Source organism: Diabrotica undecimpunctata, chromosome 5, assembly GCF_040954645.1.
Source record: "Diabrotica undecimpunctata isolate CICGRU chromosome 5, icDiaUnde3, whole genome shotgun sequence".
NCBI classification, from domain to species: Eukaryota; Metazoa; Arthropoda; class Insecta; order Coleoptera; family Chrysomelidae; genus Diabrotica; species Diabrotica undecimpunctata.
Window position 1 is genome coordinate 133,950,192 of NC_092807.1, and position 110,993 is coordinate 134,061,184.

Sequence of the window (110,993 nt, forward strand, 5' to 3'; positions counted from 1 at the left end):
AATTAATTAACAACTAACGTTAAAAAATATATGATGACTATAAACGAATTGATGGGGAGTAGTAAATCGATGTGAAGACCGTTATTTCGTGACGCTACTCGTGGCGCTTCTTCCGTGACGGTTGCCTTAGCATTTTACTATAGGAAAAAAGTGATACAAAGCCAGTATAGAAACTTATAGAAGCGATAGAGAAAGGTTTCAGGAAATTGTAAACATAATGACGGCCAACGTCTGAATACGGACACGGCACCTAAAGAAGAAGATAGAAGCCAAGCTTCTATCTTGTTCTTTAGCAAAATACATAACAAAGCATTTTGTGATATTACGTTATCATCTTTGAGTTATTTTTATAAGAATAAACTAATAATTATGCTTATCCACGGGGATTCAGTGCTTTACCGCACATATAAGATATAAATATCACAACTAAGAATTATTATGCAGCTGATTTATAAAATGCGATTATCTCGAAAACTGTTGAGTTTTAAAGTTATTGACAAGTATACCTTTTTTTGTTAAAATAATGGGTCTTCAATTTTTTTGACAAAAATGGCGCTAACTTAATGGGCATAAAAGTTAAGCACAAATTTATGTTACATATGTGGGGCCCTCTATCAGCTACATCAAAGTGTGCATCAAATTATAATTTTTCATACTCAAGAGCATCCAGTTGTAAATTTTCATACATAAATATTCAGAAACATGAAAGTTATGGCGAAAAATAAAATTTAAAATTTCTATTGTTCTGAAGCTATTTTCTTGTGGCATTTTAAATTAATTACTATTTAAATGGGAGTAAGCCACAATTAAAGGTTAAAATACGTTTATTGACGTTTCAATTTCCACTTCGGAAATCGTTCTCAAAATACAAACATTAGTAAATTAAACAAATTTTGTTTTTGTTACTTAGTGAAAAATTCTTCTAATAATTTAATTTTATCTGACTCATCTATATTGACAATTCAGACATACATTATACATTTTAAAGTAGACGACTTTAAAATGATATTGCCAATATTGTTGAGTTGCGTTCCTGGGACGACTTTACTTATAAGATAGTTCATTCGATTACATGAAATCAACTTTAACTTGAGAATATCCGTCAGAAAAGATCATAACATGTAATTCGTCTTTAAAAAGACAAATACATGCCATGATGACAGTAAAATTCTCCTGTTAGTGATTCCATAGTAAATTATGAGGGAAAAACCAGGAAAAAAACCTCATAATACTATCCCGACATGGTAAGTATTTGATCTTGCATTTAGTTTACCTTCAATAAATACCAAATTCCGATTTTATATGTTTGTTATTTAAAAAATATAAATGATGTATTCTCTATATGTTACTGACTTACCAATACTGGTATTTTCTTTTTAATAACTTCCTCTTTCAATATGGGTAACCAGATCCTACTACATTCTGCCGAGGAATTCGCGACACAATTGGTCTCATTTAACATAATTAGAGCCGCTTCTTTCATTTTTCTCTTTTTACCATCCGTTTCTTTTAGGACTATATTTGAATCATTCCATTGAACCCTATGTTCATTATCCCATGCATGTTTACATATTTGAGATCTATCAAATTCTCTATTTTTAATATAGGATTGATGTTCACTTATTCTAACATTTAATGGCCTTGATGTTTCACCTAAATAAAACTGATCGCATTCACAAGGTATTTTATAAATGCAATTCTTTGTCCTTTCTTGTTCGTTGTTAGGTTTGGTTTTGGACAAAATAGATCTCAACGTGTTTGTTGTTTTGAATGTTGTTGAAATGTTGAATTTATTTCCTATCCTTTTAAGCTTTTCCGATAATCCTTTTATATATGGTATTGTTATTTTCCTCGTATTATCCCTTGTATATGCTGTAGGATCTCGTTCTAAGTTGTTTTGTTCTATTCGATCGATTGTTGAAAATTCCTTATTTATAAACGATAAAGGATAATCATTTTTTAATAAAACAGATGTTAACAAATGTTTCTCCTCCAAGAACGAATTTTCGTTAGAACAAGTAATTTTGGCTCTATCGTATAAGGATTTAATGATTCCCTTTTTAATATTAATATTGTGATTTGATTTGAAATTTAAATATCTGTTGGTGTGTGTTGGTTTTCTATACACCTGAGTTTCGTATCCAGTATCGTTCTTAGAGATTAAAACATCCAGAAAAGGTAATGTGTTATTATATTCCTTTTCCATGGTAAATGTTATTGTCTCTTCTTTATCGTTTATATCATTTAGGAATGTGTCCAACAACTCTGATCCATGAGGCCATATTGAGAACACATCATCTACATATCTCCACCACACTGAGGGTTTTAAATTTTGTTTAGAAATAATATTTGTTTCAAAATCTTCCATAAATATATCGGCTAATAATGGAGATAAACTAGAGCCCATTGCTAGTCCAAAACTTTGTTTATAGAATTCATTATTTAGTTGAAAATATGTATTATCAGTACATACTGTTATTAACTCCATTATAGCTGATATATTTAGTCTTGTTCTAGTTGCCAATGTATCATCACTCTCTAATTTTGTCTTGACTATATTTAAAGTCTTATCTAATGGCACATTCGTAAATAAACTATTTATGTCAAAACTTACTAAAGTATTATTTGAATTAAATTCAATATTTGATAATTTATTTAAAAAATGTTGTGTATTTTTTATAAATGTGTCATTTTTATTTGCAATTGGTTTTAAAATATTTAATAAAAATTTTGATAGTTCACTACAAGGAGAATTCATTTGTAGCACCATGAATACCATTTCTGGATGTTTTAATCTCTAAGAACGATACTGGATACGAAACTCAGGTGTATAGAAAACCAACACACACCAACAGATATTTAAATTTCAAATCAAATCACAATATTAATATTAAAAAGGGAATCATTAAATCCTTATACGATAGAGCCAAAAGGTAAACTAAATGCAAGATCAAATACTTACCATGTCGGGATAGTATTATGAGGTTTTTTTCCTGGTTTTTCCCTCATAATTTACTATGGAATTACTAACAGGAGAATTTTACTGTCATCATGGCATGTATTTGTCTTTTTAAAGACGAATTACATGTTATGATCTTTTCTGACGGATATTCTCAAGTTAAAGTTGATTTCATGTAATAGAATGAACTATCTTATAAGTAAAGTCGTCCCAGGAACGCAACTCAACAATATTGGCAATATCATTTTAAAGTCGTCTACTTTAAAATGTATAATGTATGTCTGAATTGTCAATATAGATGAGTCAGATAAAATTAAATTATTAGAAGAATTTTTCACTAAGTAACAAAAACAAAATTTGTTTAATTTACTAATGTTTGTATTTTGGGAACGATTTCCGAAGTGGAAATTGAAACGTCAATAAACGTATTTTAACCTTTAATTGTGGCTTACTCCCATTTAAATAGTAATTAATTTAAAATTTCTACTTTAACACCCTGTATCTTTTTTAATATTACCATTTTATTAAAGCAAGTTGGCTTAAATCGTAACATTTTAAAATGTAGAATCGCCTATTTCTTTTTATACAATTACTTATGGTCACCCTGTATATTTAAGTATATATATATATATATATATATATATATATATATATATATATATATATATATATATATATATATATATATATATATATATATATATATATACATATATATATATAATATATATATATATATATATAATATTTATATATATATATATATATATATATATATATATATATATATATATATATATATATATATATATATATATATATATATATAGTGAATCCAGTTCCAGTTCCTAACAGAAGTTTGTTCTAAGCAATATTTCACACTGAATTATCTTGATTGACAATCGCCGTAAAATTTGCTGTCGCTCCATATATAAACATTATCGTTGAAATCATTTTCTGTAACTTTTATCATCCCATGACGTATTTAGAGCTTCTGAATCAATATTTCATTGTCCTTTCGTTCAACGTTTGATGCATTACCCGCCACAGAATCTTGTCTAAACAAATTTTATATTGCATTATAGGCAGCGATTTACGTCATCATTGATTTTAGTTCTATATTTTTAGTACAAGAAAATCTAAAAGTATTAAGCTTTCCCAATAAATGCAATTAATAAATTGATCAATCAAGAGATTTTTGACTTTGACAAGTTTTCTTGTGATAATATAAAGGATCATCTATGATATTATTTGAAAAGATAACTACTAAACAATTCAGTAGTTACTAATCTATAACACTTATAACGAAAGTAGTCTAATATGCAGGTCAAAAAGTAAGATATACTCGCATATAATATATGTATAAGCCTGATGAAAGGTGTAATAAATAAAACAAATACTAGATTGAGTAATTGTATAAGCAACAAGTATATTAACTTCACATGCCAGTAACTTAACCTAACAACTGTCTCTAACCTCATAACCTGTCCCGTCACCCTCTGTCATGCCATCCTGTTACCAACATGAATAATAATATGATTGTCACTTAACTGGGTATCATACATCCTCTTTTCTTTTTCCTTATAAGTTCAGCTTACAAGGTTTTTTAATTTGTCTCTCTGACCTTGTACAGTAAGTATTATTATGATTTGATGTTTCAAGTATATGATTATTATCAGGGATTAAAACTTCTGTTGCTTGATGTTCCTGATGTGTTTCAATACCCTCACTGTCTGGCAATTCATGATATACACCACCATTGCCACCCATATGATGATCATCACCACAGTCTACATGTTTATTTACTGATGATCTTATGTGAGATCTGTTTCTTCTGATAATGTTTCCACTGTCATCTTGCAGGATGTATGATCTAGGCGATTCATGTTGATTCAAGATTTTTGCAGACTTCCAGGTGTTATTACAGTGATCAAGGACTGTTACATCCATGTCCCTGTTCAATGGCTTCAATATTGTTGCATTTTTGTTAAAAGTTGTCTCATTTAATTCTTTTTTAGCTTTCATTTTCATTTCCACATTTTCACACAAACATGGATGCAACAAATCAACTGAAATTGGAACTTTTGTTTTACATCTTCTGCTATTAAGAAGTTGTGATGGGGAGTATCCCATACCTTTTAATGGATAATTTCTATAATTTATTAATGCTGACTGAAGGTCTGCATGCTTTCTTTCATCTATAGTTTTCCTTAACATGTTTTTTGCAATTGACACTGCTTTTTCTGCTAATCCATTTGAACGTGGATAATTAGGACTACGAAAGATTAAAGTAAAGTTCCAATTTCTGCTAAACTTTCTAAATTTTTCACTATTATATGGTACATTGTCAGTTACAAGAAAATCAGGTGATCCAAATCGTGCAAAAACTGTCTTAATTTCAGCAATTACTGAATCAGCACTTTTATCTTTAATGGGTAATACCTCTAACCAGTTAGAATATGAGTCAAATAAAACTACGTAACTTTTTCCAGCATATGTGAAAATGTCGGACCCAACCCTCTCCCATGGTCTTTTAGGTAGTGGATATGATAAAAGAGTTTGTTTTGGGTTTTTTCTAGCAAATTTTTCACAACTCTTACATGCCCTTATATATGATTCAATATCCATCGCCATACCAGGCCAATAATAAATTTGGCGTGCTAGTGCTTTTGTTTTTTCTATGCCTAAATGTCGCTCATGAAGTAATCCTAGAACTTCTTTTCTTAATGAAAAAGGAACAACTAATTTATTGTCTAGAAAAAGAAGGTCATTAGTTATAAATAGGTTCTCCTTAAGTTTGGCAAAGTGTCTGACATTTTCTGGAATTTTATATTTTTGCTCTGGCCAACCACTGATGATAAAATCAAAAACAACTTGTAGTTGGGGGTCTGCTATTGTCTGTTGTCGAAACTGATTTTTTCGTTCCTCAGATAGCGGTAAATCATTGACAATTGAATGAACGGCAAACTCTATCTCCGTATCAACAGATTTTTTGTTGTTTTTTAGAAATGCCCTTGATAGTGTGTCAGATATGTACATGCTTTTTCCTGGTTTGTATGACACAACTAAATCATAATCTAATAATTTTAATCTCATTCTCAGGATTCTTGGTGAAATTGACTGTAAATCTTTTTTAAAAATTGATTCCAGTGGTTTGTGATCACTGTGGACTTTTACACAAGCCCCATAGACAAAGTAGTGAAACCTCTTTACAGCAAATAAAATAGCTAGAGTTTCTTTTTCTATTTGAGCATACTGCTGCTCAGTTTTTGTAAGGCTCCTTGATGCAAAGGCCACAGGTCTGCCTTCTTGCAACAAACATGCCCCCAATCCATCTTTTGATGCATCTGTTTCAATTTCTGTTGGTTTCTTTGGGTCAAATACTGCCAAGATTGGCGAGTTAGTCAACAGATGCTTTAGTTGATCCAGTGAATCTTGATGCTCACTTGACCACTGCCAATCTACATCCAATCTTGTCAAGTTTCTTAACGGGGCAGATATTTTTGATAGGCTTGGTACGAACTTGGCTACATATTTTACCATTCCTAAAAATCTTGCAACATCTTGTTTGCACTCTGGTGTGGGCATGTCTAAGATTGCTTTGATATATTTATCACTTGTTTTCACACCATCCTTTGAAAATATCTGACCCATGTATTTAACACTACTTTGTTTGAACTGTACCTTGGACTTATTGAACTTTATATTGTATTTGGTAGCACAGTCAAGAACCCTTTTTAAGTTCCTGTCATGTTCTGCTTCTGAGGCACCAGTGACAATTAAATCATCAAAGTAAAGGCCTACGCCTTCAAGATCTCCAAATATTTCAAAATTCTTTTTCTGGAATACTTCTGGGGCTAAGCAGATACCGAAAGCCAGTCTATTAAATTGATATCTACCAAATGGTGTGCCGAAAGTCATTAAATCTGCACTTTCATCATCCAGCTCCACTTGCCAATAACCATCCTTCATGTCTAAAACGGTGAAGAACTGTCCTCTACCAAGTATAGTTACAATTTCATCAACAGAAGGAATTTGAAAATGTTCTCTCTTGATGGCCCCATTAAGTTCTTTTGGATCAAGACATAGCCTTAAGTCACCATTTGGCTTTTCCACAATGACAAGTGGGTGAACCCACTCTGTTGGTTTATCTACCTTTGTTATGACTCCTTGCGCTTCAAGATCACGCAGTTTATTTTTTAAACGTTTTCGTAAAGCATGTGGAACCCGTCTTATGGTGCTTATTCGAGGTTTGGTATCTTCTCTCAAGGTTATATGGTGTTTTGTTGGAAATTTTCCTAGACCTTCAAACACATGTGCATATTTTGTTACTAAATCATTTAAATTTTTAAATTTAGAACTTACTAATGAATCTACCCGTTTGACTAAATTTAATTCTATACATTCCTTAAACCCCAGCAAAGGAACCTGATTTTTTGTATCTACAACTACAAAAGATATATCTTTTTTATCATTTTTAATAACACAAGTTAATGTAACTCTACCTACAGTTTTAATTTTGAACTTTGAATCCCCATATGATACTAATGATATATTAGATTTATGGCTATGTGCTGTTGGGGCTATTTCTTTGAGAATACTTAAAGGCAATGTGCTTACCTCAGCTCCAGTATCTAATTTAAATGACACAGGCTTATTGTTAACATAAATATCAGCTGACCACATATCTTGTCCAACCTCATGTTTACATTTAGAGTTTACTGACCTGACAAAATACTGATACTCACTACCTTCACTCTCACTTCCTGAACTGTGCACATCACTTACACTAGCTTCTGTTACTTGATGCACTTTCTTCTTCTGCTCTTTCATCGCCTTTCTTGGAATTTCTGGTTTGATTCTCACATTGCTCCCACTAGTTTTATGGTCTTCTCTACAAACTTTTGCAAAATGGTTATGGCCTTGACACTTAGCACATGTTTTACCCCAAGCAGGACATCGATTGTCTCTCAAATGATTATATCCACATCTGGTACACACACGATCACATCTTGGTTCTCTTCGTTGAACTGCATTTATTAATGACTCATTTTGTAACATTTTAGACTGGTCTTTACTAATTTCTATCGCTCGACATATGTCAACTGCTTTCATTAACGTTAACTCTGATTCTCTGAGCAGTTTTTCTTGTGTTGCTTTGTTGTGTATGCCCATTACTATTCTATCTCTGATCATCTGGTCTTGTTGGCTATACTCTGTTGTTTTAATGGCTTTCCGTAGTTCTGTAACAAACGAGTCAAATGGTTGCCCTTCTTGCTGGCTAATACTATTAAACTTAAATCTTTCAAATATGACATTTTTCTTTGGTGAACAATACTCTTCAAACTTCTTTTTTACGCAAGTTACTGTTCTGTCTTCATTTTCATCAAATGTGAAGGTATTGTACAGCTCTAATGCCTCGTCACCCACCAGACTTAAGAAAACTGCCAGCTTTTTACTTTCTGGTTTGGAGGTTAGGTCCGTAGCTATCATAAATAGATCAAACTTTTGGCTAAATTTGCGCCAGTTTTCAGATATATTCCCATCTAATACTAGAGATTCAGGTGGCTTAAACGTGGATTCCATGATGATACCAAAAAAAAATGATACTCACGTGTTACAATACAAGGTTACAGTTGAGTACCTATCCAAACAAGAAATGGTTACACCACGCAAAGATTATCACACCTGACACCATGTATAAGCCTGATGGAAGGTGTAATAAATAAAACAAATACTAGATTGAGTAATTGTATAAGCAACAAGTATATTAACTTCACATGCCAGTAACTTAACCTAACAACTGTCTCTAACCTCATAACCTGTCCCGTCACCCTCTGTCATGCCATCCTGTTACCAACATGAATAATAATATGATTGTCACTTAACTGGGTATCATACAATATATGCATATTATTTGTGTCAAATATGCATGTATGTGCATTATAGATCTACCGAATTTTATACATATCCATCGAAATGCTCCTGGGATCTACCGATTTTAGAAAAAAAAATATCAAAATGCACTTATATTTCTCAATATACTCAAAAAGAAATTCGATAACACAATTTTATCTTTTATACCATCAAAAAAAATTTCAGTGGTATATTGTTAATACGTTTGTATAATTCTTTTTAATATATTTAATGGACATCATAATAGGTCTGTCTGGGTGAATGGTGATGTGGTGATAGCCGGATATCAGCCGGATGGTGATGTGATGATAGCCGGATAGCCGAATACAGAGAGAAAGATTTGGTTTTCGACAAAAACACGCTGCAGTTGACCAAATGCATAGAGCTGTTAATATCATAAACCAGGATTTGAAGGAAAAACGCTATTGTTCTGCAGTCTTCTTGGACATCACACAAGCTTTTGAAAAAGTATGGCATACAGACTTGTTGTATAAAATTAAACAACAACTACCATCTGAATACTATAGGATATTCAAATCCTATACATAACAAACAGACATTTCCAGATAAAATACGGTACAATAGTAACAGCATTGAGACCTATAATCTCTGGCGTACCTCAAAGTAGTGTGCTTGGTCCACTTTTATATCTGTTATACACGGCCGACCTACCCGCTTCTGAACAGTGTTCCTTGACAACATTTGCTGATGACACTGTCATTCTCTCGTCGCACACAAATTCGTTCGAAGCATCTAGAAGGTTACAAATCCACTTAAACACCATTCAGATGTGGTTAAGAAAATGGAGAATCAAGATTAATGAAAGTAAATCAAACCATGTCGTCTGGCATGTCCACTACAACTAAACAATCAAGATATACCGCAATACGATAGTGCAAAATACCTTGGTATTCATCTTGATAGACGACTTACTTGGAGAAACCACATCTTTAATAAACGAAAACAACTCAGACTAAAATTAAGACAACTTTACTGGCTCCTTGGAAGAAGGGCTGAACTATCACTAGAAAATAAATTATTAGTGTATAACGTAATTCTAAAACCCATCTGGACCTATGGCATTCAACTGTGGGGGTATGCAATATGCAAGCGAATCCAATATTGAAATCCTGCAGAGGTTACAATTGAAGGTCCTTGAAGACCCCGAAGAATCCAATAGTGATTTCTCAGTGAGTCTTCGCTCATGGTAATTTCTCTGTTTGAATTATCAAATTTGATTATTGTCCAAATTGTTTGGTTTCTCCAAACCAAAAAATTGTTTATTTCTTACCACAATCTTAATATTATTTTAATCAAAAGAATATGATGCTGCAATATTACAGTAAAAAGTTTACCCAAAGTATACCACGGGTACTTGCTTAATATGTAAAAAAAAATAAATAGTTCAAACACAAATGAAATTTTTTATTTGTTGAAAAATTGTTATAAATAAACTTCCCGTGGTAAACTTTGAGTTAACTTTTTACTGTAATGTCGTAGCATAATATTTATTCTTTCGATTAAAATAAGATTCAGCTTATGGGTAAAAAATAAACAATGTGTTTTTAACGTTAAAGTTTAGCTGTTTGTCAAGTCTATAAATATCTCGAAACGCAACGGTATTTAATTTGAAAACCATTAAGCATATTTTTTCAGATGACCCTAATTAGGTTTCTTAATTGTTATAAACAAAGCTGCTATTAATTTATAAAAAAAGGCACGAACTTCGTTCCAAAGTGTCCTAGGTAAACTAAACTGTCAAAATATAAAAAAATCAGTTTTTTACTGTCAATGTTCTAATTGTTTAAAAGCAAAAAATTGACATGTTTTTGCCAAATTATTTTGCAATGTTTAAAATTATTTTTCCTCGTTTTTTTTTAATAAGATTATCAGAATAAATCTTCTTCTTTTAGAATCTATCCATATATTTATTATACATATTTAATTTTCTGACTTATATTGTTGCAAAAAAAATTAATTTGGGATAAACAAATTAATTAACTTTTAAACTATTTGACCGATCAACTTATAAGTTTGATTTTATTTTAGGTACTACAAGACCCAACATTGTATTTAATATAAAGGTTGTAAGCATATTGTTAAAAAAAATTTATTAAATTTATAAAAAACCGAAATTTTTTACTTATTTTGCATCTTTCTAAGCAACAAATAAGAATAGGAACGTTTAGAAAACGGCATTTTGAAGTTTTTTATATGACATAAGTCCCTTCTCTTCTCAAATTTGTTTCAAACGCTTTACTTTTTGCTGATAGACGAAAAGAGCCAAAATTTACCATTTTTTGACCTTATTTGTTAATAATTAATTAAGTCCAAAAAATCAACTGCATGAAACATATAGGTTATTGTTATAGAGGTCCATACTACTCAAAAGAACTGTCGGTTGCCTGCTCGGACGAGTGTCACGAAAAAAAGCTTATTTCCCTGGGCTATAATATGATCATAGCGTCTCCATAGATTCAATAGCATTTTTCATATAAAAATGCTTGCACGTTACAATTTATATAAAGTGAGGTCACTTATATTTAAAATTTCCAGAACGTCAACCTTAGAGTTCAAATTTTCCTAACACAGCTAATAATATGAAACCAATACGGAACTGCTCGATCTTTCATAGGAGTCAACATGGTGTAATAATCAGAAAAATGTAATCATTTTTATATTGAAAATTTTAGAATTATGTTGATAAAATAACCAAATACATTTGTTATTATTAATAATATAAATTTTATGAAATAATTCTGTAAATCTAATATTCCACAAAATAATAATTTTAATTAAATAAATTAGACAATTGTACGCAACTGATACGGGAATACTTCAAATTTTTTGACAGTTCAGCGTGTAGCAAAAGCATCGAGTTAGAATCAAACTCGAAGGGCAAAAGTGTATAAAGTGTTGCCGCTTTTTTAGAGTAAGAATTTTGTAATTAATAAATTCTATAGTCGGTTCGCTAATCCCAGTCCGGACTGTCTAGTACATTTAGTAATTATTTTTTGCGAAGTTAGTTACTTTTTGACAGACTAGAAGTGGCTGGAAATTACTATACAACCAAGCACACGTGCTCATAGATTATTTTTTTAGAGTATTTCGTCGACCTTTTTTACAATAATATACTAATATTCTATTATTCCTATCAGAAACTAGTTTTGGACGACCCAGGATTTTACTTTTTTTAAGCATTTTATATGAAAAATTCTATATAGTAATTTTAATATAAAAATGCGTGCACGTCATTCAAGATTTATTACGTCAGAACCCCACAGATTTGCCAAAACATCAGAATAGTTAGTAAGTGAGGAATTTTTAAAATGTCAACTATTTGTCAAACTACTATATTAACAGTAAATACACTTAGTTTTAAGATAACTGCAACACACTAAAATACATAAAAAAACATTTTAATAGAAAATTATATATTCTAAATTTTAAACTTACCTCTTTTATAGTATTAATAGTAAAAACGTCCCGCCATTACTTTTTGTTCAAAATAATCTATCTTATATGAAAGCTGATCAGCTTTCTACAGACTATTTAGTTGTTTTGGCATAGCACAATCACAATATACAACAATAATTAGTTTTTAAAGCTATTAATCTAAATTTAATATGTATTTATAAATACAATTTATTATGATCAAATTGTGTAAGAAATCAAAACATAAACAAAATTCCTACTCTAACACTTTAAACAATTTTGCCACACGCTAAACTGTCAAAAAATTTGAAGTATTCCCGTATCAGTTGCGTACAATTATTGTGTAATATATTTAATTAAAATTGTTATTTTGTGGAATATTTGACTTAAAGAGTTATTTCATAAAATTTATATCATTAATAATAACAAATGTCTTTGGTTATTTAATCAATATAATTCTAAAATTCCCAATATATTGATGATTACATTTTTCTGATTATTATACCATGTTGACTCCTATGAAAGAACGAGCAGTTCCGTATGGGTTTCGTATTATTAGCTGTGTTAGGAAAATTTGAACTCTAAGGTTGACGTTCTGGAAATTTTAAATAGAAGTGACGTCACTTGATATAAATTGTGACGTGCACGCATTTTTATATTAAAAATACTATATCAGTGTACAGTTCATCTAATTTACAAACCGTTGCACGTCATTATCTACGTCAGAGATCAAAAGTTGACATAGTTGCCAAAGTATAAAAAAATCCTGAATCCATTTTAAATCAAATAGGTCACATAATTATTATTATAATTTTTGCAACGACTATTTAAATTCTTACGTGACATTTTTGAAATAAAACACACTAATTTTGTTCTAAAAAGAACAGATTTTATTAAATAGGTAAAAATATAAAACAAGAGGTATTCACTTTAAAATTTAAAATAATAAAGTACAAAAAGTGTCACCGCAACTGTCAGATAACTGTTACCAATTTATGCCAAAATTTTACCTTCGTTCGATTACAGTTACAGTGTGTTCCGAACAAATGTTCTTCATAAAAACGCTTTATAATGCATTTATACAAATAAAAATGAAACATATTGTTGTCTATTTCTTTAAGTTAACATTAATAGAAATCTTTAAATATTAGTTCTACGCGTATATAATAAAATATGTCTAGTGGCTGTAATGGCAGTGTACTTGGCAAAGTGATTCTAAAAAAGAACACACCTACCGCCTAAATATTTCGTGTTGGTATCATGTGACGTCACGGGCTATGACGCCGATGACGTGCAACGGTATGTAAAATAGATGAAGTATACTATGACATTGACACTCCCACAGTTTAATTTTTTCTTTTTCTATTCTAACTCTTTCCTTGTCTAAAGACACTGCTAATGACGGTATCTTGCCATATGCTAATAATGGACTTTTGTGATTGGATTAAATTTTAAACGAAAACCCGGCAACAATTATGAGGTAGTAAAAAAGCGAGTTAGCTTATCGGTGGCTTAGTGGGGAATAAAATTTTCTCTCGAATCAAGAAGATCAAGAATAAGAGCACAGAACATTAAATTATTAGGCCTGGTATGTGCTGGGCAAACTGCAAGTTATGTTCTATATCCACGGTTGCCAAATTTCAACGTAATTACGTAAGGGATATTACAAATTGTCAAATTGTGTCAAATTTCATGTTGTCATTGTCAGAATTACTTCGCATTTTGTGGTTATATTTATAAAATATTTGTCCAATTAAACAATTCATATCATAAAATATAAAATGCCCGTAAAAGAAAATACAGAAACACACACACCAGAAAATGAAACTGTTTGCCAAGAGACTCAACATCAACCCCCGCCCACGGAAGTGCGTGAAATTACCCAAACAGATAAATTAAACAAGCATCTTTTACAGTCTTTCCTTACAAGAATTAATCAATCTAATTATCATTTTAACACAATCGATGGGGAAAATGAGGAAAAAGGAAACGAAAGTGATGCGAATAATTTTCAATAAGTCAAATTTGACATATAAACACATAAATATAACCTAAAATAGTAATTAAAAATCGCGGGAACAGGTCACTCCATATTAAGTTTAATTTTATAAAATCTCTCTTATTGAATAAATATGTCTTCTGATAACGAATCTGTGGGTGAAAATGAAGTTGACGGACGGGCTGAAGAAGACTCTGGATCAGAAAGTGTTAATAACATAGAGGAAGAGAGAAATGAAGATGAGACTAATGTTGAAGATAACCAGCAAAATGATACCAAAAAAGATGATGATGAAACCAAAAAAAAAGAAGTTAAGCCCAAAAGAAAAATATTGAATCCGATACCTAAATTTGATACACAAACTATAAGGAATTCTAAAGGTTTACCAGCCATTACTGGACACTTCAAAGATATAAAATTTAAGGGAAAGGGATATGAGGAACATGATTTAAATATATTAATGAAAACCTATGAGTACTGGTGTCATAGGTTTTATCCAAAATTTACTTTTGATGATACTATTGGGAGATTAGAATGGCTTGGTAACAAAAAAGCAACTCAAGTAAGTACAAATTTTTTGCATTTATCAAATATATTCCATTCTTTTGTCCAAAATTACCTAAAAAACCAATTTTAATAAGTGCACTATTCCATTGTACTGTTCCTTCATCATATTATCATTACCTAAAAAACCAATTTTAATAAGTGCACTATCCCATTGTACTGTTCCTTCATCATATCGCTCTTGCTTGTTTACATTAATCCTTAATTACCCTCTTCAAAGATAACGTGGAATATATGCTGGAGAACATTAAGAAGAGTACAAATCATGAGGATTAAAAATAAATAGAAGTAAAGTGAAAAGGAGAGGTTGCAGATCTAGAGTTGCAGATAAGATGAGACTATCAATAGTTTCCAGACTTTTAAGTATTTAGGATTGGTAATATATATGTATATACAAGATATAGAAATGAAAATAGCAAGCTACAAAAGCACTTCATGGGTTGATATGGAACAACACTCACCAAGGGAGACAATAATAGAATCTTCCACAACATGGTGGAAAACATTACCCTATATTATGGAGAGGAAATATGGCCAATGACAACAACAATATGAAATAAAATAGGAACAACAAGGACTGAGGAAGCAAGCATGCAGTAAAGCTTAATATATACAAGACCTTAATAAGACCGGTTTTGATATATGGGGCTGAAACATGGACCTTATCTCAAAATCATGAAAAACTTCATAGTATTTTTGAGAGAAAAATTCTTAGAAAGATTTTTGGGGCCGTAAATGAAAATGGGCTATGGCATCAAAGATATGACTTTGAACTATATCAGTTATACACTGATCCAGATATTGTGAAATTCGTTAAAGTGCAGAGACTTAGGTGGGCTAGACACATTGCTAGGATGTCAGATCACTAATATACGAAGAGATTAACATTTTCAAAACCAGAGGGCATAAGAAGCAGAGGACGACCACGAATGAGATAGATTGATGATATTGAAAAAGACCTACAGATTTTAAGGATCAGAAGATGGAGGAAAGTTGCCAGGAATCGATAGGAGTGGCAACTTCTTTGTGAGCAGGCCAAGATCCACAACAGATTGTTGAGCCACTTATGATGAAGGACTGAGGAAATATGGAACCAGATGGAAGTAGAATGCTCAAAAAATTGGAAGACTGCGCTATAAGGTCATCTTCAAAGAATGCCAGGCCAAAAAGAGTAATGGAATGGGAACCTTCAGAGGGATGACGGAGAGGAAGAACAGCTATGACATGGAAAACATATAGGGAATGAGATTATGTACATAGGTCTTAGAAGGTGATTAGGAGCATAGAAAGATGTGAAAGGTTAAAATGGTGAACTTATAATGCGAAAATGTCAAATAAAAAGAATTCTGGCTCTTTATTTCCTTTTAAATAGTTTCATTTCTATAAATCCCTTATATTGTTTTCTCCTAGTTATTAATTATATTATATTATTATTTTAACTGGAATATTTTAGAAAAAAAATTTGTTTTAGGTGTATTTGAGAAAAATCAGAATGGGATTAGAAGATTTTCTTGAAGAAGACAATAAAATAGCAAGTGATGATGAAATTGATACTAAGGGCTTTGTAGAACCAAATGTAGATCAGTTTGATAAACTTTTGCCAGAAGCGGCCAAAGAACCTGAACCCACTGAGGAACAACTAGAAATAATAAGGCAGAATAGACTCAGGGCTGAAGCTATTAGAAAAGAAAGGATGTCTAGGATGGTTATGTCAAGTCAAGTATCAAGTTTCCAAAGTCAAAGTGAAAACCATTCCAATGAAATTACAGAAGTGCATGTAGAGCATGAACAAGAGTTGGGTTTAGATAACATGTTAGATATGATAAATGAAGATGATGAAAGCACATCAGTGGGTATTTCAAAAGGCGATGAAGTTAAGCAGAAAATTTTTGAAGAAAGAGTTTCTAATGCTATTAAAAAAAATGCTGTTGCTAGTGATAGTGAAGAGGAGGAAGAAAATTTATCCCAGAATGTAAGCAGGACACACAAGAAAAATGCACCTGCCAGTAGTGATTCTGAAAACCATAGTAGTGATCACCAGACAAATATGAGTGATGAAAGTGCAATGTTACAGACATCTTTAAAAGCAAAAAAGAACAAACATAATGTTCATAAAATATTTGACCATAATTCTCAGAATTTGGTTGAGAAAAAGAAGAAAATCACAGTAAGTGACAGTGATAATGATTCTAATCCAAAGCCTTCCACTTCCAAAGATCTATTTGTATCAAAACAGAAAGTAAATAGCTCACAAAGTCAAAAGTCTCAAATGAAGAAATTTGTTTCAAGTGAAAGTGAAAATGAATTAAATGATTCAACATCTAAAACTAAACATAGCTTTCCCAGGAATAGAAAGAAGAAAAATAGTAAGAGTAATATAAATAAATTGAGTAGTGATAGTGAGTCAGTGAAAAATTCACCAAGAAATAACAGAAAAATAATAAGTGATGAAGACTCAGATGATACCAGTAATAACTTATCTTCTCAAAGATCTATTCTGAAAACAAAGAATCCATTACACAGTTCAGTTGGGAAATCTCATATTTCACAAAAAAATGGTAAGAAAAGGACAGTTTTAAGTGATGACAGTGATATATCATCCCAAAATTCTAATGGAACTGACAGTGATGTTGAATCAGTTATTAATTCACAAAATTCTCAAATTAATCCAAAGAAAAGAAGAATCTTACATGAAAACCTTGACAGTTCAAGAGATAGTTTGATTTCTGAACTTTCTGATGACAATAGAAAACATGTTCAAATAAAGAAAAAGAAAAAAATATTAATAGATGATACAGATAGTGAGGTATCTCAGAGTTCCTCAAAAATGAATACAGAAGATAGTGAATTTGGTTCTCAAAGAAAATCTAAGAAAACAATTGTTTTAAGTGATGAAGACTCACATGATGTAAGTCATAATCCATCTACTGAAAATTCCTCTAGCAAAGAAAATAAATATTTGAATAGTGACAATCATTCACAGAAAAATGGAACAAAGACAAGATTAATCATAAGTGATGACGATTTAGATGATAGTGATAATGTATCCTCTCAAAAATCAGATGTTCATGCTATCTGTTCTCAAACTAACACCAAAACAACAACTGTAAATGATGACAACTCAAACCAAACAATAGATGCATTGTCTCATAATTCAAATACAAATAACTAACACATTTGTAGTTGATGATGTCTAAAATATTGCAACAAATTAAGAAAATATCAAAATAAAAAGAACCAAAGGAAATAAGGCAATGAAAAAAAAGTGTTACATTCAGAAACTGCAAAGTGCTTAAATTCAGTCAAATAAATTTCATCTGGCTGAAAGATCAGAAAAAAAAGAATTTCTATAAATTAACGCAGCAATATGAAATTGATACAGTAATACTTAACAAGTTATGCACCTCTCTAATCATATCTAATCTAAAATTTTCTTCAGTCCGCCTATCAAGTGTTTTTAAAACTTCTATCAAATTCTAACTATATTTTGGTATTTTGAAGTAGAACCTGGTCTATAGGGTAACTTTAGGATGGATTTAGTCCATTTTTTTGTAAATTTTTTAATGTTTCGATATATTTAGCTGTTATTGAACTTGAAAATAGTATACTTACTAAATAGTATGGGATTTTATATTTAATTTTAGAGATTTTTTGTTTATGTGTTCCAATTTTTCCACCATGTTCTGTTATGATGTTGCTGATGAAATTTGTTATGCCAAAGGTATGAAAAATTGCAAACTCAGACAATAACAAGCCGATCAGTGTAATTTAATTGTCAAATAGAATTTAAAACCTTTATAAACCAATTTTTATTTATTAACTCTCTGGTAGGTTCCAGTGTATGTTAACAACAGCTTTTTTTTATTAAGAGAATAAATTTCTATTCATTCATTAAGCTTTAAAATGCGTAGGGGTTATAGCTAACGCCATGGTGTTCAAAATTGCTGCCTTATGTTTTCTTGGATGCTCAAAGTTTATCCAAAGAAAAAGTTTCTATTACTATCATAATAACTTGTTATAACCAACTTCCTATTTTTTATTTAAAAAAAGTTAATAGATTTTAATATTTCCCTGTTCTCTCATGGATAGATTCTTATTGATTTCTAATCTAAGTATTGTATGATCATGGCCCCTCTTATAACACTTCCTGTTTTTTTTTTTCAAGCAGCTATTTATCTAGATGTACGCATTTGTATGCATTTGGTAATCATACTGTAGAGCCGTTGAAAAAACTGTATAGTAGACATGACTCAGATTTTAGCTGCTTGCAGGGAATGAAATTTACATAAACTAATTTATTGTTAATATCTACCTGTGTCATTTAAATGTAAAATCCACAGTCTACTGTAATTACGATTGTTCTAAATTGATTAGCATTTATAAACATTTGAAATATATTGAGATATTTACCCTTTACTTTTAGGGGTCATTGGAATGAAGTGAAAACTGAAAAATCATTGTGTAAAAATTAAATGCTTATGTTATATTTTTTTTTCTGTATCATTTAACCAAAGATTATTGAACTTGTTTATTAGCCTACAACAAATGTTGTGCTAGTGCTAAACAGTGTTTTATTCCTACTATAACATATTTTAAATGAAAGAAAAACAGAATTAAATAATATTTTGAACACTCAGTGCAATTTCCTGACTATTTTTAATTGCATTATTGGTAATATATAGGTTTTTGGCTTTTTGTTCTTGGTATGTTGGAACTTACATTGCAGGTACATCTATAATGTTTATACTTCCATAGAAAGTAGCGATTGTGTCTTCCATGGTTGGACAAGAAACTGTATCAAATCAATTATATACTGGTACCGATAGATGGGATTTTGACCTCATTTTAATGTGGTGTATATATAAATAACATGAAAAGTAAGGAATTAATGTAAGGTCCTTAGTTCCTCAATTATTATTGTATACACATATCCATGACCATTATGTTTTTCAGAGTCTATCACAATTTCTATGTGATTGAAAAATTAACAAGTGATGACTAAAAGTATTACACCCTTTAGCGATACATCTGGAGCCTGATGAAGTGAATAATCCTTAAGTCTTAGATTTATGATGAATAATCCTTAAGTTTTAGATTTATGGGAAACTTCGGTCAACCACTTATGGCCATGCTTATAAATACAACTTTTATTTCTTGAGATAACTCTCTCTCTTGTCGTTTCCTCATTGCTGAGGATCGTGATTTCCTACAATGCGGGCTGTCAATTCTCTCCATCTCTTGCGATTTTGGGCTGCTCTCATGGACTCGGAAAACGTCTCTCCAGTGGCTTTCTGTACTTGATCTGACCATCGGATAGGTGAGCGTCCTCTGCCTCTACGTCCTTCTACGTTTCCGCACACAATTAGTCTTTCTAAGTTGTCATTGTCTCTTCTCGCAATGTGGCCAAAAAACTTTAAAACATTTGCAAGACACTGAGAGGAGAGTCTGGTCTGAATGTTTAGCTCTTCGAGAATCGACTGATTGGATCTGTGCTCCGTCCGTCCTTGAGATAACTACATACCTCGATTTTCCAGATATCCAGCTCATATGATAGCCACATTTTCCATATCATCCTCCACAACAATATATTCCTCTAGATGTTCATTACAACAAAGAGATACGATCAAATTGTTATTGGTTTCGGTATGCGATTGTAATTATTCTATCTCCACCTTTTTAGTCACTGTCACTGAAGTAATATTAAATGCCATAATTGCACTCGATACTGCCAAGCTCACAATTAAATCAGAAAGTAGCAAGTATAGTCGACACGTAATTTCGTGAGAAAATTTATAGGAACCAGAGGAGTAAAATACTACTAAAATGGCAACACTGTTAGAGTTACCACTACTTTATTGAACAGTAGCGTAGATATCTAATTTTTAATTAAATAAAAGTTTTTATTTTTATTTAAGAAAAAGTTTCATTTTCTATAAAGTTTAAATAAAAAATATTGGTGTTGTTAACTTCTGTGATATATCTAGGAAGTGATAACACTAATCGACTCGGCTAAATAGAACTTATTGTAAAATAACAATACCTATAAAAAATTGTTAATAAAAGTAATTATCACATACAATTAAATAAATTTTTTATGTACAAGTATTTTAGTATACAAACGTTTTAATAACACAACTGCTCATAAGTTTTAAAACTTATGATCACATTTTATCCCTGATAACTTAGTTATTGTAATAAAAAAAATAAAGAATTAATTTTTTAAATTATATACAGCGTATTCTATTAACAACTTTGGTTTGACACCGTGTGAGAGAAGACTTAGTATCTCAATAATTTAAAAATGGGTAATAGGTCTAAAACTTTTATGAACATCTTTTTTATATATCTAGCAGGTATTTTATAATAACCTAACCTGTACTTTGATTATTTTAAATTAAATTATGTTGTATGTTTTTGTTCTATCATGAAGTGTATTTGTACTCTATTTTCAAAGATATATAAGCAAAACGAGAATTTGTACAATTACAATAAAAATAAAGGTTTCAACTAACACCTAGTTGGAAATAAGAACTTAATAATCTACTCATAATCACTGTTATCACTAGTATCAGTTGTATCTTCTATATTTATAGTTCATTTGGTTAATGCTGGTAAATATTTAACATAGTCATTTTCCACTGCGATTACATGTTTGATTACACTTTTCCAGTTGGTTGCTGTGATCTTTGTGACTTCTCTTCTAATTAACTGGAGAGCAGTAGACAAAAATTTAGGAGCCACGTTTCTTCTTCTTCTATTACCTTTAAGTTGTGTCCATATTAACTCTATTGGGTTCAATTTACAATAGTAAGGAGGAAGTAATTGTAATACTGGGCATACCAAGCACGGTATGCCGATTACTGCGAGTACAGTTATCAACAACATATTCCTTCTGGTACTGTCTACTGTCAACAACCTCCAACAATTCCTTTTTACTATATGATGCTTCAAAGTACAAATCTTTCTCAAACAAATTCTTGAATTTGTAATTTGTTTCAAGTAATATTTGGAATTTTCTCATTAATCTTGAATAATATGATACGTTGTCCATGATAATCACACTATATTTAGGTAATCTCGGAAGAAGAGGTTCCTTTAATATTTTTTTGTAGGTATTAATAATACATCATCGATCCATCTATTTTCTCCACCGCAGTGTAAAATTATAATTCTCTGTCCTGTCATGTAGGTAAGATGTTTTTCCTATAGTCTTGTAGCAGATTGCTTTGGACACTCTGATAAACATGTTTCTACAATTGCTTCTGATTTAGACAATTTAGAACACAATTCTTCATAAACATGTTTCAGCATATGTTTGGATGGTATCATCAGAGAGGTATTGAAAATGTCGCTTACATTTTACTACACGGCTTTGTAAAGATATTCCAATTGATTAGGGGGTTCCGCTGGCTCTTCAGCTGCAGAAGTTAGTTTTATAAAAACTAACTTCTGTTTTTTTCTTCAAAAAAAAAAACATTAAACGTTTACATCTATGGTTCCTGAGTTGAACTTTTTTTATACTTCATTTCCATCATATTGATAGCTGAAAGCATTATAATTGACGCTCGAACTTCTTGTGCGATATATATGTATATATATATATATATATATATATATATATATATATATATATATATATATATATATATATATATATATAGATTTTTCAAACCATGATTCACAAATTGAACCCTCCTATCCTCATAATAATCTAGATTCACGTCTTTATTTTTTTTACAGATATTAATAATAAATCGTCGATGCATCTATTTTCTACACCGCAGTGTAAAATTATAATTCTGTCCTTTATTGGGCGGTAATGAATTAGAACACTTTTTGTTATTATTCGTCCAACTTTTTTCGCGGTGTCATGAATACCATACCAGGTTTCATCCAAATAAACAATATTTCGTTTAAAAATAAAGTTTAAAATAATATAAAATATTATACCTGCCTACCCAATTGTAAACCACTGGACGGTCGAAACGAAATTTATTGGGATAAACTAGTTTATGGTTTCGGTTGCTCAGGCAAAAATTGTTATCTTACGCAAAGAATGCATCGATGATAACTTTATCTGAGCGACTGTACATATTTTACCAGGCTCATCTAAATGTAAATATCGATGAGAATATTAAAACTTTGTATTATTATACATCTTAGTCATTGATAATTTTGCAGTTAATAACTACTCCTGGTAGAGTACTTTTATTTTATTTTTTATTGTCTGCTTATATTACAGATAAATATATTTTTACACAGTCTCACCGAAATACGAGGCGACTATACCTCAATGCTTATTGTAAATAGCCAAAAATACTTCCAAGAACTGGAAGTAATAAAATTTACAAATGTTCAATAATTTAGGGTTAAATATAACAAAATGTAGATTTGAATGTGGAGTGATATTTTTGTACTGTAATGTTTTAGGTTATGTTATTGAAAAATAAAACTCTTAAAAGTATAATATAGTTTTATTATTTAAATCACATCTTTTTTACTAAAACTAATAATATGTACAATTAAAGCACAGTATGTAACATTGCATTTGCTTTTCATTTCTTAGCAGATCTTAAAAAATTAGAAAATTTATTTGTATCTACACAATGTTAGGATAAATATTACCTCTAAAAAATGTTTTAAACTTGAGACTAAGGGCACTGGATATAAGATGGTGGTCTAAGAGTTTTGATTAGGAAGACTGACTGAAACTTTTTATCTGATTACAATGCTGTTATGTTATACACCAAATGACAAATATGTACTATATGGAATGTGGACAGGTAACATGTATCATGCATTAGTATAATTTTCACTTCTAAACAAACTAAGTTACCTATATGTTCACAATAGTCCATCATTAAAAATTTTGCAGATATAAGTTTTTTTATTCCATATTAATAAGCCGAAATGAAACCTGGTACATACCTCACATACAACATTTACTTCACTTATCAAAGCTCATAAAAATGGTCTTAAAAATATTTTGGTACACATTATTTCAAATAATTTCACAAAAAGAGTTAAAACGAAACAGATAATTCAGTTTGTTCAGAATCAAGACCAACACATATGGAAACTGATCACTACTGATGTGGTTTGAAACGTCAAAATGCTGATGTTCCTTCGAATGATAAAAAATACTGTAAGATCTGATTCTTATAGCATCAAATTAATAGCTATAGTAGACTGGTCCATGAAAAATAAAAAGTTAATGATATGACATCATTGAGTGGTAAAAAGGAAGCATATTGCTTTATTATTATTATCACAGATAATATTTTATTTAAAATCCTAAATTACTGGATCAGTGTAAAATGATGAATTTATACAGTCAAATATTTAGTCATACAGTAATGTAATCTTTGGATATAGTATATATTTTATAAAAATATTAACTCAGTGTGTTAGAATCATAGAATGATCAGCAAAGATGGATCCTAGTTCTTGACGGTGTTCCTAATACGGGGTAAGGTTCTTAATGTGTGTACCGCCGAGACTCTCAATCCTAATTTAGTTTGTGATTAGAGAGTTCACGAATTACGAATTAAATTGTAATCTGATTATGTACATATTGTTAGTACTTTTCAAGTATTCTAAGGAAGCCAGGTCAACTGGTATATTTCTTTCATTTTAAGAAAATCGATCTAAAGACACTGTACTTAACATTAGACTTATATCAATTTTAGTGTTTCTATTATTTCATATTTTAATATGACAGATAAGAATAAAATCACATTTGAATATGACTGATTAATTTTAAATACGTTATTTAAGTGATATTTCTTGTGCAATCTCCATTTTAAACATGTTAAATTGAAATGGATTAACTAAACAGTAATTTTTTTTCTTTTTATGTAATCAACTAAATTTTCTCATTTGATTGCTTGTTTTTTTTTTGTTTTCAACATATTTAATCCGTTGCAAAGAGAGCTTAGGTTAGTTAAGACCGTTTTATGAAGATAGCCTTTTACAGAAAAATGTAAAATATGCCACTCTTTAATCAAAACTCTTATCCCTTATATTATGCTTGTTTCAAACAAGATATAATATTAGTATAGTTTTAATTCAATAGGGCGTTACCAGCAACACTTCTAAATGTTGAGAGACAAGAAGTTAACAGGTAAAGAAACAAAATAGAATATTATCGGCATAGCTTATAGGTTTCAGTTCAATAACCGGCCTCAAAATGAAAGGTTGGCCAAAGGAAAATATTTTTTCGAAAATATTAAATGCTGTTTAAACTTGGTGATTTTAAATGACTTTTATTTACTTATATTCAACAGTTTGTTCCGATTAAAATTCGTTGTACATATTTCACTGATAAAGGAGATTTTCCATAATTTTGTTCTCGTAAGACTTTTGACACTACAAACATTTGATGTAAATTCTTAACTTATTCAAACACATGATACTATTTAAGATAGTCACCGATATTGGTTTCAGAGGCTATACGAAGAAGTTAATTGAAGACCACTCCTCTTGAATCTAACAAAAACTACAAAACAGTTAGGAAGTAATCCTTTCAAGTTGCAAATCCTATTTTAAAGAAGATTAGAAGACTAAAGCAACAAAGATATATTTTTAAACGCTTTTAGTTGTACGATGACTAGATAAAAATCATTAAACAAAATTAGAACCAGTATAAAAAATAATAGATAATAAAAGTTCACATAAAAAACTCATCCGGTGGTCCTAGGATAGAAGACACGTGACGTAACAGCTAGATAATATTCTAGAAAGGTGATACAAGGTGCGGGGCAAGCTTTGGATATGGTAGGAGCTACTGACTGAATAGATATATATATATATATATATATATATATATATATATATATATATATATATATATATATATATATATATATATATATATATATGAATCACTGTGTATGTAACTAAGGAATATTGCTATTGGTACTCTGGCTAACAAATCAATTATAAAACTTCCGTTTCAAGCTCAGTGACTAAGTAAGTTTTTATTGAGGCAAGATTTTGTTCCATTTTGCAATGCCTAATAAAATAAAAAGAAATTATAGAGATGTTTCACACAATCCTCTCAATGCACAAAAAATAGAGTAGGTATGTATCTAAGACAAGAGGAGGCAAGATATGAACGATTGAAACTGGATACAAATCCAAGCAAATATCGATGCTATCAATACGCAGAATACAAAACTTTTGATTGAGAAAAACCTTTCAAGGTTGGAACGACTGCAATGTCATCAATTTGATTAAAGTGGAGACTTCAAAAATAACGAAAATAACTGCCACCAGCCCACTTGTTTAAATGATATGACTACAAAGTGTAGTACAGTATGTGACCATACTCTGAAAGATGTTATGGTTAATTTTTAATATATTTTTATATATAAAATCGTTTTACTTAAAAATATAAGTATCAAAGTTTTATAAATGGCAGCTTGGACTGTATGACAAAAAAAGACAATTAACGCAGTATAAAAATGAAAAAATGGTCGATTTCACGGAAAAATTTATGTCATAGAGGGGACATATTTAATGAAAAATACGTATCGAGGTACTGTCAGGTCGGCTCTATTGTTTTATAAACAAATGACAAAGTTCGAAAATATTGTGTTCTATGTGTAGCATTTTTTGCTTAGGGGGCTTTTATTATTGAAATTTTTGAATTGTGAAACTATTGTGTTATTAAAAGACAAAAATTGTGAATCTTGCGATATTTTTAGATTTTTCAGGGAAATGATTTTTTTTAAATGTGATTTTTTCGGTCCACCTTATTATAAATATGGACCATAAATATTACAAAGTTATTCTATTGGTTTCTTAGCAAAAAATATCACCTTTTTTATCGATTAATTAAGTTTTTTGCAAAACAATTATGTGTTTTTTCACTTTTATTAGTAGTTTTAATATCCAAAATCCATTGCTATTTGTTAAATAACTGTAGAAGGATACCGTGGGCATCAATAAATGATTTTTGATATATGTGATAAATATTTAACAATAACTTCTTAACTAACAAATCGATCTGTTAGAAATTTTGCACACTTATATATACAGATAATAAGTAGCCTTATTATCACCAAAATGTTTTACTTTACTCACGGTTATTATTACAAAATTATTAACATTGATAAAAAGTGCAAAACAATTATTTTTTGCATTTATCTTGGCAAATTATTTATGGATTTGAATTTTTCAAACTTCAAATTAACCGTCTCCTCATAACACAATAGTTTCTCAATACAAAAAGGTTTCCTAATGTAATCAAAAAAAGGTACGGTCAAAAAACTATATATTGTTTCGAACATTGTCCTTTTATAGAAAAAATAGGGCAAATCTAACAGTACCTGGATAAATATTTTTTTATTAAATTATCATGACGCTGAAAACAGAATACAATTTAATAGAAATAATAAAACCTGATATAAGCAATAGCAGCATACAAATCTACATCTCATCGGTCGCCATAAAATTTAAAATACAAAAACAATAACAAGAAAACGTGTAGATTTCGAAAAAATATTGCAATATATATTTTGGCAACCTTACATGATTAAACACAAACAAAGATATAACATTTTGCAATAACCGGAGTAAATATAAATATTGAAATATCGACTATCGCAAATTTATATATTTAAAAATTACACCTGCGCCAATAAAAATATCGAGAAATAAATTATTTTGTTTATCTCAAAACCTGTCTCTAATCACCAGGAAGGATACCCTCATTTACCTTGTCGTAACCCATGAAATTCTTAAACAAATATCAACGTGGTAAATTAAACAATGTATGTAGTGAATGAGTCGATATTTAATATAACTAAATAGCGTTTGGAATCTCGGGAATGAGGGATGCAAAAAACGTAGCAAAAAATGTCCACACTATCATGAACCTCGATGGAGCTGGTTCTTCTACTTGGGCTTGTTCCGGAGGGCCGTTGATGTTATTATTGTTATTATTCATATTTCTAAAGAAGCCTATTTGATATAAGTATAAACTGAAACCCAAAAGAAGGACAAATAAAAACCTAATAGGACTGGAATAGAAATATATAACAATGAAGAGAACCGCGGCTCTGGTCAACATATAAAATACTTCGAGCCAGTCTCTTTCGGGATTATCGGGATCTCTGGCCACGGCGGGAGCTTCTGCAGGAGCTGCTGGAGGTTGTTCTGCTTGGTTGGGAACTGGTTCTCCATTATTTGGTATCGCCTGAGCTGATGTTCCATATGAATTTGCTGCCCTAAAAATAAAAATAAAATATAATTAGTAACCAAATATGATACAGACCTATGTAGTTGTAAAGATATAACTCAAATTCAATGTGTAAGATAGTTTCTCTTAAAGTTGACTTTACACTACATGATTTATCACATGACAATATCATACGAGATTGGTTATGATTCCTCGTTTCTATGTTTAAAAAATCATGTTTTTTGGAAAAATCATAAACTATTGTAATTGAAAATGAATCTTTGCTTGCATTGGCTTCCCGACTTTTAATAATAATACTCCGGCAACAACTGCGTACAGCTAAGAGTAGGAAGAAAAAGATCAGACGCCTTTGGGCTTGCAGGTAGCTCTTACGAAGAGATAGTGAATTGGGTATATCAAATTTAGTGTTTATATTATATTATATTATACTAAATTAAAAATAATTAATAAAAAAACTTAACTAAAATTATGACTAAGAAGACTATAAAACACTAAACTAAGAATAAAATAAACTAAATAAATAATAAATGAACAATACGACACAATAGCACATATTAGACATTAGGCTTAATATCAAAACAACAAACAAATAATAAATAAATAAAGTATTTTATCCCTCCCCTTTGAATAAGGCGCGATATATAAATATGTTGGTGTTACGATTGTTACCGAAAATTATATGGTTTTATCATGCGGAATAGGTACCGTCCTATTCTCCTGTGACAAGCTATGACGAGCCGCATTACAATGCTTATGAAAAAATCATATGACAAATCGCACAGTGTAAACATGTAAATTTCACTCCATGACCAAATCATATGACACATACATGATCAATCATGTAGTGTAAAGTCGACTTAAGTAATGCAACAAATTTCAAAGATGATTTCGCCGAATACGAATATATCATCATCAGTGGCATTACAGCTCGTTATGAGCCAACGCCTTCTTCAGAATAATCTTCCATTCGCCCCTGTCTCTGGCAACTCTTCTCCATGCTTTAACTCCGATGGATTTTAGATCATCCTCTATGTTATCTTGATACCTAAGGTGTTCTAAAGGCGTGCTAATTTAATACATTTTACAACGTCAGGTTCCCCAAAACTTCTGTATAACTCAAAGATGTAGCGCCTACGCCACAAACCCTGTTCTTGGACTCCTCCATATATTTTTCTTAAAATTCTTCTCTCGAAACGTTTAAGCAATTCTTGGTCGTTCTGTGTAAGTGACCACGTTTCTGACCCGTATGTTAACACTGGCCTTATTAGTGTTTTATATAAGGTAACTTTAATTTTTCTGGGTAGTTTTGGGGCCATCTGTTTCCTCAAGCCATAATAGCACTTATTGGCAAGCACTATTCTTCTTTTAATTTCTTCGCTGACATTGTTGCCTTTGGTCAGCAGCGAGCCCAGGTAGAACCTTTCGACGGTTCCGGATCGGTGTTGCCACATATCAATAAATTTACTGATTCTCGGTAATTTAGTTATTAAGGCTTTACTGTAAATTTAGCGTCAAAATACTCAAGGTGCATTATTATTTCATACATATATTGTTATTGTACGAGAGGTGACGCGGTAAAAATAATTATGGAAAATTGGGTCGCAAATGGTAAAATGTTGAGAAACGCTGTGTTATAGGTATAAAAAGTTTATAGTTTACAAGTTATTAAAAATTTTAAGTCGAGAAATCGAAGATTTTACCTACCTTTTAGTCCTCATAACTTTTTACATGGTGCGCATTTCTCTAAAAGCTGGACATAAATCGAAAGTTTGAACCTATTTTGACAATTGACTATTGAAAAAAATGGAAGAAACTTTCTTTTTCATTGGGCACAAGCAATAAACAAATAGCTTTTCGCCCTTGAAGAATGACAAGCACACAGCGGGCTAGTACGTGTTGACATTATGCGTGTGCTAAATAGTAAATATGTATTTTAAAATCTCGATAACTGCTTGAAGCCTGTCGAACGTCGAAAACGTACTAGCCCGCCGTGTGTTTGTTGATTCTGCAAGGGCGAAAAGCTATTTGTTTATTGCTTGTTAACTCAATCAAAAAGAAAGTTTCTTCCATTTTTTCAATAGTAAATTGTCAAAATAGGTTCAAACTTTGGATTTATGTGCAGCTTTTAGATAAATATGCACCATGTAAAAAGTTATGAGGGCTAAAAGTATCAAAATCTTCGATTTCTCGACGTAACATTTTTAATAGCTTGTAAACTATACTTTTTATATATAATATAACATAGATAGCATTTTAAATGTAATTTCAGCCGTAAAATATTCAACAGAAAGACATTTGAAATTTAATTTCAATGCAGCGCCACTGCCATCCTCATATACGTTATTAGACCTTCTTAGGTCTCCTCAGAGCGACATACGCAGCTCTCAGAGCAAACGTTCCAAGGAAAAGAGCAAGAGGGCAGAGGGCGGTCACCAACCAGATAGTCGGACCAAATTCAGAATTCAGCAGGCAAGAATTCAGAATTTAAGGTAAAATCTTTACTTTCTTCGGTAATAGAGGAACGTATGCCACCTTTGATTTCGTTCCAAATGAAACAATAGTCATCTTTTGTTTTAGCATTAAATATAGTAAAGTTTTGTACAACTTCATTTTGTAAGAGAGAAGGGAAACAGTGAATTTAGGACACATGACAGACTGCAAGTCCATTGTGCAAACTTTACGTTTCTCAATTTTTTATCTTTTCCTTTCTCTCTAACTTTCTTCTCTCTTAGCTTCATCAAAATTTTTGAGTCACACAAACAGAACATTCATCTTTTTTTTATGCAAAAATAGCTATGTTCATGTCAATAAAAATATTGTTAAATAAGTCTATGTTTTTCTCTGCGTCATCTAAGACTTGTACAATCTTAATTAAGAGAAGGAAATTAGGAAATTAACATTCATCTTGACTAAGTGTCAACAATCTTGAATTTAGTGCTAAGTGGAAAGTTATCAGGCATTTGGATTTGTAAAGATCACCCTCGTTGGGGATATCGGTCTGAACTTATATTGGAGTGTTACTGGGGGCATATTTCACGACACCATTCAACCTGTACACTGGAATGATTCCTGAAGCCACCCTGAAGGAATACAACATCAGGTATGTGTAATACATCTTCTTATGCACTGCAATAAGTGTATTGTTGATCTCCGAGCATATTTTGTGTATTAGTGCGTTAAAGTAGATCTTCTCGGTTACCTTCTTGGCCATTGATTTCTTCCTCTTGTGGACTTGGTTTTATTTGTAAGTAGTACCTAGTGCGTTTTTGATTCGTTTGATTGTTTTATGTTCTACAACGTTTACGTTTGAGCCCACGCGACGCTTACAATTCCCGATTAATTTTGAGGGTAGAACCCCTATTTGCTTCTGCGCATCTACTTTCTGTGCAGGTTTTCCTGGTGTTTGTTAAATAGTATTACATTTGTTCAGTTTATTTTATTATTAGTTATTTCATATTTGTTTACGGCTAATTTTTACGGCTAAATTTATTTACCTTTACTTATTATACTTATTATACGAGGTCTGGCTATTAAATAACAAGACTGCGCGCGCAGAAGACAATCTAGAGGGAAAGAGTGGGAAACGAATGCACCATTGGATAGCTGAAAGTGTCTACTCTTTCAGTACGAAAACACGTTTTTGTCGCTGTAGTAGTATTTTTCCTGTAGAGGTTAGAAAAGAACGTGTTTTTCTCGTGCCGATAACAATGTGTGACGAAAAACATGTGCAACGGATTAATGTGAAATTTCTCGTTAAATTAAAAAAAAACTCCGACTGAGTGCTATAATTTGTTGAAAGAGGCCTATGATGAGAATTCTCTATCTCGTGCGCGTTTTCGAATGGTATAAACGGTTTTTTAAAGGGCGAGAGGTCGCCGAAGATGGCCAACGTCCAGGTCGACCTGTCTCTGTTTCAACACCGCAAACAGTGACCAAAATAAATGAAATTGTGCGCGGATATCGTCGTATGAGCATTCGGATGATTGCTGAGACTGTAAACGCCGATAAAGAAACTGTCAGAAAAATTTTACATGACGAATTGAACATGAAGAAAGTCTGTGCGAAGTTGGTCCCAAAAAATTTGACCCCTGACCAAAAACTCGTCCGTCAACAGATCTGCTCAGATTTTCTTGAGAGGTTACCTGAAGAGTCTGAATTAATGGAAAACATCATCACTTGCGATGAAACCTGGATATTCAAATAAGATGTTGAAACTAAGCGACAATCCATGCACTGGAAAACTCCTGCATCGCCAAGAATGAAAAAAGAAAGGATGTCGAAATCAAAATTTAAAGCCATGCTAATCGTTTTTTTTTTCGACATCAACGGCATCGTGATGACTGAATGGGTTCCAGCGGGTCAAACTATAAATCAAACTTACTATTTGAAAGTTTTGGCAACGCTGCGAGAGCGAGTTCGTAAGAAACGGCCCGAGTTGTGGAAAAACAAGACGTGAATCTTGCACCAGGACAACGCACCTGCCCATAACGCGCTGTCTGTTAAGCGTTATTTAGCCGCTAGAGACATTCCAGTTCTCGAACACCCGCCGTACTCGCCTGATTTAGCACCCTGTGACTTTTTCCTGTTTCTGAAGATCAAGTGTGCCTTAAAAGGAATCCGGTTCGAGTCGATGGAAGAGGTGAAGCGAAAAACGGCGGAGCTCCTAAAATCTATAACAAAACAAGACTTCCAGCATTGCTTTGGCCAATGGAAAAAACGAATGGAACGGTGTGTGGCGAGGGAAGAGAAATATATTCAAGAAGAGCATTCGATTGTAGAATAATTTTTAAAATAAAACTCTTTTTCATAAGCAGTCTCGTTATTTAATAGACAGACCTCGTATAATTTATAAGTGAGGTGTCGTTTCATTTTCCTTGTTCCATATACCATTGATTAGTAACATTGTATTCAATAGATTGATACCTCATTATGAACGTGATGGGGTAGTCATTATGAACAGACTTAATTGGGAAACTTTTTTATTTTTAATTTAATGAAAAAGTTATTCTTTATAAAAAGTTCTGATTGGTCTAAAACCTAGAATGCAATCATCAGATAATAAATGTTTTAGTCATATACGCGGTTTGTCAAAAAATATAAATTTTTTTAAGAGTTAACAATATCCACAATTTATATTATTTGACACGCCCCGTATATTATTGAAAAAAATTAATATTTAATGAACACCCTGTATAATGAGAACAAATACCAATAAAGAGGTGAGTTCGGCTTCTCGAATTTCTCTACGGCACAAGGGCGCAATCAGGCGTTTGTGACTCACAACACAAGGGTAAATAAATAGTAAAAAGATTTAAATTAATTCTAAATATGCCGGGTAGACGCTGTTCTTGCGATATGATGATTTAAAAGTGTAGTTACGGAGATATTCTTAGAGTATATTCCAACTCCACAAGGATAATTTCATTGTCCATCTAAAGCCAAGCCACACATCAGAATATCCTTTTTATCATTTACAATACTTTAGTAACGCTCACACTTTTTAACATAACTGCTCTAACTAAAATCACCATCCACCTCCCCCCCAAATTTTCCTTTAAAGTATACTTTTCTTCCCTTGTCAACACATTCTTTCCTTAGGTTAGGGTTTCAGACATCCAGTGATCTTAGTCTCCTAGTCAGTCAATTTTTCCTATCACAATATAGGTACCCATCAATTTTTTTAGTCTTCCATATTTTGTCAACACACATTCATTTTTAAACAACTCTCGTCGTTTCCAAGTTAGTAATATACTAGCAGTATTTTACATCAATCATTCTGATCACCTTCTATATAAATACACAATTATATACATCACATCAATTAATATTTCACTCTGTAAGAATATATATAATTCACAATATTACAGTAACGTCCACACCATTTTTAACAAAACTGCTTTGACTAAGATCATCACTCCCCTCCATTTATTTTACTGTATATTTTATTTCCCTTATCCACACATGCTCTCCTCAGGCTATGGTTTCGGACCTCTAGAGTTCTCAGTATCTTATCCAGTCTTTTCTCTTTTTACATTAACAATAAAACATCACATATTATAACTTTAGCCAAAAAGAGCCACCCATTACCCATCAATTTTGTTGGTTTCCAGCAGTAAATTACAACATTTATTCTATTCACCTCTTATATCAATAACACACTCAACTACATCTATTAACATTTTACTCTGTAATAATAAAATTTAAAAAACCCAACTTCCCACACATATCTGCTTTTCATATTCCAGGTACCAAATGTTGAAAAAACATATAGATAGGGCCTTTTATAAAAATCTGTAGTTATCCACCATTGAATTCAGATATCTGTATAGTTGGTTGCCTACCTATATTCATAACATTTATCACCCTTTAGTCCACCTACAATATTACCCAATTTACAAATTTTCCAACAAGCGTTCAGGATAAATCATACTTTAAATACATACATGTCCTCTTGCTCTTTATGTACATTGTAGTGCACACTCTTTCAACCTCGTTATTGCTGACGCTAAAAGAAGAAGAATTTAAACATCACTTTGAACAGACAATGAATGAAAAAATTCGAGACAACATCACACAAGTATACAATGTATCAACAGTCGAAGAAAGATGGGATAACATAAAGAATGGTATCATCGATACAGCAACGCAAAGTGAAACTGTCACCCATTATAAAAAGCAAGCGTGGATGAAAGATGAAATAATCGAAATGATGGACGAAAGAAGACCGCTTAAAAATAGAAATAACTCAGAGTATAAACGAAAGCATAATCTGATTCGAAGAAAAATCAGGGAAGCCAAAGAGTTATGGATGCGAGCAAAATGTGAGGAATTAGAAGAATTACAACGAAAACATGACGAATTTAACACACATAAGAAAATAAAAGAAGTTACAGTACACAAAAGAAATACACCCATAACATTAACGAATAATGAAGGTCATGTACTATCCCTAGAAGACGAAGTAATGGAGGAATGGGAAAACTACATTAAAGCATTATTTAAGGATGATCGAGGATCACTACCTAACTTAAGTGCAAATACAGGACCATCAATCTTAAACGCTGAAGTGGAAAAAGCCATACACCAAGCCTAAAACAACAAAGCCAGTGGACCAGATCAAATATACAGCGAATGGCTAAAATTACTCTCAAATGACAATATAAAAGAACTCACTGTACTTTTCAATCAAATATATGATACCAGTGAAATTCCATCGGACTGGCTAAAATCGATCTTTATTCCTCTACCTAAGAAACCAAACGTTAAGAAATGTAGCGATTGTAGACTCATTAGTTTAATGAGCCATGTCGTTAAAATACTGTTGCATATTCTTCTAAACCGAATTAACAACAAGTGCGAAGAAATAATTAGTCAAGAGCAGTTCGGGTTCCGGAGATGCCTCGGAACTAGAGAAGCACTATTTTCTATGCAAACACTCCTTCAACGATGTTGGGAGGTAAGAATACCCGTATATATGTGTTTCATTGATTTTGAAAAGGCATTTGATCGCATTCAGCATACCAGACTAGATGAGAAAGACATCAAACTTATTGCCAAACTGTACTGGAACCAAACAGTCATTATTAATACCAACAACAGAGAATCAAAGCCAATCAGTATTGAACGAGGCGTAAGACAAGGCTGTATACTATCTCCCATCCTCCTTAACGTGTATTCTGAGAATCTATTTAGGGAAGCTTTAAAAGATCAAAAAGGAATTATCATAGGAGGAGAAATAATTAACAATATACAGTACGCCGACGATACTGTGATTCTAGCTGAAAACATCGACGATCTGCAGGAGCTAATCAATAGAGTTGACATGGAATGCACAAATTGGGGACTGTCGATAAATATCGATAAAACTAAATACATGGTGACCAGTAAAGTGGATATCGGCGCAACCCAACTGATATTAAACCAACAACCGCTGCAGAGAGTTCAGAGATTCAAATACCTTGGATGTTGGATTACCCAAAATCTAGATCCATCCTTCGAAATTCGATGTAGAATTGAACAGGCAAGAAACTCATTTCAAAAATTCAAGCCTCTATTATCCAATAACTCATTAAATTTCAAAATCCGTGAAAAGTTTACAAGATGTTACGTGTGGTCTGTACTTTTGTATGGATGTGAAACTTGGACTTTAAACGCCGATATCATGAATAAAATCGAGGCGTTTGAGATGTGGTTGTATCGAAGGATACTAAAAATTCCATGGACTAGCAGAACTAGAAACGAAGAAGTTCTTCGAAGAATGGGACATCAACGAACTCTATTAAATATTATTAAGAGGCGTAAACTAGAATATCTTGGACATATAATCAGAGGACCAAGATATGAGTTCCTTCGGCTAATTCTCAACGGTAAAATCGAAGAAAAGAAATGGATAGGACGGAAGAAACTCTCTTGGTTGAGGAATTTGCGGCAGTGGACAGGTTTGACAGCGGACCAATTGCTACACGTAGCGCAAGACCGAGATCAGTATAAAAATATTATAAGCATGGTAGTCGCCGACGTTCCGTAGGGATATGGCACTCTAAGAAGAAGAAGATTGCTGACGCATGTTCACAAGTAATATGAAAAAATAAACGTTAACTGACTCATAATCACAAGCAATATGAATAAATAATAATAAAAGCAATAAGTACACGTATAGTGTACTTATTTTTACAGAAAATATTAACAAAACGTCATTTTTTATTTTTATAAATTATATTAGGTGTTGCTGTTCGATTTTTATTTTAATTTTAACGACATCGTGTATCACGATTGTAATGTAAGCGAACGTAAATGTGGCTTAAAGTTGACTACGTCTTAAATGTGGTCACATATTTTTTCCGAAACCGACCCTGCTCATCGTTAATTATCCATTTTATATCAGGAACTTTTAAAAACAATAACGAATCGTTTGTTTTTATTTCCAATTCCACAAAATAATATACTGATCCAAATCTTTAAACGCGTTTTATTATCTCGAATGTATTAGTCACTTTCACTACAATATTTTTTTTGTTTATAAAACCTCGAACGAATTACTTTCTCTGTACCTAGCAGACATAACAAATCGCGATGTGATTATATAATTCGCCATTATTAAAATGGTAAACTAAAGCTGAGAAGTAGGAGATGTGTGTAAATAACATTTTTAGCAAATTTTATTTTGGTCAAGGTCAATTTTTTAAATAGTTTTTATGCAATTTTTAAGTTGTTAAATATACCTACCTATTTGCCTATTTGTGTATTTAATATGCGATGTGGCTGAATTAACCACAGGGGAGACTTGCTGAATGGAAATTAAGAATTCTATAGATGAAACAATAAAAAAAGAACATTTTAATTTTAACGTTGACAGACGTTGAGAGACATATTTCAGGTAGACCCATTAGCCCTCTCATGTAAGACAGTAAAGATGATCTTCAGAGACTAACATATCAATTTAATCTAACAGCAAGAAAATTTAATTTGATGGATGGTACCACCTATCAACAAACAAACAAAAATTCTAAAAATGCAAACTAGAAGATTTTTTTTATAAACCAAAGCCAAATGTTAATGACAGTAACAAAACATTTAGGAAAACTGTCCAGTGACAGTTTCCTTTAAAATCCACAAGGAAACTACATTCATGTAGCTGGCTGTATACCAAAAAATATATTTAAAATTCCTTTATAAAAGGTATAAAATATGAAAAAACCCTATTGGGCTACAACAATATCTGTTCAACGACATTTAAAGGGTTTTGACCCAAGTATCGATCCAAACGAACCAAAACATTCTGTGATGTAGCCCGATAGGGTTTTTTAATATTATACCTTTTATAAAGGAATTTTTATATCATTTTTTTTTAGTTTCCTTTAACTTTATAAAGTTGAGTTTGGGAAACTAAACTACTACACAACACTACACTAAAGAACAGTACTAAGGTAAAATTTCACAGGTAGATCACATGGAAGATGCTTTCTTAACCTTCGGGTCGTCTCATTAGAGGTTGAGCCAATGCGTTGGGCTAATTTTCTATGCGTTCGTCATACTTCTGGGAGAAGTAGGATATATCTTCTTTGACAGATTTCAGTTTAAGATCACGAGCAATAACACTGTTAGTTTCGTACCATGGAGCGTTTACTATAATCCTAAGCATTTTGGACTGGAATCTTTGTAGGATTTCGATATTTGAGTGGGATGCTGTCCAACACAGAGATTCCCAGATATTTTACATCTCCTTTTTGTTGCAAGAGCTGACCATTTAATGCCACAGTTGGACAAACACCTCTTCGTAGGGTGTAGGAGACATGGATAGATTTAATTTCATTTGCTTTAATTCGCCAGGTTTTTACCCGAGAGGAAATAACATTCCAAGTGAGTCTGCAAGATTTAAAAAACAATGACAGGATTTTTAGTAGTGTGAATATCAGATATACCAAGTACACTCTCCTGAGGCACGTGAAATCCTATTGGGTATAGAGTTGTCGTTTTGTCTTAATACTATTAAGATTGACCTAATATTGAAGATAAGAAAAATGTTGTTCGGTAAGTTTTTTCTGATTTTGTATAATAGTCCATCGTGCCAAACTTTGCCGAAAGTTGGGGCGATGTCTAAAAAGGCAGCAAAGAAGTATTCTTGATCTGCAAATGATTTATATAATTTTTTATAATTAGTGGACTTGTTCGATGGGGGCATGTTTCGCTCTAAATCCAAACTGATGATTAGGAATTCAATGATTTGCATTCAGAATTAATTCTATTTTCTCTACAAGTAATTTTTTTAGTAACTTTGCCATAGCAGGGAGTAAGCTAAGGATGGCTTAGGAATTAGTATAATTTGGGCTACCTCTCACAAAATCGGAAAGTATAGCACTTTTTAAAGATAAGAAGGATGTTGTTGCCGCAATTCAAGGTATTCCATTGTCGCAAAGAGTAAGAGAAAAACCGAAACATTGGCTACAGACAATAAAAGCGGTTTGATCGAACTTCAACAAGGCGGCTTGCTACGTCATAGCACTTGATGAACCATGTGATATTGTTGACCAAGAAATGTCTATTTTTGTGAGATTTTATCATAATGAAATAAAATGTTTAGGGAAGAATTATTTGCAGTCTTGCCGTTTAAAGGCCAGACTCGTGGAGATTTATTCCAGACTTTTGATCAGTTCATGACAAAATCAAACATTAGTTACCTACGATAAAATGTGTCTCTGCCAACTGATGGAGATCCAACTATGGTCACGAGGCAGCCCTATGTGGAAAACTTCAAAACAACAATGTTCGTTGATTAAGTAAAGGTCAAGAGATTTAACGTTTTTTGGCAAATAAAATAAGAAATGACTAACTTCTTAGAAAATTTGAATACTTAAGAAGCAATAAAGCATTTGGAGTTCCTAGCAAACGAAAGACGTACGTTAGCTGTGGCTTTCCTGAAAGACATTTTACAACACTTAAATGTGCTCAATACCGAACTTCAAGGAAATGAGAAATTAGTATGTGATCTGATACAAAGTGTGTCCTCGTTCCGTCGCAAGCTCGATATTTTTGAAAAAGACATTGCAAGTCAAAAACTAAGAACACAAGAATACTTCTGAATCAGAAATAGACGTTTCAATATTTTTAGATTTCATTAGAGGTCTTAAAAAGGAATTCGCAGGAAGATTTGAAAACTTTGCATAGGTAAAAAAGTTGTCAACATTCTTAAAAGCGTCTTTTGCAGTTCCTCCAGCAGGAAAATGGAGTGATATTACTGCGAATTTGTTCCCCATTTCAAAGCCTTTGCTCCAAATGGAGATTATAGACTTGCAGAAAGACATATTGATGCAAATCCATAAAACTGCATCCACCCAAGAATTTTGGAGTAAACATGTTCCAGAGAAATATGAAAACTGAAAGAAATTGGTCATTTACCTTGCTACTATATTTGTTAACATTTCTTTGTGAAACTTCGTTTTCAATAATGAATTTTTTGAAGAACAAATATCGATGAAGACTGACAGACGCTTACCTTGAGGACAGTATTCGTATTAGCTGAACAAGATCTAAGAGATAAGCGTGAACCTAACTTTAAAAAACTGGCTTAAGAACACAAGTGTAGTTTTTCACATTGATTTTAAAAATGTACACCTGTTTGTTGTATTTCATACTGTGTTGTGAGTGACAAATAAAATAAGCTAGCAAACCATACGACGGCTTTTGGCAGAGCTCCGTGATCGAGTGAATCAAATTTAACGCATTAATTTAATTCACTCGATGGAGGCGTATAATGAAGTTTCGCAATTTTTTTTTCTGTGCCTCCCCAAACCTATTTTAAAATATGTCTGGACCCCACCAAAAATTAGTTGCCGACTCCTAATCTAAGCAATACCATATATCATCAGCAGAGAGCTGATGAATTCTGGGTGGTTATAGCCTTAGGCACGGTATTGGCGCTCTTACGTACCTGACACCATTTCATGCCAACTCGTGTGTATAAAGGGAACACGAGACAAAAAGATATGGTCCAGAGAACTCAGAAATTAGTGACTGACTCTTCACAAGTGAGTTAGTTCACAAATAAGAAATGAAGGTAATGATCAGAGAAGTCGACTCTGTCTCAAATGGGTTTCAATGATCCCAATCAGGTTCCTACTGACGAACCTTCACATAGTAAATCACCTCCCGCAAAACAGAAGGTTTGATGTCGCCTTGATAAAGAGCCTGAGATATATTAGCGAAGTAAAAAAGATTGTGGACAGAACATGTCACAAACAAAGAAGTTCTGAGAAGGATGAATAAAGAAATGGAAATTTTAAATAACATAAAAACAAGAAAATTGCAATATCTCGGGCATATTACACGTGGAGAAAGATACAACTTGCTTCAACTGATTATACAGAGAAAGATCTAAGGAAAGAGAAACCTAGGGAGTCGTAGAATATCATATCTGTGCAACCTGAGAGAATGGTACGGGTGTACATCAAAGGAACTTTTCAGTCGTCTCTAAAGTCTGAATAGCTGTGATGATTGCCGACCTCCGTTGCGGAGATGGCACTTGCAGAAAAGGCAGAAACAAAAATGGGAATCTTCTTCTTCTTGATGTGCCTATAAGCTGCACAGATGTTGTATTGAATCAGATTCTGAGGTTCTTTAACCAAGATGTTCTTCTTCTTCCTGGACCTCGTTTTCCAAATATTTTTCCTTTTCCTTTTTCCTAAAATCCTCTATTTATAAAAAATATTGTTATTGCTCAATTTTTCAGATATTCTGTTTATGTATCTTTTCATAACATTTTTTTTTAACCACGCAATATATTCATATTATTACAGCCGTCTTGTTCATTACAGTTTCTTTGTACACTATTGCATATAAGAGGATAAGGTAATTATTTCGACGTAAAGCATTGTCATTCAACAACTGATAATGAACAGTAAGTTTTAAGTTAAACTTTGAACTAACAGCGATGCTAATAATATATTCCAAATAATTACAATATAATTGCTGCGGGTATAAATTATTTGTTTTGTTTAGTTATTCAGTAACATAATATTACTTTTTGCGTACTACGTAGTCTACCATATAAACTTTGATAGCGAATTAACAATTATTGACCTTTAAATTTGTTACCATAAATCAACAGTTGACCTTTATAAGACTTATATTTTTCACCGTAGTAACTTTATTTTGATTTCACTTCTTTATGCATGATTATTGCTCATTATTAGCTCAGAAAAATAAGGTTTATCTCGGACTGTCAGCAAAAAAATAACATTTGACAAAATTTTATATAAATTTTTACTACATTGGGTCTACTGCATAATATTTGGACCTATTAACGAAAACGAAGTATGGAGATCCAGGTAGAACCATGAACTCTACCAACTGGTCAAAGAGACACCGATCTCAGAATTCGTTAAACTTCAGAGACTTCGATGGACTGGTCATGTAGTGGAAATAGAGACCGAAAGATTGTCGAAAGAGGCCCTAAATAGTAAAATGCAGGGCGCAAGACCAAAAAGAAGGCCCCAGAAAAGGTGGGAGGATGAAGTGGCAGTGGACGCGGAAAATTTGCTAGACGTAAGGACCTGGAGAAGATCGACGCGGACCGGCAAGGTTGGAGGCATAATTTGGAGGAGGCTAAGGCTCGATTTGGGCTGTAGACAAGGATATAGTGATCCTTGTTTTTACCTTTACCATGCGAGATGCGCTATGCACCATTACGCAGATGATTTTAAGATTTTGACATTTTTGTTTCTCCTAACCTAACCTAACCTAAAAAAGGAGATCAATGCTCATCATATTATAACCAATAAAAATAACCTTGGTCCATCCTTGGTCGTTTTGTTAGGTTGTTCAAAATTTCTATAAATATTTTGAGAACGATTTCAAAACTTCAAACTTTGGTTAGTTAAAAAATGTGATTTTCATTACAACCAATAAATTGTGACTTAATCCCATATAAACATAATATTTAAATTAAAAAAGAAGTTTCAAAAAGTTTCATTGTAAAAGATTTTGCTATTTAGTAGTGGAAATAAAATGTAAAGAAACATACAAAAAAACCAATAGAAGTACTCAATGTTTGTCAAAGAAAACAAGAAATAGACTTTTTGAAAGAGGAAAGAAAGAATTTTGGAAATTAAGATAATATATTATGAATGATATGAAGGATGCAATTTTCTTTTAAATTAAGAATTAGTTGTAAGTTTTTTATTTATGAAATTTGCTAGTCACCATTTTAATAATAATTTCGATAAGACTACATAAATGAAAGATTATAATTGGTTAATTAAATATATATCTTAAATCTAGTAGTTATCAAATAATTTGTTAATTTATTATTTCTTGAAATCACGAGCCAAAATTTTAAAATCATAATATGCGTAATGGAGCATCCAAGTGGCTGTAGCGCCATTAGAGAGAGATAGAGAGAGAGAGAGAGAGAGAGAGAGAGAGAGAGAGAGAGAGAGAGCCCATAGCATGACCCAACTTTTCACGTAGTAGTAAGACTTAATTTTTGCTAAATTTTTATACCGTGAAGCTTCCCTAAAAAACCAATAGTGACAAACGTAAGCTCGTTTCAAAATTCTAGACGGGTATAAAACATTAAAAATTTTGTAATATAAAATATTTTATAATACCAAAAAAACCCTTAGTTTTTAAAAATATGTATGTAGTTAAAAATCGTACTTACAGTTGCATATACTGACTCATATACTGGAAATAAGCCTGTTGCATCCACGCCAACTGCATAGCATACTGGTTTGGATCAATTTGCCCGCTGTTCATGTTAAAATATGGCATATTTGGAGGAAAAGCAGTTGTGTTTTGTTCTCCAGAGGCGTTTTCGTTTGTGGTTGGACTCGATGTTGTCGAATTAGTTGTATTTTGTGTATTATTTGGTGTACTAGTCTGAGATACTGGTTTGGTTTCAGGAACATTTTGCATATATTTGGAGGAACAAACCAAATGTACAGTGTGTGCTTCCTGTCCTTCATACTGTCGTAATATTTCTTTTAATGTTACGGTATCGTTTAGTAACTGCCCTGAATATATTAGTTTTTGTTCATGTTTAGGCTGTAAAAAAATAATTTTATTAAAATGTAAACACAATAAAACAAACTGGTGCTATATATATATATATATATATATATATATATATATATATATATATATATATATATATATATATATATGTATATATTAAAATCTAATAAAAAAATTAAATTCACCGACCGATAAAGTCGTTGCACCCTATAAATAGCAATATTAGAGTTGTAAGATTCAAATATTTGAATCTCTTTTTCTTCGATGGAGTTTACAACTTTAATGACACTTAAAAAACACAATCCATTTCGGAAGGTAATGATTTTGAGGCAAGAGCTTCTCGATGTAAAAATACACATGCAAGGCAAGATACATCATGAGATGACAGACCCATTTCAAATAACACAAGGATTAAAACATGGTGATGGGCTGGCACCAACACTGTTTAATTTAGCACTGGAATGCATAGTTAGAAAAACATTAGAAGGTGGAAACAACACACTTATCAATAAGTCAGACCAACTGGCAGCATATGCAGATGACATAAATATCATGACCAGAACCAAAGCAACAGGCAAGAATACATAATATATGGAACTTGAATCACATGCTAAACAAGTAGATCTGTCATACTTCGCCTGCACGAAAAAGGCTAAAATCCTAGTACAAAGCGAATCATAGAGAGCAACATGAACCTACCTGACAGTTGACAACTAAGAAAAAAGTAGGTAGCTTTATCTATTTAGGAGTCAATATTACAAACGAGATGCAGGGCTTAGCAGAACAATCATCCTAGCCAATACAGCATACTTTGCTATGAACCAGATATTTAAATCCCAAGATGTACATCAAAGAACCAAGATACGAATCTATAAGACCATAATCTGACTGATAATGAACTATGGATGTGAAACTTGGTTATTGACTTAAAAATCTGTAAACTACATGGACATCTGGTAGTGGTGAATCAGCATCTTCAATGGGCAGGCCATGTATTTAGAATTGAAGGCTTAAAAAAAACTGTTGAATGCAAGAATGCAGGGGAAGAGACCTAATGGAAGACCGAGAGAGTGATGTGAAGATAATTTGGATGAGGAAGCAAGAAATCTCCTTGAAAGCTGATAGTGGAGGACAATGGCTACAGACAGTAACAAATGGAGAGGTTTATGGCTACAGACAGTAACAAATGGAGAGGTTTATGGCTACAGACAGTAACAAATGGAGAGGTTTACTGAGGGAGGCCTGTGTTCGAATTGGGATGTAGAACTATGGATAGACACGAACAAAAACTAGAATTGAAAAAGTGGTTAGAAAATACAATATTTGACATAATTTTGTTTTTTCTACAAAAACCCAATGTTAGATTTCATGTTCATAAGAGGTTTCCAAAAGAGGAATAGTTCTAATATAAATAAAAAATATCATTAATAAATAATATTGTATTAAAATTAGATATACAAGTATAATAAGCTAATCTTATATGAAATACTTATGTCTATTATCTTATCTCAAAGCCTTTCTAAATAAATAATAATCTTAATGTTTTTCCTCATTTACATAAATAAATAAGCCATTTTGCAAAATGTGACGCAAATTAAGATATTTATATCAAAATTTTGATGTTAAATGTTTTAATGCATTTTATTTTTAACTCCACAATAATTTAATATTGTAATTATTGGTTTGCTCTAGAAAAGGCAAGCATGAAGAATCTTCTAAAATTAAAACTTATAATATATGTGAAGGTACAGTGTTTACAGGCAGAATTCATACTGCTTGTAGAAGGATTAAAGCAAGTAAATAATTGATAAATTGTGCAGCTGCAAGGACCTTTTTTAACTGAGGATCATAACAGGAGATGAGTTGCATTTTATAAGGAATTCATAAACCATGAAAACAACTTTTGGTATAACATTGTATTGTCTGATGAAAAAGTATTGCAATCATATAGCAATAGTCGAATATGAGTTTATAGGCATAGAAATAATAGATTTGATGAACAGTATACTCATCATTTAAGAAACAGTAAAGGATTCTTTGTCAACATGGGATGAACAAGTGCTAAAGGCCCAGGTGTTTGTTATCATATAGAAGAAAAATTAACAGGATTATATTACAAACATATTCTTGAGAACATAGTTAGCATCAGTTATTCAGGGATTTTCCAATTACAACTTAATCTTCCAATATGACAATTGCCCAGTGCATATGAGTAGAATTTTTTGAGAATTGTTGGAAGAAACTTATGTTGTGTGGTGTGGGCAAAGTTGACAAAGAAATTAAATGAAAGATACCTTAGGCCATGGAATAGAATTGAACTATGGGGAGCCATTGAGCAGGCATGGGAGGAGCTTTTTGAATATAGCATGAGGAGATTGGTGCTATCTATGAACTGAAGATTGCAAAGCTGTATTGACAATAATGGGGCTTCAACCAAATATTAATTGTGCTAATGTTTATCATTATTTAATATTTACAAGAAAATGGATATTTGTAACCCAGACTTCCTTATTTTCGTTATTAAGAACATAATCCATTTTATTCAAAAAAAACCTCTTTGTATGATTTTCATTGTGTTACCTTTTTTAAAATAGATATATTTAATTTAGGTTTTTTAATTTTAATCAACCTATTCTTTGTCCTCACTAGTAATTAACGTCACTTTGACATAAAATGTGTGTTTACAAGGTAAAAATTTTAAAAATCCACTACAAGATATGTAAGCTTGTAAATTATTATAAACTATGCTACAATTTTTAGAAGTGTTTAATATATGTGATCATTATGACTAGTTGTTGCCTTAATAATACTAATGATCTTTGACTATTATAATAAATTTATGTGAGTTTTCTAGAGGTTTGTAATTTCTGATTGTTGGATTCACTCAATTATCACTAGGTTCTCCTATGCATAACACAGAACATCTATATCTTTAATAAATGTCACTCAGTAGATTGTTATAGCTCAAATATAATTTGTTAGTCAGTTAGAAGAGGCTAAACGAGTGAGGATAAATAGTCAAATGGCAATCACTCAAAAAATTTAAGAATTGAACCAAGAATATTATTTTGTTGACATTCATTTGCACCAACATAACTTTTGTTGCCTGTTGTAAAAAATGAAATAAATATGCATTTAGACAAGGCCACAGGAATATGAGGTCATGATTTAAAGTAAGAAAGAAGAACAAACACTGTCTGTGATTCAAATATATGTTAAGTTCTAAATATGACAAACTTATATTATGTACAGATAGCAAAAGTGCAACAGACAATCTCAACAATGCAAAATTCTGCACATTGAAGCACAAATTCTAAAAATACGTAACTTAATGAGATTCACAATAAAAAAGTCATCATATAGGTATTAATGGATGAAAGGGCACATGGGTATGAATGTAATGGAATAGTGAAAATACTATCAAAAGCACCCTCTACAAGAGGGGAACTACATCTTAAACTACCTCCTTCTGACCTGTTTATAAAACAAAACAAAAATTAAATTAAATAAATGTTGCAAAACTTATAGGTATAAAGAATCAACAAATGGATTAAACTTTATAAAACATCAAAATAGAATTCCAAGAAAACCATGGTTACATAAAATATCAAATAGAAACTTTGTACAATATATTAAATACATGCTAACCATGTATACTCCATTCGCTTAGATCAAGCATATTTTGACAGATTCATTGTCAGAAACCTACAACACAACAATTCCTACTTCTCAGTGTTAATAGCTCAAGTATACTACTATTGTAGACTTCTTTTGAAAAAAAGAAGAATTATTCTAAATAGTGGAAGTGTATACTAAACCCATAACATTTTGGGTAGTATATATTTAAAAGATATATTTTAGTTGTTATAATTTAACATAACTATTTATTATATATGGTGCAAATAAATAAATATTGATTGTCAGTAATTTGTAAAGTTCTATTTTATATACTATTTAGTTTGTTTACTATTAATATTGGCTATAAGTATTGCTTGGTTGTATAGTAATTTCCAGCCACTTCGAGTCTGTCGACTCAAAGTGTCTCGAAAAGTAACTAACTTCGCAAAAAAATAATTACTAAATTCACTAGACAGTTTGGACTGGGATTAGCGAACAGAGTATACTAACACCTTCCTATATAAGCAAAATTGGAATCTTAGGTATAGATAATCTGTGCTGTGCTGTGGGAGACTGAGAATATCAATACATATTCTACTTGAGGGTCCAATAGACAACATAACATAAAATTTAACAAATCATATATTAATTTAATTGATTATCAGATAAGTCTTCCAAATGGATTGTACTTAATTGTATTACTTTTTCACAACAGATTATTAGGTATCTTTCACGTATTTTATCAACACCGCAGCAAAGTATATTTTGTTCAAATTTAACTGGTTTAATAAAAATGGTTCAAGCAATTTTTGATAAAAATCTAATCTGAGAAAAATACTTTTAAAAAATGTACATATTTCTTTAAATTGTGTAAAAAATACAATTAGGAGTGAGAGACCAAAAAAGATTAAAATGAAAAATATTAATGTTTTAACAAGAAAGGTTTGGAGAATATTTAAAGAGGCTAAAACCACATCAGGAAATGACTAGACATTCTTTTTCATAACATAAAAATTTATAATAACTTGAAACCTACTTACATTTTCAAGTAATTTATTTATGGAATGATACTAATTATTCTTGTTATTCTTCTTTCACAAAATTTGTTTTTTTTTTTTAACAAGGTAAGTTTTTTTATTGCTGTTTTGACATATGTAATGTTTTTATCTCCTTTTCATTTTCAAGCATGAGGCAAATATTTCTGAACAGAAAACCATGTATGCTATAATTTCACTATTTGAGAGAGTGATTCATTATTTAAAGGCGCAGAAATGCGGAAAAACGTATGAAAATCCAGTGACGTACACTCACTGTTATTTTAACGTTAATTATATTTTATTTTTCAAATATTAATATTCGAAATAGGCCACAATATATTTATTTATAAGTTTTTACTGACGTTTCGATCTCTATATCCAAAGACCGCTTTCAAAGATATAAATGATAGTTATATTTATTTTATTTGTTTATTATTATATATATTTATAATCTTATATTATTAATTTTCTTTTTTTTTCTATCTTTAAAAACGGAATAGAGATCGAAACGTCAGTGTATTAAACATGTAAATAGATATATTGTGGCTTATTTCCAACCTTCTCCCTAAAAATACAGAATGCCACAAACAAAAAGCTATAAAAAACAAGTAATTTTGCAGAAAGCTTACTGATACCACCCGGCTGTCGCGGAAGTTACACTAAAACGTCTTTTGACGTGACCCGTCCTTAAAGAGTTACACAATGAAATTTTTTTAAAACAAATTTTAAGACAGTTCCCACACCACCCCAGAGGTATGTCTTGTGGCGCTGTACTTTTTTTAAATGGGTGTTCGCCAAGAGCCATATTGTCTTATTAAATAAAATGAACAAAACACTTAAACAGTATAAAACAAAACAAAATAAAATCCTATAAAACAAAATAAAATTCTATAAAAACAAAATAAAAATAATGTTTGATGTAACAAAACATTCTAATTATTCGCTGTTCAAGTTCCCACATAAGATGTTCTTCTTTAATTATGTGGCCTATACATTTAGCCCATTTCTCTGGAGTTACATGGAGGATTGCTTGAATCAAAAGTTCCTTAACTTCGTTTAATTTGAACGTTTTGTTATTGCGTGCTACTTCTCATTTCACTTGCGCCCAGATAAGTTCAATGGGATTAAGTTCGCAATGATAAGGTGGTAGATGCAGAACTTTTACACTATAATCTTTTGCAGTTTCATCTATAGCATATTTAAGATATTTACTTTTCCTTAACCGTGCAATGTCAAGTAGCTAAATTTTGAGCATTGATTCTTCGTATGCAATCCCCTTTTCTGTAAGCCATTCTTGAATCTTCCCTTTCAATTTCTTTCATAATCACCTGTTTTTTTCGACTCAAATTGAAGAAAACCATCATCAAGGAACCCTGTATCATTTCCTATATAGGTGATGATTAAACGCCGTCCCTTTCCTGATGGAGCTTTTAATCCTGTAGATTAGCCTTCTATAAATGCTTCGCGTTTACTTTTGACATTTAAATCTTGCCAAACTTATGTATGACCTTTGTTAATCCAGGTTTCATCCAAATAACATATTTTGCGTCCAGTGCTGCGAATTTTGCATATTTCTTCTAAATATTTTCTTCTACACACAATAATTTTATTTTTTTCTAATAGCATACTTTTTCTAGGGAGAGGTAAAACTCCATATTAGTAGGGATCACTGAAAATGCTTAGTTTATGTGGGGCCTGAAAGATGGAATAAAAAGCCCAATTTTGAGATTTTTATTGGGAAAAGTTTTAAAATTGTCATAAAAAGTAACAGAATCAGAAAAGGAATTATGTTGTTATTTAGGGAAAAGCCTTTTGAAAGAGTTTCTATAAATTTCATCAGTCATCTTAGAACTAAGCCAAAACATTCTCTCAATTGTTAAAAACAATGTTATATTAAAAAAACAGGGGTAAAGTACAATCTAATTATATTAATCATAGTCAGGTGATTTCATAACCTCTTAATGAAATATTGTATATTTAAAGAAAATGTAGATAATGAACTTACAAGGATGAATTTTGATGACAGCAAGTCTAAATATTTATGGCAATTTAAATATACCAGCGATCAAAGTGGGGCTGCACTAATATAATTGCGTTTTGACTAAAGAATTCAATAAAAAACAAAATAGAAATATTCCCATTTTGAATCATTTTTAATTAATAACATTTGTCTACAGTTACAATTATTTACTTACGGGTTTACTGGGGTACACTTCCGATAGATGTTGCTTTAATTTGTGAATTGTCCATGAAGGTTCGCACTGTATTGTCTGATCTTCAATTTGTTGATTTGGAGCTTTAACTATTAATGTAACAAACGATTCCATTTTTTCTTGGTTTAGTTATTTAACTCCCACTAAATATTCACAACACTTAACAGTTAATTTTTACTGCTTATAGCTTTTTCTACGTTAATCAACTGAATATATTATATTACATTATCAATAATTTCTATCAATGTTCCTATCAACAATCACCCATATTTATTTTTGTGGCTTGTCTGTCGTTTTGCTATTGGTTAAAATGGAACAGTCAAGAAATGACGTAATGTCAATTAGGCAGTGTCGGAGAGAAAATATTATTTCCGATCATGAAATGAAAATAATGAATGCTTCTTACTTCTTATCATTTTTCTTTTCTCTTTGGTTGACAACAATTACTTAAAGCCATTTTATTCTTATGAGGGGTAGTAAATTTATTGTAAAATTATATAATCTTATTTATTTAATCGACAATTTAAGTTTTTGTTTTTATTCTGATTTGACTATCCAGAACCAGAACGTCTATGACGGTGATCGGTTGATGTGTCAGGACCGACTTGGCTTAACGTGGCTTAACCATAGGTTTAAACTATAAAGCATAATTATAAGAAAATAAATTAAATCAAATTGTTTACAAAATTTAAATTTATTTATACTCATATTTTTGATATTAGGATTTAATGAAGACGTTTGCGAACTTCAAATAACGAAATATTATTTACTATTTAAGGGACTGGTTGTCGGATGTTCTTTACTGCTGCTGAGAATTAAGGACGTGTTGAAAAGACGGTGCATGGAGTTGGAAAACTGTTGTTTTCACTTCTTTTTCTGATTTCTTTTGTTTGCTATTGCGAAACAAGTTGAGACCAGCTGCGGCTGTTACCTCCCTATGGAAAGGAATAAGCAGCGATTAGCGGTTTGGTAAGGAGGTAGGTAAGTTTCTTTTTGGGCTGCATGAAGAACATATTGAAAGATGAAAAAATAAGTAGGAAGTTTTTAGAACGTTTTGAGCTCAGATGTTTTTGCCAAAAATGATTTTTAAGGTATCTCTTGCTCATAGAGGAAGATCTCTCATGCATGGTTGGATGTTCGATAGTTTATGTATTTGTTAGTTTGTAGGTTTCTTTACGGAGAATACTTACTTATTTTCAAAGATAATTAAGTGAACGATTGTATCTGAGTAGAGAGTAGATGTTTGCTCCTCACTTCATAGTAGGATATATATCTACTTTTTGTATGTATGTAACGGTGTATTTTTTTTCGTCCGTCCAAATTTTCCTATTGAGCATTGATGAAGCCGACTCTAATTCCTATCCTATCTAAGTGGCTCTAGCATTAGGTCCCCAGCACTGTATTCTTTATCGACATATTTGAGGTAAGTTTGAGTGTACCGTTCGAGATGTTTTTACGAGAGTAGTGTCGTCTGCGTAAAGTTGTGTCGTTGTATTAATCCGTCTGGGGTTGGAGAAGGCGCTCTTATATAAAGTGTATATTGTCGATGTAAGAATGGAACCTTTGGGTACCTCTACAGTAGGAGTGATTGATGTTACAAAGCTATTTTTTACCTTGACCCTAATGCTCCTATATGGATTTTTTGGATGTTAGTGTCGATTTCAGTTAATGCAATTCTGGTGGAGCGACCTTCTCGAACGCCCTATTGTATGGAATCTTCCATTCTGCAGTTTTAGACCTGTCTGTGCACCAGATATAATCCTACAGTATAGTTCAAGTGTATCCTCTGTCCCATCCCTCTTGTGGGCAGATGTACACTTGGAAATGTACTTCCGGCCTATATTTGGAGTACCATATGGTCAGAAGTCATCAACCCTTCGGTAGCCCTCATTTTATTTATGATGTTACTATGTCTTGAATGGAACAACAGAGAGAGATGGAAACGGTTGAGCGAGGGAAGGCAGTGAATACTTTAGAATCCCTAAATATATATATATATATATATATATATATATATATATATATATATATATATATATATACTATGTCTTGATCTAACGATTACGTTGCAGGTTTTCTCACAATCTATAAGATTTTCGATTCTTGTCTCCCACCGTATAACAATGTGCAAATGAGTGAAAGACGCGTTACCTATTGTTTCAAAACAAATGTGTCGATTTTCCGAATAAGATACCTCATCTGACACATGCAATTTTATGATAGTATATTAATTAACTCCTTTCGTTTTGAAGTCACGAAATTTGATTTGTTTCCTACGTTTGATATGTCTAAATCATATTCCATAACAAACTGTAGTAATGACTCACCTCTTTCATTAGTGTTTCTACTGCACTAGATTAGATGGTACGCATTCGCATCACAGATTTGAGATAAGTTGTATGCTCTTTTCATCTTTACTGATATTTCAATAATTTTTATGTCAACAGGTCATGTCCGACAATATCAAAGGTCCTTCTGCAGTCGATGAAAAGAATCTTTCTGACGAAAGATATAAATTTCTTAAACATAAAAATGGAAAAAGTGGTGTGGTGAATTTTGAATTAATAGAGTTTGCATGAATTGTTCAAGATTTTGCACGGTGTATTTTTTCACTGTACAAAGATATTGCGATATGTTTCCAAAAGTTGGACTGCTGAAATAGATTAATTTTAATGTAATGTAAATTATTATTTTAAGAAGTTGGAATTTTTTTTTAACAAAATTTATGTATATAATATGTAAATATTTTGGTTTTTTGAAATAATTTTAACACGTATGAAATATAAAATTTCTCTTTCCCTCTATATCGGTGTGTTTTATTGATTTTATACTAGCGTCCTGCCAAATCTGTTTTATTCCAACTTTAACAAAAATCCACGTTTTGTCTAAATAAACAAATGAAGCGTGTTCTTTTTTTTTTTAATTATTATGATAGTTACTTAAAAATTTGATTCTTTTGTGAACGACACTTAGCTCTTTCACACGAGGCTTTTCTACTGTCTTCCATTTTGAACCTAACTATCAAAATATCAAGCTAATCATTCGATTAACTACCGTACACTTGTTAGATTGTTATTAGTGAGCTCTGAGCAGATAAGCAATTTTTATAACGAGAATAAAAACTTTAAAAACTAATTAGTGAATATTGTTTTTGTAAATGCTGAATATAGGATGCAGCAATTGAAACTATTATTAATCTATATGTAAGTTTGTTTTTATTATAAACACTTTTATTTGGGAACGAATATTGCTAATAAATTAAACTAAAGTTATAAAAACTGACGGTAATTAAAAAACACAAATACGAGTAAACATTAGTATTTGTAAATGTATTTCCTAAACTATTTGGTGGATAATGGGCACTTCCGACAGTGGCATCTCAAACACAGTCTTGTTAGATAAACTTCGAGCAGAAATCAGTAAACAATCTGCAGCCTTAAAAAAATCTATATTACAAGATATCAAAGATGAAACACGAACACTGGCCAACAAAATAAATAAAAAAGTAAAGTATTTTGAAGAAAAACATAATACAGTGCTTGACAGATGTAATCTTATTTTAAGAAAAATATAATACTAAAAAACTGTAGTAAATTACGTAATACCAATATTTATATAAATCACCATATATGCTACGAGGATAGACAAGACCAAAATCTTCTTAGTGCAGATCTAAAACTAGTAGGAGAAAAGAAAATTTATGCTAAAATTCGTAGCAGATACTTAGTCATAAATAATGAAAAATATTCTGCCAAAGACTTAAGAAATATGGAAAAGGATGAAAATGAAGATGGTGTTCAATCAGAAAAACCTAAACCACACAGGGCACCAGAAACCCCAACACCAAATTCTAAAACATTTTTTGAAGACATCTCACAATTTACCTTAGCTACGCCCAAGAATTCATCACAGAAAGAAGAGGCTACCCAACAACAAAACCTTAACCTGATAACTACATTGACTGAAAAACTGACAAAAGAATCAGATACTGATAAAAGTAAACCAGAAAAAAAAATTCGGAAAAGAAAAATATTATAGACCATAAAGAAGTACTAAGAGGAGTGAAAAAGACCAAAAACGAAGATAGACACAAAGAAGGAAAAAAGCTAAAATCAAGACACAACTCTACTTCAGTTGCCAAAGAAAGAGTTAAAATTCGACAGCAAAGCGGTAAGTGCTAGAATTTTTTAAGACAATTATTTTTTCTTAGGTATTTCACTACCAAGTTTTTTTAGTTGTTGTTATAGTATGGATCCATACATTCGTGATGTAGACTACATTCCCGTAATTACTCATAAACCTAAACATATTGAAGATTTTAATAAGTTAACTGCGAATTTTTATAAAGGTAAAAATAATGAAAATTTTACCATTTTACACCAAAATATTAGAAGCCTTAATAAAAAATCTAGATCAGTTACGAATAAATATACAACAGATGGCACTTGATTTTGACTGTATATGTCTAACGGAAACTTGGATTATTCCTGATATATCTTTATTTCAAATAGATAATTTTAAGATTTTATATAATGAAGGACATAGAAATCAAAATGAGGGTGTCGTTGTATACATAAAAAAGAATTTAAGATTTACGTGGAAGGTTGTAAACATTAGTGTATGTAAGGTATTAGAGATAACTATATTAAGTAAATATAATCAAAATACAATATTAACATTAATTTATAGACCACCATCAACAGATGGAGAGCATTTTTGTATTGGTCTAGATAAATATTTATTTAGAGAGCACTAAAAATTCTGTTTGTAAATATCATGTTTTATTGGGTGATATTAATATTAATATCAAAAATATGGCACCAGAGTCTTCTGAGTATCTAAGTATATTGAGTGAATATAATTTTTTATCAATACTAAATAAAAATACTAGAATTCCGGGCGATTCTCGTAGTTGTATAGACCACATTTTTGTAAAAAGTATGTTTTGTATCAATAATAATGCTTTATCAGCTGTTCTGGATCTTTCCGTGACTGATCGTAAAGCAACATTTGTAAGTTTTTCTTTTGAAAAAAAAATAAAATTGAATGCAAAACTAAGTTTAGGAAAATAGTTAATTATGATGATTTAAAAAGAGATCTTAGTTTTCAAAATTGGGATCACTGTTCTGATATGAATGCTTTCTTAAATAATTTTACCGACATCCTCATTTCATTAATCAATAAAAATACCAAAGAATACCAAAAAATGTAAGGTTAAGCGAAATATCTGAATGACAGACACGGCTTAGTAAAATTGGTTAATAAAAAAAATCAACTTTACAGAAAATTTATAAACAAACCAGATGACTTAACCTTAAAAAAAAATACACAATTTGAACTAAATTTTACGGAGTTATTGTCAATTTTTATAACCTTAAAAAGTGCTATTTATTATTAAATCATTTTGTGTACATAAATCTATTTTTTTAACTTTTTTTCCATAAGTTATTAGAACACGTCTTAACGAGGAAAATAAGCCCCGGATTACTGAGATATCTTTCCAGATCTGACCCATCTTTTGCACACAATTTAAACACGATAAGGCCCTCAAGTTTAGGTAAATAATAAAAAAGTTATTAAAAATATTCAAAAACAGCGATTTTGTTGTTCATTTTGTAATAACTTTTTTGTTGATTAACCGATTTTAATTTAGTATATCTCATTTTGTTTATCTTTTTTTCAAAACAGTTGTCTGTTGACATAAATCTCTAAATGGACAAGTTTTTAAGAGCGAAATAATAGGTTTGACGTTTTGATTGTTTATTTAGAAATATTTCCGTTAAATAATTGATGAATCCCTGGATTAGAGTCTTTTTGTAATATCTCATACTACACATTTCAATATCAAACCCGTCTATACAATTAGGAAGAAAAAAACTTCATTTTTCTAGGTATTATCTTGTTTATCAACATGCCCTAACCAAAACCACTTCAAGGAAGTAGCGCGTTGTATTACGACCTCTACTTTTGTACTTCTATGTATTTCTTCATTACGGGCACGATCTTTTTAAGTTATTCCCAGCAGTTACTCTCATTTTTTTGCTGGCTTTTTTGTCAATGTAATTGTCTCTAGACCATATGTCATCACTGGAATGATGCTATAATTAAAAACTTTTGCCTTGAGATTTATGGGAATATTATGTTCTTGAGCATTTAGGTCTGTCTTATTACAAAGTATGTGTCAGAAAGATTTAATTCTGAAAGATAATTAATAAATTTGATATCTTCTAAAATAAATCCTGTGACCAACTTTAGTCAAAGTTTCTTCATTCAACAATTTTTTTCTATATCCTGCTATAGCGATCCTGTGTGACTGATCAATTATAAAGTAAAACTGATGATTTGGTATTATAACATACAATAAATAAGCAATTTTCTATATTTTATAGAAAAATTTAACAAAATAAGGCTTACAAATAAAAGATATATATATTAAAATAATCAAATCACAATTCATAAAAAGAAACCGTAATGCATATGTTGGGATGCTATCAAGTTCAGTCTTGCTAAACGCAGTTCAGAAAACAATTTTCTAAATTTGTTTGAAGGTCTGCCAAATGTTGAGTGGTATTAAATATACAGACATATGGAATATTATATAGATACACAGTCCAAATCTAAAACAAACAAAACAAAATAAGTAGCTCATACACATCAATCGAATTATGGTAAATGTGTATCTTAAACGCACTCATATTCATAATTGTTACAGACATCTTAAGGTATATGAGATTTAACCACAATTGATTGTAATGATTAATTACGTTTACGTTTTATTACGTTTTACATTTGTTTTGATGTTTCGATTTCCAATTTCCATTAAGTAAGTATTCTGTTTTGATTAATATATATTACAGAATTCAACTTGTAAATAAACTTTGGAGACGGATATCGCCTTATTCCCGTTCTCCTCGGCCAATCCTCCCAGTCCAAGGCAGGCTAGTCCTCCAAACCTCTCGATTCCATCGCTCTTCTAATTCCTTCATTCCATGAGCGTCGATGTCTACCTCTCTTTCTTCTTCCAGTTGGCTTCCATCTGTGAAGTTTTTGGGGCCAACGTTCGTCAGGTATTCTCAATAGGTGTCTAAACCATTTTAAACCTCTTCTTTCTATTCTGTCGATGACCGTTTCTGTAGAATTCACGTTATTTCTTATAGATTCGTTGGTCTTCCAGCCTTGATGTTCTAGCACTTCTTCTCAAATAATCCATTTCAACTGCCAACAATCTTCTCTTCAGGTCTGCATTAATTGTCCATACTTCATAGCAATAACAAAGAACTGATTCAACTATGGTTTGCCCTATTCTTTTTTTGTTCCTTTTGGAAATGTTACGATCCCACCATAAGGAGTTCAGGCATCCTACAATTTTACGTCCCTGATTAATTCGGTGTTTAATTTCGGTTTCTCTAAGCCGTTCTTATCAATGAATGCACTTAAATATTTAAATTTTTCTACTTGTTTGATTTCCACGTCCTCGTTTATCAACACTTCAAACCTTGCAGCTGAATTGATAACTAAATATTCTGTTTTCTTCATGTTGACTTGTAACCCCCATTTTGCATATTCTCTGTATAGACGCTTTATCATAAATTCTAGATCATAAAAATCTTGAGCTAGGACGACTTGATCATCCGCAAAGTTCAGGGAGAACAGTACGTCATTTCCTACGGGGATTCCCATTCCCTGGAAGTGGTTTTTCCAATTTTGGAGGGCTGCCTCAATATATAAATTAAACAGTAAGGGTGACATACTGCATCCTTGTCTTAGTCCTTTAGTTACTTTTATCGGCTCTGATAGTCTATTTCCGATTTTTAAGTAAATAGTGTTATCCCTGTATACTTCTGTGATTATTTCTAAAAGGTATGGACTAATGCCGAGTTGTTGTAAAGCTTACCACAATTTAAGTCTTGAAACTGTATCATACGCCTTTTCTAGATCGATAAAGGCTAGATGTACGTCGGTATCAGCCGGTATTATTTTTTCTATTAATTGTTGGAGTATAAACAAGTTATCAGTGCAAGATCTACCAGGCGTAAATCCACTTTGGTCTTCGCTAATTAGATGTCCTACATCATCTTGTATTGTTCCATTTATTATCTTTCCAAACAATCTCCCGAAAGTATCTGTAGCAGTTAAGATCTTTTCGATTACCCTTTTTAAAGATGGACACTTCGTGATCGGTTTTCCATTCAGATGGTAATTTAATTTGTTGGCAGCATTGATTCATTAGAAAAGTTAATCGTTCTATTTGGAGTGGACCTCCTGCTTTAAGTAACTCTACAGCTATATTGCCAGGTCCTGTAGATAGCCCGTTTTTCATTTTAATTAACGCAGTACGGACCTCGTTGTTAGTAGAATTGATGTTACTACTTGTGTGTCTCTCCATACTGTATTCCCCTCCCATATATTCCAATCTGGACTCTTGGAGTAAATTTTCTTATGTACCTATTTTGTTTTTTTCTTGTATCTTTCTTTTTATGTTTTCTATCATCCATGGTGGTTGGTGGTGTTGTTTGTCGTTGTTCTCTGTTCCTTCATAAGAAATTTTTTTTATTATCGTTTTGAGGTTGTTGTATTCTTGTTCTACGTCCATATTTCTTTCCATCTATCAGTTTGCTATTATTACTTAATCAGCAACGAAGAATAATATCTGAAGAGCTATCCCGCCGACTTTGATTCCCATACCTGAACATTTCTGTCACCATTTCTGTAATGCCTCATGAACATAAATTTTAAATAAAGTAAGGGATAAGCAACATCCCTTTTTACTACCCATTGCTACTCGAAATAGTTCTGAAAAGGAATTTTTTGTCTTTAAAACACTCAGATGGGTTGCAAGATTTCTAGCAACGCGTTTTTAAAGATTCGGCCATAAAACATTCTCATCGAACTAGTGATGCTAATGCCTCTATAATTATCGCATACTTTTCTGTCTCCTTTTTGTTGATGGCGTTTATATATGCTAAGTTCCAATCTGTCCAATATTTTGCATTTGGCCAAATTTTTAGCTCCGCGCCCTGGAATTTTACGATTCTTCATTTCGCTTAATTATTTTTTAATTTCGTTTTTACCTATTAACTCTATAGTATTAACGTAAATAAAATAGAACTTTATGAATTACCAACAATAAATATTTATTTAGTTACACCATATTATAATGTATAACACATAATAAAATTATAAGCGTGGTTAATACAAATATTTATTTGTATTCAAAAAAAGAAGTCTATAATAAAAGTTTATTTAAGCTGTTAATACTGTGTGATAGGAACTTTTGTGTTGTAGGTTTCCAGCTATAAATCTGTCAAAATATGCCCGAGCTGAGCGAATAGACCTTACCTCCTCTTCGTTGTTATTGTTAACTTAGTTGTTAAGTTGCTTGTAATGAATCTCCCACTTCTTATTCTGGATTAGCTCTATATTTCCAGTTTCCTTCCTTTCTTTTCGTACATTTTGAATAAATTTCCAGGCTTGAGTTACTCTATTGCCTCTTAGATATTTCTCTACATTTTTACATTCTAGTTTCCAAATTTTGTTCTTCTTTTGCGGCATCATTCATTTGGTTTCTTTGTTAAGTGATACATAAGTTCTCCTGGGTCTTTTGTTCTTAGCCAAGTTATATATATATATATATATATATATATATATATATATATATATATATACGCGTATGTATATATATATATATATATATATATATATATATATATATATATATATACGCGTATGTATATATATATATATATATATATATATATACGCCTTTTTTCCATTTGCTGTTTGTTTGACCTTATCTGTGATTCATTCGGGATTTTCTTTTCTGCTTTTGTCCAAATATCCCAAATGTCACTCTTGGCTGCTTGGTGTATGATTTCATTCACTAACTGGTACTTCTCTGCCATTTCTACTTCATCTACAGTTCCTAGGAAACCAGTCTTATCTTGCAGAGAAACTGTGTGCATTTATCTCTTAAGCTATCAATGTTATATTTTATTGTTTTAAGTTTGGATTCAGCGCTATTTTCGTTCTCGGTTTGTGTGATATTCTTCTTATAGTTAATAGTAACTTTAGGTACCAACATGTAATGGTCAGCACTACGATAGACCCTTACGTCATTTGTTTTTTGTGACTGGATCAGACAGCAAATAATTTATAGCAGTTTCGTCTTTGTCTGTATCCTTGTAAATTTATGGATTTCTTTGTGCTGAAAAAATCCATTCATAACCTTTCAGTCTAAGCTCTGGCATATGTCTGAGAGTCATTTACCATTGTTGTTTACTCTTTCTTCTCAATATTTCTTCCATACGGTATTACTTTCTTTTGTTACACTCTGGCGTTAAAGCCTCCTAGTATGTAGATTTCTTTGTTCCGATTTATATTTAGGTATAAGAAAGGTCTCATCTTTTGTGTGTGCATTGGCGTCTTCATTAGGTGCGTACGCTCCTATAACGGCAACTGTTTGTGTATGTCCATTGTTATTATCTGCTCTTCTACCTCCTCCCAGCTTTTAATGTTTTTTCTGAGTCTATTGTGTACAGAAATGTACTTCCCTTTTTGCTCTCACATCTTTTTCAATGCCACTGTATAGCTGAATGTGCTCATATATTTTCTCACTCCCTTTTCCTTTCTTTTTAGTTGCTGTGCGTGTATATTATCTAATGTGTCGTTTCAGTTCTTGGAAGACGCCTGTTTGCTTGGTCCAAAATTCTTGAAATATTCCATGTGGTCAGTCTCATCGTTCTTTTTCCTAACATTCGTCATCTTTTACTTCCATCCAGTTTTCGAGGCTATTGATGATGGAAACTTTTAGCAAGTTGCTTTTTTCTGAAAGATAAAGTTGCTATTATAGCATTTCGTTTCAATCCTACTTCTTTACCCGGGCTTGGGACCGGCAACAGCTCGCTAAGTTGCTCAGTTTATTCAATGACCTGACGGCGAAGGTTTTCTCCTATCGAAATTAGAAGGAATGCTCTTTTAGTTCCGAAATTCTGTGTCCTATATATAAACTGTTTCATCCCAATAAAGCATGTATCTCAAAAATTCAACTACCTTTTGTAATATGTTATCCCAGTAGGCAACTTTGGAAGAGGGTGGGTCGTTTGCAGATCAAATGTTAAAGTTTCTAATTCACGATTACCTTTTGCAGATTTGAGACCTACATAATGTGGGTTAACATTTCACTTATATCACTCTTTTAAATACCGATGTGACTTTTGCAATCATTTTTGTATAATTTAAATAACAATATATTCTACCATGTGATTAGGATAACTCAATTTTTAATATTTTGTGGTTTAACTCCTTTTTGCATAACACCATCCATATTGAGTAAATGGTTATAATATATAACGGTATACTTACAATTACCTTAAACCAATCAATACAGGATATTCGTTCAAGTTTGGTACAGCAAATATTCTTTCAAAAATTTTGGAAGAGGCAAGGAAAGAACAGCCTTTTTTGAAATGTGATGTAAAATAGCATCCCTGCAAGCAGATTGAAGTGAAGGAACTAGAAAATAAAATATAATAAAAACTTCAAAATTATATAAAAAATATGAGCAATATATTAAAACGAATACAGTAATACCTCGACTTACGGTACCCCGACTTACGCTAATCCAGAGTTACGCGATTTTCAAATCTAGTCGATTCACGATAAAGATGGCAGAGAAAAATTATCGAAGCTGTGAAAAATTCACAATCTTTACATTCAACCATGGTAAACGTCATCGTATACATCACGGTATTATCGTCGAGATGAACTCAATATTAAAATTATGGTGTGATAATTAAGTAAATCTGAACAATTGTCCTATTGATTAGAACACAGTGTGCTCCCAAGCTAAGCTGATTTTTGAAAGATTAAAAGAGGATGCTGGGGAGATCACTAAACCATACATGTTCTGGAAAGAAGATGCCTAAAAGAACTTTATATCACGTAAAGAGAAAATTTTTCCAGGTTTTAAGGCCTTCAAGATCGATTGGCAGTGATGGTAAATCTCTTTTAGTTTATCGCTCAGAAAATCCAAGAGCATGTTTAAACGTTATTGTCAATCTAAAGAAATTCAATTTAAATTATGCTAATCATCGACAAGCAGCACACAGCTTCTTCCATGCAGAGGTTAAGGTCCTTGTTGTAACCTAGCCAGACCCGCTCAATAATTCTTAGGCACATTACTATGTTAAAGTGGTCCTTCCAGAACTATCGAAGGGTAAGATTTGTGTTCTCCGTCACCTCAAAGTAGCGCTGAAAAATGTGCTTGGTATACAACTTCTTAAAATTAGAAACCACTTGCTGATCCATGGGCTGCAAGATAGGAGTGGTGTTGACTGGTGCGTAGAGAATCTTTATAAACTTGAACTCGTTGGAGTAAATCAATTTCGAGATTTGCTGGGTGAGAAGGAGTATTATCGAGGACAAGAAGGATTTGCATGGGTAGGTTGTTTTGCTGTAGATATTTTTTAACAAAAGGGGCAAACACCAGGTTTATCGACTCCAGAAAGAATTTCCTGGTGACCCACGCCTTTGGATTTGCCCTCCACACAACTGGCAGTTTTTCTTTTAAAACCTTATGTGACTTAAAGGCTCTGGGATTTCCTGAATGGTAAACTAGAAGAGGTTAGATTTTACAGTCGCCACTCGCATTGGTGCAAAGTAGTAGAGTTAATCTATCTTTTATAGGTTTGTGACCTGGCATCGTCTTCTCCTCTGCCGTTATGTAAGTCCTATTCGGTATCTTTCTTCAGAAAAGCCCTGTTTCGTCACAGTTGAAGACTTGGTGGGGGATGTATCCCTTGGCTTCTATCAGTTCGGAAAACATTTTGATGTAAACCTCATCTGCTTTCACATCTGAACTTGCTACCTCACCATGTCTGACGACGGAGTGAATGCCGGTCCTTTTTCTAAAGTTGTCAAACCAGCCCCGACTGGCTTTAAACGAGTCTTCCGATTCATCATTTGTAGAAGTGTGTGGGATCTGCTTCAGCAAATCTTCGTAAATCGCTCGTGCCTTCTCAGATATGATGCTTTGTGTTAAGATTCCTCCTAAAGCTGCTTCTCTGTCACCCACACCATTAGTAGTTTCTCCATATTTTCATGGAGAGAAGTCCGGAGCTTGGAAATTATTGTCACGCCCTTAGCTGGCATTATACCATTTATCACCTTCTTTCGTTTAAGTACAGTACATATCATTGATGTGGTATGCCCGTACATCCTCGCCAAGTCAGTTGCTCCTCATACACCTTGCTCATGTTTTCAATGATTTCACGTTTTAGTTCAATAGACATCATCTTCTTATCCGAACCCATGGTTGTAAAAATAAATGTAATATTGTAATGTACAAAAAGCACAAAACGCGAACCCAACTTATCAGCAATACTTCGAAAATGAAGGAAACAAGCAAGGCAGACAGACTGAAGTCTATATTAAAAATTTACACAGTGTAAATTACACCGACATCGAGAGTGCAATATGGTTAATGGTTAGTATTAGAATCCGAATTTTTGTCGGATTTAACTTCCAATGACCATTTAATTTGTCGATCCAAGTAATAGTCACGTACAGAACCGTAAAATCTTTATGGCGATGCCGTAAAGATCTATTACCAGTAAAACTACCTTTTATTTACAAATCAAATTAAAGTAGTCAAATAACAAGTATGAATTTGAATAAAAACTGATTCCTCGCATCTCAAATATTGCTCTCATCTCAAAGCAAAATATCGCTCGCTCTAAACACTCACATATTAGGGCGCTCGTATATCGAGGTACCACTGTAATTCTTTTCAGAGAGTTCTAATAGCAAAACAGGGTCGAACTAGTTTTTGTATGAGTAAATTAGTTGTGACTATTTTTATTGCTTTTAACACACAGTCGTTCTTAACACTTTATATGAGATACCAAAAATGTAAGTTAACCCTTCAGTAGTCGCTAGGAATTTTTGAAAATTAGTACTCGCGCGCGGTCGAAACGACCGTTTGGTCTTTTACTTCTTAGTTTGTGTTAATAAAAGTATTTGGAACCAGTTTAAGTAAAATACGATCTTATTAAGGTTTAATAAGTAGAGTAACATATTACAAAATAATATAAAAAGTAAACTAATGTTAAAAACACTGGACAGAACATTAAAAAAACTATTTTCTACTCCGATAAAAAAAAGAAACTTATAATTAATCCGAAGTTCAGTTTGGCAATCTTCGCATACTGCACGTGTATGTTCTCTGCATAAAAACTTTTTACATTTACAGCAGGAAACAGTCGTTTTCCGGTTCTTTTTACGGTCGCAAAAGTAGCATCTACCATGTACTCCTTCATTAGTTGGAGTGCCGTCTGTGTTAGGAATATTACATATGGCCTTAATACGTAACTTCAGATCTCTATTTAAATTGTCTACTGTTGCTCGGACCCGTAGATGTTCAGCCATAAGAGAAAATGCTAAATGCTTCAAAAATTTTCTTCTAAACATTTTATTATCATTATTACTTGCATGAATCACTAGCGAATTAATGCCTGCGACATTTAGTATGGTGTTAAAAATTACCATGGGACAACGTCTTGTTTTTCGCGAAACATCATAAGAGGAGCATAGCTGATCAACGACGTCAACCCCGCCTTTTGTTTTGTTATAAAACGTCAGAATGTGTGGTTCATAATGTTCAAATGTTTCTCTATCTATAGCGTCGTCGTCATGTAGACTTGAAACAAGCAATACAACTTTCTTCTTTTTGGGGATATACGACACTAAGGTACATGTATCGCTAAAGGCGAACATACTTGATTTTAGAGGACGAGATCCTTGAAGTAATTCAGGGGGCAATTCCCTTTTGTTCTTTCTAATGGTCCCCACAACAGTCAATCCAAATTATTTTTTTAAAACATCTATTAGAGGAATGCTAATGAACCAATTATCTAGAGTAATGTTGCGCCCAGAATTCTTTATTGGCGCACAAATTCTTTTTACAACTTCTTTCGGGGAATTGTCTACAGTAAATGGGCCATCTGGTTGACGACCCACATAGACCTCCATATTTATGGTATAATATATTTCAGCATCACATCAACTAAAAATTTTAAGCCCATACTTTAAGGGTTTGCTTGGAATATATTGTATCCAAGGGCAATTCCCTAAAAATCCAGGAAGCATTTCATCGCATGTTAAATTCTGCGAAGAGTTACATCTCGATTTACACTTTTCTACGAATTTGTCAAAAAATACTCGGATGGCGGCCATCTTATCCAGTCTCCTACGTTCTTCACGATCGACCTTATCAACAAATCTAATGCATCTTAGAAGAAACCGAAATCGGGATAAGGACAAAACTAGTCTAAATATTTCGATACCTTCGCCATTAGTTTGCCAGATATCTTCTGTATTCAGGTCATGGGCTTTATATGTCCCTTCCAAATATAAAAGGCCTATAAGAGCGCTAATTTCAGATGGGTTTGTAAGCTTTGCATCCCTCTCCCTAGAGAAATTGCTTGCTATACTTTCAATGTATTTATTAGTGGATTCTACAGTTATGTAAATCATTTCCTCATCAATGAAATAACTCCATATTTCGGACACATTATAAACTCCATTTACTTTATTCTCATCATCGTCGTCGTCATATTCTAGATCAAGCGGTTGTTCTTCCATGAGGGAAGTTATATATAAAAGTTTGCTGTAGCTTAATATTTAAAAAAATTAATATTTGATTCTCATTAATAGAACAAAGAAAATTATGAAATATCGTAATAATAATTTGCTACAAAGTAATTTAAAATTTGATGACTAATTACATAGTAAAAGAAAGAGAGGTATATTCAAAAGGTTACTAAACAATAAGACAAAAGTGTAATATTATATTATTTAAAAAAAACTAGCGTTTATACATACCTTAAGGTGATAAGAAACACAATAAAACGATTTATAAAAACTTTTTAGCTGACTAGACGCGCGCGGAAATTATGACCTTTGCGCTGTAACTCCTAATCAACAAACCTCCCGCTACTCTGATTTAGTACTGAGGCTCCTTGTATCGAATGAGTAAGCTACTGAAGGCCGTGGTTGCCAAATGTAATTTTTTTCCGAAATATTAGCAAATTTTTAATACGTGCAAATTTTTAATACGTGCGGTCTTTTTGACCATGTAGCGACTAGTTAAGGGTTAAATTATGTTTATTTTAATATTTGAAATTTTTTTTAAACCTAACTGATATTTAATATCTTATATCATAAATCTAACAACTGCCAATTTTTGACTTTTATCCGTCGATATTCTGATTTGATTTGAAAAAAATTGTGTACAATTTATTACTAATATAATGACCTACAAGAAAATTATTCTAAATGGCCGCCATTTAGCTGAATACAGCTCCGAACTCTGTTAGGCCATTCATCAATCGTTATACGGAAAACATCCATTGGAAAATTGTGCACAGCTTCTACTAGTTCCTGCTTCAATGGCTCCAGATTATGGTGACATTTTGTACAAAAACTGACCACCATTTGTATTCGAGTGGATTAAGGTCTGGGCTGGCTAACGGGTAGCTTGAAGCTTGAACTGGTTTAACACTATTAAATTCGGGTACATGATTTTAAAACCACTGTTAGAGTACGCACTGTATGCGCAGGTGCAGAGTCCTGTTGGAATATCCTTGGTCTATTTTGGAACATAGTAGGGCTTAGGGACTCCACTACATTTGTTAAAATAACTCGCTGACAATTTCGCCGCCATAGGACACTCCCCACCAAACCACCCAATTCTGTTCTGTCCCTTGCTTGCATTTTCCAGCTGCCGACTCCGATCTTCTCGGCATCTTGTGTTACCCCGTCCATCTACCTCAGCTTTGATCTACCCCGTCTTCTCATTCCCACGGGTTGCGCTGTTAGAATCTTTTTTATAATGTTCGTTTCAGGGGCCCGAGCTACATGCCCTGCCCGTTTCGCTTAATTATAGTGGTAATATATTTACCACCAAACGTATGCTTGTAGATATTCTGCAGTTCAAAGTTATATCTACGCCTCCATATTCCGTTTTCACAGACCGCTTCGAATATCTTGCGTAGCACCTTTCTTTCAAAAATCGATAGAGCGGATTCATCTGTTTTAGTTAGCGTCCATGCCTCTGATCCATATGTGAGAACGGGGACTATCAGTGTTCTATGCAGACTTATACGAGTTTTTTGAGACAGACGTTTGTTAGCTAAGTACTTTGATAGACCATGATAACACCTGTTTGCAATTATTATTCGTCTTTTTATTTCCTCAGATGTGTTATTATTGGGGTTAACCGATGTCCCTAGATATATGAACTCTTTGACTGCTTCGAAGTTTTGGTCATTGATGATTAAATCTGCGTCAACATTTCCAGCTCTTGTGTTTGTGTTAGTCGCCATGAATTTGGTTTTATTTTGATTTATATGTAACCCCATTCATTCTGCTGCTGCTACTAGCTCGGTTAGGAATTCCGCAGTTCTCTTCCTGGTTCTTGTTATAATGTCCACGTCGTCTGCCTATGCTAGAATTTGGACTGACTATTAAATATTGTTCCCCTGTTACAAGCCACGTTTACACTTGTTTCAATATTTATGGCAGGACTAGTTACAAAAATGCATTCAACATCCATTTATTGGTCAGCCATAAGTAAGCAATTAAGCAACCTTAGCATTCATGGCATGGTAAAATGCTGCCTCCTTCTCCTCTATTCTTTATCCTTCGTAAGAATGTGGTGACGTTATGGTATTTGACGAATGATTGCTATTCATTCTTCTCTCTCCTGGGCCCGGTGTGCTGACACAGACAGAGAGTAACCGGTAGCGCACTTAATTTGGTCTGAGCATCGGAGTGGCGATCTTCCTCGAGTTCTTTTACCATCTACCTTGCCTTCAACCACCAACCTCTCCATGCCTTCCATTCGTCTGGTAATGTGTCCAAAGTACCTCAATATATTTTGATTGATGATTGTGGTAAGCCTAGTATTGATGTCGAGTTCTGTCAATATTGAGACATTTGTGCGATGTGCTGTCCAGGGTATGCGCATCATTCTACGATATACCCACATTTCAAACGCCACAAAATGCTGCAGTTCCCTGTATTTATTGAAGACTCTTTTGAAGTATTCTAGCACTTAAGTTGAATCTCCTAATGCATTAATTAAAAATTACACTTACACAATGTACTACACCTGGACAAATAATTACACTTTACAATATGTATGGTAAAAAATACCAAGAGAGATAAAAATAATGTAACACTTGAAAAAGATTCATATAACTATCAAAACACTTCTGCAAATCTTGCTTTGATAACTTCTTAAAAAGCAAACATTTTTAATGCTCTGTAAAAATTGCAGAAAACAAATTTGACGCACAAATAGTATTATTTAATATTAGAATTTTAATTTTTGGTACCAACCTTCATACAACTGAATGATCCTAACTTTTTTTGTAACACCATATACATCAACTACAACATGTAAAGGTGCTTCTGTATAAGGAATTTTTTTAACGCAGGCCCCTTGATCTTCCCCGTTGATAATATAATGCATATCTGCTTCAAATTCATCTGTAGGTATGTACATCACACCAATCCTACTACTTTTGTCTGTAGGAAGAATTGGTCCTGGTATACTAGGCTTTAACAAACTCACAGGTACTGAACCTTTGCATGTCTTAATAAAGTTATGATTGCTATTTTCCTTTTTTGTACCAGCTGGAATGCATTTCCAACCATTTCCTTCGCCATATTCAAAAATACTGTTCTGTGCTTTACTGATTCCATATATCCAAGATTTTGCTACATCCAAAAGATCTGGTAACGCGTACATGGGAATAGAATCTAAAAAGAAAAAAAAATAATATAAACGTAAACATAACAAAATAATCATAATTAATATTAAAATATTGCTTTTTAATCTTCGGAAAACAAAGCAATTGCACCCTGGATATATATTTTCGGGATGTTCCCCAAAATATATATTTTTACTTATTTTCGTTTAAACTTCTTGATGATAAATCTTTAAGAATACTATATATTAAATTTTCAATAATATCTATGACACAGGCAATATTTCAAAAGATTACCTATACTTCAGTACCAAAATTGTAGCAAGTGACTCATATTTTCAATGCAGACCTTTACGAGTTTGAGGGGAAAGGAAATCGATGAGTCATAGGCGTGTGGTTATTATTAAAAATATAATCAGGATTTTAGAACAAATTGATTGTCATAAAAATTATTTTCTTATTTTATAAATGCCTTAGGTGAAGAATTCTTGTTAAATATATTTTTTGGGAAAACCCCTTTATCCGTTTAAATTAACAAACTTCGGACTGATTCAAGGATTAAATTTAATTCCTATTGTCAAATGAGATTTAATGACATAGGATTAGAAAAAGGGTGGTCTAGTAATTTTCAGCACAGGTAAAACCTTAATACTTAAACAATTCTTGGTATGAAACAGTACTATAAAATAAAGTAATAAATGTAACCTTAACTGAATATTTATTTCCATAAAATATTAAAAATATGTTCAAATAAAAACAAACATTAGATATAATCTAATCTGAGTCATCTTCAGATTCATCAGTAGCATCTTCGCCTAGATCCACAAATACGGGTTCCATGGTAATTTCAATGAAGTTATCAAGGTTCCACATATTCTGCTCTTCTTTCACTACATGCTCAATAGATTTTATTATTTTACTCAAGCAGATTTTTTACATAATTGAATTTGAAAGTAACACTGTTTCTTGCTACTTCATTATTATTTAAGCCCACTTAAGTTATGTCGGGTTAACTCAGAATGGTATGGCGGCAATCGAATTCCAATAATTACGCCTTTTTAATATACTTATTTATCTTTATGACACTGTGCTAAGTTTAGTAACTCGATTTTCAAAATTGGTTCATTGAATTTAATATATTTTTTTATCAAGCCATCCACAATCTCTGATTCGCTCCATTTAGTGGTTGCTGACTGTTCTACATGCCGGTAGGGATATGGAGCGTTATCCATAACCATAACAGATCCTGGTTCGATTTTTAACAAAATATCTGAAAACCATTTTTCATAATCATCTGCATCGATTTCCTTATGTAATCTCCAGTCTTTTTAGAAACAAATGCATTTAAACCTCCTTCAATAAATACTGAGTAGCTACCAATATGGCTAATAATAAGGCGTTTTCCCTTTCCAGGTGGAGCTTTTAAACATGCCGACAAACTATCTAAGAAAGCTTGTCGTTTGTTTAAATCCTGCAAAATTTTTGTCACAGTATGTTCTAATGTTCTGCATTTAACCGTGTTTCATCTGTATGTTTATTCCAACTCTTCGAAATTATGCTATTTGTTTCAGATACTTTCTGCGCCATAAAATGATTTATTTACTTTTCAATAAATCTGATTTAATTACTCTGTACACATTAGCTTCAAAAACCTTTGTCAAAACTACATAATGTAACTACATCGTTTATATTTATATTGTGTTCTCTGGTTCGAAGTCCTTCAAACACATTTCCGATCATAGCTTTTTCTTCGGGTGTTAAATTGTGACGTTCCGTTTTGATATACGGTTCACTATTATAGTGAGAGACAAGATCTATGCGAAATTTTAAAAACCGACCTACTGGTAATCCGATATTGATACTTATTGTATACTCGGTTCGCTATTCCCAGTCCGAACCGTCTAGTGAATTTAGTAATTATTTTTTTGCGAAGTTAGAAGAAATATTCTAATAGGTAATAGATATGTTCTTAATGATGTACTCTTGGATTCAGTTACTGAGATAAGAGATTTGGGTGTATTATTGGATTGTGCATTGACATTTAGAAGTCATTTTCTTAAAATTAATGAAACAGGATTTAGTAATCTTGGTTTTATTTATCGTAACAGTCATGATCTCTCACCTATTGTATTCAAATTATTGTATTGCTCTCTGGTACGCTCAGATCTTGAATACTGCTCGGTTGTTTGGTCCCCATTTCATCAAGTATACATTGATGGATTGGAGAGCGTTCAGAGGAAGTTTCTAAGATCTTTAGCTTTTAAAGCACATATTAATATAAAAAATACTGAAAATTATTTCATAGATTATTCTATAATAATGTCTCAATTTAACATTGCTACATTGAAGAACCGCAGGTTGAGAGCTGATATGTTATTTTTGTTGAAAATTCTAAACAACGTTATTAATTGTCCTTCGTTATTAGCCAATGTACACTTAAACACAATACACAGCACTCGACACACTGCACTCTTTTATATCTCTTTTCATAGGACTGATTATGCTCGTCATTTTCCCTTGTCGAGAATGTTCAGCTCTTGCAATGACCTCTTATTGGATCCTTTCTGTACAAACATTAATGCTTTCAGAAGACAACTTAAGAATCTAATTATCAATCTAGATATGTGATATTTATATACATATATATATATATATATATATATATATATATATATATATATATATATATATATATATATATATATATTATATATATATAAATATATATATATATATATAAATATATATATATATATATATATATATATATATATATATATATATATATATATATATATATGTATATGTATATATATTTTTAACTTTTGTAATTTGATTATACTGTTTTAATGTACAAATTTTAACTGTTTACTTGTTTCTTTGTTATTGTTTGATGTTTATTGTACATGATCTTTACTTTTTGCTATTTGTTGTATTTTATTGTAAACGGTTATACCGTTGAAATAAATAAATAAATAAATAAACACACAAGTTTCTCTAAAGTTTATTCGTTTACCAAATTCCCATCAGTAAACATGAGCATGTGTTGATATTCGCCGTCTCATTCGTCAAAAGGCTATTAAATATAATTTATTAGACAGATTCTCATGTTACAGATCCCAACTTGCCATCATTTTAAATTCAAATTGTATCGTGTTGATTTTTAAGTTAATATATTGTATTATATTTATGTTATAGTTATTGTTAAGTTATTTACTGGTCGTATTATTTTTTAGAGTTTAGTTTAATTGTGATATAACGATTAATTTTCAAGAAATTCTTACACTAACAGTTTCAAAAGTAAATATTTTTAAAAATCATATGATAAATAGGTCGTACATCAGTACAACCCTGTTTGGCTTACACGTGGTTCTATTGACGATTGGGAATTTGTAGAATGAATAGGGTTTAGGAATATATTTTTTTGTAACGGCAAATGTGCCTATACTTTTTGAACACGAGAATTAGAATAATAAAACTTAGGTGAGATTTTTCCTTAAATGTTGTTTTAAGACATTAGCATTTCCTTAAAAAAAAATAAATTGTTACACTTTTTTTATCATAAAAATTGTATTTTTTATTTAAAGTAAACTTTGACATGATTTATCACCAAAACTCCACTTTGTGGCTTAGTCACAATATGCCTCTGAGCCACTCAATTATCATATCTTGTGTGGTTTTTAGCAGTTAATTCATACTGCCACTAATTTTTACATATTTTGATTGTTTACTCATTTAGAATCTTGCTTATTTAGCATTATTATCATAACTATTTAAAAAATAATAAATTAACAGTCAAGTGACTGAATTTGTGATATATTTTAATTTGTCCCATTATATAGTTGTTAGGGCTATATTGACTACAAAGGTATAAACATAAATGGAGAAAAGCTTATCCACCTGAGGTTTGCAGATGATATTGTGCTAATAGCTAGTAGGATAGATAAGGCCAATGAACTTTTAAATCAGCTCTAGTTTTCCTAGCTAGACTGGGAATTGAAAATAAATATATCTAAAACCCAGAAGATAACAAATCTTGCACTCAGTGAAGAAGAATTGCTTAGTAGAATGCCTAGGAACAAGATCCATAGACCAGATAATGGCTTATAAATACCTAGATCATGTGATTAGCATAGGAAAAGATAACCAAAACATTGAGCTTCTCTGTAGAATAAGACTGACCTGGGCAGCCTTTGGCATGTTAAACCACATTTTCAAATTGTCCAACATACTGATATGTCTTAGAAGAAAAACCTTTAATCAGTGTGTTTTGCCTGCGTTGACTTACGGAGTGGAAACATTGACAATGAAAAGGACAGTGAAAAATATCTTATGTGGCTCAAAGGGCGATGGAGCCTGCTATGTTGGGCATTTCAATATGAGAAAAGATTTCAAACGGCCAGCTACAACTAAGATCAGGAGTGGCTGATGCTTTAGACAGAATAGCAAGATTGAACTGGGCAGGTCACATAGCTGGAATAACAGAAAACAGATGGATAAATTACAAATTACGGATATTGGAATAGAGACCAAGAGATGATGCCTAGCGAAGTAGAGGTCATCCACCAACATGTTGGACTGACAATCTAAAATGTTACCATAGGAATTGGATGCAAGAGGGACAAGATCGATACAGATGGAAAATTATAAGGGAAATCTATGTCTAGCAGTAGACAAGTGAAGATTGAATGATGATAAGGGCTACATTATAAAAGCATAGAACATTACCAACAAAGTAATCAAAGATGGTAAAAACTAGAAAAACATACAGAATAGTGTTAATCATGATTTAGTTATACACTAAATAGTAATAACAAACTAGCAACTAAATAATCTGTTACACCTATGTAAAAACTTTATGATAAAACATGATTGTCTAGTAGAACGAATTTTATAAATTATGTTTTCAGGAAGTACAAAATATCAGATGTAGGATGTAAGGGTATCTTTCATTTAATAGTGTGCTTCAAGAATTGGGGTATGCACTCATTTGTTACTGATTGATCAAAACGGGCATATTCTATTTAAATAATAAAATATGGTTATTTAGAAGCAAAATTAATTTTATAGACCCACTTACCCGGTTTCAACATTGTCAAAGGATCTAGTTGAGTTAGTCCTAATCGCATATGCCCACTCCATCCTGTTTCATTTTGTTCTATTTCCAGCAGAAAAATTTCACCCGGAGCTAGAGGTTTTTCACTAAAAGTTACTGCATTGGCGAAACTTTTTGTTCTATATGCTACTGTATTATTTTCAGTTAATATTATATTTTCACCATGATAAGGATGAAATCGTGTGTTTATAGTATTTATCATTGGCTGAACCATGTTATACCCTTACGATATTTATTTTTACTAGTATATTTGAGACCATAAATTTTGTTAATGGATACAAATATAATTGTTTACCAATTTTCATAAAAGTGCGTTTTTTTGTGTGGTGACATCGGTGACATACTTCTATTTCTATGTCTATGTCTAAATGTCTGTCTGGTGTCTATCATCAACTGATACTGACAATTGACAATGACAATTCTGACTTTTGACACAAATAACATAACCAGAGATATGATCTCTGATGACGCATGACGCATACTTTATTATAGAGATATTTTAATAGTCAAAATCATAGAAAATCTCTTTGTTATAATTTTGATTGACATTGGCGTAACCATCTAAATTTTATTTATTTTGTTCTAGATATTTCACTAGCAAAAGTAGCTATCGCAGAAATTATCTCATTATTTAAGTCCAAATAATTATGTCCTTTTTATTTTATATTTATAAAAGTATAAGACTATTTACGAACCATAGTTTAAAAATAATCAAATATTATTAGTTTTACTAAAAACTGGACAAACGTTTCAATTTTTTTAAAATAATTTTATTAGCTGTTTTGAAACCAGGAAATTCATTTATATACAGAATTGTTATAGAAGGACTTTCTACCAGCCATTGAATTTTTATAATTTTTTTCGATTGGGAACGCCTGCATTTATTTCCAAGTATATGATGTAAATCAATTTTTATGTATTCTGTATGTATGTATTCTGTAGTATTATAAATATTTACCGATTGCAACAGAACTCATGGGGTGTAATTGCGTCATATAGTTGGTATCTATCTTGTGCTGTAGATGGTACTGACACTGACAACTATTTGCCAGAAAGTGCTTAATTACGTGGCCTCTTTCTTGCTGACGTTTATTTTGACAGTGACATTATGACGTTTACCTTTTATTTCTAAACATTTGTCGTGTCTGGTCGTGTTCATTTGAAAACATGGCCAATCTCCTTAACATAATTGTTGCTCAAGCTTCCGAAAATTTAACAGAAAATGCCAAAAACGCTACTCAAAAGACTCCTAGTACACCAGAAGGAACAGCCGTTGCATATATTAGTTTAGTTGTAATGGCTTTACTTCCAATATTTTTTGGTTCTTTTAGATCTGTGTCCTACCATAAGGATAATGTAAGTAACTACCAGATTTTGTTTAATATAACTGGAATGTAATATTTTTGATATGTGGTTGTTACCAGATTGGTGCATTCAAACAAAAACTTTAATATTAACCAATTTATTTACTAGGTACTATTGTCAAGAATTGTTTAAAGCTATCACTGGTCCATACTTTCAACTATTTTCATTATCTATCCTTTTGTTGATTGTCTCTGCCTTATAAACATCTCTTCTGTACTTAAATTGTATCTTATGTTTTTATATTGTTATAGTATTTTTATGCTTTATTTTTTGTATTTAATCCACTTTTGTAACAAATTTTCCTGAATGGTGACTAATAATTGTAATCCCTTATTCTGTTACATGAAACCTAATTTTCTTTTAAATTTATTCTTCTCTGTTTCTAATTGAGTAAAATCATGTTTGTATGGATGCACTTATGGAATCTTTGTAGGCAGCAGTTATACTCAAAATGTTGCAATTCAGTAGTATTTTTAATTGAAATATTCATATACTATAAAGCAAATGATAATTTTGCAGATTAATATGTACATTAATTTTATATTTATTTTCAGAAAGTAGAAAAAATGACCAAAAGAGATGCAGCAATATTTCCAATTGTAGCTTCATGTTCCCTTTTTGGACTCTACATAGTATTTAAATTATTTTCAAAGGAATATATAAATCTTTTGTTAACAGGATATTTCTTTTTCTTGGGTGTCTTAGCTCTGACTCATTTATTAAGGTAATGTAACAATAAATTAAAATATATTCAGGTGATATTGATTGATCATGTTACTTAATGTTTTATGTATTAACAGATTTAGTAAATTTGAATATCTTTTCATTTTTATTCAGTTTTGTGCTGAGTTCTCCCAATTTGGAACACTCTTTGTATTAGTTTTATCCAATCTTGGATTCCAATAGTTTTTGTACCTTTCCAATAATTTTTGACTTTAAGAAGTTACAATTGTATTGGCTATGACTATGTTGTGTGCTTAGTGGTATAGTAACTTCTAGCCACTTTCAGTTGAAGTCAAAACTTGATCAACTTAGCAAACAATTAATTACTAAATTTACTAGACCTCTAGAAGTGGGTTTAGTGAACAGAGTACCTATATACTTAGTAACTTTTTTGTATTTTGATAGAAGAGATCTTCATATTGAAAACATTTGGTAATCAACAGATTTTCCAGTTTTTCATAAAAGAAATAGATAAGACATGGAAATAAAGATATCATCCAGTTTTTTAAATTAGAAGGGGGGTAAAACTCCTACTACTCAATGTTTCCTAACTTAATCTGACATTTATTTTAATCTTAAAATTACAATATCACAGTTCTGGAGTATTTTTCTGGATGTTGGATTGAAAGTTGTTGGATGTTTTCTTGGCCACATGACTTTTATTTCAGAGGTTTTATGAAAGAACACATGTAGAAATTATGAACAAAAAACAACAGAAATATAATTACCTAGCTTCAAGTTGATTTCATCACAAGCCAATTATTTTTCAAAATATTTGGTTTTCTCTTTTAAAATGGTGCCTAATGTATATTCAAGATCCAATTGATCCAATAAACCAGCATAGTCTCATCTAAATAGCAGATCCATTAGAGTTTTAAACTACTATGTGAAACTTTTTGTTTTCTAGCCAGGGTCTAAATCATCTACCACAAGATCTTTCACAGTGAAGTGAATATGATTCATCTGCCTGGCCTGCTTGGTTGTCTGACTGGCCATAACCAGAGATATTGACTCATTACCTGTACATTTTTTGGGACAGATTGTGTAGCCTCCAGGTTGGGTTGGTTTATAGCACAGGTCTTCAAGGTGTGTTTGTTTTGATGTTGTAGTCATTTTTATTTAGGATCTCTGTGGCATTTTCTTTGCCAGCTGTGATTATTATGATGTCATTGATAGGTGTCAGTGTACATTTTTTCACAGTACAGTTTTTCATGTTTGACTTTTCTCTCTTGTCAAATGACTTCTGCGGTTATTTAGTCAACTCCTTGTAAGGAAGCAGTACTGCAAGATCCAACAAAATTCACTAATTCTCAAAATTGGCTTTCAACTTTCCAAATTTTGTGTTCTATAAACAAAATAACAATGGACTTCAATAATTAGCTTTTTACAAATTTCCCAGTTTTTAAAATTGATACGAGGCACAATATATCAATACCAAACCGTTAATTGCTTATATTTTGTTTATTCAAACTGTTGAGAAACAAGTAGGTGGTTTTCACCATGATTTTTTGCTGTTTTGTATTATTCTTCCTTTTCTTTGTTTTTTTCATTTTTCTACTTTTTCGGATCATAACATCATAATAATATATATATATATATATATATATATATATATATATATATATATATATATATATATATATATATATATATATATATATATATATATATAATAGAATCTCTATTAATTTCTCATCCAGTCATAATTAACAATAAACCACATTATTTACAGTTTTCTTAGAAACTAATTGAATTATTGTATAAATGATTATCTACTTAAAACACTCTTATATCAAGACAATATTAAACTATTATAATTCTATTTATTCACTTGATTAATATAGATAGATAAGAAAATTATGGTGACCTATTCTGTTAAATAATCAAAAATAATTTTCTCTAAATTGTAATCTTTGTATTGTAATATTTTTATTGCACACACCTTGATTAAAAAAATATATAATATTTCAGTCCCCAAATCAGCAATTTAGAATAGGTCATAGATGTTAAATTACTCTCTTTATGTACGTATGAATTAAACTCTTTATGTATGAATTAAATACAATTTTGACATTGTAACTAAATATTTTATATTTTGGCTTCTAGGCCAGAAGCCTATTTAGCTTTTGACTTGCCTTGACAGATACTTCTTTAGGTTTAGACAGTCTATATTGCTTTTCGACTGCTTTGTGGCCTCTACATTCTATGATTCTATATTCAAGAAACATCTTTTGTTAAATTGTTAAATTTCTAAATTAAATTTGCATCTTGTATTTTTCTGTATATATTTATCTACGATTTTCTTGACAACTGTAAGACATTTTGTATAAAATTGTAAAGTGCAAATATTTCTCTACACTTAATAATCCAGTAGAATTAGAAAAGAACTCTTTGTAATTAGTAACAGATTGTCACATGAAAAGTTCAATTGATTTAAAGATGTCCATCCATCCTACCATTCCTATTCAGCCCAATTCGAACACTATCCTCTCTCGTCAAACATATCCATCAGTTATAGTCAGTAACCATTCTCATCCACGATTGACTGCCAATGAGACTTCTAGCGTCCTTATCCACATCATTCTCCCGACCCCTGCATTCTTGCATTCAACATTGTTTGTGGAAGCCCGTTTTCTTCCATCCTAAATACATGGCCTGCCCATTGAAGATGCTCTATGCGGACATACTGAGATAAAGGTGGTTCACTGGTACTGAGTTGCTACCTGTTGTTCTCATTTATGGGGCCTAGTATTCGTCTCAGTACTTTTCTTTCAAAGATGTCTAGATTTATAGATGTCAATGTGAATTAACTTCTTCTACTTTTCATGAAGCGAAATAATGTTAAAACAATGATTTAATTGACAAAAAAATGCATACAAATCTCTTTGAGGCTAACTCTGAGTTACTTGGTGATGGGGATGTTTCAAATTTGTTTGCTTTTCAAAGACTTTAAAACCGTTAATTTGAGATCTGCTAAACTAAAATTGGTTCACAATTTGTTTATACAAATTGAAAGAAGAGATCATATTGTTCAAATTTTTCCACCTTTATCTATATTTGATACATACAAGCTCCTTTTGTTGATTCTCAAGTTAATTAACATGGAAGTTATTTTTATAAACTTGGCAATAATATAAAAAGTGCAACAAATTACAATGTTTATTGTAATCCCTCATGTTTATAGAGTATTCCACGAATATACGACTGTTTTGGATTACTTCGACAACGAATATTTTACTGTGCAAGTAGAAGTATGAAGGTAAATTGGTCTAATCATTATTCCAATAAAAAGGATCTACTAGTATGACATCTAAACTAAAATTATTTCAGTTAATAGATGTTCAGATAGACGCACAATTTATTGTGAAATTTAATCCTAAAATAACAAAAATTTTTACACAAACGCTACTATAAATAAATATAATGACAGACATTTGGGTAATCTTTCCCTGAAATGTAAACACCAAAGAGGCGTGCCGGGTTTCTTTGATATTACACTCTTTTATTACTTTATTAGGTACTACAACTGTAATAAAAAGAAATATACTATTTTTAATATAAATGAAAAGAAATTGGCAGAACGATGGTTCAGAAACCAGAAAAAGGATTTAATATTTCACTTTATTAGTTTTAAAAATTTGTTTGCTTTGAGGGGATGTACTCTTAAAAGTTCCGAAAGTAACGGGTATAATATACCGGCTATTGATAGCTAAAGTAACAAGTCGTTACAGGTATTAAAAAGTAACGAAAATTTATATACAGTTTCATATATCGCCGACTGATTATGGCTGTGAATCTGATCGTTGATGATAGTTTTAGGAGATTAGGAGAATAAGAGAATAAGTAAGTTTTTTTGGTTTTTTTTTTTAATACTAATTGAATATTCGACTAAATAAATTACACTATTTGATCACTTAAGTATTGTTACACTTCGTTTAAATAACTCAGTTCAAAAACCAAATTGTTTACAATACTAAACTTAATGATAGTAATTATATACTTCAAAATCTGAATTACTGTTCTATAAACTATTAACTCTATATTTATATCATAACTTCATATTTAAATCTAAGGTTTATATTTGTCATAACAGTATTTTAAAATTGGGGAGAATTTACTTTTGTACAATTCAGCACATTGGACCATTTAAATCGATACCTTAAAGCGAATTTAAAACAGTCGTATATTCGTGGAATGGAGTATATAAGGGATTAAGCCACAATTTATTGGAATGAAAATTATATTGTATAATTGTTGTTTGACGTTTCGATTTCCACTTCGGAAATCGTTTTCAAAAGAGATTATTTGAAAAATGTAAATTGTTATTGCGCCCACAACTGTCGTATTAATTTTGTTTATAATCTCGATTGATAGTAATTTTTTTTTCAATTTTTACAAAATTAAATGCTTACCCAAAATTTTAAGATAATAAATACAGTGATCCTTAAACAATTAATTATTAACGCCTAATTGTTAAAAATGGTGTTAAGTACAGGGAAGAAAGTGTTTCTTGTAGAGCAATATTTTCGCTCATACGGAATCGGCCGACGTAATAGTGCAAGTCTGCAATACGTGTGTGATCAATTCACACAACGGTTTAATAAACGTTCTCCAAGTAATGCCGTAATTTTGAAGGTTGTTGAAAACCTCCCTTGCTTTTATCAGACACCCGGACTTAATACAAAATTAAATACTAGTTGTTTCCCACTCAAGTGGTTTGTGTACAAAAGGGCCATCTACTTTGATATATATATGAAACGGCCCTAAAAACGATCAAATAATATCGTTTTCTGTCCTTCACAGTATACGAAATGGCCTACGCCTGATTGATCTCGCAGCATCGTTAGGAATGGTCCTATCAAGCACATGTTTCCCCCACAAAAACATACGGTCACATGGCAATCTCCAAACTGTCGCTCAAAAACAAAATCGGCCACATGTTGTACCCCCTTTATGGACAGAGTGGAGGTTACCCAGGAAACGGCACCATTGGCTGAATACAACACCGAAGTCTGTTAGACCATTCACCACATTATAGTGACGTCTTGCGAAGACCATGCTCTCTAAGCGTGCGTTCATAACGAGGCGCCGACCTTCGCTCGGGCCATGGGATGGTATCATTTAATCGATTTTCGGTAAAATAAATGCATTACTTTAAATGCGAGCGTTCGCCGTCAGTGCTACGCTCTAGGCGAGGAGACGGTGCCATGGTCTCCGTTATGAACGCACCCTAAAACTGACCACAATTTGTAGTCGAATGGAATAAGGTCTGGGCTGAGTCTTCATTATTTTTTGTAACATATTGTTAATTAAGTGATTTTCTCGGTTTGTTGGCATTTCTTGTGGAAGAGGCATGTTTTCCCGTTCTAGCATTTAGGTCACCTCCTATTCGCTCTGTGCAGCTGAACAGATATCACCCTCTGTAGGTTATTATATCATCACCATAAGATTTACACAATTAAAAACATTTATAAATCTGCAGTAGTAAAATCAAAAATTTGTAATTGTAAATATTGTCTGTATAATAATTATTTATATATAAATAACCTTATCGTATTTTTTATGTATTACAAATAGATTTGTTTACAGTTCAAATTTTGTATATTTTTACAAACACATAAGTTGAATTTATATAATCATTTTACTAGCTTATGTATATTTTTTGAACAATAATATAATAACAAAATATATATTTTATATTTATTATACCAATTTATATACTTACAGAGTTTACCTATGCCAAAAACGATTTTAAGTAATTACAGTCTAACCTGCCACATCCGGACCTCCCCATATCCGGGCAGTTCGCGGAACAAATTTTTCGTAGATATGAACGGCTCCGCGCCTATCCTATGTAGTTCTCTACGAATGGATGTATTTCTAGCGTGGTATGTGACCTTGAATGACTCTCTCTACCGTTTTGACTTTCTCTGACTGTGAGTCTGTGTTTTCTCTCATTCTTTGTTTGTTCTTGAGCAGTGAAAGTTTTTTGGCGTGAAATTTTCAAGATTCGTACCTACTTGACATTGTGATCGTTGTTTGTCCATCATTTTGTGGTAATATGGCCGAGAAAAGGAAGAAAAATGTTGTGACATCCCTCTGTCAGCCTATGAACCAAGGTGTTATAGAATCTATAAAACGTGTCTATCGACGAAAGTTACTGACGGCATTAATTGCTGGAATGGATGAAGAAGAAACAGAGAGAGACTAAAATAAGTGGACATGTTGGATGTGGTGATGTGGGTGGCACAAGCATGGGATGACATAAAACCAACTACAATGGCAATGGAGAAAGCTGTTAGACCACAAAACATCTGATGAGTGGACGGGAGAAAAACCAGAGGAAGGTACCAATAAAACTTTCAACGAAGAAGAGATCGCTGAACTGATAAAGAACCTGCCGGGATGTGAAAAAATGAAGGAAGACGATATTAACTAGTTGTTGAGTACAGACGAACAGAACGAATTATCAGACGGCGATATATTGAACATTGTGTGCCAGCATGATGATATAAACTCAGACGATGAAGGTGATGAAATCACTGACAAAAATACGGTCGTAATGAGCCACTCCGAAGTATTCAAGTCGTTCGAAGCTCTGCTATGCTATGTTGAAAGTCAAGATACTTGTGCAAGTGACGTGATGCTCTTAAAAAGGATGAGAGACATGGCTTCAAAAAAACGTGTACAGCGTGGAAAGCAGCAGAAAATAACCAATTTTTTCAAAACTAATGTGTAAGTTGTGTAACCTTTTGTCTTTAGTATGGAGCATATTATAGTATGTATGTACTAAAAATATAAACGTTTAATTTTTGTTTATAAGAACAGAAATACAGCTTGAAAACTCTATAATGTCCAGGTGTTTATTTTACCTTTCTTATCTATGTAATGTATGTATGTATTGTATTTTAGTCCTGATACTAAATGCCTAAAACGCTATAAACGAGGTATTGTAAAATTTCAGGCCGTTTACAGCTACATATTTTTAAAAAGTCTTGATATCCGGATTTTTTCATATCTGAAAACCGACTGATCATATCGGTCCGTCGCCACATTGATCCGGATGTGGCAGGTTATACTGTATTTCAATAATAATTTTTTGAGATCCTAATTCTAACCTCAATTTTTGTACAATTGTAAATGCAGATTTACTGTTGCAAATATATTAATTATATTTATATATTATTGTAATAGTGATATTGTTTTATAGAAACTTTTTATAAAACTAGTCAATACGTTGTAACGATATGTGGAATTTAATTTATAGTAATCATTACATAAAAGTTTCTTTCTATATAAATTAGACTTTATAGCTACCATCCACAGTTCACATTGATGTTTTTTTATGATTTGACTCGGAAACTGATCAAACGTGCAACCCCTTTTAGATAACTAAAAATTTATATTTTCATGCTATTGCACTTCAAGTTGTAGTATACAATCGATATAATGTATTTATGGTGCACTGATCGTGCACTGAGACAAGGTGATGCCTTATCAGCAACACTTTTGAATCTACATTAGAAGCTGTTGTTAGAAAACTGGATATAAACGGCTGTATTAATACAAGATCAATGCAAATATGCGCATATGCGGATGATGTTGCCATAATAAGCCGCAACAAAAGGGTATTAAGCGAAAAAGTTATAGAACTGAAACGAGAAGCTGCTACGTTTGGTCTATATATAAATGAAAGCAAAACAAAATATATGAGGTGCACAAAATCGAATCAACATGAGATTCTGAAGGTAGATAACCATACCTACAAATATGCCTCCACTTTTCCATATCTAGAATTAAAATGAACCACGAGCTGGATGAACTAATACAGAGCGCAGATATTGTTAGATTTGTAAAGTCACAAAGACTAAACTGGCTTGGTCACCTAGAAACAATGCCAGATAATCGAGCTGTAAAAGTAGTCCAGAGATGGAAGCCCCAAGGAAACAGAACAAGAGGAAGGCCCCGTAAAAGATGGACAGACGACATAGAGAGGAATTTTAAAACCATGAACATCAGGCAGTGGCGAAGGAAAGTATCCGACAGGGTAGAATGGAAGAACATTGTTAAGCAGGCGAAGACTCACAAAGGGTTGTAGCGCCATTAGAAGAAAAAGAAGGTGCACTGATCTAGTTAATCACCCATCTCCCATTATTGGCACCCAATACTGCAATAGACGAGCCGGCACCAGAGCGAAAGAGAGATATATGTATCTAACTATTTAATTTTGACTATTAAATAGGAGAAAAAGGGTTCAGTATGATGATGAAACAGATGATGCAATATTGTTATTAATCGGATGACATTCATGACTTGTATTAAGTTTTGACAATCGTTACGAATCGAATCTTTTACTGACAGATATCCTTTTAATTTTTTACTTCTCATTTAATGTCCATATTTTGTTAGTTATTTTTCATGCAGTTTTTAATTTAAACCTGCTTAGACTTAATATATGATGACTAGAAACGAATTGATCGATAGTAGTGAATCGATGTCAAGAACCGCTATTCTATGACGCTACCAATGACGACGCCATCTTGTGGCGCTAGTTCCATGACGCTCGCCTCAGCATTTTACTGTAGAGAAAAAAAGTAATACAACACCAGTATATTATATATCAAAATTGGTAAAAATTTAGAATTTTAATATATTTTTAAATTTTAGCCCTGTGGTAAGCAAATTAGTGCCAGCAGCAATACCAAACATTCCATTTCATATAATGTTTACACAAGGAGAGGGTGACAATACAGAGTACTTAATAGACTATAGGTTTTCTACATACGACATTGTAGCATTGATAGCATGTTCATTAGTAGGGGCCTGGTACTTGGTCCAGAAGCATTGGGTGGCTAATAATTTGTTTGGACTGGCGTTTGCAATTCATGGCGTTGAACTGCTGCATCTCAATAATGTTGCCACTGGTTGTATTCTACTCGGAGGACTGTTTGTCTATGATATATTTTGGGTTTTTGGTACAGATGTTATGGTTACTGTCGCTAAGAGCTTTGAGGCTCCAATTAAACGTAAGTAAAGTAAATATATACTACATAAATTATAATCTAGCATAAGCGATTTATAGAATGTAATTCAAGTGATTAGGCGATTTTTCTGCTCTGTACAGATAGGAAGGCCAGGTTAGAGATAATACTAAAAATATGAGTATTCTAAACTGTAGAGAAAAAATTAAAAACAAACGAATGGAACTCAATTACAAATTGGACGAAATCACACAACCAAGAGTGATCTAGAAGAAGAAAGAAGATAAAGTAGAGAAAATGCATATACCTGGCACGAAGAGCTCAAAAATGGTCGATTAGTGCTCTTGCTTAGGCATACATTACCAAATAAGGTATAATACAGCTGCAGCCCGCACCGGTACGAATTCGCAATTCCTTTCCTAGATTGAAAAAGCTTGAAAATCATACTTTTGGCTGTAAAACTGTAAATGATCGGTTATGCATTCTCGGAGTAAAAAGATTTTTTTTTTTTTCAATTTTTTTCTAAACAACATCCATGCGTCTACTGAGAATAACATATTATGTGCTATGACGTTCTGACGAATTTTATGAAGACTTCGAAAGAGCTACATATAGTAGCTGCGAAAAAAAGAGTTAGTAACACTTATTGGGGATATGACCGCCCAGATTGGAGAAGAGACATACTACTAGGGATATTTTGGTAGATGAAAATGTATTAAGATTAATTAATAGTGGGAATCTAGTAGATAAAAACACGTATTAATTAGTGTTAATACGTTTAAATCACAAGAACAACCGTAAACCAACGTGGATATTACCATATGGAAGAATCGCAAACCAAATCAGTTATATACTAATCGACAGATGACATTTCACAAATCTAATGGACGTCAAAAGTTGTATCCAGCAGCTAAAATACAATTTATATATGGTGAAAAAGAAAAATATAGAGAAACGGTTCAAACATGAAAAGAACGAGCAAAAATTAAAGTTAAACTGAGCTTTTGTGATGACACTTTATGTCATATGTCAAATGATGACACTTTTAGGTAAAAGACATTGCCTAAAAGTTAAATATTTTGAATATTCTAAAATATTTTCTTCTATTTCAGTTGTATTTCCACAAGATCTCCTACAAAACGGATTTGCGGCCAACAATTTTGCCATGTTAGGTTTAGGAGATATTATCATTCCCGGTATATTTATAGCTTTATTATTGAGATTTGATAACAGTTTGAAACGCCAAACTAGGACTTATTTTAATGCCTCCGTTATTGCATATTTTCTTGGACTGACAGCGACAATGTTAGTTATGCATGTATTCAAACACGCACAACCAGCTCTACTGTACTTAGTTCCAGCATGTATAGGAACTCCTCTTGGATTAGCTTTAATTAAAGGAGATTTGACTGCTATGTTTAAGTAAGTAAACAAATGGTTATATTTTTAAACTAGAGCCTACAAATAAATTATACAGTTGAGTCCATGGTTTTTTACTCTTGTGTCACCATTTAAAGCATACGAAATGATTATATTGTAAAATTTGGCGTTATGAAATAAATAGAAGGAATGTAAAATGTTACTTTTGGAGTAAAGTCGCTTGTTTGGATAAAACTCGCTTTCTTAAAATTGATACACTAGTTTCTACTTTATTTTTACTGAAAAAAAAAAAAACTTACAAACAACTGATTACAAAAATTATATTGTACTTCTACTCTCAAATAAAGTCTATATCCATCTTGATCTTCTTCTTTCTGCGCTCTGCTGTCATTGTTCAACCAAGGGTGTGGACAACTGCACCCACTCTAACCGCAACTGCATTCATGTTTAATTCTCCGTAACATACTGCCCGCCTTGAAACGTGGTTAACACTTTCAACTATGTCCTGTGCTTCAGTCTGTTATATACAAAGTTTTGATACGGGTCGTTTAAACATTTTATTGTTTATGCGGACTGTTACCACTCGCACTACTTCATCAGTTCCTGGAGGAACTTGTTCGACCTTAGCCATTGGCCAACTTAGGGTTGGAGTCTGTTCATCTATCACTAGGACAATATCCCCTGGTTTGATGGTTCTCTCGGAATGTTGTTACCACTTGCTTTTGATTTGTAGTTCAGCAAGATATTCTGTCTTCCATCTTCTCCAAAAATGCTGGAGAATTTTTTGTAATAGCTTGAGACGATTTTCTGGTATTTGACTGACATCTCTGTGTGGCAGCGATACTAAAGTTGGACTTGAATGAAGAATTGATTCGACCTGAACCAATACTGTGTGAAATTCTTTTAGATTTAAATGTGTTTCTCCCACAACCCTCTTAAAATGAAATTTAGAACTCTTAACCCCGGCTTTCCAGATTCCTCCGAAATTTGGCGCTCTGGAAGGTATGAAATGCCAATATATTCCTTGCTCGGTGAAGTAACTATTGAATTCTTCCGATATCGCTTGATTTTTAAGGAAGTTATTAAGACCTTGTAATTCCTTTTTTTGTACCTACATATGTTTTTCCATTATCTGAATAAACCTTACTTCGGGAAGATTCTCATCCCAATCGAACCGCCCTTGTCATAGTGATTGCATTCATAATTTCAAAACTATTACAATAGGACCGAGTAGACCTAGAGAGTCAAAAATCTGCGAAATAGACGACAATATAACGCGTTTCGTGATAGCATGGTAAGTTTTAAATACTGGCAAGGAATATTTTATGGAATCAGATTTAGAGTCCCATAATATCCCTAATGTCTTGTTCGTGTCTCCATTGTTTATATTTAAGATGCTTGATTCTAAGCTCGTATCTACTTGGAATTTTGTCAATAATCGTCGTTTGTTACATTTTGTGCCATTTTCTGAGTTGAAATCCTGCACTCGCTAGTGGATGTCACTTGTGATTGTAAAGCCAGTAATTCATGCTCAATATCTGCTCCTTCTAGATAATCATCCATATAGAAAGACCTTTTTATTGATTCACTCGCCTTAAGATTACTTATTTCATGTTCAGCTGATAACATTTTAAGTCATCGGCTGCGTTTTATCTCCAAAATATTCTTTGTAGTTTACGTTGTTCGGGAGCTACGTGAATTATTCCATACATCTTTGATATATCTGCAGTCATAACAAATTGATACTTTCTAAACCGGAGAAATATTTAAAAAAGATTATCTTGCAAGGTCGGTCCCACACATTGTACCTCATTAAGAGACAGTCCGGATTCCGATTTCATTGAAGCATCAAATACTACTCGAACACGTGTAGTTTTACTTGTTTCGCGAACAACTGCATGATGAGGCATATTATAGTAAGCTAATTGTTGCTCTCCTTCTTCATCAATCGCACTCATATGTCCCGATTGTAAGTACTCTTGCATAAACATATCATAATAGCGTTTTAGCTCGGGATTTTTTAAGAGCCTACTCTCTTGTGAAAAATATCTTTGTAAAGCACCTAGGTCTGTTAGAATCGATACAATGAATTTATTGTCCGCTGATTGCTTGAATGTATTTTTGAAATAAGTTTCGCAATATTGCTCTTCTTCTGAAAGAAACGTTTTTGTACTAGAATTATAGACTATATACTAGAATTTTTATACTTAATCTGCTGTAATGTTGGATGAGAGGGATAAATCTGAGAAAGTGATCTTAAACAACTAAGTGAATCAGATATAAGAGATTTGGGAAGTTTTTTTTAGAATAAAGGTTAAGGCCTTAATTATGGCAAGTAGTTCTGCTGTAAAAATAATTTATAGACAGAGTGTTCATGTGATATCACAAAGCATGCTCCTATTTCATTTATGGTCTTAGATGCGTCCGTGTATATAAGATGGTAATTTTTGTACTGGGTGAGAATATGGAGAAAGTGAGTTTTAAAAAAATTGGGTATCACGTTATTTTTGTTATATGCTGTAAGTTTAAGGTTACAAAGCGGAGAGGGAACAACCCAAGGAAAACATAAATTTATTTCACAGGTAGGATAAATGGGAAGTAGTTCAAAATTAAAATCTTATAAGTATCTATTAGCTCGTTCATAAAAAGGTACAGAACCCCTATTTCTTTCTTTTTTTTTTCTTTTGATAGACCTCCTGGAATCTGTTAGCAACAGCATGATGGAGAGCTGGATTTTTTGGTTTAGATTTTATATTCGAGATATACGATAGAGTTAAGTATTTTCTTCTTAGGTTTAAGGGGACTCTCTAGTTTCACAGAGTAGACTGCCCACAGGACTGGTGCAATATGCTTCAAGAGTAGGTCTAACGGCTGAACTTTGAAGAGTATCCAAAGTTGTGAACGATAAAATTGTTGGTTTCTTTTGGCAGCATTGATTCTTGACGACAGTTCCAATATTTTTCCAGAAATTGCTGTATATTGTTTAGGATTATTTAAGAGCGTGCTGTTAGTTTTAGGTTTCAGTCACATTCTTTTCTATTGTTAGTAGTATTTTCTACAGTGTCTACTTTTTTACACAAAATTTTGTACAGTAGTTTCTACAGTAAAAATCGGACCGTGGGTTTAATATCCTGTAACAATAATAATTATAAATACATTTACAAAGCCACCTTCATAGTCGTATGACATACCTTTCACGTATTTTAGCTGTTTTGAACACTGAATAAAGTAAGATACCCGGTAGGATTGAAAAATAGACTTAACAGAAGGAAATTCTTTATCATATAACTTATCAATATAAGACACTGGTGACTCATATTTTATGTATAATTTATCCCTCTATTTTTTTGAAGGACGTTCATTACAATATCGCGTACGCTTTGGTTTGTAAAATCTATGCAGAACTTTTTCTTTGTGAAGTGGGACAATTCTGTTTTTTCCAAAATCACTTTTTAGATTATTCTCAGCATGTTTCCCAAGATCTTCGACTCGTTTTTTTTTTAGGAATTGAGGGAAAAGATAGTACAGTAGACTAGATCGAAGCCTCATTACATATTTTTTTTGTTTTTTTTTTTAATTTAAATATTTGTAAAATTGAATAAAGTAACTTTATTATTATTTAATTGTAACATATAATTGATATTTATGTTTATGTATTTTAAAATTTTATATTATTAATTAATACAAACAAACTATATGTAACATTATACTTACTTCTTTTTAGATATGAGGATTCCCCAGAAGAGAAAAAAGCAGGAGAAAAGAAAAAAGGAACAGAAAGTAAACAAGAAGTGAAAAAAGTAAAATAGTTATATAAATTGATGTTACAATCAATGTGTTACCAGACACATTCTTCCATATTTTTTTATAATTGTTTTTCTGCACATTAAAAATTTGTTTGAATAACATCTTTAATCTAGTGCAATTTACGTTGTTTTTAAATTATTTTATGTTTTCTATTAAAATGTTTAGAAACCTATTTATCAAAATTGTTGTTTTATTTTGACCAAAAAAAAATAACATTCAACTTTAACGCGTTGAGTAAACAGCAACAATAAGTGGATTTAAATAAAAATAAAAAAGTTCGATTTAGATCTTTAGTTTTATGCAGTTTCTTTATCCGTCCGGGGATTAGTGTAGCCAAAACTACAACAGATACAGAAATGCTGATGACTGATTTTGATTTAGCATAAAAATGTGTGGAATAATTATGAAAACTGAAGTTTTTACTTCTTCGGAAAAATACTAAAAAAAAAAGACAATTACTATACTTTATTTCACGTGAAGAACGGAACGTTTGGCTTATTCAGATCAGTCTTGTCAAAACTCTCAGGCACGTGTCGCTAGTAGATTGCCGATATACGAGTAATTCTAATCAGAATCGTATTCAGCACTTTGCAGTAGTAATGGGTAACACAGTAAATTTTTGAGTGTTGATACAATGACACTGACGCCTATATCAGCACAATAAAGTGTCATGACACCGTATTTCAGTATTGTGTGTGGCATAATACAGAAACACTGCGTCAGTGTTACATCAAGCGAGAAACGATACCCTTAATACGAATTCTAATACCCAATTGGGATTCAGAAAAGGCTTTGGCCCCAGAGAAAGCATTATTTACTGTACAAACACTAATCGAACGATGTCGAGATGTCAATTGCGACGTATTCATATATCTAGTCGACGCCGAAGAAGCTTTCGACAAAGTACAACACCAAAGAATGGCAAAAATACTGCAGAACACAGAATTAGATGACGATGACGTGAGAATAATTGCCAATCTATGCCGATATCAGAAAGCCATAATACGAATAGACCAACAAAAATCGAAAGAAATACCTATAAATCGTGGAGTAAGACAAGGATGTGTGCTTTCCCCTTTACTTTTTAATATGTATTCAGAAGAATTGTTTAGAGAAGCATTAGAAGACGTAAATTAAGGCATATTTATTAACGGAGCACTTCTGAATAATCTTAGATACGCAGATGACACAATACTCCTTGCGGACAGCAGAGAAGGACTACAGATCTTGGTTGATCGCATTACCCAATACTGCGAAAGGTATAGAATGGCACTGAATACAAATAAAACAAAAATCATGGTGGTAAGCAAGAACAAGATTGAGGAAGACAGTGTTTATGCTAAAGGAAAACTTTTAGGTAGGGTGCACAAATATCAATACTTAGGTTACGAACTAAATGAAGAATGGGATAGAAGTACGGAAATAAAACGGCGTATTGAGATAGCTAGAAGTGTTTTTAATAAGATGAAAGCAATATTATGCAATGGAAAACTCAACATCGAAATTAGAACTAGAGTATTGAGATGCTACGTGTTCTCTGTCCTGTTGTATGGAGTTGAGGCCTGGAAAATTACAGAGGCGATACAACACATAACAAATGCGGAAACGCTACGAAGAATGAAAAAAGATAAAGAAATACTCAACACTATAAAGAAAAGAAAAATGAGCTACTTTAGTCACATACTAAGAAACGAGAAATACGAATTGATGCGGCTGGTCATACAAGGAAAGGTGGAAGGCAAAAGAGGACCGCGGGGAAGACGCAGGTCCTGGCTGAAGAATCTGAGACAATAGTGTGGGAAAACGTCATTAAGGCACTTTTTTATTGCATGAAGTTATCTCAATATTCAAAAAATTATGGGTTAAATTAAAAGAAAATATTTTTTCTCTCGAGGTACTTTAGTAAATTTTAAGATAAATTACCCTAAATTGAATACTTCAAGACTGAGTATTCATAGATTCGAATTTAGTGAAAGAAAGAAAAAATGGATGAGGTATAATACTTCCTTTAAAATCTTTTAATTGGTGTAAGTACTTAAACTTAAATATTTTGTTTAATTGTTATTTGATATTTCTTCTAAATTGTTCATAGATTTATGTAATAGTAACTACTGTAACTCTCCTTTTTCTAGTCCATCATTTCCTTCACCAACACTTATACCTCCATCTGTCCCATCCATTATTCTTTAAATAATAAAGTAATTACTAATTGTTTTTAAATACTTTGACAATAAACCCTCACATAACCTCAAATTTGTCTCACTTGGTCAGCTGAGTGGCAGTTGCAGAGCTTCTATTGGTTGGTTGGAAATAAGCTGGTTAGCATGGACCAGTATAGTGGAACTAAGTTGTTTTGTATGTAAAGGTGGTTTTTAACATGCTTTTACCATCGGTAATAATTTTTTTGCATGAATCAGATAAAATAAACCACTTTGGCTACAACAGAACAATGCATTGGCACATCTAACTCAACGATGATTTTTGTGTGACTTAAGCCTGCTTGCATGTTACCTCCTCATATATTTATGCATTTTTTAAAACCCATCCTGAATAAGTCTGTTATTACAGCTGGTTCACTGCACAGAACCGCATATTATTTATTGAAATATAAGGTGAGTTATTGTAATGTTGTGAACAGATATTACTTGTACAAATAATATGTTCTGATACAAGCATATGTCAGCCTCTCCAATTTCTAGTCCTACTATATATAGAAATACATTTTACAAGAATGGTATTAAATACAAGAAAATTCAGTTTATTTAATATTAAAAAAAATACATAACTTATATATAACTAAATTAAACCAAATCCTTAGCAGTGATAGTAGGCATATCCTGGATGCCATTTTTATCAACACACTGAACCTTAAAGTTGGGCAAATTGATGATCAATCTTTTCTGAACTTCTTTCACACATTTTTTCAAAAGTTCATAACCTTCTTCTTTGCTAAGATTCTTACGGTAATTACGATCCATAATTGAAAGTGAAAAAAATCCTCCATAACCATGGGCAGCATAATCAACACTCGCTATAGATGCTAAGTAGTCCATGTAATATAGCTGAGGACCTTCTTTGTCATCATATCCAGCTAGAAGAAGGTTTACATGGTATGCACTCTAAAATGTAAAAGACTGTCACTAAACTAAATTGAAAATAAACAAAAAAATTAGGATATTATTACAAATAAACACATTAAAAATGTCTAAGGAACACACAGTTTTTTTCTCATAAATACAAACATTTTAATTGGATTTTAAAAAGTGACACACCATTATAACACCACATATGGAATTCATCATACTTGCAGTGAAATGCTTACTTGCAAATCAGGACCTGCAGCAGTTGCAAATGGAAGGACAAGAGGTTCTAAAATATGACCAATATATTGATATTAATTCAAAGTGCGTTCCCCAAAATAAACGGGAACAGTTCAATGATGAAAAATTATTCCAGCTCACATCATAACTTGCAGGCAGACCAATATATATGAACGAACACCCTGTAGATGCTTAAGTCTCTCCACACAATAACACAGAACTCCATTCTTGAAAGACCCAATGTACAAGTTATTGTGCCCACCTAAATCTCAGTGATTTATGTAATCTATTCCTTAAAGTTTGGTCACACACAGTAATGTTGTGGGTATTTTCTAAGGCCCCACAGAGTTCATGTACAGTTATATGAACATTTCAACTAGCTAATCCTATCACATACTGATCCTGTTGAGAAATAGCTGCATGTTGACAAAATCCATTTCTTTCAGCGACATATGACGCTCCGAGACACATCAAAATGGCGTGCAACATTAGCTAGTAAAAGACCAGCCTCAATCATATTCACAGTACTTACTATTTGATATGTGTTAAATGCCGATGCTCCATGACTATTGTTGCTTTAATATTCATGTTTTAGTAAAATTATAAAGTAAATACAGACTATCTTTAAAATTTAAAGCACTTTCTCTTTACAATTTGAAGCAATTAATTATATGAATTTGAGACGCTGTCACTTTTGCTTTAATAAAACTGCAATTGACAGATTAATTTATATGGCACACCCTGATTTGTATGGAACAAGTTTTCAAATCAAAAATGTATATATATACATATATAAAAACAAAAAAATATTTGAGTTTTTATTGAAAAAACTAATAATATTGGTGTTCCTTTTTTGATTTTTGATGAGTGTACATGTAAATCATTCCAAATTGTAAATTATGTTCTTCATCTTTAAGTTATAAAAGTAAAGGTACCAAAATCTATATACGTAAGTTGAATAATATTGAAAATGTTATCACTCAATTAAAAAATGTTGGAAATGTAATTTTTTAGAGAATTATTATGTCAATTTTGAAAATGTAGTAAATAGTGTTAAAAATCTGTGAAAACATTGATCATTCCCGAATACTACAAAAAACAGTTTTGTAGTGTTTGGGTGTGAACAATTAGGAAAAATAATAATTATCATTTACTCTGCTTCTGAGTGCATCTGCCAAATTTCTTCTAGTAAATGCTGCAGCTTCTTGGGGACTCAATTCATAGGTATTCCTCATTTTGTAAAGTTGAATATTTTTTGCTATATACTCTGCAAACTGTGTAGTATCCCCAGACTCACCAGACACAGCCATAACAAGCTTATTGGAAAGTTTATGAAGCTTGCTTTCATCTAAAAATATAATTATTTTTGAGTGATGAGGCAGTTAACAAATTGATATTAAGAGATAGTTAACAATTTAATCACAAATTTACGTTTTACGAAAAAATACCTAGTTCCCATATCAAATTCATTAAAACAGCAACAATTTATTTAAAAATGTAATAATACTTAGTTGTAAAATAACTAAAAAAACTAAAGTTATATAGTGTTGTCATGCCCTTCTACCCGGAGAGTGAATGTCATCCCTTCTTGAGGGTGGACATTTAAAAAATTCAAAATAAGCCCAGATTTCATGATTTTTCAAGTTATTTGTAATTGAAAATGTGGCCAAAAATTTGTTGTAACTACTTTTTGCAAATAACATCAAACCTACAATTATTTAAGAAAAAAAATCTTGTAAAAGTACAAAAGGAGACAAATAAATAGATTTAAATAAAAATTTAGAAGAACAATTAAAAAAAGATTTAACCAGTTGTAGATATTTTTCAAATTCTGTTGATAAAACTACTGATGTCACATTAAATGCTTGATTGGCCATTATTGCTAGATATTCTGATAGTATGACAATGAAAGAAAAGTTAATGAAGTGAAATATGTAAGGTTGTTACAAAAAGATTTAGTGACTTAAACATTGATATCTCTAAAATTGTGTCAGTCACAACAGATGGAGCTCCAAATATGGTTGGAAAAAATGTGGGGTTTATAAAATTGATTATGGAAACTATTGGACATCCAGTTGTTCTTTTTATTGTTTTATTCACCTGGAAGTGTTGTGTGCCAAATCTGATTTTCAGAACTAAATGATACAATGTTAGTTGTATACTGTATCCAGAAATTTATGTGTCTCATTATAAAAGTTATTTTAATAACAGCTGTAAAACTGGATAATCCCTTGTAAATACTCTATTGTTGTATAATTATCACAGCTACCAAAGCTGCCAGGACCGGCATAATAGCCAAGCATAGCACAACTGTATATAGGTACATATAATCAGATCAAATATTATCATTCAAGCATAATGCATTCAAAAAACTCTTTTTATAAACATACAAATTTCCCATAATTATTGTTATTAATCATTATTTCAAGTCTCAACGAAGAAAATGTTTTGTGTGTGTGTGTTTTATTGGCACTGGTTTTCACACTGGCCAGTCAATTTCATAATGATTTTTTTAGACTATAACTTATCACTAACTCAGGGGAGTATTGTGTAGTGTCTGTGTTGAGTAAATGTCTTGTTACTTTAGTAAAGTCGACTTCATTGTCTTTACAAAGAGCCGCTAATTGTATCTGAACGTCTGAGGTAACTTCGGTGAGTACCAATTTACTCGTAGGTTCATATTTATTCATGTTGAATTGTTATGTTTAAGTTTTCCGTTTCATGTCTGAAAAAGTTTGCAAAAATGGGAAATTTCTTTATTAATAATTTCACGAAAAAAAAAAAATTATTCTTCATTAAAGGTTATGCATCACATAGAAATCATTAATCGATAATCTTATAAAATATTAAGTGGTAGATAGGGAAAATCAAAATTATTACTATTAAAAATTAATACTGAAGAGGAAAGTGATTTTAAATTTAGATATGCAAGAAAATGTAATTTTAAAATGTTTGTAGGTATTAAAAATTATGTCCAAGTTTAGATTCATGGCCTACTAATAATTAAATAATACATTTAAAGTAAAAAGTAAATAAAAAAATACTTTTGCATTTGTTGATTTTGTATTCGCTCCGTGCGTGACCATGGTAGGGGTACCTTGAAACGATGCCAGCCTGCGTAGCGGCGAAATATGAAAAAATTGGACACTATCTTTTTACGCATAAATTTTATCAAAAATGTGTGCAAATACACGTTGCGTATTTAGTTGTGCTAATAATAGCAAAAATAGTAAGTGTAGTTTTTATAGGTTCCCAAAGATTACATATAAATTAGAGAAAAGAAAAAGATGGATCCGTGCTATTAATATGAAAAAGGAAATATCACGTAACCTCATTTTTATGCAATTGAAATATTTAAATAATTTACCTTAAATGATATTTTATAAGGCTTCAAGCTAACTGCAGAGTGCCTGATGACTTTAGCTTTTATATCATAACTTTTACTATTACTGTTTTTAATTATATGCTCTTTCACGAGAAAAACTTGATTTGCCAGTACTAGATTTTTAACTTTTCTTTTCCGTTTGGGCTTAAAAAGATATATTATGATAAATTTTGAGAAACCCAGTTTTTAATACTACATTTATTTTGTACATAAACTGAAAAAATATAATTAAAAAGTTAATTATTAATAATTGTCAATTTCGCCGAATTTAACAATGTCATACATATGTTATTAATGTCATATGTTTAACTTGAAAATTGGTAGGTCCAAAACTGTCAGATGAAGGCGGTAGGTGTCGCGACAGTCACGCACGGAGCGAATATTGAATAAGGTAAATTAGAAATAAAATTAAAAATTAATGCACCTACCGATACATCATTAAAAGGCCATGAATCTAAATTTAAAATAATTTTTAATTCCTACAACCAAATTAAAATAACATTTTATGCTGCACCTAAATTTAAAAGCACTTCACTTTTAAGCATAAATCGATATTTTTGATTTTCGCTGTATACCACTTAAAATTTTATAAATTTGATTATTGATTTCTATGCAATGCAGAAATGTTTATGAATAATAGTTTTTTTCATGAAATTAATAATAAAGAAATTTCCCATTTGTTGCCAACTTTTTCAGACATACTTTATACCTTACTAACAATTTTGAAAAACTTCTTCCCTCACATGAAGTATAAAATATAATCATATTTAGCTATATGTATATACCTACATTAATTCATTTTAATTTTTCACTTCGCCATTTTATTATTTCACTTGCAATTTGCTTAACAAAACAAAAATTGTTTATTACTTTCAAAATTTGGATATATTTAATAAAGAATCGACACAGAAAATATAATAATTAATTAATTCTAATACTCCATCAGTTTATGTATTTTTTCCCTTAATTATATGGATATTTATTTAAATTAAATACGTAATGTAAATGACAAATAAAATATAAAATTCGTTAAGCTGGCCCTTTTTACTATTTACCTGAAGAGACAAATCCCTTTATGGCTTCGACTTTATCAGCGGGATACTTTTAAATTCTGCATAAGTCAGTTCTTATAATTGTGAATAAAGTATAACACAAATAATGAATTTTATAGTTGTCTGGCCACTTCACAAATGAGAGTTTTCTGTGCTCCTACTGGAAGTTTAATCATCCCAAAATTGGCTATTAATGTTTAACAATGTGAGATGATTGTTCAATAGCGTGAGGAATATGTACTAAATATGGCGTTAGGAAGTCTCTAAAAGCCAAAACCAGATTCTAATTTTAGAGCTTAACTGTTAGTATCACATAATAATTCCAAATTTTGGTAATGTAGCTTCGATGTTAAGAAAATCAGTGCCGAAAATGATTACAGTATAAAAAAAGAAGAGGATTGGCATGCATTTATATTAACCAATTAAGTTTCCTTATCCTAACTTTATTGCTACCTTTTGGGACACTGTTGCAATAATATATAATACATAATATCGTCTTGGGAACAATCTAAAAGAGAATTTAGAGCTTGGGACACTTACCTATGTTCAATAATGCAGAAAGGGGGCTAATGTATACCTACTGATGTTATTTATCTGACTTACCTGTTTTCATTACAATTATGCTTTGCGCTGCAGTCATATCTGCAGCAACAAGAACGTAGTCATTAAATTTGATACCAAGTAGACACTCCATTGTATAAAATAACGCAAACCGACAATTTGCAATAACAAAAAGCGCTATGTAATGTAATGACACTTAGCTATTTATTGTAGGTTATGTTATGTATGTTTTATGTTTGTTGGTTTGACTTTGACGTTGGTGTTTTAGGCATTTTGTAGAATCTAAAATTTGTATTTAAATTTTTTGGTTTAAATTGAGCAGATAAAAGTATAAAAGTGAAGGAAATGGACAGGTGATTCATTTGTACTAATAAAAGCTTCAAACAGTTCTCATTCAGAGAAAAATAAAGAATAATTCTAAAAACGGAAAACACAGAACACAAAAAGTGTTTACCAGGACGATATCACAGAATAATAAACAATCAGAATGCCCACTCTGCCTGTCAAGATAAATACGCGCATCTCGTTAGCGCAGACAAAATCAGCCATGTTTTAAACGGAAACAGTGCTGTTCAGTGAAATTTTATCTGGTGTGCATAAAAAATACGGCAACCATAGACATAATATGCAATACTTTGTTCGTACTTTTAGTTGAAGAATAGATTAAATTATTTCAAATTTACTAAATTATTAATCTCTAAAAATTTAAAGTACAGTTCTGTCGTAGCTTGTTACAAATTTCTCAATCCGAGTCTATGTATCCGTTTAAAATATGGCGATCGCGTGCTGACACACTTCAAAGGCGGCACCTGAGAGTGGGCATTCTGATTGTTATTTATTCTGTGACGATATCACAACGAAAAGTACGAATAAAATAGTACATATTATTTCTATGCACACCAGATAAAATTTTACTGAACAGCACTGGTTCCGTTTAAAACATGGCTGATTCCATCTGCGCGAACGAGATGCGCGTACTTATCTTGACAAGTAGAGTGCGCATTCTGATTGTTTATTATTCTGTGACAATATTTATAGACGGAAATATAGTCTCTCTCTCTCTCGCCTCAGCTCACTCACCCAGAATAGTCTGTGTTCAGAACCGGGCATAAAGCAAAGCACCTTCATGAATTTCTCCTTGTTTCTATTGTGTGTTTCCCGTATCTAATTTAGTCTCACAGTATTTCTTAGTTCATCATTATACCTTGTTTGTTGTCTTCCACGACTAAATATGCTCTTTTAATATTGTTTGTAGTACTCATTCATAGGTACATCCGCATCGCCTTGTAATAGGACTTTTCATCAAAAATAGTGTCTATGATAGTGTCAGCCATTTTTTCGAACAGACGTTTGGTAAACAAACAGTTTGGTTAGTAATATAAATAATATAGATAATTAATATAAAGAATTCCAATGAAAGTCTAGTTATTGAAAAAAATAAAGTGCAGAATTAGCAACTCAATTTTTTTAATCGATTATTATTATGATACTTTCTTTATTAAATAAAAAATTATAAATTTATAAACATATAACGTATAATATTATATTATATCAATATTATATTACACGTCATTGTCAAATCTGGCTGTACGAAAAACATGGCGGCTGATGAAAAGTCCTAACTGTGCCACAAGCTCCCACTTTAGTGTTGTGACTGTTTAGTGTACTGTGGTGACATGTGCAGTGTACTATGTGTATATAAGGCTATGAGACTCATAAAACAGTTTTCTACTTTATGACAAAATTTCGTTGTGTATTTAAACCGGACGTCTTGCAGCTAGCTTGCTTATTGTAGATACACATATTTCATTCATTCATGATACCCTGGTATATTTCATGATTTTGAACTTCTGGAGACTTATGTTAAGCTCTATATTTAATTCTATAACTACAATAAGAGTATCTTTCATTTTGTCTCTGACTGTGTCATTAAATTTGACATGGGCTAAGAATAGTAGGCCGTCCTCATAGCACAGGACGTGAAGTCTGTCGTGGCCGAGTCTAGCTGTCAATTCATTGATAACAAGATTCCACGAGAGGGGGGATAAGACTTCTCCCGTGGACAGTTTCTGGATACCTGTGCTGAAATTTTATCCCCCAGTAACGTTACGTATATACTATACAGCATGCAGTCATCCATCTGCAGCATGTTTCGTAGTTCCTTTTAGACGAATATCCATTGTGATTGATTGGTAGAAGTGGTACATTGCTCCGTCTATATCGAGAAATGAACCCAGCATCACCTCTTAGATTTCCAAAACGTTCTCCACTCTTTGTGCGAGATGGTGGAGTATCATTTCCTTAGAGAGTTCTGCTCTGTAGATACGCACACTGATCCCTGATGTATCGCACTTTTAACCAATACAATATCCCTAATGTGTCTATCGAATAGTTTTTCTAGAGTCTCCAGTAAAAATGCCCAAATCGCTTAATTTTTTAGCAGTTTGCAGCATGCAGCAAAAATTTTGCAGTTTTTTAGGTGTTGGAAAAAATTTGACACATTAGCAAAACATAGTTGTAACGTTTAATATTTAAAGCTGAAGTGGAAAAAGCCATACACCAAGCCAAAAACAACAAAGCCAGTGGACCAGATCAAATATACAGCGAATGGCTAAAATTACTCTCAAATGACAATATAAAAGAACTCACTGTACTTTTCAATCAAATATATGATACCAGTGAAATTCCATCAGACTGGCTAAAATCGATCTTTATTCCTCTACCTAAGAAACCAAACGTTAAGAAATTGTAGACTGTAGACTCATTAGTTTAATGAGCTATGCCGTTAAAATACTGTTGCATATTCTTCTAAACCGAATTAACAACAAGTGCGAAGAAATAATTAGTCAAGAGCAGTTCGGGTTCCGGAGATGCCTTGGAACTAGAGAAGCACTATTTTCTATGCAAACACTCCTTCAACGATGTTGGGAGGTAATAAAACCCGTATATATGTGCTTCATTGATTTTGAAAAGGCATTTGATCGCGTTCAGCATACCAGACTAATTACCGCCTTGCAGAGCATCCAACTAGATGAGAAAGACATCAAACTTATTGCCAAACTTTACTGGAACCAAACAGCCATTATTAATACCAACAACAGAGAATCAAAGCCAATCAGTATTGAACGAGGCGTAAGACAAGGCTGTATACTATCTCCCACCCTCTTTAACGTGTATTCTGAGAATCTATTTAGGGAAGCTTTAAAAGATCAAAAAGGAATTATCATAGGAGGAGAAATAATTAACAGTACGCCGACAATACTGTGATTCTAGCTGAAAACATCGACGATCTGCAGGAGCTAATCAATAGAGTTAACATGGAATGCACAAATTGGGGACTGTCGATAAATATCGATAAAACTAAATACATGGTGACCAGTAAAGTGGATATCGGCGCAACCCAACTGATATTAAACCAAAAACCGCTGCAGAGAGTTCAGAGATTCAAATACCTTGGATATTGAATTACCCAAAATCTAGATCCATCCTTCGAAATTCGATGTAGAATTGAACAGGCAAGAAACTCATTTCAAAAATTCAAGCCTCTATTATCCAATAACTCATTAAATTTGGAAATCCGTGAAAAGTTTACAAGATGTTACGTGTGGTCTGTACTTTTGTATGGATGTGAAACTTGAACTTTAAACGCCGATATCATGAATAAAATCGAGGCGTTTGAGATGTGGTTGTATCTAAGGATACTAAAAATTCCATGGACTAGCAGAACTAGAAACGAAGAAGTTCTTCGAAGAATGGGACATCAACGAACTCTATTAAATATTATTAAGAGGCGTAAACTAGAATATCTTGGACATATAATCAGAGGACCAAGATATGAGTTCCTTCGGCTAATTCTCAACGGTAAAATCGAAGGAAAGAAATGGATAGGACGAAAGAAACTCTCTTGGTTGAGGAATTTGCGGCAGTGGACAGGTTTGATAGCGGACCAATTGCTACACGTAGCGCAAGACTGAGATCAGTATAAAAATATTATAAGCATGGTAGTCGCCGACGTTCCGTAGGGATATGGCACTCTAAGAAGAAGAACCCTTTCGGAAAATATTGGAAGACACTATAATGCAGATGGAATAAAATGAAACAGCTAAAAAAACTCTCCTTGATGGACTCACTGCTCAGAGAAGAAAAGGAAGACCCCGAACAAGATTCCTTGATAACATCGATGAAGACATGATAAATATGGGAATACGTGCTTGGCGAAGGAAAGCGATGGATTAGGACGAATGGATAGAAAGTCTTGAAGAGGCTAGAACCCACACAGGGTTGTAAAGCCATTATGATGATGATAATGATGTGACAAAGTCTGTAGAATCCCCATGATAAGAACAAATAGGAAGACAATAATTGCGAGAAAAAAATGACAACCAAACCAAGATCATAGGAACGAAAAGAACAATTTATAAAAATTCACTATACATATACCTTTATTAATATTAATAATGATCTATGAATTCATTAACGATAATATTCAGTTAGTGACATTACAATTTTCCTTTAATTAAAATAATTCGAATTCCTACACTAGTACCTATCCTATATGTACGATTTCTATTTCTCTGTCAAATGTCAAATATAGTATTTCAAGCAAGTTTTCAGGTATAGAATATTATGTATAAATGCAATCGCAATCATAATATGACTGATTTACTTTCATGTACAGATTTGTACCTAAGTTAACAATTATTCACAGTTCCACAGGTAGTTCTAGAGAATTTTTCAATTTATTAGCCCCCACCATGACTACCTGCTGTATACACCAGTCAACAACGATTAAACATATAAAAAAATTTATTTATAGAGTTATGCATAAATTGATCATTAGCTAAATAAAAGATAATTATTATTAGGAATTTCTGAAAGACGTGGATTTTTGATTTAAAATTATTGTTTTAAGGCCGAAATTCAAAACGTCAAACACAAAATATTTTTAATTAAAATTTTGTTTTTACGTATTGTGATACAATTACTGTGATGTTTTACAAAAAAAGACGCAACAAAAATATTTACAATAAATGCATAGTTTTCAACCCTGGAGAGCGGAATTATTGTGCCAGGACCATAAAATTATAGTAAATAGCAATAAATCAAGACTAACGGTTATTATTTGTTGTAATAAAACTATTGAATTAAAAGTTCAATTTAAAATCAATAGATTAGATATTGAAAAGATGATTACTGACTCGTAATTGGTGTAAATTCGCATTTTAAATGACTATAGTCACGGTTCGTAGATTTACTACGGTTGCCAATTCCGACTGGGGTGTGGGGTGGAGAGAGTTATATGCATAGATAAATAATATAGCATATAGAAATATAGTATAAATATATATATATATATATATATATATATATATATATATATATATATATATATATATATATATATATATATATATATATAATATATGGTTATATGCTTGACTTACGTCACCAGAGTACACACGAATACAAACCCATTTATTATCAGTTTGTTCGTGGTAATCATCTTTAGTTTATTATTTCCTTTATTATTTATTGTTTCTTAAATATCTTAGTTTACTTAGCATTTTTCACGTTTCCCAAAAATACAAAGACTGCTAGAGTATGTAGTAATCATTTCAAGAAGGATGATTTTGTGGATGAATTGTATGCTCCAATAATGTAAACTAGGCCTAAGTTGAAATTAAAGGATGGAGGTAATTGTTGTCGACTGAATGAAATTCTGTTTATTATCATCACTATTTTGTAGCAATTACAATTGTAGCGAGATTAAATAAAACGAGCGGTTCGAATTTATATACAAACATTTATTTATAACTTTACAGTTCGGTAGTATCTTAACGACTAAGCTCACTCCTAACAACGTTACATATATATAATAAAGTTACTTTTCGAGAACATTCTGGCGTTGTCCCACCTCTAATTGTCTCCCGTCCGAAAGCCGGGCGCTATTGACAAGCCGATTCTTACGTTTTCTAGATTCGTCCTTCTAAGAATTATGACGTATCGGAGATGGGCTATTTCGTTACACTGCTCCCCTCTTAAATCTGATTGTCCCGATCAGCAACTCTATATGTAGGCACAGGATGGCGGAATCTACAGGACTCTCCAGCTCTGCATGAACCCTTTAGAAAGAAATAACAGTCTACTGACTTTGAAGGATACGATCTCATCGGGTTAATGCAACACACAGTAATTCGTACGCCGGTTTCTCGGAAGATCACTTCAAGCATGCTTCTGACAATCTTCCAGTCCAGATTATCTAGTGCATGGCCTATTTTGGGTAAGGCCAAATTCTTGATGTCGTAATTGCACACAATTTTCTTCAAATTAGTTAGAGCACGCCATATATCCTCGTAGCTTGCCCTGTCTGTATACGACTTCCTGGTCACCATATACAGCAAAGATCGAGAACCATCTTCTAATCTCAGTACTCTTCCAACTTTAGGTTGCTGGTTTTTTCTTCTTCTTCTTCAGTGCCTTATCCGGTCCGGATGTTGGCGATCATCAAGGCTATCATGGTTTTGTTGACTGCTCTGCGAAACAGCTCCGCTGAGGTCATCCCAAACCATTGTCGGAGATTTTTCAACCACGAGATACGACGGCGTCCCGGTCCTCTTCTGCCAAATACTTTACCCTGCATAACAAGTTGAAGAATTCGATATTTTTCTTCGTTCCGCATCACGTGGCCGAGGTACTCAAGCTTGCGTTGTTTAATTAAATTAAGCACTTCTTTTTCTTTTGTCATGCGCTGTAGGACCTCAACGTTGGTGACATGGTCCACATAAGATATTTTTAGTATCCTTCTGTATATCCACATCTCGAAGGCTTCGATTCGTTTTTCAGTGGCTTGCGTCAGTGTCCAGGCTTCAACTCCATACAGTAACACTGGAAGAACGTAGCACCTCACTATTCGCATCTTGGTTCCCAAACTGAGATCACTGCAGCACAGCAAGGATCTCAACTTAATAAATGGTTGGTTTTTTAACTCGTCCAAACGACCGAATTTCTTATAAAATACGGATGAGATTCCGTTAGTCATCTCAAGATCTTGGGCAACACAGTGGGCTAGAGAGACGTTATGCGGAACACTAAAAAGATCCTGCTGAACTTCTGTGGTCACGCCGAATCTAGCACTCTTTCTTTCTGCGTAATTTGACATAAATTCATTAAAGCTTGGTCGCCGGTCATCTTTGATCTCATGTTGAAGGGTTCGTGCTTCTTCTGTTTCATTTGAGCCAGCATATGGTGCAAGACGATTTATGTGAACTACTTTTGGTTTACCTTTCGGCAACTTCTTAATTCGGAATATTACGTCATTTATTTTCTTTTTAATTTCATATGGACCTTCCCATTGTCTTTGCAGTTTGGGAGACAAGCCTCGACGACGTTGTGGATTATAAAGCCAAACAAGATCACCTACTTCATAGCTTTCACTCTTACATCGAGAATCATATTGATCTTTCATTCTGTCACTGGCTATCTGGATGTGTTGTCGGGCAAGTTCATGAATGTTGTTCATTCTTAACTTCAGGCGGTCGACATAATCTTCGCTTGCAACATGTTCTTCGGAAGGTCTGCAGCCAAACTCTAGGTCGTAGGGCAAACGAACTTCACGACCTAACATCAGGCAGGTTGGAGTCTGGCCTGTAGTTTCATTCACGGCCGAGCGGTAGGCCATTAGGAATAAATGAATATGCTTGTCCCAATCTCTTTGATGTTCTGATACAACCTTGGATAGGTGTTTACCCATTGTTCGGTTCATTCTCTCCACCATTCCGTCTGATTGAGGATGCAGGGGTGTCGTTCTGGTCTTATTGACACCAATCAATTTACAAACGTTTTGGAAAAGGGTTGACTCGAAGTTTCGCCCTTGGTCGGAGTGGATCTCCAAGGGAACACCAAATCGGCTAAAGAATTCTTTAACAAGTACCTCTGCAACGGTAGCAGCTTCTTGATTTGGTATCGCATAAGCCTCAGTCCATTTCGTAAAATAATCCATGGCTACCAGGATATATTTATTTCCATCATTTGTCTCTGGAAGTGGACCTGCAATGTCGATTGCTACTCTTTCCATAGGACTACCAACATTGTACTGTCTCATGGGTGCCCTCTTTTTACCTGCTGGACCATTACTGGTTGCACACAGTTCACATTTCCGGCACCATCTTCTTACATCATCTTTACAGTTCACCCAATAGAACCGTTCTCGAATTTATCATCATTTTTTTTAGAAGATTCTTCTATCATTTGAGACGTTTCATTGAATCTTTCATCATTTTTTTTAGAAGATTCTTCTATCATTTGCGACGTTTCATCGAATCTTTTGGAAACATTCTCGAATTTTCCATCAATTATTTTAGTTAAAACGGCTTCGTCTGCTGACTGGAACTGGAATGTCTCTGGGTCTTCTCCATTCTTGTTGAGAACAGTCTTTAGTCGTTCTTGGAGTGTCTTCTTGGACCCACTGCAGTCTTCATCGCGTTCTTCTAGTTGCTCACGCAACTGTTTTACTGAAAGTTCTACTAGCAGCATCTTTGGTCAGGCACACACGTACTTTTTAAATGTTCTTTTATATAAAGATCACTACGCGGATGTTCCCGACGAATAATACTTTTCAAAAGTTCAAAAGTCTTTTTCAAAATCACTGCTGAATTTATTTGCAAACCCCACACCTGACACCAACTGTAGCGAGATTAAATAAAACGAGCGGTTCGAATTTATATACAAACATTTATTTATAACTTTACAGTTCGGTAGTATCTTAACGACTAAGCTCACTCCTAACAACGTTACATATATATAATAAAGTTACTTTTCGAGAACATTCTGGCGTTGTCCCACCTCTAATTGTCTCCCGTCCGAAAGCCGGGCGCTATTGACAAGCCGATTCTTACGTTTTCTAGATTCGTCCTTCTAAGAATTATGACGTATCGGAGATGGGCTATTTCGTTACACAATTATAAACTTAAAATCTCAAAAACAAAAAGAATGTGATCCTACAGCAAGATAAGATAAAAGAGTAGCAATGAAAACACAAACAGCTATCATTGAAGACTTATTAGAGGTGCATTCACATAAAAGGGAAAAAACTAATAACTTGTAATCGGAGGTAGATATTTTCAAACGAAAATACGAGGACTTGCTTGAAGAAAACAAAAAACTGAAAGAGAAATTAGAAAAAAATTAACAAGATTTGTGTACTACCAGAACGAGGATTGTAGAATTAAATAAAATAATTAAAGAAAAAGACATTGGTAGTCAGCAAAAGATTCTGAAACACTTTGAACATATGTTTAGTAAAAACGAAATTGAAATAATTGTAAAAAAAAGAGCATGTTGGACGACAGAAGAAATTTCAAAAGCTTTCACAATAAGATATTTTAATAAAAGATGTTACCTGTATCTAAGTAATACCCTTAAATACCCATTACCTGGAATATCAATTTTACAAAAATGGGCTTCCGTCTTCTTAAATGCATTTCCCGTGACGTGTGATTGTTTTTAATGTAAAACATTAAATTCTGCGTTTTTTATTCATATTTCAAATGCCTAATATTTGTTACTACAACTCAAAATTAAAATTTCATGTCGTAGGTTATAATGACTGATCTCTAAAAATGAAAATTTTACTACAACTGGTCAATGAAATTGATCAATTTTATTGATCTCACAAGAATCGTAAAAAGTGGCAAAATTCGCGCCACATTAATTTACTGAACACCTTTATAAAAAATCGGTTGCCTGTAAAGTCGGTTTTACGGGCGAAGATTTTACGTGACAACGTCTTTTTCTCGGTAGAATATTTATTGATATGAATATTATTAAATTGCACAATAGGAACAAGGAATTGAATGAAAATAAGAATTGCACAAATTTTAACTATAGAAATATATTTTGTTTACTAAAACATTGTACATGTAACACCATAATGGAATTTTTTTTTTAGTTTTATGACCTAAAACCTAAAATCAATCATCAATTAAATTTTTTGAGCCATATACACGAGGTTTGTCAAAAAATATGAACATAAAATTCATATTTTTTGATAAACTGCCTATATTACTAAAAAAATTGAATATCTGATGATTGTATTCTAAGTTTTAGATCATTCAGAACTTTTTAGAAAGAATAACTTTTTTCCATAAAACTAAAAATAGAAAAGTTTCCCATTATGGTGGCGACTTAATGGTTCAAAAGTTAAAGACCTTAAATAATTATGCTGAACTAATTATTAGAAATAACCATAATTCATTGAATTTTGTTTAATAAATAAAGAATCAAATTATTGGGACCAAATGCTCACATCAGCTATTATGATACAAATAAGGTTTAATAATATTTTGAGAAATAGTTATAGGTCATAATATTTACAGAAAGTTAAAACGTTCTGGTTCAAATAGATGTAACAACCATTATCTGCTAATGGATTAAGTCGGCAGTCAAAGAAAACCGACAGCACACACACCGTCATTTAGCTAATAATTTATCACTTGATACTTGAGATTCTTTGAGAATTGAAGAGACGTGTGTGAATGATTATGATTACGGAATGATGTTTATACAATATGTTAATATTAGGTATAAAATTACGAACTTGAATCTCGGGGTATTTCGCTTTCTTTGCATCTTTGCAAATATATTTTTAAACACTATAGGGAAGTATCAAATGAATTTTAATACAAACGTATTAAAAATACCAAGTATTAGGTTACACTGAAAAGTTTTTTGATGGTAACAGAAATAAAAAGATAAATTGTATTATCCGAATTTATTTTCAAGTCATTGTGATATTTGTTTTAAAATTAGGTAGATTCAAGGGGCAGTTCGGTAGATCGGTAGATAGGAATCAAATTCGGTAGATCTACCGAAAAATCGGTAGACGGAACAACACTGACAGAGACACAAGCACGGAAGCACGCACCGATTCAACGCGCCTAATTCTCTAGTGCTGCGCGCGCAGCGGACCGATCATGTTTGAGTGGGAGAGAGACGCAAGGCATTCGCCGGTCCGGCGGGCCTCTCTCTCGTCCGGTGACTCACTGTAACAGACGTGAGCGGGCGTTACACTTTTTCATGAATGACTCCGAGCCACAACCTAATTTAAGACGTTGTCACGTCAAAACTGAGTTTATTTTCGGCAAAATACAAAAACTGCATACGAAAGCTACACTCTTATTTGCCTTTAAAACGCATCTTGATTTTTTTCGATAGGGCATTTGGATCAAAAGTTATCGAATTTTAACGGTCGCGCGTCGAGGTGATACAAATTTGATTAAACATTAATTTCGCGCGTGCGTAACTGACATGTAAAATCGACGGTCGCTTCAATCGTTATTTCTAAGAGAACGGTTGATTCTACACAAAAAATGCTTATAAACATTTTTGTTTAAAATGATCTCAGCTACATTTTTTATTTGAAACATTTTTTTCTACGGTGTACGGATTGTTGGTAAATCGATTTTTTTGTATTTTTGCAACCCTGCGAGTTCGGTTATAGGGGGAAGCCCGAAGTAAAAGTGGTAAAATTTTTTGCATCTTTTTTGGGGTCTCAAAAATAATATTCTCTGCAAAATTCAGCTTATTCGTATGATTTTTAGGGGTCAACTCTCTGACGATTGGACTAAAAATATTTTTAAATTAGTACATCTTTGTATTTTTACTATAGTTGATTGTAAAACTTTTTTTATTAATATTTAAGGTTAAATCTAAAATAAATTCGTATTCTTACAATTACAACACATTTTTTTATTTTAATAAGTAATTTTAACGGAAGAAGTCTGAAAAGTTTAAAACTTATAGTTAGTTTCAAAGTTGTTTTACATTGTAGTCCAAAAATATTTTTTCCTTATAAAATGAGTGTGATAAATCAAGTTGTCCACTTCAGAATTTTCTCCATAAATACGTCCGCTAGGGTCTTAAATGTAATTATAACAATAATAGGCTATTGTTAATATGGGTCAGCTATTATTATATTTCCTCAACATCAGTAGGCACAGATAAACGTTTTAAATTCACATCATTTTTAACGACAGACTCTATTAAAATACTTACTTTGTTTCAGCCTCCCGTGCAATAAAT

At 32.2% G+C, this 110,993-nt stretch overlaps 5 protein-coding genes across 6 annotated transcripts; 2 read left to right on the forward strand and 3 right to left on the reverse strand.

Annotated features, from left to right (window-relative positions):
- The first annotated feature begins 14,299 nt into the window (after positions 1 to 14,299).
- On the forward strand, positions 14,300 to 23,340 carry LOC140441808 (uncharacterized). Its single transcript, XM_072532735.1, has 2 exons — positions 14,300 to 14,871; positions 16,345 to 23,340. Exons 1-2 carry the CDS (start codon positions 14,443 to 14,445, stop codon positions 18,043 to 18,045), a joined length of 2,130 nt encoding a protein of 709 aa, XP_072388836.1. The 5' UTR covers positions 14,300 to 14,442; the 3' UTR covers positions 18,046 to 23,340.
- Herp (Homocysteine-induced endoplasmic reticulum protein) lies at positions 23,329 to 50,755 on the reverse strand. Its single transcript, XM_072532736.1, has 3 exons — positions 50,438 to 50,755; positions 43,235 to 43,617; positions 23,329 to 28,105 (listed from the first exon to the last, which is right to left on the reverse strand). Exons 1-3 carry the CDS (start codon positions 50,567 to 50,569, stop codon positions 27,682 to 27,684), a joined length of 939 nt encoding a protein of 312 aa, XP_072388837.1. The 5' UTR covers positions 50,570 to 50,755; the 3' UTR covers positions 23,329 to 27,681.
- Positions 50,756 to 56,818: 6,063 nt separating this feature from the next.
- On the reverse strand, positions 56,819 to 74,696 carry LOC140441810 (neuralized-like protein 2). Of its 2 annotated transcripts, none has more exons than XM_072532738.1 (4): positions 74,306 to 74,696; positions 68,855 to 69,277; positions 61,823 to 61,966; positions 56,819 to 57,072 (listed from the first exon to the last, which is right to left on the reverse strand). In XM_072532738.1, exons 1-3 carry the CDS (start codon positions 74,553 to 74,555, stop codon positions 61,851 to 61,853), a joined length of 789 nt encoding a protein of 262 aa, XP_072388839.1. In that variant the 5' UTR covers positions 74,556 to 74,696; the 3' UTR covers positions 56,819 to 57,072; positions 61,823 to 61,850. The 2 variants fall into 2 exon arrangements, with proteins under 2 accessions (XP_072388839.1, XP_072388838.1); XM_072532737.1 differs by having other exon boundaries at positions 61,817 to 61,966.
- Positions 74,697 to 75,452: 756 nt separating this feature from the next.
- On the forward strand, positions 75,453 to 90,779 carry LOC140441811 (minor histocompatibility antigen H13). The gene is made up of 5 exons (XM_072532740.1): positions 75,453 to 75,697; positions 76,261 to 76,430; positions 85,097 to 85,455; positions 86,523 to 86,832; positions 90,515 to 90,779. The coding sequence occupies exons 1-5, from the start codon at positions 75,509 to 75,511 to the stop codon at positions 90,597 to 90,599; spliced, it is 1,113 nt and encodes a 370-aa protein (XP_072388841.1). The 5' UTR covers positions 75,453 to 75,508; the 3' UTR covers positions 90,600 to 90,779.
- A 2,560-nt stretch (positions 90,780 to 93,339) lies between these two features.
- On the reverse strand, positions 93,340 to 99,145 carry LOC140441812 (proteasome subunit beta type-2-like). The gene is made up of 3 exons (XM_072532741.1): positions 98,958 to 99,145; positions 95,072 to 95,265; positions 93,340 to 93,716 (listed from the first exon to the last, which is right to left on the reverse strand). Exons 1-3 carry the CDS (start codon positions 99,046 to 99,048, stop codon positions 93,399 to 93,401), a joined length of 603 nt encoding a protein of 200 aa, XP_072388842.1. The 5' UTR covers positions 99,049 to 99,145; the 3' UTR covers positions 93,340 to 93,398.
- Positions 99,146 to 110,993: the final 11,848 nt, after the last annotated feature.

Coding starts and splice junctions, on each gene's coding strand:
- LOC140441808 (XM_072532735.1), top strand. CDS start 14,443: ATGTCTTCTGATAACGAATCTGTGGGTGAAAATGAAGTTGACGGACGG. Junction 14,872..16,344: donor GTAACAAAAAAGCAACTCAA/GTAAGTACAAAT, acceptor AATTTGTTTTAG/GTGTATTTGAGAAAAATCAG.
- Herp (XM_072532736.1), bottom strand. CDS start 50,569: ATGGAATCGTTTGTTACATTAATAGTTAAAGCTCCAAATCAACAAATT. Junction 43,618..50,437: donor AAGTGTACCCCAGTAAACCC/GTAAGTAAATAA, acceptor ATTTTTTTACAG/CCTAAACATGAACAAAAACT. Junction 28,106..43,234: donor ATGAGTCAGTATATGCAACT/GTAAGTACGATT, acceptor TTTTATTTTTAG/GGCAGCAAATTCATATGGAA.
- LOC140441810 (XM_072532738.1), bottom strand. CDS start 74,555: ATGGTTCAGCCAATGATAAATACTATAAACACACGATTTCATCCTTAT. Junction 69,278..74,305: donor TTTGACAATGTTGAAACCGG/GTAAGTGGGTCT, acceptor TTTTCTTTTTAG/ATTCTATTCCCATGTACGCG. Junction 61,967..68,854: donor GATCATTCAGTTGTATGAAG/GTTGGTACCAAA, acceptor TTTATTTTCTAG/TTCCTTCACTTCAATCTGCT.
- LOC140441811 (XM_072532740.1), top strand. CDS start 75,509: ATGGCCAATCTCCTTAACATAATTGTTGCTCAAGCTTCCGAAAATTTA. Junction 75,698..76,260: donor TGTCCTACCATAAGGATAAT/GTAAGTAACTAC, acceptor ATTTATTTTCAG/AAAGTAGAAAAAATGACCAA. Junction 86,833..90,514: donor GATTTGACTGCTATGTTTAA/GTAAGTAAACAA, acceptor ACTTCTTTTTAG/ATATGAGGATTCCCCAGAAG.
- LOC140441812 (XM_072532741.1), bottom strand. CDS start 99,048: ATGGAGTGTCTACTTGGTATCAAATTTAATGACTACGTTCTTGTTGCT. Junction 95,266..98,957: donor CATAATTGTAATGAAAACAG/GTAAGTCAGATA, acceptor TTATATTTTTAG/ATGAAAGCAAGCTTCATAAA. Junction 93,717..95,071: donor CAGATGCACTCAGAAGCAGA/GTAAATGATAAT, acceptor TTTACATTTTAG/AGTGCATACCATGTAAACCT.